Source organism: Anser brachyrhynchus (genome assembly GCF_964034855.1).
Source record: "Anser brachyrhynchus genome assembly, chromosome: W".
Lineage (NCBI taxonomy): Eukaryota > Metazoa > Chordata > Aves > Anseriformes > Anatidae > Anser > Anser brachyrhynchus.
The window spans coordinates 13,622,517-13,766,695 of record NC_137704.1 but is presented as its reverse complement, the minus strand read 5'-3'; the positions used below and the strand labels follow the sequence as shown (position 1 = coordinate 13,766,695).

Sequence of the window (144,179 nt, the reverse complement as noted above, 5' to 3'; positions counted from 1 at the left end):
GAAGGTCTCCTCACAGACAAGGACATAGGCAAAGCAGAGACGTTTAATGCCTTCTTTGCCTCCGTCTTCAACATTGATGATGGGCTTCAGGACCCAAGGGTGCCCTGAGCTGGAGGACTATGATGGTGGGAATGACAAACTCCCAACCGACCCTGAACGTGTGCGGGATTTGCTGCTCCACCTGGATCCGTACAAGTCCATGGGTCCGGATGGGATTCATCCCAGGGTGCTTAGAGAGCTGGCTGACGTCATCGTGGGACCTCTCTCAATTATTTTTCAATGGCTTTAGCCTCCCTCGTCGTGTCCTTGCAGGCCCTGACAACACTTCTATACTCCTCCCAAGAGGACAGGCCCTTTTTCCACATTTCATAGACCTTCCTCTTCTTTTTGATCTTATAGATGAGCTCCTTGCTCATCCACGCAGGTTTCCTGCCCCCCTTCCCCGATTTCCTACTCTTAGGGATGCACCGATCCTGAGCTTGGAAGAAGTGCTGTTTAAATGTAGACCAGCTCTCACAAGCACCCTCGCCTTCTAGCAACCTAGCCCAGGAGATACCCCCAAGCAGGTCCCGGAAGAGGTCAAAGTTGGCTCTCCGAAAGTCCAGGGTAGCAATCCTGCTTTTTGCCTTACTTCTTCCACCAAGTTCCATCTTGAACTCCACCATCTCACGGTCGCTGCATCCCAAGCTGCCCCCAACCTTCACATCCCTAACAAGCCCATCCCTGTTGGTAAGGACAAGGTCCAGAAGCACCCCCCGCCTCGTCGGCTCCTCCACCACCTGTGTCAGAAAATTGTCTTCAACGCATTGTAGGAACCGTTTGGACTGCTCGTGCCTGGCCGAGTTGCTTACCCAACAGATGTCTGGATAATTGAAGTCCCCCATGAGAACCAGCGCCCGTGATCGTGAGGCTACTACCAGATGCTTGTAGAAGGCCTCATCGACCATGTCCTCCTGATCTGGTGACCTGTAGTACATCCCCACAACAGTGTCTCCCATACCAGCCCACCCCTTAATTCTCACCCACAAGCTCTCCACTTGTCCTTCACCCTCCCCCAGGCAACCCCACCCCCTCACTTCCCCAGCCTGTCTTTCCTAAAAAGGACATAGCCCTCCATGACAGCATTCCAGTCATGCGAGCTGTCCCACCACATCTCTGTGATCACGATGAGATCGTGGCCCTGTGACCGAACACAGATCTTGAGCTCATCCTGTTTATTTCCCATGCTCCGCGCATTGGTGTACAGGCACTTGAGGGAAGCAGCGGGCGCAGTTACCTCTGGAGGGATGCAAGAAGATTCCGGACGGGGTATCGGGATCATTACCATCTCTGAGGAGCCCTCAGACAATCCTATGGGACAACTCCATCCTTTACTGGATGCGAGGGGAAACCTAGTTACTAAGGATGAGGAAAAGGCTGAGGTGCTTAATGCCGCCTTTGCCTCAGTCTTTAGCGGCAATACCGGTTGTTCTCTGGATACCCAGTGCCTTGAGCTGGTGGAAGGGGATGGGGAGCAGGATGTGGCCTTCGCTATCCATGAGGAAATGGTTGGCGACCTGCTACGGAGCTTGGATGTGCGCAAGTCGATGGGGCCGGATGGGATGCACCCGAGGGTACTGAAAGAACTGGCGGAGGAGCTGGCCGAGCCGCTTACCATCATTTATCGGCAGTCCTGGCTATCGGGGGAGGTCCCAGTTGACTGGCGGCTAGCCAATGTGACGCCCATCTACAAGAAGGGCCGCAGGGCAGACCCGGGGAACTATAGGCCTGTCAGTTTGACCTCAGTGCCAGGAAAGCTCATGGAGCAGATTATCTTGAGGGTCATCACGCGGCGCTTGCAGGGCAAGCAGGCGATCAGGCCCAGTCAGCATGGGTTTATGAAAGGCAGGTCCTGCCTGACGAACCTGATCTTCTTCTATGACCAAGTGGCGCGCTTGGTGGATGAGGGAAAGGCTGTGGATGTGGTTTACCTTGACCTCAGTAAGGCTTTTGACACCGTTCCCCACAACATTCTCCTCAAGAAACTGGCTGCTCGGGGCTTGGACTGGCGTACGCTTCGCTGGGTTAGAAACTGGCTGGATAGCCGGGCCCAGAGAGTTGTGGTGAATGGAGTCAAATCCAGTTGGAGGCCGGTCACTAGTGGTGTCCCCCAGGGCTCGGTACTGGGGCCGGTCCTCTTTAATATCTTTATCGATGATCTGGATGAGGGCGTCCAGTGCACCCTCAGTAAGTTTGCAGATGACACCAAGCTAAGTGCGTGTGTCGATCTGCTCGAGGGCAGGAAGGCTCTGCAGGAGGATCTGGATAGGCTGGACCGATGGGCTGAGGTCAACTGCATGAAGTTCAACAAGGCCAAGTGCCGGGTCCTGCACCTGGGGCGCAACAACCCCAAGCAGAGCTACAGGCTGGGAGATGAGTGGCTGGAAAGCTGCCTGGCCGAGAGGGACCTGGGAGTATTGGTTGATAGTCGGCTGAATATGAGCCAGCAGTGTGCTCAGGTGGCCAAGAAGGCCAACAGCATCCTGGCTTGTATAAGAAGCAGTGTGGCCAGCAGGTCTAGGGAAGTGATTGTGCCCCTGTACTCGGCTCTGGTGAGGCCGCACCTCGAATACTGTGTTCAGTTTTGGGCCCCTCGCTACAGGAAGGACTTGGACGTGCTCGAGCGAGTCCAGAGAAGGGCGACCAAGCTGGTGAGGGGTCTGGAGAACAAGTCTTACGAGGAGCGGCTGAGGGAGCTGGGCTTGTTCAGCCTGGAGAAGAGGAGGCTCAGGGGCGACCTTATCGCTCTCTACAGTTACCTTAAAGGAGGCTGTAGAGAGGTGGGGGTTGGTCTGTTCTCCCACGTGCCTGGTGACAGGACGAGGGGGAATGGGCGAAAGTTGCGACAGGGGAGTTTTATGTTGGATGTTAGGAAGTACTTCTTTACAGAAAGGGTTATTAAGCATTGGCTGCCCAGGGAGGTGGTGGAGTCACCATCCCTGGAGGTCTTTAAAAGACGTTTAGATGTAGAGCTTAGCGATATGGTTTAGTGGAGTACTTAGTGTTAGGTCGGAGGTTGGACTCGATGATCTTGAGGTCTCTTCCAACCTAGAAATCTGTGATACTGTAACTCAGCGGTGCTTCCCTTCTGCCTTCAACAGTGACAGCAGTGACAACTTCCCCCAGCCCTTCTCTGTCACTTGTAGCTCCCCTCCCTTCCCCCATCAAACCTAGTTTAAAGCCCTGGTAACCAGTCCAGAGAGCTTGCTCCCCAACACACTTGTGCCCCACTTGCTGAGTTGGAGGCGGTCATCAGCCCACACACCCGGCTTTTCAAAGGACTGACCAAGATCGAAATACCTAAATCCCTGGTCCGGACACCACCCCCTCAACCAGTCATTTACCTGTCCCGTTTTCCTCCTTCTTTCTGGGTCCCGGCCACCCAGCGGGAGGACAGAGGAGAACACTATCTGCACCCCCGATCCCTTCAACATCCTTCCCAGGGATGCAAAGTCCTTTTTAATATACCTCATTTTTCTAGTTGCAGCTTCCCTGGATCCAATCTGAATGACAAGAGGATAGTAGTCCTCCGGTTTAATGAGCTGTGGCAGAGCCTTCCTCACGTCTCTGACACGTGCCCCAGGAAGACAGCACACCTCTCTGGATAGATTGTCTGGTCGACAAATGGGAGCCTCAGTGCCCCTGAGCAAGGAGTCTCCTATCACTAAGACTCTCCGTTCTTTTTTTTGTGGCACTGGTTGTGATGTAGCACCCCACGCTCCCTACCCACGTAGATCCCTACGCTGAGTACTTCCCCCAGTGTTGACACGCTTCTCCGGGTTGCTTCCCAGGTTCGGACTACTGTCCAGACCCTCAACCTCTTCCTTTTCCTGCCTAAGAGCCTCAAATCTATTTCCCAAGGACACCATGGGGGTTGGTGGCATCGTGGGTGTCGGGGGCAAACGTCTCCTTCTGCTGCGAGCTGTGACGAGGGTCCAGCCCCTTTTCTCTTGTGGGCGGTCAAGCCCTCTGTCCTGCATGTGATCTGCTGGGTCAGCTTCTACTGCTGGCAGGGACATAGGAGGGGGCTGCAGGGTATCAGCAGGGGCAGGTTGACACCTCCTATCTGTTACCCTCAGAGACTCCCAGGAGCCCCTCAGGCTGCCGATTTCTCGCTGCAGCCCAGCCACCTGCTCAAGGGGTTCCTTAAGCAGGGCACACCTGCACCCACGACATTGAATTGAATGAGCTGTGACAAAGTACATGTCCTACATGGGTCAGCAGTACAACAGAGCGATCCCCAGATCAGGCTGAGCTGCAGGAGCCCCACACAACTGCAAGCGCGTGCAGGTGTTATTACAGAGCATCCCCAAAAATCAGGCTCAGAGCAGATGATGTAATCTGCAATTGGGCTGAAGTAGCAAAAGCCTCCCCAAGCACTTGTGTTATTCCCAGTTGGGTGATTATTTCCTAATATGCAGCAGCAGAGAGGTCCAGCTGGCAGTCTCCCTCCAGGCTGCGGCACAGCTCGCCCACCACCTGCCCTGACCTCCATGGAAACACTCAACAGCTGCCAGGGCAGAGGGCAAAGCCCAAAATCGAACATTTTCTCAGCCAAGCGCGCTCCTGTCTCGGCAGCACCCCTGCAAGTTGTTCCTGTACTGGCATCCAATCCTCAGTTTGGAGAAGCCAGGCTGCCGTAAAATACCAGCAGCTAGGAGGGATATCTCTGCCCTGCAAGGCACCCTGCCCATGCAAATGTGTAACTGAAGAGCTGAGACATCTTACTGACAGTCCATTTGCTGCATAAATCTCATTTATTTGACTTTCCCTGTTCTCATCAAAAGCTGAACTGTAGGACCTGACAACTGGCCCCTGATTTATGTTGCATGTGCTGCAGATGGCTCAGCTGTGGCACACAGCTCGCATGCAGCTGCTGGCTATTTTTTCTCCTTATGTTTCCAATGCTGGGAAGCAACACACGGCTATCTTTGGACAGCTCTTGAGTCAGAGTCTGGCCCTGCTGCCCTCTGTAGTCGGGCTTTTTGCCAATGAGTGGGCCGCAACACGTGCTGCCATGCTGTGAAACAGCACAGCCAGGAACCACGCAGCTGCCCTCAGGGTGCAGGAGTAGAGACCCCTCTTCCCCCACCAAATTTCCCAACCGGTGCGGTATTGTGTGATAAAGTGGTGCTCAGGGAGTGCCACTGCCCCCAGGAAGCCTACTCAAGCCTTGAGTTATGGTAACACACGTGCAATAAAAAGCCTTTGTGTGTTAGCTGAGTAAGTCCTGAGGCTTTCATTGACAAGCAGGGCTGGTAGCATCCTCAAGGTGTCATCTAATCCATTTTACTATCTCAAAGCATGATCAATTCTCCTTAGCATAATAAATGCTTAAGCAAAGCATTTCTGATCTGCTCTTAAAAGCCTCAAGTGATTAAGATTCCATAATTGTCAGGTCACGACCTCCAGTGCCTTACAACGGCTTCCTTGTTAAACTGCTCTCTAATGTCTGCCCAGATGTGTTCTGTTTCTGACTATGACTTCTTTTCCCTTCCACGATGGGAAAAATTACCTCTTTGAGGCAATTTCCCTTTAGCCCGTTTAACCCATGTGTATATACAGAATAAACAGTTCATCCACCTGTTCTTGCCATCTTGATTTTTAGCCCAGAAAGAACTGAACAGTCATGAAACTGAGGCAACTAATCCTTTCCTAACTTTCTAATTAAAAATCCTGAAGATAAACACCAACTCTCTCTGGCATCTGGAAGAAGAGAGAGATCCCATGGGCATCAGCTCTCTGAACATCCTTTAATTCTTCCCCATCAAGGTGAAAGAAATGAGGTGAGAAAGATCACAAGATGATGAGGCTGTGGCACTTTACTTACACTTCTGTCTTCCTGAGCTTGCAGATTCTTAGAAATCAGAGATACATGTAATCATCATAATCATCAGATGCCAATCTCATGATCCTATTGCTTCAAGAGAGGACATGAAGCAATAGACTGTCTCTTCCTGCAGATCAGTGAAATCAATTTCTGAATTGAAATAAGCAGCAGCTCCTGGTGACAGGCACACCATCACAGACAAGGACATAGGCAAAGCAGAGACGTTTAATGCCTTCTTTGCCTCCGTCTTCAACATTGATGATGGGCTTCGGGACCCAAGGGTGCCCTGAGCTGGAGGACTATGATGGTGGGAATGACAAACTCCCAACCGACCCTGAACGTGTGCGGGATTTGCTGCTCCACCTGGATCCGTACAAGTCCATGGGTCCGGATGGGATTCATCCCAGGGTGCTTAGAGAGCTGGCTGACGTCATCGTGGGACCTCTCTCAATTATTTTTCAATGGTCTTGGGAATCTGGAGAGGCCCCAGTAAACTGGAAGCTGGCAAATGTTGTGCCGATTTTCAAGAAGGGCAAGAAAGAAGATCCTAGCAATTACAGGCCTGTCAGTCTCACGTCAGTGTCTGGTAAAATCATGGAGAACATAATCCTTGAAGTTATTGAAGCGCACCTGGGGACAATGCAGTCATTGGTCCCAGCCAACATGTGTTCACGAGGGGTAGGTCCTGCCTAACAAATTTGATTTCCTTTTATGATAAGATCATCCATCTGGTCGATCAAGGGAAACCAGCTGATGTGATCTTTTTGGACTTCAGCAAAGCTTTTGACACAGTTTCCCATAGGATCCTACTGGACAAAATGTCCAGCATACAGCTAAACAAAAACGTCATATGATGGGTGAGCAATTGGCTGACGGGCAGGGCTCAAAGGGTTGTGGTAAATGGGGCCACATCTGGCTGGCGGATGGTCACTAGTGGGGTCCCTCAAGGCTCCATTTTAGGGCCAGTCCTCTTCAATGTCTTTATAAATGATTTGGATGTAGGACTAGAAGGTGTTTTGAGCAAATTTGCCGATGACACCAAACTTGGAGGAGTTGTGGACTCGGATGAGGGTGGAAAGGCCTTGCAGAGAGATCTGGACAGATTGGAGAGCTGGGCGATCACCAACCACATGAAGTTTAACAAGAGCAAGTGCCAGGTCCTGCACCTGGGACGGGGCAACCCTGGCTATATGTACAGACTGGGCGACGAGACGCTGGAGAGCAGCCCCGCAGAGAGGGATCTGGGGGTTGTGGTTGACAGCAAGTTGAATATGAGCCAGCAGTGTGTCCTGGCAGCCAGGAGGGCCAACCGTATCCTGGGGTGCATCAAGCACGGCATCGCTAGTCGGTCGAGGGAAGTGATTGTCCCGCTCTACTCTGCACTGGTGCGGCCTCACCTTGAGTACTGTGTGCAGTTCTGGGCACCACAGTACAAAAAGGACGTAAAACTGCTGGAGAGTGTCCAGAGGAGGGTGACGAAGATGGTGAAGGGCCTAGAGGGGAAGACATATGAGGAGCGGCCGAGGTCACTTGGCCTGTTCAGCCTGGAAAAGAGGAGGCTGAGGGGAGACCTCATCGCAGTCTACAGCTTTCTTGCGAGGTGGAGTGGAGGGGCAGGTGCTGATCTATTCTCCTTAATCACCAGTGATAGGACCCGCGGGAACGGTGTCAAGCTGAGGCAGGAGAGGTTCAGGCTAGACATCAGGAAGAGGTTCTTCACTGAGAGGGTGGTCGCACACTGGAACAGGCTCCCCAGGAAAGTAGTCACTGCACCAAGTCTGTCGGAATTTAAGAAGCATTTGGACTGTGCACTTAGTTACATGGTCTAAAATTTTGGGTAGACCTGTGCGGTGCCAGGAGTTGGACTCGATGATCCTTATGGGTCCCTTCCAACTCGGGATATTCTATGATTCTACTTGATGGTTGATTTGTTTACACTTATAGGTTTCATAATCATCTAGTCCTTTCCTACAGCACCAAAATGCACACTGTACCAATACACAGGTTAAGAATACAAATAAAAGCAAGATCAGTATTCCTTTAAACAAGTGCTTAAGCCAAGAAAAGTTGGGTAGCCAAGAGGTCATTTTGTTCCATAATTCTCGAAAACCCCACGAGGGGTCACCTTGAACTACCTTATGTAAGATCTTGGTCTTTTCCCAATTATTTTTGAGATCCGTCTCAATTCGTCCTGCCTTATTTACATACATACAGCAACTACTATTTATTAATGTGCATACTCCCCCTTGGGAGGCTAATTAAAGGTTTAGTGCCTAAAACGTTCTTATTGATTTGTTCTACTTGCTTGCCCAAAACTATAATATGTTGTTGAAAATATTGAGACAGGGAACAAGATAAAGGATGTCGATTCCTAGGTCTTAGCTAGCACAATTGTATGTTAACGACCCAAAGATAAGGGAGTAAAAGACCATATGCATAGATAATGGAACCAGCAAGAACTGGCTTGACTGCTGAAGTCTGTCAAAGACAGGAAAGGCCAGAAGATAAGCAGCAAGGAAGGCTTCTGGCCTTCAAGAAAAGACCACCAGAGTATGCCAGATGACTGACCACCCAAGGTCGTATTTGTATGCGTATTTGTATGCATACAAATAGAGAGAGAACCTGTGTTAATGATTCTTCGGAAACCTGATGAATATACAAGAGACTTACGGGAAATGAATATGTGTTTGTCCCACTAACATAAGCACGCTGCCAGTAACTGTTGATGCGCAAGTTAGGTGGAGCTATCCCCCTTGTGTCCGGTGTGTGTGCACAGCGCTGAATAAACATACCTGCTTTATAACTATTCCCAGATTATAGTGTCTGATTTCTGCAAGTCAATACTGGTTTCCTGCTTCTGTCAGAACTTATCTTTGTATGGCATTTGGTAAGGCCTGCCGTACAATATCTCAAAGGGGCTTAGTTTTACCAATACATATTGGTTTCTTGACAGATTTTAGTAATCTGTTCTTTTATCAAATGATTCATTTTTTCCACTTGGCCATTTGCCTGTGGCCTATACGGAGTGTGTTGTTGCCAATCAATCCCCAGCACTTTGCTGACTTCTTGGGTCAGTTCTGCAGTGAAGTGTGGTCCTCTGTCAGATGACATTACTGAGGGTACACCAAATCTCGGTGTAATTTCATTCAACAATACTTTGGACACTTCTCTGGCTTTGTTAGTTCTACATGGGAATGCTCCTGGCTATCTGGAAAAGGTGTCTGTTAGTACCAATAGGCATCTAAACCCCCCCCCTTTTCTTGGGAGTTTGAAAAAATCAATTTGCCACTGTTTCCCAGGAACATTTCCCTTCACTATTGTTCACATTTGGGGTTTGACTCCTGTCTGTGGGTTATTTTTAAGACATATGACGCGCTGTTTCAATACCTATCTGACAATGGTGTACAAATTAGGTCCTATCACTTTTCTACTTAAAAACTGATATAATATTTCAGCTCCCCAGCGTGCTTTATTATGTTCTCCAATTACCATCCAACATAATATGGTATCACAATTCTTCCATCATTTATTTGTGCTAAACCTGTAGGTAACACTTTCCGTTTACATCTTCAATTAATTGAATATCGATTTTAGAATATTCTACTTCATTTTCTAAGGCTTTTGTTAATGCCTGGTTTTTCTGTTCCTGGTACTAGTGACTCTCAGATGCCCATTCTGCCACCCCTTTGGCTTCTGCGTCAGCCAATCTATTTCCTCTTTCAATATCAGTATCCCCTGTTTGATGTCCTTTACAGTGCATAATGGCAACTTTAGTAGGCAGGTATACTGCTTGGAGTAACTTCACTATCTCTTCTGCATGTTTAATTGAGGCTGATAAGAGGCCTCTCTCCTTCCAAATTGCCCCATGTGCACGCACCACACCAAAGGCATATTTCGAATCTGTCCAAATGTTAATTCTTTTCCCTTTTGCCAGCTGAAAAGCTCTTACCAAGGCGATGATTTCAGCCTTCTGGGCTGATGTTTGTTACCGCATATCCTGTGAGGAGACATTCCTGACTTAGGAAGCTGCTGCCATCTATGTACCAGTCCTCCGCATCTTCTAGGTAAGTGTGGTAAGCTGGAGTATACCTTGTCCATGGTCTTGATGCAGTCATGAATGGGTGATCTGGAAACTCTGTTATTAAGGAAAGAGGCTGGGTTCACAGTATTAGTGCCAAAAATATTTGGTAAACTAATAGCCCATTATACACATTCCTTTTCTTCTTTGGTAGCTATTAACAGGTCATCTACGTATTGCAGCAGCGTCCCCTTTTCCTGAAGGGGTTTTCCAAGCTTCAAGATCACAGGCTAGTTGTTTCCCGAATATGGTGGGGCTGTCCTTGAACCCCTGTGGTAACATAGTCCAAGTAAGCTGAGGTTTTTGTCCTCTATTAGGATTTTCCCATTCAAAGACAAAGAGTTTCTGGCTTTCAGTTGCCATGGGCAGGCAGAAAAAGGCATCTTTTAAATCTAGTACCGTGAACCAATCCTGACTGTTTTCTAATTTTGTCAAAAGGTTATAGGGGTTGGCCACTACAGGGTATAAATCTTTTGTGATCCTATTGATGGCCCTTAAATCCTGAACTATGTGATAGGTTCCATCTGCCTTTCTAACTGGGCCTATATTCTGACTCACATTCTACTAAGAGTCCATATTTAAGAAAGTTATTGATTATTCCTTCCATTCCCCTTCTGTCTTCCACCTTTAGTGGGTATTGCTTTTGGCATACCTTGGGAGCATTTTCCTTTAAATCATTTTTTTTTCCAGGTACTACATTCTTTGCTCTCCCAGGTATTCCTGTAGCCCAAACTCCCAGACACTTGGTTCATAATTACATCCATTCAGGGAGTTCTGCTTGGAGCTTTCTCGCCAGGAATAGATTTCAGAGTTTAATATGTTACTTCTATTTCCATTTTCTCTTGTTCAAAAGAAATTTTTGCATCCATTTTTTCCAGCAAGTCCCTTCCTAATAAGGGCCTTGGCAAATTGGGCAAGTATAAAAATTGATGTATTCCAATCATTTTTCCCAATTTAATTTTCAAGCATTGCAAAAAAAATCAAAAACAAACAAAAAACCCCACACTTCTCCTGTTGGCCAGTTGCTCCTATTACATTTACAGACTCAGCACTTTCCCAGAATCAATTTTTGGATTAACACAGAGAGGGAAGCTCCCATATCCAACCTAAAATCCATGACAACTATCTGCATGGTAAGGGCCTACCAGATCCTGGTAGGGACAGTTCCTGGTGAAGGTGTCATCTGAAGGTTGGTTTCAGATTTGTATCATATATGGAAAAAATAATCGATGGAGAAAACAAGAGCCTTGCAAGTTATTTTATGAAAAAAGTGATATTTACAAACACATGGCTACCTGAACCCTTACAAAAGGAGTACACTTACTGAAAGGTCACAAGTGTGCCATCGAACAGCAAGAAGATTAAGGCATAAAGCTGCAGAAATACAGTAAGTCCATGTGGGAGAAGAATTCGCAGGGAGCTTTGTGCTGTTTTGTGGGAAAGGAATTCGCAGCTGTTTCACACATCCCTGAGTTAGAGATAATGAGGAAAACAGAGGTAGAACCAAAAACTTGAGCAAGGGAGAGATAAAGTAAATTGGCTACAGTGTTAAAGATGAGTTTTGGGCAGTAGCCAATTGCTGGCTGGCTCAAGGCGCGTGTCTGAGGGTCTCTAACCAATTGTATGACAGATTTGGGCATGTGGACAGCGTGTGGGGTGTTATAAGCGAGTAGGTAATGAGGAAGGGAGGTTGGGAAAACATCCTTGTTAAAACAAAGGATTCTGTGAAGCAACCCACCGCAAGACATCCTGTTTGCCGCTTCCCGACCCCCCCCCCTCCCTTGAACACGAGTACAACGCGTGAAAAGCAACGACCCCCAACAACAGACCACGCAGCTTCAGAAGGCTCAACAAGTCCTGACAAGCCAGAACTTGGATGCTATAAAACAGTGACGCTGGAAAGGGAAGTTGCGTGCCGTGGTGGAGCGGAGACTCCCCAGCCGCCCAGCGCTGTTTTGCTTGTGCCTGCTTACTTAATTAATAAATTATCTTAGATGGACCAGAAAATTGCGTGGTCTCGCTTATAACAAATTTGGTGCCATGACTCGGATGAAGGCGGATTGACTGGGAATCCCTCTAGGGGAGGCGCCTCGCCGATTTCGGCGGCCCCGGGAACGGGAAATCCCGCTCGAGCCCTTCACTGACGAACCCAAAATTAGGCACAAGCAAATAAAACCGGTAACCCCAAGCAATCTTTGTGCACGAAGACCGAACGAAGACCCACGGGGTGGGTAAGTATAGGCCGGTGATCCGTTCGGTTGGGGTTGGTGATCCCGGAGTGCGTCTGTGTGAGACGTCCAATTGCGGACGAAGTGAGTGTGGACCCCTCAGTAGTGCGGTTCCCACATCCTGCGAAGGACTGGGCCACGACCAGGGGGAAGCGGCTGTGTGTGTGTGTGAAGGCACTCCGGAAGATGGGACAGAAGAAGAGTAAGCCTTCTGGTCCCATGGGTGGGGTAATGCCTAGTGCTAGGTTGCCCCCTATTCCCCCAGATAGTCCACTGGGGTTAATGATTAAGAATTGGAGTGATTCCCCTTTTAGGCGGGGAAAGGATAAAGTAAAAATGATTCATTATTGTGTTGAAGTTTGGGGAGGTAGGCAAATTATTGGCCCATATTTGGGTCGTTTGAAGACTGGGTTTGCCAAACCTTAAACATTTATGTAAATGCAAAGGAACCTTTTTGTTTAGAGGAGAGCGAATATGCGAGCCTTTGGATTGGCTCAGAGAATCGAGTTAACCTGTACCCTCTGTACCCTTTAAAAGAAAAAGGAGGAGCAAAATTACAAATTGTGGAGCAAGAGATAAAGTACCTGGGTCACCAGTTAAGTAAGGGGACTAAGAAGTTAGACCCAGACAGAATCAGTGGAATATTGGCTTTAGCGTCCCTGCGAACTAAAAGGCAGGTACGGCAACTGTTAGGGTTGACCGGATACTGTAGACAATGGATAGAAGATTACAGTGGAAAGGTTAAATTTTTATATAACAAGCTGAATAAGGATGGATTACTCAAATGGACAAAAGAAGATGAGGAACGACTGAACAAGTTAAAGGAGGAACTAGTACGCCCCCCAGTGTTAAGCTTACCAGATTTAAGGAGGCTGTTTTGTGTTTTTTTTTTGTGAACAGCGCAGAAGGCACAGCATATGGAGTGCTGGCCCAAGAATGGGCAGGGAGTAAAAAACCTGTGGCCTATCTGTCTAAATTATTGGATCCGGTTAGCCGGGGGTTGGCCAAACTGTTTGCAGGTAGTGGTAGTTGCTGCCTTGTTAGTGGAAGAAGCACAGAAGATCACTTTTGGGGGGGAAATCAAAGTAATATCTCTACACAATATATGCGGGGTACTGCAACAGAAGGCAGAGAAATGGATCACTGATGCCAGATTATTAAAATATGAAGGAATTTTGATTTCCTCTCCAAAATTAACATTAGAAACAACCTCCCTACAGAACCCTGCTCAATTTCTTTATGGGGAACCAAATGAGTCCTTAGGACATGATTGCCTCCGAAATATAGAAGAGCAAACGAAATTGAGACCTGATCTAGAGGAGGTGGAATTACCCATCGGTGAACAGATATATGTGGATGGTTCCTCGAGAGTAGTCGAGGGAAAGCAAAAATCAGGATACGCGTTAGTAAACGGGAAAACATTTGAGATAGTGGAATCTGGACCTTTGAGCCCTAGCTGGTCCGCCCAAGCTTGCGAGCTATATGCCATATTGCTAGCCCTAAAATTGTTGAAAAATAAAAGCGGTACAATATATACAGATTCAAAATATGCTTATGGGGTAGTACATACATTTGGTAAAATATGGGAAGAAAAGGGGCTCATCAGTTCACAAGGAAAGGGTTTAATACATCAGGAATTGATTACCCAGGTTTTACAAGCTATCAGAGAGCCCAAAGAAATTGCCGTAGTACATATAAAAGGGCATCAAAAAGGCCTCACCCCTCAGGTTAGGGGTAATAATCTAGCAGATCAGGAGGCAAAAAGGGCAGCATTAATGAGTATAAGAATTATAAGAACGAGGGAAGATTGCCCAGACTGTGGGAAATACTTAATACTTATACTTAATACTTAATATATAATAATTAATATAATAATTAATAATATAATAATATATAAATAATATATAATAATGCTTAATATAATACTTAATACTTAATACTGTGGGAAAGACTTAAAGGAATTTCCATGTTATGATTGCTGGAGTGAATGGGGAGTTGATGGGATTGAATGCAATTGTTCTGAGGAAGAAAGCCCGCCTTATAAAAACTGCTACAAGTGCGGGCCGGCTAACTCCCTGTGGTCGAATGGACCCATTCCCCTCCCCTTACTCTGTTTCACTATTACAGAAGAAGACAAGATGACACAAATGGGGGTTCGAAAAAACGATAAAGGGAAATGGGTACTGCCTGATGGATGGGAAGTGTTACCAAAATCAGTAGCTATGAGGGTACTACGGAGATTTCATGAACAGATGCACTGGGGTACTCAGGCATTGGTGGATCAATTTGCCACAAATTATATGTGTATAGGGATTTATAATATAGCAAAGAGGATCGTAAATGATTGTATAACTTGTCGGAGGGTAAATGCTCAACATAATGAGAAAAAGGGTCCCGGGAGGACGAGAATTGGCACATCGACCTTTTGCAAAGATTCAATTAGATTTTACTGAACTTCCAAAAACGGGGCGATATAGATACTTGTTAGTTATTGTAGACCACCTCACAAACTTTGTTGAAGCATTCCCTACAGCAAGGGCCACAGCTCAAACCGTGGTAAAGATATTATTAGAAAGCATCATACCCAGATACGGGGTAATAGAAGCAATTGACTCTGATCGAGGCCCACACTTTGTGTCAAAGGTATCCCGAGACACGATGAAGGCTCTGGGAATTAAATGGGAATATCACACTCCCTGGCATCCTCAGAGTTCGGGAAAGGTAGAACGAATGAATGGTGAAATTAAAAAGCAACTAACAAAGCTTATGATAGAGACAAAAACCTCCTGGGTGAAATGTTTACCGCTTGCACTATTGAATATCCGAGCACAGCCCCGAGCCGATGTCGGAATCTCACCTTTTGAAAGGCTGTATGGTATGCCTTATGATTTAGAGATGCCATCTGATCACCCCCAGGTACAGGATATCCAATTAAAACCTTATTTAATACAGCTTATGAACCAACGGAGGGAGTTGCAAGCGAAAGGCTTGGTGGCTAGATATAGCAATCCATAGGATACAACCTGGAGATAGGGTTCTAATTAAGACATGGAAAGAAACGTCTTTAACACCACGGTGGGGAGGCCCCTATGTTGTTTTACTTATCACAGAGACGGCTATCCGGACGGCTGAGAAGGGGTGAACGCATGCCAGTCGTGTGAAAGGACCGATCCAGAAAAGCGAATGGGAAGCGGTCGCAGGCCCTGATGACTTAAAGCTCATGTTGAAACGAACTCGATAAGTATGGTCTAACTGTCTATGTATCGTAAAAAAAGGGGGAGAGGGGACCCTGTTTGATCAGAAAAAGGTCACGGTTACCCGAGAAACTCCCCTGAAGAACACTGCTGCTGCCGAGAAGAACCTGCACCTTGTAGTTCGCTGCAACCGAACTGACAAGCGAGGCAGAGAGTGAAACGGTGGGGAATTACGTGGCCAGGTAAAGAACTCTGGAAAATGGGCCCTAGCCATTTTTTTTTTTGCGATACATAGTAATGGGTACGATTGTTTACACTGTTCCTGGGTCTGCGCACCCTCACAAACCTTTTAAATGGAGCCTGATTAGATGGGAAGATCACCATGTTGTTCAGCAGATAACTACTGCTGGGGGACTGATAGGGGAGGCATCATCTATATAAAGAAGGAAGAGACTAAGAGTCCCCAACGGGTGGGACCAAATCAGGAACTGTCGGGGAGTGTTTTGAGGATTCAGCCTACACAAGCTTTTAGAATGCTAACTCCTTGTTGTGGTTTAACCCGGCTGGCAGCTAAACACCACACAGCCGTTCGCTCACCCTCCCCCCTCCCTCTCTGGGATGGGGGAGAGAAACGGGAAAGTGAAGCCGGTGAGTTGAGATAAAGACAGTTTATTAAGACAGGAATATAATAATAACAATAATAATAATAATAGTGATAATGATAATGATAATAGTATTAATAATAATAATGTGTAAGAAACAAGTGATGCACAATGCAATTGCTCACCACCCGCTGACCGATGCCCAGCCTATCCCCGAGCAGCCGGCCCCCCACCCCGGCCAGCCACCCCTATATATTGTTTAGCATGACGCCAGATGGTATGGAATACCCCTTTGGCCAGTTTGGGTCAGCTGTCCTGGGTCTGTCCCCTCCCAGCTCCTGCTGCACCCCCAGCCTGCTCGCTGGCAGGACAGAGCGAGAAGCCGAAAAGTCCTTGGCCTGGTGTAAACACTGCTCTGCAACAATTAAAACATCAGCATGTTATCAGCGCTCTTCTCATCCTAATCCAAAACATAGCACCCTACCAGCTACTAGGAGGAAAATTAACTCTGTCCTAAGTGGAACCAGGACACTCCTAATAGCCCTAAATCACTGGAGGTTGCTAATAAATCAGTAAACCCGGAGTACGGGATTAGAAATGAAGGGGTGACCGGGAATAACACATGGAGAATCATGAATGCTAGTTATCAGTTGTTGAATCAAACAAATCCAGACGTGCCTAGACCTTGCTGGTTATGTCTTGATATAAGGCCCCCATATTACGACGCCATTGGGGATCTGGGAGAGACCACCCGTTCAAACGAAACCGATCCCCCACAATGCAATTGGGGAAGGGATGTAGGAATAACGTTAACGGAAGTAACTGGGAATGGCAGATGCGTAGGCACGGTCCCTGGTGAGAAGTTCCATCTATGCAATATTACAGAAAATGTTACACAATTAGACAAAGAAAAATGGTTAATACCAGCAGATAACACCAGATGGGTATGTTCGTCTCTGGGGGTAACTCCATGCTTATCTTTGAAATTGTTCAACTGGTCTCATGATTTTTGTGTACAGGTAGCAATTATCCCAAGGATTCTTTACCATTCTGAGGAGTATATGTACATCCAACAAGCTATGGCAAAAAACCACTTAAGGAAGAGAGAGCCTATTATGGCTGTTACTTTAGCCACTCTGATGATTCTGGGGGCTGCAGGAGCCGGAACTGGAATTACCTCTCTGGTAAAACAAAGCCAAGAATTTACCTCTCTACGCATTGCTGTAGATGAGGATTTGGCCCGTATTGAGCAATCTATATCAGCTTTCGAGAAATCTGTGCGATCCTTATCTGAAGTAGTACTATAAAATCGTAGGGGATTAGATCTGATTTTTCTACAACAAGGAGGATTGTGTGCAGCCCTACGAGAGGAGTGTTGTGTATATGCTGATCATACTGGAGTGGTAAGGGATACAATGACTAAATTGAGAGAAGGGCTAGAAAAACGAAAAAGGGAGAATGAAGCCCACCAAAACTGGTACGAATCCTGGTTTAATTACTCGCCTTGGCTCACTACCTTGCTATCAACCATAGCAGGACCTTTACTGTTATTTATATTAGCATTGACTTTTGGACCATGTATATTCAATCGAGTAATCGCGATTGTAAAAAACCGATTAGAGGCAGCTCACCTTATGCTTGTGCGTGCGAAATATGAATCTCTTGAACAGGAGGAGGATGACGCAGAAACTTTAATATTGAGCAAACAAGTGCTTCAAAAATTCATCAATGAACAAAATATGTTAGAAAAAGAAAAAGGAGGGATTGTGATAAATTAGCGGGTGTTTGTTCATTGTCTTTAAAAGGAATTCAGAGAATCTGCTGAGAAGATAAGGTTTTGCAATTTACGACCTTGTTAAGGGGGAAGACTAAGCAAGTAGATAGTGGGGAGGGGGTGTTGGATAAACATCCTTGGTAAAACAAAGACTCTGTGAAATAGTGTTTGCCGCTTCACTACCCTCCCCCTTGAACACCGAGCACAATGCATGATCATTGAAAGAAAAACGACGACCCCCAACAAGGAACTGCGCAGCTTCAGAAGGTCCAACAAGTCCTGACAAGCCGAAACTTGGAGACACTGAAAAGGGAAAGTTGCATGCTGTGGTGGAGCAGAGACTCCCCAGCCGCCCAGCGCTGTTTTGCTTGTACCCGCTTACTTAATTAATAAATTATCTCTGATCAGAAAATTGCGTGGTCTCGCTTATAACATCACCCACCCATGAATTCTATAGCAATCGCTTCGGTCCTTCACCGGCCAAGTCCCTCGCGGGAGATTGGAACCGCGGTTAGAAGACCTCCACAATCGCTTCAGAACTACGTTCCGTCTCAGTCACACTCTCACACACACACAGGCAACGGAATCCCACCCAACCGAACGGTATACGCCTTAAATACTTACGACTCCGTCGTCTTCGTTCGGATCTTCTCGCGCAGAATTACAGGCAAAATATAGTGCTGCAGCCGGCAAAGGGAGCTCATAAAAAATCTAAATCTTTGCTTACCCTTATTCAGGTTCAAGATGGCATTAGCCCCGACCTGACTCGAACAGGAGCCCCCAGTGGTGGGGGCGCCCCTCCTAGACCAAGTCAGAATTCAGGAACCAAGACCATCCCGTACGAGCCCCCAATTGTTATAAATGACTGAGTCCCAGATAGGATTACAATCAAAGTTTACAATTTATTAAACGAATAGAGGCAAGCAAACAGTGCTGGGTGTGCCAGGAGTCTCTGCTCCACTAGGACGCACACCCATTACGTAAGGCGGCTGGTTTTTATACTCCTAGGCTAATACATATTCATTACTACTTCTAGAAGAGGCAGGGTTATTATAATTGGTTTCCCGAATCCAAAGTCCTCCCAGGTGCGCCTGCTTATCAGTCTCTGTTAGTCTCTCAGGGGCCGCTCGGACGGGGAGGCTCATATTCTTCCTCCTTATCTAGTGGTCTCTTGGCCGGATGTCAGAAGTTACTGCACGTCCGTGCAGAGTCAGCAGTTTTTCTCTGAAGAAATCCCTTTGTTCTCTTCTCACCTAAACCCAGGCCTCAATGTTAACCCTTCAAATCCCTTAGTGGCACGAATTGCTGGACCATTCCTTACATTAACGATCAGACACTTTATGATCCTGAAACATGCTACCAAATTGAGGTCAAGGTGTGGGACTCTGCTATTAAAAATGACAAGGTTGCGGTGGGATCACTCGGCACCTGGCGAGCAATCTCTGAGGCCTTAAAGAGCCGTGTGCGACCACAATCAGAAACGTTTGCCAGATAGTGAGGGAGCTGCGGGCTCGTCCACCGATCCTTCTGCTACACCATCAGCCCCCCTGCCGCTACTGCCATCGCAGGCCTTTGCTGTTCCTCCCCCTGGTGACCTGGACGTTCTTTTTCATCCACGCCCTATAGGCCCTGAAAAGGAGCCGGATCTGTTTCCCTTCGATCCGGGAGGAATAGGATACATAAGGCCCGAAGGCCGAGTTGCTTAACAACTTAAAGCGAGACATATTGTTCCCACTGTAAGGGAAGCCTCCTTGGGTGCATATTGGCACATTGGAAGGATATTGTTAGAAATGGGGGCACAGAAAGCAAGAGGACTTTCACTAAGTGTTGCAATCAATGGTGGCCACTATATAAACTAAATGGCCACTTTAGCTGTTTGAAGTTGAATGAGCAGGGAAAGAGGATGTAGGAATGCTAATAGTTCTGCCTCAACCCGAGGCTGAGATCTCTAAATCGCGGGTGTGAGCCCTCTGGGGCAGAGGGACCGTGATGGGTCCGAGAGAGTTGTCATGGAAACAGAAAAGCAGCTATCTCTTAAAACAACCTGAGTTCATGTGTGAGCTCAGATTGCCAGTGGGACAGCTCAGGGAACTGTCACCGATTGCATTCCCCTGACCGACCCCCTCACTGAGACCCTAATCACCCCGGAAATTATGTAAATACCAAAATCTGGTTAAATTGGCTATTGGGAATTGAGAATCTGTTCCAACAAGGTCCAAAAGAAACCCCTATGGAATTTATGGAATTTTTGAATTTTTGGACCAACTTTGAAATGCAATGAGAAAAAAAAAATGGACCTGGCTTTAAAAAAAAAAAAAAAAAAAAAAAAACAGAGGCAATTGGCTAGCCTCTTTCCAGGGCAATCGGCCCCTGATATCAGAAAGAAATTGTCTGAGGCTGCAGGACAAACTTACAACAGTCAGGAATGACGGGGACCTGGGGCATCTACCCTAGCAGGTCCACTAGTTGAAATAAAGCTAGGAAACGAAGACAGAGGCTTGAATTTTTTGTTGGTTATGGGAGCTTCTTTCTCTGTGTTAATTAGTCAGTAAATGTAATAGGAGCAACATATTCAGTGTTAAATAGTTTAAAAGGACGATTAGGAACTAAGACAACTACAATAATTGGAGCCACAGGGAAGGAGGAGGAACGGCCATTCTTACAACCCCTTGATTTGCGTTTTGGGGGTAAGGAACTAACCCATGAATTTTTGTATGTACCAGAATGCCCGATTCCACTCTTGGGACGGGATCTATTAGCCAACTTAGATGCAACAATAACCTTTGAGGATGGAGAATTAATAATGAAGGTACCTGAGTCCAAAGTAGGACAAATCCTAATGATCAAAGATAAACCCTTTGTTAATATTCCAAGAGAAGTAGAAAATGCAGTTATACCAGCAGTATGGGAAACAGATGTACCAGGGAAGTCGAAACTGGCACAACCGGTAAAGGTGGAATTAAAGGAAGAAGCCAAACCTGTTTGCATCAAACAATATCCACTTAAGATAGAAGCTAGGCAGGGGATAGTGAAAATTATTGACAAATTTCTCAAATATCAGATTCTGGAAGAATGTAAATCAGAATACAGTACTCCAATTTTTCCAGTAAAGAAGCCGAATGGCGAGTATAGATTGGTACAAGATCTTAGAGCAATAAATGAAATAACAAAGGATATTCACCCGGTAGTAGCTAATCCTTACACATTGTTAACATCTGTGAAAGGGAAATATAAATGGTTTACCATGATAGATTTAAAGGATGCCTTCTTTTGCATACCTCTTGATAAAGATAGTAGAAAATTATTTGCCTTCGAATGGGAAAACATATTGAAGTTTTTGGACCACATATGGTAACAACCGTTTTAGAACAAAAGGGGGGGCCACTGGTTATCACCCAGCCGGTTGATGAAATATCAGGCAATACTAACTGAACAAGATGACATAACCTTGAAAACCACTAACCTGTTATATCCAGCAGTATTTCTAGGAACTGTTCCAGAAGAAGGACTGTTGGAACACAGTTGTGTGGAAATAATCAAACATACGCCAGCCACAAAGATTTGAAGGATGTACCCCTTGAGAGGTATTCAGTGGGAATACCACGCTCCGTGGCACCCACAAAGCTCAGGGAAAGTAGAAAGGATGAATCGAACAATAAAACAACAATTGGCTAAGTTAATGATCGAGACACAGCTGCCCTGGACGAAATGCTTACCATTGGCACTTTTAAACATAAGAACTAAACCACACAGTGAGACTGGATTATCATCATATGAAATGTTATATGGTATGCCTTATTCTCAAGGGATGCCCCTAGGGAACAATGTAGTTGAGGATCGTAGTATCCAGAAATACATAATTGCCATTGGAAGGAGATTACAGGAGCTAAGAGAAATTGGGATGATGACTCAAACACCACCTTTAGGATTTGCTATTCATAAAATACAACCAGGAGACAAGGTCTTAATAAAAACCTGGAGAGAAGAATCATTGAACCCCCGATGGGAGGGACCGTACCTTGTTTTATTTACTACTTAAACAGCTGTGAGAACAGCAGAAAGGGGTTGGACCCACGCATCCAGAATAAAAGGACCAATAACTACCGAAGCCTGGAGGGTTGAGTCCACTCCTGGGGAACTGAAACTGAGACTAAAGAGGAACTGATATCCCAGCAATGAGGTTCTGCATGAATGAAGGGCACTGGATAAAGGGGACAAGGCTGAAGGGAGGAAAGGGAGAAGGCAAGACCGGGGTAGGACCCTCCACTGCGGTGTGTATGGTCTACCGAGGGAGGCAACCCCTATGGGTATTGACCGCCGAGTGAGAGGGCCTCGACCGGACTTCTCCCGCGCTAAGATCAGGTTGTCCTGAGAAAAATAACATGAGGACCTTTTAAACCCATAATAAAATTGTGATTAGTTTTTCCAGGAGCTGGATCACCCCGAAGGGCTGAATGGTAACACAAGCTCTGAAAGCGGGCCCAACCCCATGACTGAAGGCGCTTACCACACTCTCAAGATTGGACGGCGAAAAAGGATAAGAAATGGTATACTTCCTGGTATTGTTTTTACAGGGGCAATTGGGCCATGGGCAGGAATGGAGGGATAACTTTTTCACTTTGGGGGAGGAAGTGGCCAAGGCCTTTAACCTTAGTAACTGCTGGATTTGTGGAGGACCGGGGGGGAACTGAAATTGGCCCTGGGTAGCAGGCCCAGTCGAACCCAAGTGGTGGGTCAGTAACTTGAGCGAAGTTCATAATGGGACGCAATTTTGGAAAGAGGAAGGAGGCCCATGGCAGTTGCACTCGTCAGCTCGGGGTGTATACTGCTTGAACAGAACAGGAACAGTGGCGGTGGGAAAAAGCATTTGCAATTGGACTCTGTCCCCCGGATATGATTGTACCGATCCTGGATGTAGTCCTATAAGCTGTACAGCACGTAGTGGGAAATGGAATGCCACACATGTTCAGCTGAGAAACGGGACTTGGCTGAAATGCTCATATAGAGAATTTTTTGGATCCGGATGTGAAACTGTGGCAAGAGCACAAGCGGGGGGACAATTCGATGGTCAAATCTTGAGCTGTCAGCGTGATAACACCTCTAAGGAATAGCATGTGGTGCGGGTCTATCATTGGAAATGGCAGGATGAGAATGGGAGGCGAGTGTTCTTTAAACATTTCTGGTCAGCTTATAATATGACAGGCCACCAAGGAGAACTGAATTGTGACTGTAAGTGGAAACCCGATGCGGGAGCTTGGAAGTGCACATATACGAGTACAAACGGGGCAGACATTGTAACAGGACCACTCGGTAACAAGGACACTCTGTATTATCACGCCCCAAAGGGTAAAGAGGGATGGGATGGTCCTTTTCCAAAAGGGACGTGGGCCCTAAAGGGACATTATTGGGTGTGTGGCAAACATGCTTACAAGAGGCTACCCGGAAACTGGTCGGGAATATGCTGTGGGGTACATAAGACCCTTGTTCTTTTTATTGTCACAAACACAAGGAAATCATTTAGGAATAAGATTATATGATGACCTGAACAGAGTGAAACGATCTATTGATACTTCCTTAGCTGGGGGTAGTGCCCAAAAGAGGGGAAAGGATGAATGGCCTCCTGAAAGAATCATACAGCATTATGGGCCAGCTACCTGGAACCCGAATGAGTTGGTATCAGGAGCCCGAGAACCTATTTATAATTTGAACCCAATAATTAGGTTGCAAGCTATCCTCGAAGTTGTAACCAATCAAACACCGACGGCCTTGGATCTTCTGGCTGATCAATCCACTCAGATGAGGAATGCTATCTTTCAACATAGAATGGTCTTAGACTATTTACTAGCAGAAGAAGGGGGAGTGTGTGGAAAACCGAACGATTCTAATTGTTGTTTACAAATTGATGATAATGGAAAAGTGGTTAAACAGATAACAAAGGAAATTGGGAAGTTAGCCCCGGTCCCAGTACAAACCTGGAAGGGTATGGATTGGGATTTCTTTTCGTGGTTGCCTGGTGGACTATGGGTTAAAAGGATGTTATTTTTATTTTTATGTGGTGTAATGACATTATTGTTTATACCTTGTATGATACCTTGCTTTACGTTGTTGGTACTGCGAATAATAAATAGCACCCAATTTGTGATGACTTCGTGAGAGAAAAGGTGATGTGTCGATAATGATGCTTAAGAAATGGGCACCCCGAGAACTGACTGATGAAATCCAATTGTTACTAACAAAGGTTGAAGAAGAGACACGAATTGATGATATTAAAAAGAAGGGGAGGGATTGTAAGGAATGGTCCAGCAATTCGTGCCACTAAGGGATTTGAAGGGTTAACATTGAGGCCTGGGTTTAGGTGAGAAGAGAACAAAGGGATTTCTTCAGAGAAAAACTGCTGACTCTGCATGGACGTGCAGTAACTTCTGACATCGGGCCAAGAGACCACCAGATAAGGAGGAAGAATATGAGCCTCCCCGTCCGAGAGGCCCCTGAGAGACTAACAGAGACTGATAAGCAGGTGCACCTGGGAGGACTTTGGATTCGGGAAACCAATTATAATAACCCTGCCTCTTCTAGAAGTAGTAATGAATATGTATTAGCCTAGGAGCATAAAAACCAGCCTCCTTACGTAACAGGTGTGCGTCCTGGTGGGGCAGAGACTCCCGGCGCACCCAGCGCTGTTTGCTTGCCTCTATTCATTTAATAAATTGTAAACTTTGATTGTAATCCTATTTGGGACTCAGTCATTTATAACACCACGACTAGCCCTAGAATTCTCTGGTGTTTGTACTCAAGAAAAGGAATGGAAAATGGAGGCTGTTATATGATCTGAGAAAAATTAATGAAGTCATGGAAGATATGGGATCACTTCAACCAGGATTACCAACTCCAACTATGCTCCCCCAGTCATGGACATTAATAGTAATAGACTTAACGGATTGTTTGTTAAACACTTGCCAGAATTCGGAAAACTTTGCCATGTTTATGTTTCAATTGATACCTTTTCTGATTGTACATATGTATAGGCGTACTCGGGTTTCTTATGAATATGTAAAAGCAATGTTCTATATATTTAGTAAGTTTGACAGTTGTGTGTGTGTGTTGGTAGAGCATAGACTCCCCGCGCACCCAGCGCTGTTTACTTGCCTTTTATAAATATTACTAAATTCAGATTGAGTTGTATCTTCATTTATAACATTAAGGAAATATCAGCAAAATAAGTGTAAATCTAGCTTGAGTGTAAGTCTCAAACAAAGCTGGGAGCCAAAGCCCGGCTGGGGCTCCCATCATGTGGGCACCACCACCTCTCCCTGTACGATTTCCTCTTGATCACCACCCTCCAAGCCCAGCGGGGCATTTCTCCCCCCAGCAAGGACTCGAGAGCACCGAAACGCCAGCAGTATGCCATCAGGTGTGCTGGTAGCGTGGACACCACATCTTCTGTCTCCAATCCGATGGCATCACTGCTGCGGGTACGAGACGTCCTCCTGGAGCACGCTGTGGCTTCAAAATTTCTGGGAGAAAAAATAAAATTAAAAAAAAAAAAAACAACATTAAAAAATATATATGTGTGTGTTCACCAGGGCTTTTCTGCTGTTGTGGTGGAGGTCTGCAAGGAAAAGCCAGGTTCAAATGATGTTGGTACATTGGGCTTTGAGCTGGCTGATCCCACTCCCGTGTCCTAGAGGGTTTCACCCTGTTTTTCAGAGAAGGCAAAAGCTCGGTGCCATGCCATCCCTGCTGGAGGATGACTTAGGGCCAACATGTGGGCACACCCCAAGACGGGGCTGCCAGGACCCCAGCGAGTGCCTGTGGGTGCTGAGCTTCGGCTGTGCAGACAGGTGGGAACCAAGGCCTAACTTTAATTTTAATAATTTTAATTTCAATTTTAATGCTGACCCGTGGTGTTGGGGATTGGGTTCCTGTGTGTGTGTGTGTGTGCGCACGCCATGGCCCTGACTACCTCCACCAGCTGCCACCCCAGGCAGTTGGCTATGGGTCAAGTGGTAGAAACGTGTGGAAAGTGTCGATTTTTGTGTTTTTTTTTTTTTTTTTTGTCCATTCTCCAGATACAGTGTGCGGATACACGGGATAGGTCTGGGACCAGCGGGGTCCGGGTGTCACAGGGATGGGGATTAGGATTGGGATGAGGCCATGCTGTCACCCCCCACATCCCTCAGTGTGTGCGCTCACAGCGCGCTGCGCGTGCCCGCGCCCCCTCAGCCTCCAGGAGGCCGCGCCCCCCCCATCAGTGGGCGTGTGTCGCGCCGGCTCGCGGCGTGTTGCCGTTGGCGGCGGCCGCCTTTGCGTGTATGTGCGCGCGCGCGTAGGGAGCGTGGCCTGGCTGCCGCCGCTGCCGTCGGAGAGGGGCCAGCGGGGAGCTGGAGGCCTTGGGGCCGGGGCCGGGGCCGCGCGCAGCATGGTCCTGGTGCACGTCGGCTACCTGGTGCTGCCCGTCTTCGGCTCCGTGCGCAACAGAGGTACCGCCACGCCGCGATGGACCGCGGGTTCGCGTCCCGGGGCTGCCCGAACCGAGGGGGGGGGGGCGCACGGCAGCGCTGCTCCGTACCCCTTCCGCACCCCCCCGGCCCTTCCCCACCTCCCCGAGCCTAAGTCGACCCCCCCCTTAACGTTTTTGTTTTTTTTCCTCCGCCCCCCCCCAACATCCCGCTTGTCCCCCCCCGCCTGCGCTTCCATAGATCCATCCTTCTTATTTTTATTTTTTAAATACTGATTTCCGTTTGTTTTCGTTGTTCTGTTATTTAATTCACCCCCCGCGTAGCCTAGTGGCCACCCCAGCCATCTGTGCCCCCCATCCTGTGCGGCTGAGGACATGGCACTGTAAATCCTTGCCGGGGGATTCCTTTTGCTGGGTTTTGGGAGGGGCTGGAGGGGGGGTCCCGGTGCCAAAACCCCGAAAAAATTACCCCCCCCCCAATAAATAGTAATAATAAATTAAAAAAAAAAACAATGGAGAGAGGGCATCTGCAATTCGGTGCGATTTGTAACAACCCAAATAAAAGGGGGGTGGGATTGCAATCGCGCCCCCCCCCCAAAATAAAGCCCGATTTCCGGCCCTCCCCCCCGACCAGCAAAATGGATTTCCATTAACCAGGGATAACATTATTTTCTGCTGTGCTGAATTACTTCCTGTTCTTATTTTGTGGGTAATTTTCTGTACCGAATACCCTTTGGTTGTGTATCTCCACCTTTTTTCTTGTACTAAAACTAAAGCATGGTCTGTATTTTTTTACATTACCTAGTTTCTGATGTAAATCTCTCTGTAGAGACATACCCTGCTGAAATGTAATGTGCTGTAGCCTCTGCATCTGCTCAGTGTACGCTGCTTTTGTTCTGTTGCCCTTCCATAGCATGGTGGGCCTTGCCTTTTTGTATTGTGTGCATGATGACATTGTTACACATGATTCCACTAATACTAATATACCTCTCAATATATATCTCTCAATAAAGAAACTAGTTTTCTGATATTAACCTAGTGTGCTTTTTCTATTGCTGTTTTCCCATTTATTGTCGTATCCTGCTGTTTAGATTTTTTCCTTGCTTTCCCCCCCATTGTGAGGTCTGAGTGAGTGGATTTCTCCCTAGCGCACATGGGGGCTTTTTAACGTAGATACTTTTTTTTTCCCCATCCCATATCAACCCTCAGCATTATTCTGTGTATACATTGCTCCCGCAATGCACGCTCTGTGCTGCCAGTGTGCCAATGCAGAATTCTGCTTGACGACAGAATAGCTGGAAAAAAAAGAATAAATCCAAGCCCTCGCTATTAATCAGAAAAGATAGATAATTAATGAAGGGTTCGCCACTGATTTTATCCTAGTTATGTTGTACCTTCCTTACCAGACCGGTACCAAACTGAGGGATGGCCTCTGGATGGATGGGGGGGGGGGGGTTCTCTCTCCTTTAACTCTGATTAACAAGAGGTGTAAATGGCCCTGGGAAATAAAAATCCACTCTGCCCATAGCCCTATATCTGAGCATGGATGCACGCTTGCCATCTACTAGGTGAGAAGTTGCCGTGCCTCGGTCCCAGGGCTGTAAATATCCCCACCAGAGCCCTATGAGGCTGGGGCCCTAGAACTGTCCCGGCTGCTAATGCCCTAGCTGCTTCTTTCTGCTCCGGGCCCACCATCTTCTGAGTGCCCACTTTGGTCATGGAGTTGGCCCACGGGCTTGTGAGGAGTCACTGGGAGCCTTAAAATCTGGAAACACAGAGGGCTGAGCAAAACCCGCTTGGGGTTAGCGAGCGGTTCTGCTTCTCACCTCTCCCCCTCGCTGCCCCAGGCCCCCAGAAGAGTCCTGTAAAACCTTCAAATTTTGATTATAGGGTGGTGCACGGGTGCCAGGGCCAGCAGGAGAGGGGCTGGGGCACAGGGGGACCGAGCGGTGTCCCAAGGAGGCGGGGAGCCGCAGGACTGGGCGCTTGTCCTTAACCAAGGGAAGGTGGATTTTGGCAGTTTGGTGGCTCCCACTGCTAAAATTACCAGATGAGCCCCTTGCCACCGTCCCTGCAGAGCTGCACTAGCAAGCCAAACAAGAGCAAGCGGTCCGAGGCACCCGCCTGGCCTCCCCCAGCACCCCTCCAGGAGATGCATCATTCTGCAAGGCCATGCCTTTCCATCTTCCTCCTAGTTTTACCCTCAGTTTTTGTTTTCTGTTCTATTTTGAGTTACAATCTCCTCCTCCATATTTCCTTTTCTGTGTATCTCAATGCCTGTTGGGCCATCCTGTCCCTACATATGAGCAGCAGCGGGCTCCCTGCTCCCCTGGATGCAGTGTATGCTGTGCCCCTTTGTTCTTGCTCCATCCTCGCCCCGGGCCAGTGCAGAGCTCCATGTGCGACACGTCCCCGCGCACACCCTGAGGAGGGAGGCTGTGCTTCTCGCTTGCATGAAGGGAGACATGCATGTGTGTTGGGGCTGATCATTTTCTGATGTGACCTTTTTTTTTTTCTTTATTTTTTATTTTTTGTTTGTTTGTTCTGATTGCTCAACCCCCACCCCACATGAAACGATGAGAATTTTGGTTATGGTGTGAACAACAACAACAACAAAAAGATTCCCCCACCCCACCCTGAAACCCTGACATGGATAAACCCAGTCCCTCACCAAACCCATGGGCAGCTGCGGCCGCCGAGGTCTTACCCTGCAAAGTGGTGCTGGTACAGAGCAAAACAGGGTGGTCAGTATGTTCTGAGGGTACCTCAGTAATCTGATAATAAAAAGCTGCTGGGTTAATGGCAACCTGTACTAAGCAATTTATCATCCGCATCATATTTTGACCTGTCTTGTTAGAAGCACATTCTTAGGAGAAGAAACATTCTCCACCTCCCGGCATTATTAGTCAGTAACCAGTGGGCTTTCGTGGCTTATAATCCATCAAACACATCCGCACTTTAATGACTTAATTCCTTTGACACCCTGAGTCTTGAAAAGCCATCTGTATGGACAAAATAATCTTTTTTTGTTAATTTTAGCATCTGCGGGCTGAGGAAACCCCAGACAAATCCCGTGCTGGTGCTGCTGTGGGTGTGGAGGCACATGCAGTGCTTCTGTAATGTGTGCCCGTCCCTCCAACACCAACCCGAATCTGTGGGCTGCTCTAAATAACCTCTTTCTGTAACAGGGAGAAGGATAATCCCGAACATGGACAAAACTGGCTCTGAGACTGGTTTATATAAGGATTGTGTAAAGGTCTTAAACACATCTGCGGGAATTTAATAACCACGCTGCCAAATGGAAGCCGGACCCATCCGGGTCTTACACAGGGCTCAGGCTGTGGTCACCATTTCCATCATTTTTTAAGGAAAAGGTAAAGGGATGGTGGTCACGTTTTGCTGTTCCTCATTTGGGGAATAATCAGCAAAGTCTGATGACCGTTGATATGGACTTACCTTGCTGCGTGTGGATCTGGCCCCGTGCAGGTGTGTTATTTCAGAAGCGGTGAGTTCGTGCCCAAGTGCCAAAGCAAATGCGGCTGGCAAGAGCTGCTGGGATGGGAAGAGGGGTCCCAAAATCCCTCCCGGGGGCCCCTCAGCCCCAGTGCTTGGCCACCAAAACCCGGCCCCAGGGTGTGTGTTTTGGGGGAGAGCGGGACCCCAAAACAGCCACCCGTGGGCTCGGTCGCTGCCGAGCCGTGGGTCTGGCGCTGAGCCCTCCTCTGCGAGCCGCCTGGAAGGAGCTCCATGGAGTAAGTGTGAGCTTGATTATTTTTGGAGGGGAGGGAGATTTTGGGGGGGGGGGAATGGCTGGAAGTGCAGAGGTGGGGGAATGTTGCAGGTGTCCTATGCCTAGATCAGCCACAGCATCTTTAATCCCCAAGAGCAGAGCTGGCTTTGCAACCGGGGGAATCATGACGGCACTGCCAAGCATCTGGACTCTCTTGGGAATATCATGGGATTTGGGTGGTTTTACAAAACCTGTAGCTCCCAGAGTCAAGAGATTACACCAGGCTTTGCTTTCCTGTTAAACAGGAGTCTCTGAAGTAAAGCTTCCAAGTGCTGCTTCCTGCAAGCTCCCTGCTCAAAGCCCAGGAGTTTGGGCCACGCGGAGGTTTGTGATGGAGAAGGGCAAAGTGTGGTTTTTTAAGCACGACAGCTGCGGTGTGCTCAGGACAGGGACAAACACCCGGTGGGGAAAATGTTCATTTTCTCCTGTTCTTGGTTCAGTTTGGGTCAGTCTGCGTTGGGGCTGGGCACGGGGGGGTCACGGTTCCCCTGGCTGCCCACACAGGACTCCATGGGAGGCCCTAATTTAGTCCTTCCTTGGTCTTATCTTACTCCTAAACCTTCTTAGGGTGAAACTCAGGTCTTTTGGGAATTGCTCAGCTCTCCCTCTGAAACAGCAGAGCCCCACATCGTGTTTGGGGAGCGGGCGCTGGTGCTGGAGTGCTCATGCTGAGCTCACTGCAGCCAGCACTCAGTGAAATCAAACTCATTTCTGCTCTGAGTCCCATCTGCTTAACCCTTTCTGCTCCTCCTGTCCTTAGTTTTGCAGTCTCCAGGACCTTTTCTCACCCATTTTCCTGCCTGCTGGTCCTTTGCATTTCACAGCCCCAGCAGTGGCTGGGTTGTGCTGGTGGGCACGTGCTGTGGATCTCTCCTGGTAAACGTTCTTAATCGCCGTTGTTTTCTCTTCCTTCCTTTAAACGTTCCTGCAGGAAAGTCGCATGCTCGTGGCCTGTAGCTCCTTAATGCAAATTATCACTTTGTTTTGGGTAGATAAGCTGAGCAGGGTCCACAGCAAAGCTGGAAGCAGTGAAGATGCGGTTATGGGGAGAGGCAATTAGGGGCACGTTGGTACCCTTCAATGTGAGGATGTGCCTGTGGGGAGGTGTTCGTAAGAAGATTTAAGTAGCTTGGAGAAGAACCTGGATGTCTCCATGAATAACTGAGGGAACACAACTTTGCACGTGTCAGCATCACGTCACGGCTGCAGGAGCAAAGGGGTGCCCCCAAAATGAGGGCTACCACAGTGGGTTGGAGCTGCAGCATGCACAAAATCCTGGTGCTTTCTGGAGGAGGTCTTCCCCTGAAGGAGAAGCTGGAGGTGAGGTGTAGTTCGACCCCAGGCTCTGCCACCATGTCCCTGTCTTCCTCCCTGCCTGGAGGTGACACCTGAGGTGTGGGTGCAGGGGGAGGTCTGGGTACCCCTGTGCAGAAGACCTCTCAAAAGAGATGAAATCCTTCATTTTAGTGAGACGAGAGCATCTTCCCTGACAAAGGACCATCAGCCCTGCAATGGTTGGCATCAGTAGACCTCTGTCTGGAAAGGGCTGCTTGCATCTTTACGCAGATGTGCCGCTGAGATGATGAGCCTGGCCAGCTGCTTTGGTTTCAGATGGATTTTGGCAAACATCTCCCTCTGTGACCTAACTGAAACCAGGGTTTTTCTTCTCTGCTTTGAAGAAACTGCTCTGAACAGTTTAGAAGTGCAAAAGGCACCAAGCAGGGACCCTGTGGTCTAGCAAAAGCCTCCTTTGAATTTTATTGCTTCTGGGGATGCCTCACCTTGGGTTCATGTTTTTGGGGACTATTTGCTTTGACGGTGCTGCTGCCCATTGCTCATTTTCCTTGGAGGGCTCCAGTGATGCTGTGGAGCTGTTATCGTGCATCTCTCTTCCATGAATGGTGCAAGGAGCAGGTATTTCCCTAAAAGTGGAGAAAACCAGGCAATGGGTGACTTCATGGACATGGCATTTCTTTGAAGGGCCCTCGAGGAGGACTCTTGGAGCTGAACAAGGCTGATGGTGACTCTGGTGTCCAGGCACCCAAGGCTGGCTTTGAGTTAGGAGCTGCTCCAAAAAACTGCTCCCATCTTCTCCAGGCTTGGGGAATCTCCAAAAGACAGAGTGCCCTGTGCATCTGCCGTGCTGTGGCTGCTCCCAGTGCTGGGCTCCTCCAGTGGGGTCTCTGGGCTTCCTCATCTGCCTTCTGGGGGCATCTAGCTCTTCCTTCTGTTGCACTGCGAGCTCAAACACAGATATATCCAAAGGGATCTTGGTGGTTTTGGAAGCTATGGATGTGTTAGGAGGCACCGCTCATGAGCACTTGCCCTCCAACCTGTTTCCATGATATTCCTGCTTATAAGCTGGGCATCTACAGAAAAAAAGGAAGCTTTCTCCTGGTTTTGTTTATTTGTTTGTTTGTTTGTTTTGCTAGTGAGGCAGTACCCATTCTTGTGCAACCCTTACAGTGTTGGATAGGATCTCATTTGTGCCCTTGGGGCATTGGGGGACATTTGTCTGCTCCGTTCAGACTATTTGTTGGCAGCTGGTGGGAGCTGAGACTTAAACAGGCTCAGCTGTGAGCCCCAAACCTCAGTGAGGAGAAGCTGGAGCTGGAAATGAGTTTTGGGTTCCTGGTGAAGCTGCTAGGACATGGGATCTAGCTTTAAAGGTCTGAACTTGCTTATACGTGCATAAATCCAAAATGACTCCTCAACCTTTAAAATAGTTGCTTGGGATTTATAGTGGGATGAGTAAGATGAGAATCTAGTTTTAGGTGTTAAAAAAAATTAATTGTCAGCAAACTGTCCCCAGTCTAATTATTTTGTTTTCATGTGAGTTTGGCAATCTTTACGAGACTATTGGCACATTTTCAACCATCATCTGAGATTTGCTGGCAAATTTGAGCAAAGGAGCCCAGGGAGGAGCTTTTTAAACCTCAGGCAGCATCTGAAGGTACTGGAGATGCCAGTGCTCCAGGAGAGGTGTTCATCAAGCCTGGCACCTTCCATGTCCCCTGGGTGGCAGATGCCATGTCTGCAATGTGCCTGGTGGGAAGGGAGCTGTAAATCCCGTGCCCATCACCACGCTTCTTGTTGTTGCTAAGTCCACATTTCTCTTTCTTCTAGCCTGGCCTTTAATATTAATATCTTAATTTCATTTATAAATTCACTTATCAGCTTTCATTAGTCGTCCCATTAATGATTCCTGGCAAGAAATTTGTCATTTGACATCAAAAGGCAGATTAAGGGACTTCTGGAGCCTTGAGAAACGGCTTCATTCTGCACCAGAACGACAGCGGCTGGCATCTGAGGCTAATACTATGTATAATTTGCATCTGCTGCTCAGGGGATGAGTGATTATTTTATATATTTAGCCAAAAACAAGAGCACTTCTTGATCATGAATGGTGCTACATTTCCCCCAAACTCTGCAGCATTGTGAATCACCGGTCTATTAGCATCATGCTGCCGGCGAGCCCAGCTTCGCATTGCTGCCGTGGTCAGCCCCAGAGGGACGTATCCTGACAGCTCACTGCCTTGGAGGGGTGCTTTACTGCAGGAGCAGCTAATTGAAATTAAGAAGCTCCCTCAATCTCAGAGCTGGAAGGGACAGGGAGGGGATTAAGATTTGCGTGGCCAAAATCAGGCGTCTTTGGTCTCTGCTCTTACCGGTGGGACGCGAGGGTGTTGGTAGGGTTTAGAGATGGGCGTCTAAGGCATGAGAATGGGGGGAAAAATGCAAATTTTGCTCAAAGCATCTGGAAAAGAGCAGGGGTTTGGACTGGAAATCAATGAGATATAGCATCCCCAGGTACTGGTCTGTTTGGGGCCATTGTGATGAGGCATTTTAGATGTTAGGAGCTGGCACGTTGGAAAACCCTTATCTTGTCCAATCATTATTTGTGATATCCCACAGATCTCCAGAGGCCGAGATAAGGAATGAAGCAGCTTTCTGCACAGAAACAGCATGACATGAATGGGCTTGGACGAACAAGCCTGGAGAACACATTTTTTAATAGTTAATATCTCAGTTGCATGCGATCCTATGAGAAAAGGACCAGATAGAGGAGGTGCTGAGTTTGCACGCGGGTGACCCGAGCTCAGCACCCCATTTCAAGCCGTGCAGGCTGGTTTTGCTCAGCCCTCATTGACCTGAAAGGGAACTTCTGTGTTAATGGGAGATAATGGTGTATTGTGTTCTCTGGGAAGAGCCCAGCGGTCACAACGAACCTGGTTTGGGGCTGCAGGTTGGCGTTTTGATTACTGGCTCGGGTGGGAAATGACAGTGTGGGTCAGCCTGGGTGGGCAGGAGGCAGGTGGAGGTTGGGGGACGAGGGGACACAGACCCCCTCAACCCCCAATCTGCAAGGGGTGAAGGGCGACCAACAGAAGAGCTTTCTGCTCTTACTAAAGCAGCAGCACGCCCATCACCCGTCCTTCCTCAATCTCAGCTCTTTGGCTCCTTCCTGCGTTAAATTCACTGCTGGGGGCTGGACTTCTGGCTACGAGGTTGCTCCATGAAGCTGTGAGCTGAACACCAGCAGCTCACCGGCAGTGTAGGGACAGGCGTGTTGCATGGGGACTACCTCCGGGTGAGGGGTGTCGAGTCCTAGTGGGCAAGCGGGACAGGGGCTATGTGAAAACAGATCTGGTTTTGATGATGATTTTCTGGTCCACTGGCTGAAAACTTATTTTCCTGGCTTTATACTGTGTTTGAGTTTTTCAGCAAAATGACAGGAAAAGGGCTTTTAAATGTTTCATTTGAGCTGAGATGAGATAGGCCACAGCCCCAGAAGTGAAGTGCTATCTTACAGCAAGGAATAAAACAGCATCACCTGGAAGCAGAGAATAAAACCATTGCATCGCAGTCGTTCAGGAGGGGTTTTCATACAGGAACATTTCACTTCACTGTAATTTCTCGCATGTCAGAGAGATGGGTTCAGTATTCAATACTCACTTGGAAAGCATGAGATGGTCAGGGATGGACTGCCTCAGTCCCCTGCATCCCTGTGCTGTGAAACTGTTTGGTGACATCAGCTTGTGTGGGAATCAGATGTATTTAATCAACAGAAAGTGCTTTAACATCCTGTGATGCCATCCAGGTGCTTCTCCTGTAGGGTGCAGGGGTGTTCTGGGGAGGACAACATTGCCAGGAGGCAGTTACAAGCTTAGAAAAATGGGACGTGGGCCAAGGGGAAGGAGGCAAAGTGAATCCCTCGTTCTCTGGCCAGAAAGAGGTTCCTCCTGAACAGAGCTGGGGGGCTGTTAGGGAAGCCAAAGTATGTTTGCTAGGTGCCCAGTGTGACCTGTTGTAAAGAACATCCTCTGGCTGTCTGCAGAGACGCATCTGCTGCTCTTAGCAAGTGCTTTTATGAGGCTGGTCCCAGATCTCAAGGCCAGAAGTGGTCATTACCATTGATTAGTGCAAGGATTTGGACTGGGCAGGCTGGGAGCCAAACCTGCACCATCAGAGCTCCTCTCCTCTGCATCCCAGCTGTCCCATGCCAGCGCAGTAGTCCTGGCCAGCACTGCTGGTGGTATTACCCTTACACTGCTCCCTCACCTTCACCTCTTTCCTTTCCCAGCATGTTTTTAAACATCTGCCACATTTTTCCCTCTGGATGTGGTGGGTTTTTCTGAATTGCTCCTTCCTCATATTCATTCCCTGCCTCAGGGACCGAAGGTGCTCAAACACTCAAGATGCTGAAGCGTGCGTGTGGGTGGAGGGGAGGGCAAGGAACTGCTGTCCCTGGCACAGCGTGTCCAGAAGACGGAGAACCTCCTGGGGAGCTCTGTATGGGCTGAAGGGATGGGGAGGTTGTGCTTGCAGAGGCTGCAGAAGGAGCACTGTCCCCTGTCCCCTGCCTCAGGAGGTGGTTGTGATGGATGCTGCAATAACTGATGCTGGGAGCGCAGTGATGTTGAGGGCTCGCTTGTAACCACAGTGCCAGCTTTAAAGTGTGGGCATGTTAGGCACTTCTAGAAAACACTGCTTTTAGAGGGGGGAGGTTTTGACAGGTGCTTTCTATAAAATACCTGTGCAAAAGCGCTGCTGCTCTTTCACCATGTCAAACAGGGGGTGCTGGTGCCTTGCCTCTCCCCCACCTCCTGGCTTTGGCACGCTGGCATTGTTGGTCACAGATTTTTGGTCTCCACGATGGGAGCAGGGAGGCAGTGAGGGCCCCTTCCCAAATCCCTGCAACTCAAATGGGAAATGTAGGGATGGAAATGCTTTGCAGAAACCTAAATCACCAGCAACGTCCCTTGGTGGGAGGTGGCATCCAGGCCAGCACAAGAGCCAAAGAGCCTCAAATTGGTGGTGAGTCCCTCTTGCAAGCAATGGCCAGGCAGGGGGATGGCAATGGGGAGGAGGGAAGTGCCAGGGCACCCAACAACTAAGCCCACATGGAGCTGCCACCACTGCAGAGGACCTTGGGGAGTCCTCTCTGAAGGCAGCCCACTGGAGGTAAGTTAAATGAGCAGGTGGGTGTGCAGAGGTGGCACCCTGCCCCCAGAGCCAAAATGTTCCTCTCTGGCTGGTGAATAGACCCAGCTCCTGGTTGCTTTTCTTTTTTTTTTTCAGTGTAAAGCCCAAGTCTGTTTCTAGTGATGCCGTGATGCACGCACTCCCGCATCACGCCAGGGAGCTGGAGCTTTGAGAAAGCCAACAAATATAATGAGACTTTGTGATTAAAAAAAAAAAAAAGGAGGGGGGGGAAAAAGCCCAGAACACAACAGCAACATGAAAATGCATTTTTTTTGCCAAGGTTCAGGCACCAAAAGGCTAATGAAAAGGTGCTTTGTTCATATTCACGCCTGCCGCTGGGGTCTGCTCCCCACGTCTCCTTGGGGTTTGGGTTGGCCGTGGCACAGCCCTTAAGGCGCAGGAGTTGCTTTCCCTGTGTATCCACATGCAGGAGGCCTTCCCAGCATAGAAGGGGACTTTCACCTCTGGTGTCCTGCTCTCGCCAGGGCTCAGAGATCCTGGAAATCTTGTGGCTGTGGGATAGGAATTGTCTGAGCCCTGGTGTGGCTTGAAGAACCGTTGGTCTCCGCCACATCCAAGCTGGGCAGGGGATGGGGTGGTCACTTCTGTGTTTCCATAAAATGAAGTGAAATGTATACTTGTCCAACAAGCTGCTCTGAAGGACTGGGCAGCTTGGTTGACTTGGACACAGCTCTTCACTGAGAAAATGAAACTCTGCCCGAGCTGCATCCATAGTACAAGGGCATCTGTGCCTTTACAACTGTGTGCAGGTTAATGCTAGTGGGGGCTACACTGCTGTGCAGCTCTCCAAATCACAGAGCAGAAACCCATATACACTGTCAAAGCAGGAGAGTAAATGACCCGAACCCAGGGGCCCTGGGAGGAAGTTTTCCATCTGTACAGCTTGTGTTGTTACTGTAAAAACTAGAACGATCCCACTGTAAAATGTCAGAAGTTGAGCTTTCTGCATGAGGGTACTCAGGGCTTGGGGACAGCCTGTGGTCTCCTCTCTGGGCTGGAGGTTTGCAGATCTGCCAAATCATGAGTAACTTCTGAGCCTGCAGGCACCTCCTCGTGGGGTTCAGTTTGATTTGCTTGGTCAAAATGCTTCTTCCAAATGGAGGAATGGGTTTATATACTTTGCAGTTTATCTTTCTCAAAGAACACGAGAGAAATTTTAGAAATGCAGCTCAACAATGTCCTAGAGACAGCAGGCTTTAATTAACGTAAACTTAAAAGTTCAGGTCCCAACTTTAATTCCTTTTTGTTTGTTACTGGGAGCTCTGCGAAGTCAACAGGGCTTGTGGCTTGAACAGCTGGTATTTTTCTCCAGAGCTGGGCTAGATATGAAATATACCTTTATAATTGCTGCTTCTCTCTCTTCTACTTGATATCTGCCAAAACCACCAACCACCAGACATTACATGGGTTAGTATCACTCATGCCCTATTATTTCAGTTAAGGCAGAAGTCTTCTCTGGGATTCAGCAGTTAGCACCGCAAAACAAAACAAAACAAAAAAAAACCAAGACACGTGTAATCTATTCCTGCCTTCCCTAAAGGTTCGGGTACGCTGCAAACTGATGGTATAAATGGAAAATGCACACCTAGTACTATTTTTATTCCAGGCTTTAAGTGAAATCTGCACTCCTCGTGATGCAGAAGTGCTGTGCACCGCATTCCTCTGTGCATGGGTGTGCATTCACAAGCACACCCCTTGCAGCTGAGGAAGAGGAGACTCTTCCATGCTGTTAATGCTTTTGGGGCTGTAATGAGGAGGCACATACCCAGCTGCCCCATCGTGCTGCTGTGGGCACATTATGCTTTTGCTAGAGCATCTTCCAGCAGCTGACAAGAGTTGCTGAGTACTTCAGTTGGGAAGGGACTTCTGGAGGTCTCCAGCCTCCTGCTTGGGGAAGGGTGTCTCGGGGTCTTGCCCAGCCAAGGCTGGAATATGTGCAAGGATGGAGCTGACAGCACCTCAGTGTTGTTGGCTCCTGGGCCAGCACTCCCTGGGAGGACACCTTCTCCCACGGCCATCTAGGCAGGGGTGCAGTTTGCACCTGGGGCATCTTCCCAAAACTGAATGATTAAAAGCACAATGGAAAAGTGACTGTTTCCCCCAATTCCCACCTCCCAGAGGGCAAAACTGAGCCCTCCTTTCCATAAAACGTTCCCCACCATAAAACTCAATGTAGGACACATTCTTTCTGCTTGGCACCAGAGTCCAAACAAGGGGACTTTCCATGTGGATCCACTTCCACAGCCACATCTGCATGGGGCTGGTCCCCAACCACCACAGGGCTGATATAATGCCTGGAGCAGGAACCTGCTCTCCCCAAAGCGCTGGACATACTCCCATGTGCCCAAACATCACATGTAGGTTGGGTGGGCAAGAGGTATGTGGGCACATCATGCTGATCCCAGCTCTGCGGGACCCTCTGGTCTTCCCTAAGGTTGCGTGAGTGCTTTTGGTCTCCTACCTTCCTGCCTCCCCCTGTACAACATGCTGGTATCCATCTTGCAGGCCACCGGGTGTAAAACTCAGGGAACAGGAAAAGTGTGGATGAGTCTGCTGCTTGGTAGGTAAAGTTCCTGGGGAAATGTAAATGGGGATGGGGAAAAGTGGATGTCAGGTTTTCATCCTCCTTTCCATGCTCCTTACTGAGCAAAGATAAAGGAGATAGACTTTTCTTTAAAGAATGATTTTAACCTTATTTTGTTTTAATCCAAGGTCACGCATTTTCTTGTTATCACCTATTACAGCAGTTGGAAGAGTGACTCAGGCCACATCTTTTCTATGAAATCTGCTTAAAAATAATGATCTGGGGAAAACCTAACTGCCGACAGTAACCGTATGACTTCCTTATCTAGCCACTCTGATCAATAGGTTTGCTTTCCTCGTGTGGCTGGTAGAGCTTGGTTTTTTGAATCCACCACCTCCGTCTGGCAGCTGATGTGGAGCCTTGTGGCCACTTCTCAATAGCAGGGGATTTGTCGAAGTAAATCAGATTTGGAGCCGCTGAGAGGGAATTTATGTGAAATGCCTTGATGTCAGTTTTACAGTCACTTTAATAGGCATAACTACACTATTAAGCTGATCTGCCTATATTTAACTCTTATTTGTACTCAGGTGGAATACATGTTTTGCTTTAGGAAGGATGATTTTTACAGAGTAAAAGAGCTATTGTAAACCTCCCAAATGCCTCAGCAATGACAATGTGACAGCTTCTAGCCTGCAACCCAGACTTTCCATGCTGTGGTAGTGCCCTAAGGTCCTATCTCCTCCTCTTCCCCACCTTCTCTTCTCCTCTACCCCAATTACACACAATATGTCTCTAAAATGATGGTGTTGGGCACACAGCTGGTTAGACACTGGGTATCACAAATGACTAACATTTTCATCCTGCTTCAATGGAGCAGCTTCTGATTTCAGCCCAGTGCAAGTCAACTTCTTCTCTGTCGTTCTCATGTTACACAGTGGAGAACATCCTCACCTTGTGTCCCAAATGGGGCTTTGCTAATACCGGCTCTACAAGGAGTCGCAGCTCGTACTGGTCCAACATAGACATGACCTGGATGCACCCTCAGGTTTGGGTTAATTGTGCTAAAGAGTAGGAAAAGTGTTTTCTGACATTTTTAGCAGTAAATCTTCCTTTGCCCATGGGTGACAGTAGCTATGTCACTTCGCAGGGAGAGGCAGGGAGAGAAACTGCTGGTGCAGTGGGCCAGCGGCCATGGGGCCATGCCAGGAGGGGATGTGGAGGTGACATTTCCCTGCCATGCAAACGCTGGCTCCCCAAAGCCACTTCTTGGCAGCTTGCAGAGCCCAAGGGGGCCCCAGTTTTGGTGGCTGCTGGTCTGTGAAAACCAGGTGGAGAATAGCACCCTACAGGTCTGACTGCGGTGGGCATATCCAGACCCAAAGCCCATGAGTCCAGCAACAGGGAGGAACCTGAAGCATCTTTAAATCCCCTGTGCCCTCTTTGTGGCTAGCAGGAATCTAACAGCAGGGTAAAAAAACCTTTAACTTTGCTCATAAAGTGAGGGGCAGAAATTGAAACAGAACAACCTTGCTGAAATCTGTTTCTTGCTTTTTCTTTTCTTTTTTTTTTTTTGGTGTTTTTATTTTTCTTTCTTTCTTGGCTCTATCTTTCAGTTGAGGCTTGTGTTGATTTGTCACAGGTCAGGAAAACTGAAGCCATGATTTGTAGAAGATGAATGGACTTTTAAAATCAATTGTGTGGTCCCGGTGTCAGTGGGGTGCCAATTGCTGTGCGTTGGTGCTGCCCAGTCCCTCTTCTGGTATCATTAAGAGGCACGGGCAGCATTCATTACATGGAGGCTGAGCCTTGCCACCCATTAATGGAACTGAGCTGCCTGACCTTAATGTGTGACTGATATTTAATTTGAAGCTTCTCTGAACACCATCAGGCTGTAATGGAAACAACACTGGCCCAGCACTGCAAAGCCATAGCCCTGAGAAGACAGCAAAATAAATTAAATTTAGCAATCAGTAAAAATCCTTGGGGCTTGGAGGTCACATGTGGGGCTAGAAAAGGTGTATTTTTTTCTACTTCAGAACTGCACATTCTTGGTAGGCTTCTGTGTGCTGCTGGGAAGAGCATGGCATGGTCTGTTTGCCCTGAACTGGTGAGAAATTTTGTGATGCCCTCTGCCACACTCACATGGGTTCATCCCATCACCATCACCATCACCATCACTCACCATCACCCTCCTGGTCTCGTTTGCTTCACTAGGATGCACAGGCCCTATACCCTTGAGGGGTCTCCTCCAATGCACCCATCGCCCACGGGGTGCCGCCTTGCTTGACCCAGCAGCATGCTACCTGCAGTGACTGTGCTCCCCATCTGGCCTTGGGAATGGCTAAAATCCAGGTGGGTGCCCAGTATGGATGGGGTCTCTCCCCATCCATGGTGCTCAGCTGCAAGCCTCGCTCCAGTGGGAAGTGCAGGCTGATGTGATATATCCAGGGGACAGGGAGCCTGTGTTGATTTGGGATGTTCCCTCTGTGAGGATGCTCGCTGCGAAGAGCATCTGTGCAACTGGGTCATGGGCTGAGCTGGGTGGGGGCTATGCCAAAGGTAAAAGGTACGGGTAGGTGTCCAAGCTGGGAGTAGCACCTGGGTTTATCGCCTGTTTGTTAAGGATGGGCCGCACTCGTCCTGTGGCACATTTGCTATGGTGGTGCAGGCGAGAGATGGGGGCTCTTGTGGGAGAGAGCAAAGCTGGAGAAGGAGTTCAGCATCCCAGCTGCTTTGCAGGAAAGGCATAGTCTCCCCTTCGCTCTGGAGCAGAGGGAGATGTCTCACTGGAGCCAGGGGGAAGCTCTGGGGTGGCATGGTGCCAGCTAAAAAGGTCAAGTTACAAATTCCTGAAGGCTTCCTAAACATCTGGGGTAGGTGCTCTGTAGAAGGTGCTCTGAGATGCTTTGGGAAGGACGGGCCTTCACCCCCTAAGATGCAGGAGTGATACATGTAGATGGAATTGAGCTCTCTTATGGTCTGTAAATCCACTGCCCCCTCCCCAGGGCTGACCCAGCTGCTCCTGGGATAACTCTTCCTGTTCCTGGTCACACGTGTATGGCTTGCAGGGCAGAAAACCGCCTGAGGCTGAGACAAATAGGGTGTGTAAAGCAAAAAGGGGTATCCAGGCTGCTAATGGTAGAAACTCAGCCCTGCTGTTCTTCTTTGGTTCCTCTTCCTAGCTATGGTAACACCCAAATTGGTGTGGTAGCACGGCCGGGATGATATCCCTAAATGCAAACGGGTGGTGTAGGAGACCTTGGCTGGCCATAGAGGAAAAGGTGGCTTTGGTTCCCGCTGCATCACCAAGGTGAAGTGGGGAAGAGGATGGCATGGCAGCAACCTGTGGTTGTATGAGCACTTTTTTGTCAGAGACACTCGATCTGGCCCCATGTCCACCACCACCACCTCTGCTGCCCAGGCCAGGTTGTCCTCTACCCTTCTCCTGTCCCCTCTGTAAAACAGGGTCCATAAACCAGCTTGGATCACACCACACCAGGCAAGTGCTTTGCCATCTCTGTGTGTTAGTTAAGCCCAGAATCAGCTAATTTGGGTGTTGTGTGATTTGCCACAGCATGAAAAATATGCTTGAAGGTCCTGCAGAGGAACTGAAATCAAGCAAATTTCAGATGGCCTCACAAATGAAGCTGAAAGGTCATCGCAATATCAAGCAGGAGGTGGTGCGCTGCTCTGCAAGCCTCTGCTAAATAACAGCCAAAGATTAGTCCATCCCCTCTGAAAGGCTCTGAATTCTTCCTGTCATACGTTCAAGATCACGGTGTCTAAAAATGGCACAAGCCTCCTTATCAAAGAGAGACACAGCTTCAGGAACAGCAAATTCAAGGGAAAATGTCAGGCTGGGGAGGTATGTGAAAATGAATTTGGGAGATTCTAAAATTTTGCAGCCAAAAGGGACCTGTAGATCGTGTGGCTAGCACTAATTAATTTGGCATTTTGCTGAGCATCGTCATCCCAGTTTAATCAGCAGCTGAGAAGCAGAGCATTGTCTCTGCCAGCCTCCCGTCCCAGCTCCTGCTCCATCTCCCATAGCTTCAATGGATGGACAGCCATGCTCAGAGAGGAATTTCTGGGGGTAGAGGAAAGCTTGAGCCAGTCTGAGATTTATTAACTGCTTGGCTGGGTCTGCGATGAGGTGGGAGCACTCTACGGGTTATGATCTGCTGTAGGGTTGGAGCTGCATGGCCATTTTGGGATATCCACTAGATGCATCACCAGATCTTGTATTAGTTTGGAAATCTGGTCTTTTAAATGCTTCACCTAACCTACATGTTGCCAGTTCAGGAACAGTACTGAACACCAATTTTATCTGGGAAAAGCAGAATCAAAGCATCAGTTTTACCAGGGGTTAGACTCTCATGGAAAGAGTTCATTAAGGCTGCAGGTGTCTCACCCAGGCTACCAACCTTCCCTAACAGCATTGTGTTAATTTACCTGGCAAATTCCTCGCCTCTTGTGCTGGCATTGATGGCTGGTCGAACTGGGCTCAGCAGTTCTCCCAACATCCAGTTCATGGTGTCCAACACTGGGGTCTCCTACCACCGCCAGAGGTCCAAGACCAGGAGTTTGGAGAGCTGCTGAATCTCACACCAACTGAAGTCACTGGATGAGATAGTCTTCAAACATGAAATAACCCATCTGCATGACAGAAATCTCACCTCATATGTGGCAGGTAGTGGCTGTCCCCCAAAATACATGGGTTGATGCATCAGTTAGGTTTAAAGGTGCCCGTTGTGCCGGTGGGAGCAGCATCAGCAGGGCAGGAAGCCTGGGGAACGCTTGCTCTGCCACAGCAGCATCCTCCCTTCCTCCCCACTGACAGCTCACTCACTTCAGTCATTGCCACTATTGGTGTTTATTGGGCACTTAACTATCCCTATAAACAACAATTTACAGGTTATTCTATAACCTGAGCAAGCTGCTCAAATGGGATGAGACTGGAAACCTCTGCCTTTTTTTTCTTTGCATCTCTAAAAGCAGCACCCATGGCCCCAGTAGTTGAATTACCTCTCAATTCCTGTTTTGTTTCTCAAAAGCTTTGGAAAACAAGGTAACAGTGGCAACCTGGTGCTGCTGACAGGCTTCTTCAGGGGGGATAGCTGGTCCAGCAGGTCTGAGGGCTGCACAGCCTTCCCCTACCCGCTGTGCCTGCTGGTTATGCTGAATGGCAGCACATAGGCTTCTGAGGTGGATGTAATAAAACAACATCCACGTGAGAGAGGAAAAATGTTTCTGTCTGAGCAGGCTTGGCAAAACCATTGTCAGGAACAGTAAAACTCATAACGGGAGGTCAGCTCGGGTGCCAGGCAGGCAGTTTGTTCCCGCACTGCACAGCGGGAGGAGGCAGTTCTTTAAAAGAAACTGGTAAGGGGAGATAAACTGGCCTGCCAGTGCCATGGAAACCCTCCCTTCAGGTGACTTGAGGCCACCTGGTTTGGCTTGTCTCCCCCGGGAAGTGCCTTCTTCTCCTAGCAGCTCCCCCTGGCCCCCAGCGCTCTCCATCCAGAGGGGTGCCCATCGTGCCACCGAGACTGGTGCAGTGCGAGGACTCTGGATCCATTTCCCACCCTGTGATGCCCAGGTTAGCTCTGCGTCACCTGGCTGAAGTAGTCTGATGGGGAGCTGCTGCTGGAGGTTGCGTTTTGCTCGAAGGAGAGCACAGACCTTGCTGCTGGGGTCCTCCTGCTCCTCCCCACGCATCCTCCCCACCTGCTCGAGCCCCTCACTCCTCCCATGACAGCAAGGCTTTTTCCCAGCCTTGGACCATGGCTGGTGCTTTCTCCAGAGACCCTTATGAGATGTCTTATGTGAACGAGAGGTGGGAAGAACCTGTTGTGGCTAGAGGTACCCCCAGGAGGTTCCCATCCCTCCTAGTGACCTTCTGAGACAAGGACGAGCTACCAGTCTTGCTGCCAGCCAGCAATTTCCTGGCACCTCTCTCTTGCAAGTAATTCTTCCCTGGGTCTGCCGGGATTTGGGGGGGTCAATCTGTGGGGTAACTGCATGGGGAGGCTCCCTGCATGCTGCTGGGTTGCACACCTGGCTTTGAAGAGGGAAAGCTGGTGGGAGGCTGTTTGGGGGGAAATTTCCCCTTTGTAGGGTCACCTTCAATCCTCGCCCCAGCAAACGGGTGGCTCGGAGGGGATGATGGGTGGATCCCCACCCTGAGGAGAGGACTTTTTCCTAAGGTAACACCTGCAGAGTCCTCCTTGGGCTGTGCTGCATGACCTTGAGCCAGCACCAGCCCAGCACAATGTTCCCATACTCCTGAAAAAAATCCCAGCCCCACAGAAAACAAAGCATTCAGATAACAGCAGCAGCTGGGCAGCAGCCCAGCATCCCAGTGGAGACCCTCCAACATCCAGAGCTGACCTTCTGAGCAAAATGATTGCTATTTCCCTCTTCTCCAGCTGAGGTGGACTTTCAAAGCCTGGCCAAGCCCTTGGGCTGAGGGGCTTGGAGCATCCGTTTGGCTTTTTGGCCATTGGAAAGTAGTTGGCCACTGTAGGGCAACCTCTGAGTTTGGAGTAAATCTGAAAGTGCAAAAAACCCAGCAGATGCATGATGGAAACCATGGGGCTGGGGAGATGGTGCTGGGCTGCAATAACCAGAAAAGTGGGGTGTCATAGGGGCACAATTAAAACAGCAATCCATCTTCAAAATGTTACTGACATCGATTAAAGGGCTTGGGGAATTTCACTGTGTTTTAGCTCTTCCTGAACATCAGGCTTAATGTGCCAGAGATTGAATCATCCAGTGCTGCAAGCCGCCCCTGGGAATCTCGGCCGAGTGAAGAGCTCCGGCTGCAAAGCTGGCGCTGAACTGTGCAAAGGACATTGATCCAGCTGCAGAGTTGGGATTAAAAAGGCCAGACCTTTGAGAAATAACACTGTGGGCTGTGCGCATCTGAAAAAACAAAAACAAAAGCAAAACCAAAAAACAATGCCCTGCCATTCTTCAATATAAGCTGCTTTTTTTGAAATGATCTGAACACAGGGAAAAAAATCCCAAACATTTTTGATTTCCCATTTTATAATTTTAAGCTGGAAAAAAAGTGGCTAATAGGTTTAAGCTATTTATTACCAAATAAAACTGCATTTGGGCTGTCTGCTTCTGTGCCAAGGTTTGGCCTCCCAAGAGCACGAGTATTGAGAGTTACGAGCCCCTATAAAGCGAGGTTGATGACAGAAACATTGACTTGGTCTTATCTCCGTGGAGGCTGTCAGATGCTGTTGGGCTATTTCGGAAGCCAGTTGTGAGGACACCAGAGGCTGCCTGTGCTGTGGAGCCATCCCTGCAGCATCCCACCGGGCCGCCTGCAGCCCTGCTGCCTTAACATTATCCCTTGTCCCCACCCATCTCCTCTTGGTATTGCATTTACTGGTAAAATCGTATATTTCTTTCTAAAGCTGTGCATGTGCTAGAGAGAAAGGATATTCTTGGTGGAATAAGCAGGAATATGATTTCTGTTCCCTTCCTGGCTGGAAAGCAAGTCCGTTGAAATCAGCCTCCTTTGACTTTAGTGGGAGGGGAAAATATCCACAAGTGGGTGAATGTTCAAGGTGTAAGTGACAGCTGTTGTCACCTACCCTGTCCCGCCACCCCAAAATTAATCCCTGCCTGAGCCAGGGGATGCCCTTTAGGAAACCATTCAGGCTCAGTTTCGGCAGCCCTGATGACGAGGAGGGGATTTTGGCTGTGGGTACTGGGCCAGTCCTGGTTTTGTTGGGCTCTTTTGCCAGGCCCAACCCATGCAAGGCACCATTTTAGGCTGTGCTAAGCCACGGTTTCCTCTTTTCTCAGTGAGGAGACGTGGGGCTGCTGTAGTGCTGCCTGTGGGGTGCCAGGTGCGAGCCCCTCTCCAAGCCCCCTCCCTTCCTCTGGCACCCATGGAAGGGGCTTGTTGCTCCCATACAGCCTCCCCCTGCACACAGCACCAGCATGACTTTTCCTAGATGGATGACTTTACATTTCTCTCCATGAAATACATATTTCTTGCTCTCTGGGTAGAGTTTTCCATTCTGTGTTATTACAGCAGGCCTTAGAGGCATTAGCTCCTCATGCAGAAATGTAAAGTAAGAGCAATTTCCACCCTGAGAAACTGATGTTTTATTTGTGCTTTAAACACAGCTCTTTCCTAGAGTGACACATACCTCTAAAAATCAGGATATTAAGTTTAATAGGGAGCAGGCTTCCAGGATCTTTGATTTTAGCTGCAGATTTCTTATTCACAGAGCATAAAAAATGGATTGCCAGGGCATGGTGGAGCAGGACCGGGAGTTTCCCAGCCCTGAGTTCAACCAGCTCAGTGCAGGGAGCCACTGAGCTGCCCCGACCCGTGCCAGCTCTGGCTCCTGCTGCAGTGCTTGGGGTGCAAAGGGGCCCTGACACGACCCCTCCAAATGATGCACGGTGATGGTCTGACCTGTGAAGTCCTTTCAGTTAATTGAATGAGCAGGTCAGGGGGGTGGGATGCTGTGAGACATGGCTCATGGGCTCAGGGTTGGACCGTGTAGTTCTGTACAGGGGGCTTGTTCACCTTGTTGCACTCACTGCAGCCCCTGGACCCAGCTACTGGGAGTGTTTCTGCTCTCTCATCAGGATAATCTTCATTTGGTGTACACTGGTGCTTGTAAGAAGCTCCTGACTTCTGCACTTTCCTTGGGAAGAAGCGCCAGCTGCTAAAGGGCTCCTACCTGCTGCCTTGCGGGGTGCAGAGGGGGATTTGGGGGGGCTTTTAGTGTCTCTAAAAAAACAGGGAGACTGGGCGGTAGTTTAGCTTCCTTGGGTGATGGGTACTGCACACACTTTCCTGGCCCTGGGAGGGGAAAATTCCCTGTACCAGCCCTTGCAGTGCCTAGCTGGTGTTTTTTTCATGGTTTTGGCTTTTTGCCTGTTTTGGACTTGCAGGGATGCTCAGGTGCTGGAAGGGGCATGGATATCCTGTGTTGGTGGCAGGAGGGAGCTGCCACAAGCCCCAGCAGGTTGCAGTGGGCAGCAAAGCGTATTAAAGTCAGGTGTTGGGCACTTCCCTGTGGCTGGGGAGCCCTTTGACCACATGGAAAGCAAGGAAACATCAGAAACCCGAGTATTGGATTTCCTTTTCTAAGCAGCTGGCAGCAGCACATCGCTGCCCATCAAAGTGGGGGCTCCTGTGTGCACAAATCGCACACTTGCACATTCCCCAGCCCCAGCAGGGACAGGGCTCGCTTCAAGAGCTCCCCACTGCATGCAGGCAGCATCATCTTGCCTGCTGCTCTCTGCAGGCAGAGCCAAGTAGAAGACCTCTGGCATGCCAGGATTTTATTTATTTTTTTTTTAAGTTAGGGATGAACGAACTCCCTAGTACCCCAAAAAGATGGAATTAGCCTGACTGGTGAGCACCGAGGAGCAGGCAAGTTTCTTGCCTCAGTTGACCAAAGTGCTTCCTGTCCCACTCCAATTTCTTTTATTTATTTTTTTGAATTGGACTAATAGCCCAAAACCTGGAGAAGAGATGTCAGGCCCAGGTGCCTGCCAATAATCTGGGAAAAACTCTGATGCCGTTTGCCTTTCCTGCTGTATGGAGCGTAGAATAGGCTGGGAGATGTTGCAGTGCCTCTGCCCCTTAACTCACCATCCTTCATCGCACCCAGAAGGAGTGAAACCTGGACCATTATATCTTGGGAAACATTTTCTTTTAGCGGATTTTGGCTTTTTATTGGTGTGATGATCCACGCATACACCCTTGAATGCAAGGCATTAGAATAAAGCTATAATTAAAGCATAGTGTGAAGAACAAAAGCAAAAAGACGACTTAAAGTGTAGCAACACCACCAAAGTGTTTCTCCTTCCTCCTCTGAAAACATTGCTGCATTCAACATGTTCCCGTGAAACAGCATCTTCAATGGAAGTTTTTTTTCCCCCTGAAGATAGGGGAAAAGTGTTGTAGGAAGAAAAATCATAGGAAGAGATATGGGTCTGAGCTGCCTGGCCGTATCTCATCACTGCTCTCACTGCATCTGGCTGCTCAATACCAGTTCAGCCTTTCCTTTTATCCCTGATGGAAAAGTGCTGAGAAATGCTGGTTGTCACCAGCTGTAAGCATTGTTTGCTGAAAGCTGAACCCATCCTGGCCTTTTTTGGGTCCAGCAGGGCTGCACGTGGTCCCTTCAGGAGAGGAGATGCTCTGTAGGTAACATGGAGGCTCAAGAGAGCCACAGGGCTGGGGGAGCTGTGGGTGCATGCACGAGTCTCTGCTCTGATCCGTTGTTTTGGGGATGAAGTGAGCTGTGGCAGCACGGAGGTCTGTGGAGGTGGGATGCAACGAGGGCTGTAGGATGGCAGCAGCCACTAAACCATTAAAAGGCAATGAGGAGCCCTTTTCAACCCATCTCAGCCCCTTTCCCCTTCACCCCTTTGATGCCCTTTTCAACCAAATACGCAAGACTATGAGAGGGACAACGATAAAGCAGAACTCCCCCAAATCTTGGTGCTCCCACCCAGAACCCAACCACGCTCCATTGACCACTGTGGAGCCCACCACGAGGGCTCAACCCTGACTCAGTCCCTGGTGCTGCACAGCCTGGCCAAGCAAATAAAGCAAACAAAAACCACTCCTTATCTATCACTAATGCTCACCAGGGCTGGTGCTGTGGTCTGCTATACTCTGCATGGCACTAGGCACGTGGGACGTCAGCCTGCGCCCCGGGCTGGGTTTGAGCTGGCTGCCTATTATTTTTGGCACAGCTCTTTCCATTTGCTAAACAAAATGACAAAACTGTTGGCGAAGGTGCTGAAATCGGGACAGATTCCTTCCTATCTGATTAATTCTTCTCCAATTCTTTCCTCCTCCTTGTCTGTCTTCCCCTCCCTGATCTCTTCTCCTTGAAGTTTGATGTCCTACAGCAGGAGGGAAAGGGCATGATATCCCCTTCTGTGCAGGATCGCTACATTTTTATGCAGCTGAATATGCTGTAGATTTGGTCTAGAGGTTTTAAAATTATTTTATCTTATTTTATTTTATCTTATCTTTTTATTTTATTTTATTTTATTTTATTTTATTTTATTTTATTTTATTTTATTTTATTTTATTTTATTTTATTTTATTTATTTTATTTTATTTTATTTTTATTATATATATTTTTTCAGGTGCATTGTCAATTTGGACATTTTAATAAAGATTATACTCACAAAAAATTTGCAAAGGGTTAAGACATGACTGACGGCACCCACTCATGGTGCCAGGCAGTTTGTAGCTTGTTTGTAAACACGGTGTGAGCCCCCATGGCCATGTGAACCCGAAGCTGCTCCCACAATTTCAGCCTTTACTGGCCATGAACCATTGGGATGGATGATAACATCCGACCATGTTGCTCTCCATAGGGGATTTGAATGCACAGCCTAAGGAACATCCAGGGAAACAAAGTGCAGGCGCCTGAGCCATGGCGATGCCATTAAAAGCCTGGCTCTGGTTTTGGGGGGGTTATCTGCCTTCCCAGGATGGCTCTAAGCAGCTTCAAATGGCCGAGATGGTGTGGCTCCAGCCTCCGTCTCGGCAGATTGCAAAGGGCAGATCTTTGGCTGCAAAATTTTCAGTGAGTGAAGCCAGAAGCTGCCATCTCCCTCTGCGCCATGCCAGGCCAGGGATGTATAAATAGCCCCAGCATCCCTGCTGCCCCTGCCCACCCACTGCCCCTGGCCCCACGTGTGCTCGCTGTTAATGGCTCAGTGAGCAGGGCCAGGTTGCCTTTCCCAGGGGAACAACTAGCATGTATCATGGGCAGCTTAACCTCATTGGACAGATTTTGTTTTCCTTGCAAATGCAGCTGCAGCTGTCTGCTCGAGATGCCCATCTCCAGTGTGAGTTGCGGGCCTGATCCTGCCTGGTCCTGATTGCTCCAAAAAAATTTCTGCCGTGAGGAAAGGGAGTGGATTTTTTTTTATTTTTATTTTTAGAAAGCCTGTAGTATCCTCTGTCTCCCTGCAAGCATTACCCAGGGGCTTTACATCTCCAGGGTGGGCCATCATTTAATGAGCACATGGATCCCTGCATTCTTACAGGGTGAAATATTGGCTAAATCCTCATGTGCATATGCATAGTCAAATCCTGTCTGATGCCAAAGGAGAATCCCCAGAGACAGAAACAGCCAGTAGCAGACCAGTACATTTCTGAGATTCAGTGTCACCTACCAAGCTGTAAAAATATATATGAGCTTGTCATTTGCAGGGGTTCACCTAGGAGTGCTAAGGAATTCACAGCATGTCTTTTAATGAAAAAAGGTTCAGGCTGCTTCAAATAATGTATAGAAACAATAAATATAACTGTAGAACTGAGAAAAAAAATAGCTGTGGAAGAGAGAAAGAAGCTGTGAGGACGTGATGAGTTTCCAAAACCAGATTTATAACTCCTAAATTTAAGTCTGCAGCCTGTAATGCCATCTTCCCATGAAACATTGTGAGCACTTCCTAAATAGCTGCTAAGCAATCTTCCTGGCACGGTTTTTAGTTTAAGATCATTTTCAGGACACAAGTAGGGAAAGGGGCCATGGAGTCGCTGAGCTGTGCAACAATGGGACATACGGATCAATCTCAGGGTCAGAGCAGGCCCAGGAATAAAAGTCCAGATTGCTTACGTCTTTAACTGTCAGAAACCACCTTCTTGTGCTGCTGTTTTGCATTAACTCGTGCCTGAGAAAGCAGCCGTGTAAAATCAGATGCATCCTGGTGATGCTCTCCTGTTCCTGCCTGGCCAAGCTAAGCCACAGCGCTGCTCCAAGGCTTGCTCCCGTGGTCGCAGACCCAGCTCTATGCCGGGTCCTCAGCACCACCACTGGAAGCCACAGCATCCACCAAAGAGGTGAGCCAGGCCAGGTGGGGTGGCTGCTTGTCTGCACACCTGTTTTAGCAGCAAGAGTTAGTGAAGTGCTGATTCCCCACCCTGTGGGCCCTCTCTGCTGACCTTGGCTTTGGGGGTGATGGAAGAGGCCAAAGAACATGTTTGTTTTTTTTTTTTTCCCCTCCATAAGTGCAGCAAAGACAACTGAAGCTGATGAACCTGCTAGGTGGCTTTGGGGTAGGTCATCAAAAACCTTCCAAGAGCTGGCCAACTCCTCTTCCTGCAAGGTCAAAGCATCCCAATGGAGAAGGTTAATCCTGCAGTAGGATGAGGACCAAAACTCGAGCCCATGGTGGTGGGGAGATGGTCTCTGCCTTGCAGAGTGACGTTGCCCTCTTGCAGCTACCACTGGGGCAGGCAGTGGGGAACAGCTCGTGAAGGATGCAGGTGGTGGCTCCAGAGCTTGATAGACAGAGCTTCCAACTCATCGCCTTTGCTGTAGAAAAGTCCTTGAGGCTTAGCTGAGAAATGAAAATATCAGTCCTGCCTTTGTCACGGGGAATAGAAACAGAAGGTGAAGCGAGGTATCTGGACTGATTTTCAGTCAATGATTGCTCTCTGCTGTGGCAGACATTACTGTCCAGATAAAAAGCAGATTAAAGACATGAATCAAATTTTCTTGAGGCATTTTATGGGCAATGATTTTAAGTTAGAATGCAAATATGGTCCGGGACCAAACTGAGGATCAGGAAAGAGAAGATGTGCTAGTGAGTAATCATTAATAGGCACTGACTAGGAGTGAATGCCAGTGAGTCAGGTTCTGGTCTTGGTCATGGCGGGTTATCTGGAGTAGTGCTGCTCAGCTGGTGTCAGCAGGGTGACACTGGATTGCCCTCGTGTATGCAAGATCAACTTGTGGAATTAGAAAGAAGTCTCCAAGATGACCCCTCGCAGCTAGATATGATGAACAGAATAGGGTAAACTTGACAACAGATAGCACAGAGATGAAATGTTCTGTTTTGCATGCTTATTGGCTTCCCAAAGCTTTCTGGGGTCCACCAGTGCCATGTTTGGCAGCGACTGGCTCTTTGATGTGCAAACTGTTTCGGTTATGCCAGCTGCATGATTTGATGACAGCTAATAAGCAAAGCTTTGCTGAAATATTCTCTGAAGACTTTGCTTTGCCATCAAAATCCTCATCAGCAACTGGATTAACTGTAGGAAATGAACAGCTACAACACAAGATAGTGAATTATGTTAAGACAAATTGGTGGGTTTTATTTAATCATATGGTCTGGGTTTTGATAGTATTTTTCCTACAGAGTTAAATACATCATTGAACCTGTGGGTACAAGAAAAAATACTAAAAAATAGTTAATTTCATTGACTAGTGCCTAAAATAAGAAAGATTAACTTTCTATACCAAAAAGACCTACAGGGTTGGGCTTTTACCTTAGGTTATGTTGGCTCTGCATGGCCCATGCATGCCCTCCCGCCCAAACATCAAAGTTTGTACTTTCTGGACCACAGGGAAAGGTATGACCAAGTCCTTTGCCAAGATTGTTGGCATGGGAGTAAAAAAATCAGGTCAAAAGCCCTGACAACATGATCTGCCCACCCTGTGCCCTCTGGTCATGATGGCTCTGGCATCAAAGATCCTGTAGACATTTTGCTAAATCAGACTGAGGTTTCCCCAGACACAACAAAAGGCTGAAAATCCTTGGGTAATGTGGCACCAGGCATCAAGAGAAGCCAGAGACGCAAAGGATGAGAGACTGGCTTTTCCTAGTTTTATTATGTGCTGCAAAATTTGGCTCAGTAAATGTGTGGTGAAATATCTCTCAGCTTCATTGCCTTGTGTTTTGTCTGACGTACAACTAAACTGCTGCCCCACAGCACAGGCTGGTCTCTTTGGGTGAGCAGTGGGATTAGCACTTTAACTTCCTCTTGCACCTTTTCTGCAGGCCCCATGAAGTCCTGAAGGTGTTAAATCTGTCACCCATCACTTGTAGCTGTTTTCCATGGGGAGGAGCAGGGGCCTCCCAGGTTGAGCTATTCATCGTGAGTGGCTCTGCAAGTGCCCAGCAAGCATGAGTTAGGAGGCATCTCCCTGTGGTTGTGTTATTGCCCAGATGGAGCAATGGTCCAGGGCAGCACAGGTCCCCATTTCATTATTCATCCTTTACCTGGGAACTGGGGCCAGGCCTAGGGCAGCCAAAATAACCTGCAGTAGGGGGGGACAGGGTGTGCAAACATCTCTTGGATCAGGGTTAGTAGCTCTGTCATTCAGGAATGGTGGGTTTGATCCCACCTCCTCTGGTTTTAATTAATAGGGTAGTCGAATCATGCCGTTATCTGACAGCATGAGAAATTATCATCTTCAGAAGCTCTGCTGCTGGTGGCACATGCATTTGTTCCCCGTTGCCTCTCTCAGAGGGGCACTACAGAGGATTAGTTTGCATTTAAGAGACGTTGTGTATGCACTGTTTTTCAAACCTTTCATTTCTTCTAGATCCTCTCCTGTTCTTTCTTCTGCTGGCATCTGGCTGTCTTTGTGCACCTTCTGTTACCATAAGGATGTGAACAGAAAGTGCTTGGGGCTCCCTGAGCTCCTGTGCTGGACTGGCCCAGCCCACGGATGGAAGGGAGATGGAAGCAGAAGGGATCTGGGACAAGCAGGCATCATCTGCACGCCTGGCCTGTGTCTTGGGATGACACTCAGTGTCTTATGGTGCTGTTACACCTCGATATTTTGTGCCAGTCCCAAAGATTAAGAAAATTATAGGAGTTTCCTTCCTAAAAGGAAGATGAGGGGTTCAAACAAGTGCATAAAAAGGCAGGTGTCCTATCCTGGGGCTGCTACTCAGCAAAGAGCCATCTCTAATGAGGAGTCTCATCCTTCAGTGCTAAGCTGCCTCTCTCCTTAGTTTAAGAGCCAAAAGTTTTGCTGTGGTGCCTGGAACTGCTCTGGGAATGTAGGAATTAATGTGCCAGGTTGGGTCACGGGTCCATCCAAGCAAGGATCTTGAGGGAGATGAAAGCCAGTGTCAGATGTTTGCAAAAAGCCTCCAGCACGGATATCTTTCACACCTCATTTCTTCCTCATCCCCGCCAGCCTCATGGCTGATCTCACAGCAGCTTGCGTTGCATTTTCCACAGCCGCTCTCTCCATTACCTGATGAGGCCAGGCTGCTGGAAAGGGTCTGAGCAAAGAAAAAACTATTAGTCAAAATCATAGCCCCTGCTCTCAGGGGAGGAAGGTGTCCTGTCCATGTCCTGCAGTCACCGAGAGACACTTTCTCAGGACAGAGATTATTTCCATGCCTTTTTAGGGTTTAGACAGGCAAAGAAATGCCTTTTTAGATAGGCAAAGAAATACTTTGAATTGCATGAAAAGTCAGCAACTTTTGAAAACTTCTGTGGGCTGTTAACCTGCAGAAACACATTTTAGACAACATATTTTTTCCTTCTCTAAAATGTTGAGCCTTTTGTTCCTTTTCTCTTTAAGACAGGCAAACCAAAACAAGCTGAAGTTTTCCATCAGCATACACTTTAGTTCGGAGCCAAAAAGCTACTTTGAACCCAAACCCATGTTTTGGTTCCAATGTTTTTTGGAGGAAAAAACTATTAGTCAAAATCAATTTTTTTTCCCCGAGTAATCGACATTAGCTGACCTGCTCTTTTTCCCTGCCTTTTGGCAGAGGAGACAAACAAACAGCTGTTTGCATAAAAATTGCTCTGGATCTGCAACAGGGTGCCTCGGCCACCGCCGGCCCTGGTGACAGCCGTGCTCTTCTCTTCCAGGTGCTCCTTTTCAAAGGTCTCAGCATCCCCATGCTACCTCCTGCCGGCACTTCCACCTGGGTCCCCAGCCTCAGCTCTCGGCCGACTTCGCCCTGCCTCACGCGGTGCAGCCCCAGCCGGGGCTGACCCCCCACATGGCCCCCACGCACCAGCACAGCAGCCCCCTGCACCAGTCCCTGGCGCCAGTGCCAGCCCTGCCCTTCCAAGATGTGGCTGGACCCTCCTTCCTACCTCAGGCGCTACACCAGCAATACTTCCTCCAGCAGCAGCTCCTCGAGGCCCAGCACCGCCGGCTCATGCCCCATCCCAGGTAAGGGGGCTTATGTTTCACAGGTATGGTCTGAAGGAGTCACAGAACCAGAGAATGGGTTGGGTTGGAAGGAACCTCTAAAGATTGTCCAGTCTGACCCCTTGCCACAAGCAAGGACACCTCCCACCAGATCAGGATGTCCAAAGCCCTGTCCAGCCTGGCCTTGAGCACCTCAAGATAACATGTTCAGATAACATGTAGGAGCAGAGTGCTTTTTTTGGAAACATATGGAAGCTGTTTGTGGGTTATACCCGTGCACCAGGAACCAGAGGATGAGTCTTTGTGATAATGCTTTGTTTGGAAAGAATGCTACAGATGGAAAATGCTTTCTTTCCGTATCCTTTCTGTCTGCAAATTGCGGATTCTTCTCATCCAGCTTTTATTTTGCATAAGCTGGATTTTAGGTAGATTTAATGATTAGTTAATAATTGGGTAGCAAATATGTGCGAGGCTGAGGCACTGATGATACAAGTGTTTAACGCTTAGTCATAAGTCAAATTCAAACAAAACTACAGAGCACAATTTCACATAGAAACTACTTTAGTACCTGCTGGCGGTGTTACATATGCAAGTAGGCTGTTGGAGAAGAGGGACCATGGTGTGGGAGAGGGCAGGAGCCTCTTGCTCAGCACCACAGCCTGGTTCTGAAAGCATTCAGTACAGCTGCATCACAGGAGACTGTCAGAAACCTTCGGGCATGGGGCATGAGGTCCTGGTAATGGGAATCTGGGGGCGCCTTAAAGGTGAAGCCTCTTTATCTAGCAGCTTCCTGACATGTTTGTCCAGTGTTTTCCAATGGATTTACCTTGTGATAGCTCCGTCGGTGAGCGGGGGACTCAGCAGGGAGCATGGGTTCTGCGTCTGTAATGCAAAGCCTGCTTGGGCATCCACCTTGCATCTCTCCAAGCACAGATGGTGATCAAGCAGCACATGCTCCTCCCCTGAGTGGAGGGTGGTTCAAATGGACAAAAAAATGCAGGAAGAAACTTTAGTCCCTAGAAAAATCTCACTCTTTTTTTCTACTACTTACCTCTCCCTGCTCACAAGGGCAGCTGGAGCAGAAGAAGCTGGGTCCCAGGCTGGCATGTCCATCACCCACAGAAATGTTGTCAAAGACCAGCGAGAGTAAATTCCGCCATCAGTTACTCCTGAGTAATACTGTTATGAATGAGGTTCCCCAGGAGTTTATGGACTGCACGGGGAGACGAGACAACCTGCTGCTTCTTCATGATGATGGATAACACCCGCACCAGGAAGATGCTACATCTTGTCTGTTGTTTATGGGGCTGACTGTGGAAAAAAAGAAAATAGTGAGAGAGGCACAAAGATGCTAAGGAAGAAGTTTAGCTGTCCATGGTGACCAAGAGTAAATGCCATAGCTCTGTGTTCCTCTTCCCATCATCCTTGACACCTGTCTGGGCTCTTCTGTCTTGGATGCATGCTCGTGAGCCCAAATGTTTGGGTTTTACCGTTGTTTACTGATGTGGGCACATGCTCAGTGCCTACCCATCGCTAACTCGCTTCTGGTCTCCTCCTCCCTGCAGGCGGGCTCAGGAGCGCTTGTCTGTTCAGCCCCACCGCCTGCACCCCAGCTTTGACTTCAGCCACCAACAAACTCCACAGCCCATGGGGTCCCAGCCCAGGTATTTAGCTGAAGGCACGGACTGGTAAGTCTTCCTCATTTCCTCAATGTGTTGAATGAAGCACTTAAAAAGTCCTGTGGAGGCTGCAGTGGTTTGCGAATGCCTTCATGGCTCAATGCTTCCATGAAAGCTGGTGGTTCAGTATAACGGATATAAAGTGGGAAGCGTACAATGGGGAAACTCATCCCTGAGAGCCACAAGTCCATGTTAAAGCATTTATGCATGTGTACAATAACATCAAGGCCCAATATAACAATATTGCCCAAACCTCTCCATCCATGGATGCAGAGTGCACCTAAACCTTAATCTTCCCCAGGGGCTTGCCATGCTGCAGCCTCCAGGGAAGTACCTTCCAGAGTCTGTTTCCTATGGACCAACATCTCTGTCTGAATGAGACCTGCTGTCCACCAGGCACTCAAAAACAGCGTCCACAACTCTTCCATGGCCTAAATTAGGGGGCACAGAGCTGCCCTGCCCCACAGGGTGAGGTGAATGAATTAGTAGCATGTTAATCGTTCTCCCATCACAGTGTCTGGTGCCCTGGAAAAGCTGAGCAAAGCATTGATTGCTCTGTTTTCAGAGCAAGTTTTGAGCTCCTGCACATTTAATAAGGCACGGGGCCCTACTTGGAAGAATAGAAGAATAAAAACATACTTCTGAGTAGCTCCTTGTTAGCAGAGCAAAGTCCATTCTGTGAGTTGAATGGAAAAAATAGCATGTGAACATGTAATTAGAGATAATCGTAATGTGTATGCACAAGGGGACCAAAATAAAATGGCACAGACAATCTTAATTATGGCATTTTCTTACATCTGAGCTGTTTGCAAATGGAGAGTTCTTTTAACACAGTTTTTTTTCCTCCTCTGTGGTAATAATATACAACTTAAAATATGGCCAGATCCTTCTGTCATTTTCTTCTCAGGTGCTCCCATTGCTGGTACTACCGTGAGGTGAATTTGGCCGGTGTGACATTGTTCAGATCAGGTTGCACAGCGGTTCATGTTCCATCTGGATAGAGCCGTTCTTTCTGCCTCTCTTTCTGTGCATACAGTTTAATTATAATCATTAGAAGGATCCGATAAAGCATCATTTAATCTTCCTCTCCTCCTCCCTCCTTTTCACCCTGTGTTGTTGCATTGCCTTACAAAACCTAAGGAGTGGGTACACCAGAAATCACATACCGTGTATACATATTTGGGTGACTCACTTCCCCTCGGGGCACATGTACAGTTTTGCCCAGTGACAGATATAAAAACTTTCCTCTAATGTGTTATCACCACATGACCAGTGACAGTCCTTGCTCAGAGGCAGGGGGTAGCAGGCAGCGTTGTGGGAAGCAGGGATGGAAGCTGGGGATGAAGGTGATTGGTTATCTTGGACAGCCAAGCCTTGGTTAAAATCTTCTGGTGAAGGAGACAAAACTCCCCTTAGCTCCATCGGTTGTTTTCTGCATAGGCATTTGTTGATGACCATTCAGCCTGTTTTCTTGCCCTTATCCCTCAGTTTTTGGTTGTTGGCAGCCCATGTACTGTAGGCATCTGTGGTGGTTTTACTTGGGTGGGTGGCCGAGCTCCACCACAACCGCTCTCTCACTCCCCCTCCTCAAAGAGGAACGGGGAGAAAATACGATGAAAAGGGCTCAAGGGGTGAGATAAGGACAGGGAGATCGCGCAGTCATTATCGTGACGGGCAAAACAAACTCAGCATAGGGAGATAGTAAGATTTATTGCCTATTACTAACAAGCTAGAGAAGTGAGAAACAAAGGAAAGAAACCAAAAGCACCTTCCCCCCCATCCACCCTCTTCCACCTCCTCCCCCCCCGAGCGGCGCAGGGGAACGGGGGAACGGGGGTTATGGTCAGTCTATAGCGCTTCTTCACCGCCGCTCCTTCTCGGTCACTCTTGTCCCCTGTGCTGTGGGGTCCCTCCCACGGGATGCAGTCCTTGCTGAACTGATCCGACGTGGGCTGCCCACAGGCAGCAGCTCTTCAAGAACTGCTCCAGATATGGGTCCGTACCATGGGGTCCATCCCTCAGGAGCAAACTGCTCCAACCTGGATCCCCCACGGGCAGCAGCTCCTGCCAGGTCACCTGCTCCTGCGTGGGCTCCTCTCCACGGGCTACAGGTCTGGCCCGGAATCTGCTCCGGCAGGGGTCTTCCACAGGCCCCAGTCTCCGTCGGTGCAGGTCCACCTGCTCCACCATGGTCTCCTCCATGGGCTGCAGCGTGGAACCCTGCTCCACTGTGGTACTCCATGGGCTGCAGGGGGACAACCTACTTCACCATGGTCCTCACCACAGGCCGCAGGGGACTTCTGCCTGGAGCACCTCTCCCCCTCCTTCTTCACTGGCCTTGGCGCCTGCAAGGCTGTTTCTCACTCCTCTCACTCTCCCAGCTGCTTTGTGGCGCCATGTTTTTTTCCCTGTCTTAAATATGCTCTCACAGAGGCGCAAAACAACATTGCTTATTGGCTCGGCTCTGGTCAGCAGTGGGGCCCTTACCAAACATGGGGCAGCTTCTAGATCCTTCTCATAGAAGCCACCCCTATGGCCCCCTGCTACCAAAACCTTGCCACGTAAACCCACTACAGCATCGCAGCTCTTGAACCTCACATCTGAGCATCAAGATGCTGTACAGGCATACCTGTAGCACAAGGTAGAAGGCGATGGTTAGTTTGGGTTTTCTTCAGCTAATGTGCTCTGGTTGTTCATCCCCAAACCCTGGGAAAACACCATTCCATGCAGTATTCTGCTTTCGGCAGGCATCACTGTAGGAGCCTCTGTATTGGGTTTTAAGGATCCAGATGCACCACTGCACAAACAGTTCAGCAGTGCTGTTGTTGCAATTACTTGTGCAAGTTAATAATGCCCATTCGTCTTTGTGAAATCCCTCCAGCCCCTGGTCTCAAAGCGCTCTGTGGATTATAACATCTGTTTTGCAAGCAGGGAATATGAGCAGGCAGAGAGGAGATGGCTGGGGTTGTACATCAGGCCAGTGGCAGGGCTGGGATGAACCCAACATCTCCTGATTTCCAATCGAGCCTTCCATCCCCCTGGGAACCATCTCAAGCAACTGGTTAAATGTCCGAAAATGTGACACGGGAGCTGGAAAATGCCCAGCCCTGTGGATTCCCACCCTGGCTGTGTTCCTGCCTGTCTCCTGCTGTGTTTTATCCTCTGCCAGGTTTGGTCTGTCCAGGATATGGCTAGCACACAGCCAGCCAGCACACAGCCAGCACAGACCCTCTCTTTGCTCCAATTTGATGTGTGGGGACTTATTAGAGGGCATGAAAGCATTGGAGTTATTACCTAGTACACAGGCCATACTGAGTAAGGGATTTTTGCATTTAGAATCATAGAATAAAATTTACTGTCCTCTCATGTCCATTAACTGCTGTTGGGCAAACTGCTGTTGTTTCACAGCTGCTCCAGGACACACCTGGGTTGCTCCTAATAAGCCGTGGCATTCGCTGCTGCTGTCCTCCGTGGAGAGAAAGAGAACTTCAGGCTGAAATGAGGAGCAACCCCTGTGCTCTAATTAGTTTTGCTTTGACAAATGCGAAGACAATAGTTATCAGAGCGCTGGCTTTTGTAATTACAGTAAAGTGAATGACATTCAAAGCACTTGTTTGCTGAATAACTCAGTGGCTGGAGAGACAAGGGAGCAGCTAATTGGATTACAGATAGATAGATTATGGATAGATGCTGTGCTAGGTCTCCTCCCATCCCATCCATGCAGGGCTGGAATGGGGTTTGCAGTTCAGCTCTGTTTGCTGGATTCGGCAGAGCTGCAGTGTTTGCTGGGATCTCGGTCATTGGAAGTCACAGGGTTGAGTTGGGTTGATTTCTGGAGGGACAAAGCACCCAAACCCACAAAAATGAGCCCCAGGACAGGCTGCGCACAGGAGACTGGGACTGTCAGGGATGTCCTGCTTCACCAGTGGTGGCCTGCTGGTTGTGTGACGTTGTTTCTTACAGCTGTCTCATCCAGAAATTTCTTAAAACCTTTTTTTTTCTTATTTTTTTTTGCACAATCAGCAGTTCTGGGGTTCCCCGAGGCCAGGTTTGATGCATTCTCTCTTGCAGGCAGGGAATAGCTCCCTTGTTCCCCCAAGCCCTCTCATGACCTGGGCTAGGAGACCTCCAGAGAGGTCACAGGCACGGATGATGGGCTTAACAACCTCCCAGAATGGCTCCTTGGTTCTCTGCCCTCAGGCATTTATCTGCATTCCTGCAAAATACTGAAGGCAAAATGTGATCATCTGCAGCGATGTTGGCACAAGGAGGACCTGGACAGGTTGAGTTACTGAGCCTGGGGATCGATCAGAACCCCCAAGACACTGCTCTGCAATTGGCAGTCTATATCCTACAGCTCTCGACCCCAGCTAGCACAAATGCTAAGTGGCATAAAATCAACCCCTTGCTCCTTCATTCTGCCTTGGTGGAGGGAAAGGTGATTGCTCAAATCCAAGGATTTCAAAGCAGAAGCATCACCTCAGGTTGAGGCACCCATGGCAGCTCAGAGCACTCCCCTGCCATGAGCATGATTTATCGCAGCCCGTACCATGCCACCAGGCAGCCACAGCTCCATCTTCCTCCTCGTGCCCGCAGGGATCTCAGTGTCGATGCAGGACTGACTCACGCCCAGTTCCAGGTTCGGCCAGTCCCTCAGCCCTATCAGCATTACTTGGCTACACCTCGGATGCAACATTTCCCCAGAAGCACATCCTCGACACAGATGGTAAGTGAAACGCTTTTACTGAGAAATGTTTTATGCATTGTCTGCCAGAAGGCAGTCAAAATAAAGGCTGCTATCTTTCTATCACCTGTCTTCTGCAAATCCCACTTATCTCTGGCCGTGGGAGGGAGTGCCTGAAAGGATAATGTTCCATCTTTGCACTCTGGATTAGAGAAAGGAAAGAAAAGCTTAGTTGCTCTGGAAAGATTCGGTCCATCACCTGCAGCACACTCACAAACTGGTCTGCAAAAACCTGGGAGACTCAACAGTTATTAATAATAATGTTATTAATGCAGCAGTGAAGTGTAGGTTCCCAGGGCTCCCTGCATGCAGAAGGACTGGTGCTGGGTGGCACTTCCCCAAGATCACACCCAATGACCATCCCTCATCACATATTTTCCATCTTTGTTGGCCTTGATGCCACCTATTAAAGTTGTGTGTGACCTGTGGCACGGGTGGAGCTGGGGTTTGATGTGAATATGGGCTGACCAGGGTCATTTGTTGGTCCTTCTCCTAGCAGGGAGCTGCATTTGGAGCTGAGCCACCCAGAGCCCCGCTCATCCTTAAAGCATCCTCAGAAATCCCATGAGGGTGCTCTTCCCTTGTGCCCATAGTCCGACCCTGACACCTGCACACTACAGCAAAGCTTTAAATACCAGAACTTGGATGAAAAGAAATCAACGCATTTAAAAATGAAAATTAAATCTCTTTTTAAGCTAATCCATGTTGAGAGTTTGGAACTGCAGTGTTATGGATGCTATAGGAATAATTATAACAGAGTTTATTTGACATTTTTCTAAGACATGCAAGTTTGTAGTTATTATTTATAGGAGATCTACTTAATTTTTTTTTAAGTTATTAACCTACTTATTTTTTGGTTATTAAAAGACTTCCATTGGGGAAGGTGTCAGTCCGCTCTTTCATTTTCAATTTTTTAAGTGCTAAATTCAAATCAAGGTACACGAGGGATTTCTTTGTGCTAGCACAGGTGGCTTTATTTTTCTCCCTCACTTCTTGCAGGTTGTTCATGAAATCAGAAATTACCCTTATCCTCAGCTCCAGTTACTTGCTCTTCAGGGACTGAACCCAAGCAGGCACACGTCGGCTGTGCAGGAGAGCTATGAAGTATGTATCTTGGGAACTGCAATTATTAAATTTTTAAGCCCTGGGAATCCATGAAAGCTCTGTCATAAACTCATAAGACTGCCTTAAGGTTTGGCAGTCGCAGATGGGAATGAGATTGAGACCTGCAGCCATTTTAGTAATAACCAGGAAGCAAAAGGGGTTGGGTGGTTTAGTGAAAGATGTTTTATTCCAGAGTGCCCGGGTCTGGCTCTGGCTGACTCTGTCTCCCTTCATGGCTGTATACAAAGTCCTCCAGTTCTATGGGGTTTTGTTTTCTGACAAACAGAGCTCAGACTCCACCCCAATTTCTGAAATATTGGGTATCCAGCTCTCAGCTCTGCCTTAAGTCCACAGCTATTGGCCCAAGAACCGGGGCTCAGATCCACCACTGAACCATGCCTGATTTGGGTTCAATGAGCATTTCCACCGAGGAAAGGGCAGGATGGAGCCTTGCTCCTTGGCAGGCAGACACTGGGATGGCGGGACCACGTGCTCCTCCACCAATGCCTCCCGTGAGCAATGCTGATTCCCTTTTGCTGCTGTTCCCGTGCTGCAGGAGCTGCTGCAGCTGGAGGACAGGCTGGGCAGCATGAGTCGGGGTGCCGTGCAGAACACCATTGAGAGGTTCACCTTCCCCCACAAGTACAAGAAGGTGAGCTCCCCAAAACCACAGCATGGCTGCCAGCCCCCCGCAGCTGGCCAAGGGTCGCGTGCATGGAGCGGACAGAAGGAAGGGCTTTGGTGGGTTGCAATCCTCAGGGTTGGCAAACTGGCAGTGCCAACTGAAATATTCCTCGAAATGGACCATGAAATCCAGAACTGCTGCTTTAACATCTTGTAGGACTCCTGGGCTGACGCGGTAGTGTAGCTCAGCTCCCTATTTCATGCTTCTAGGCTAGGAAGCTGCAGGCCAAATTTTCAAAAGGGTCTCAACCTGCTCCCACCCAGCGGGTGCAATTTCCCCCATCTGCACCTGGTAAGAAAGTGCCCACACCAAGGGGGTTAGTGCATGCAAACCCACCCCTTTCTGCACGCAGGTGGCACCACAAGGGCACTCGCTCCGTGGCGTGGGGGGAGCTCGCCCTCCTTTCACTTTGCAAGGGGCATCTCCTCTGTTGGAGCTGAACTCTTGCCCTTAAGGAACTGGATGCCAACTTTTGGGGTTGTGCTAATAGAAAATGGAAAAATTGCTCATTTGGGTAGAAATGTCATGTTTGTCATCCCCAGTAACAATAAGTATGTTGCATTGCCCACGTTGGAAGGGACTCAACTCCTGCTGCACTTATCTCTGACCACATCTCCAGTGGATGCAGAAAAAAATATATTATTTGGAATGGGTGCGTGGGGGGGGGAAAGGACAGGAAGGAGCTGGCAGGCCAAGTGCTGCCCCATGGTGCAGCATGGGGCTAAGCCAGTGGCCAAGCTGGCATGGGGCACAGTGGTTGTTGCCCTTGCTGGCAGTGGTGACCCTACACATTTCGGGGTCTGCAGGAGAAGCACCCACCAAAGGAGACTGTGGGACCATCCCTGCCGCATGGAGGACTGAGAAGGTGGTGGGGCTGTGCTGGGGCAGCAGCGGACAGGCTGCTCCTTGGGGCACTGCCATCAGCCCCACTGCCCCCAGTTCTGGGAGGAGGTGTGTGGACCGGCAGCGTGCTGGTGGCATCCTCCCCCCACTGGCTGTTTTGGCTGGGCTGGCTTCTCCAAGCTGGAAGATCTGGCTGATAGATGAAGCTCTTATTATTTGCCTTCCTACAACTACCAAGACTTGGCAGAGCATTAGAAAATCAAGTCCCAATGAAATTATGTCTTTAACCTTGCTGCAGAGAAGACCACAGGAGGGCAAAGCTGAACAAGAGGATGGAGAGGAGTTGGACACTGATGAGAAATGCACAATCTGTCTGTCCATGCTTGAAGATGGAGAAGACGTCAGGTATGATCCTTCCCTCTGCTCCACTGCCTCTCGGTGACATCTGAGTTGTGCTTATGCCAATAACACTGCTGTGCCTTGGCGGGGCTGTTATTGCAGGGTTTAGGAAAGCACATGCCTTTTAGTTGGACATTGGTATGGGCCATAGGCAGGAAGTGCAGGTGGGCAATTTTCACAGGATCTCCTGGGTTTGGATCACCTGCTTCAAAACCATGCTGTTGGTTGTCCATATGTCCTAGGATAATGGGTGCCAGGCCTCAGACAGCCATCTGGAGCTCATGGACATCAATGTCTTGCCTTTACAGATGACCAAAGTATGATAAAATGGAGCCTGTGTGTCAAGTACAGAGGAATGTGGCTTGTGGCTGGGATGGAGCTGCTTTCTTATAGAATAAGTGAGATCTCTCAGCCTGAATGGTCACAGCGAGCCATCCTGGGTCACAGCACAACCCCTGCTATCAAGGTCCCCAGGCTCTTGGCTGGGTCAAAACTCTGCTTGTGACAGAGGATGGGGACAAGGAATTGGAAGAGGATGAGCTGTGGGTGGGCAGTGCATCTGCACTACTTGGTCCTGCTCCTTGCCCTTTAGCTGCCTTAAGCCATCACAAAAAGCTCTGATTCTTTTGCCATGGGCCCTTGTGGTTTGGGATCCCTTCTGGTTCATGAGAGTCACCAAAGAGATGACAAATGTGACATAGCTGAAAAGCAACCACATTCCCTGGGGCGCACCAGACACCCAAGTAGGAGCAGCGGAGACCCACCTGACTGGTGAGCTACAAGGATCAAGAACCCAAGTGTATAACTTGACACTCCTGAAAGGTCAGAAGCAGCAGCCAGGGTAGATGGTCACTGCAACAACTCAGCTCAGGGGGATGTGGGATTTTCTAAGAGGTTTTAACCAAGAAGGACGCCATCTCTGCCCTACTGCCCCAGGGTAAGCTGGTGTTGCTGGGGGCTTAGGCAGCACCAGTGCCACTACACTGATGCTTCCCCATGTTGAAGGCAGCCCCGTCTGCAGCTTTCTGGATGTCCTCAGTCCCCTGGACCTCCTCCACCCACACAGTCCCTAATGGGTGGTGCTTCTGTCTCCACAGGAGGCTACCCTGCATGCATCTCTTCCACCAAGTGTGCGTGGACCAGTGGCTGGCCACAAGCAAGAAGTGCCCCATCTGCAGGGTGGACATTGAAACACAACTCGGCTCGGACAGCTGAAAGGACTGGCTGGACACACCATTTTCCTTATCAGGTTGTATGGCCATAAACCCTTGCAGCGAGGAGGAGGAGGTGGCGGTACAATATCTAGTGGTAGGAGATATTGCACATACGCAGGATATGGGCCTGGTGAAAGGGAGCTGGCATTCCCGGAGCTCAGAGACCCCATGCTGCAGAAGATTTAGTGTTGAACATGAAGGAACTAGTTGTGGTAGTCTGGCCTGTCAATCCTGCATTTCATGAGGATTGTATATATACCTCTCGAATACGTAGAAATATGTTATAGGGGTCCTTTAGCTATTTCTATGGATGGCAGCTGGAGCATGTTAGCTTAAGAAATGTTGTGTTTGATGCCCTACTCATCTTGTGGTGGACATGTTGCTGTTACCTAATTTACACCAAATATTTTTTCACAGATTCCTTATTTTGGTGCCTGATTAATACATTGCAGAGGGGGAATGAGGAGGTCAAGTTTTCCCACCCTTGGGGGGAAGAGGTGAAAAAGCAAAATCCTGTTTACAGTCAGAAGGGTTGCGCTCTTTGCCTCAGCCGCGTGTGCTTCCTTTCCTTGCGTTTACAGTGTTGCAAATTTAGAGACGCTTGCAAAATAAAAGAAAATTGGGAATGAAATAAATGAAGCAACAGGGAGAGGCTTCCCTATAAGCTTCCTGCTTATCTGCTGGTGCTGGATGCTTTCTGGAGGGGCACGATATTGAGGTGGATGCTGTTTCTTTGCTTTCCGTATCTTAACAAAGTAGCTTGGCGTGCCGAAATCCAAGGCAGGCCATGGGCTGTCTCTGTGCTTGCCGTCTTCCATACTGCTTTCTCCTGTGAGCCAGAGGCTGGTTGGCTTCAGCATGCCGTGGCATGTCCCCCCTGGGGTTAGACACCTCCAAGGCTCTTTGCTGGTCCAAAATGCTGGTTATGGAGTCGGCTTCTGTAACTGTGCTTTGGGGTGTAATTGCTCAGAAATAACAAGAGGAAGCTCCAACGGGACAAAACCCAATACCGGATGATTTGGGGAGATTGCTAATGCTGTGGCTGGGCTGGGGTAGAGCAGCAACCAAGCTGCCCTGCTCCTGTTCCCCATCCCAACCCAGCTCAAGGTGGAAGAAGGGGAGCAGGGCCTTTTTATCACACACAGTCACCCTGCTTCACCACCTCCCTGGTGAGAAATCACAGCACGGGAAGATTAAGCAGACATACAACACAGGTGGAAGCCTTTCTTTCTTTTTCATTTTTTTTTTCCTTAATCCACTTGGGCTTACAGGCTGCGGGGTCAAATATCTCGGAGCAGAGATTGCAGAGATCCCTCTCTGATAATGGGATGAGAGGAATCGTTGCTCATGAGGAATCACCAATGCCGTGGGTGTTTTAGTGCAGGAGGGGAATGCCAGTTCTTGAGAGTTTGCTGCCTTCTGGAAGGGCTGGGTTTAGCCCTGTGCCAGAGCATTGTTATACACATATGTATTTCACTCCATATCCATATGGAAAAATAGGTGATTATTAAAATGAAATCTAATTTACCACTCTCCATTACAAAAATGCACAAAACTACATCAGGAGGCAGTCCTTGAAGGAGTGGAGGAGTGGGCCATTTTGATCCAAGCTTCCCCTGAAATAAAGACATCAAATGCAGGGACCCAGATTAAAACCCTTTGGTGAACAGGCATTCACAACCAAAAAGTTTTTTTTTTTTAAGATTTTTTTTTTTTTTGTAACTAGGGAAGCAAAAGAGAGATGTGGAGGAGCCAGGGGAATTAATTCTGAACTTTATATATTTATAATGCAAATGTGGTGGAGCTGAATTGTGGCTCCCCCAAGCACCCGTTCTGCTGGAGCCAAGCGATGCTCTCCATGTACAAATGATCATAAATTACCATCTGGGAGATTTCAGGATTCCCATGAGCTGTAACAGGAAAACACCGACCTCGAAGGACCCACAGAGATTATTAGTATTTTTATTTTTGCCAACTTGGAGAAGAGAGTGAAGGAGGGGGCGTGGGGCTTCAGGAGACTTTCTCCCCTCTCACTGTGCCTGAGCGGAGGGGGGGCATGGTGACATATTTGCCATGGTGATGTTTATTTGCCATCTGTGAGTGATGGCTTCACAGGGGATACAGCAGTCCCAGCCCCGATGTCCAAAGTGATGTGGGCTCCTTGCAGCAAGGAGTGACCCATCGAGATGTATGGGACTTGCTCCAGCAGCAGCAGATTCAAGCAGCATTAAAAATAATACTAATACTACTAATGATATGTACAAGAAAAGTGAGATGTTGTTCATAAAACACACTGTAAGCCAGTCTGGTGCACCCAGGCGTGAGCTGGGGGCGAAGCAGGGGAGGAGCGGGGGCAATGGGGACCCTAGCTGGGTGGGGAGGGAAGGAGGAGTGCTTCCGAACCGCACGTTTTCTTAAAGCCTATGCGAAAGTACTACTATTTGCCTAATGAACAAGCACAGTTTTTAGATTAAAAAAGTAACAAAAAGACAAAAAAATCTGGTGAAGAAAAGCACCAAACTCCCTTGGTCTTGTGTGAGTGACTGATCCCGAGGTGTGTGAGAACCTACAGCGTCTGGAGCTGCAGTGGTGTGTCAGGTTCCTTTTTGCGTTGAAATCATTTCTATGAGTAGGTTGTGATGACAGGAGGAGTTTAAAAACAAACAAACAAATGAAACAAACAAAAATGTCTAGGAACAAAACATTGATAGTTTACAGGGTTTTGTGAGTTTAAATGCCTTATATTTAACAATCATAATTTATGACTAACTTGTAGTTATTGTGGGTTCTTATTTAATTATTTTTATAGTTGTTTTTTGCATTTTTAATTATAATTTATTTATTTAGAAATTAATACTAATTTTTTTATTACTCCTATTACCTCATTTTTGCATTGTTTCTGGGAATTGAATGCTTTGCATGTGTTGGTACTTGAAAAGAAATTAAACATGGGATGTAGGGGTAATGCTTATCTTGACAAAAAAAAATTTTAAAAAATCAGGGTGTGTAATTACAAACTGTATTACTGTGGTGCTGTTACCTTGGATACATTCCATAAAAATGCAAACCTTTGATTCTGTATGCTGTGACATAGTGGAAAACTGCAATGTAGTGACTGTGTTTAGTACATATATATGAATATTATTTGCACTCATAATCAAACTCTGGTGATCCTTTCACTCACGTCCTTGTGCATTGAAGGCGGTTAGTAGTGCCCTGCAAAACCAAAATGTTTTGGTCGATTCCTGCCACCGCCCTGTCCCGGTGCCGCTGGTGATGCTCCTGCCCTTGCTGCATGTGTTACCTGCAATAACGCCTGGTGAACCCCGCTGCAAGGCTGTGCTTGGGGCAATGCATGCATTTAGTGCATGACTCTGCAAATTGATTCAAAAAATGTGGAAGGGAGCCCAGGTGCTGTGGCTCTGTTGGATTTTTGGTGCCTGTCGGGTGCTTGGTCTGGCTGCATGCCCCCTGCTGAACCACCCCCTGCGTGTATCCGTCTGGGAGCTCCCGGGGCGGGGGGGGGGATGCAGGAGGGAATCGATAGAGCCTGAGCTTGGACACTACAAAACCAAGGGTCTGACAGCAGCTTTTAAGCGATGACTCCCTCTGTCTGGTTTTTGCATGGAGGACATGCTCCCCATGGCGTGGTACTGTCAGGGCAGGATGGTGGGACCTCAGCTCCTTCACTGCTCTCAGACAGGGCTGGGAAACGGAGGGCTGGGATGGGTGATTTGGGATCTATTTGTCACACCAGGCCATGAGGCTATAATCCATCTGTAAAACATGCCTGGAGCAGCAGCCCTCAAAACTAACCTTCTTGAAAACCTTCCACTTGCTTTTGGCCCCTCTGTTGGGGCAGAATCCTTGATTTGAAGCTTGTTAATCTGCTGTAGATCTGCGAGAGGTACTAGAACCCTCCTGCCCTGTCCCTTGGTGGGTCACCCCCAGGGGGACCAGCCCTGGGCTGATGTCCCACTCCTGCAGCGGTGGCCAAGCATCCACGTTCCCATCCCCAGCCACGACTGCACTGCTGCTAACACATTGCCCCTTCCCAGAAGGTTCCTGAATATTCAGTGCTTGAACCATGCAGGAGGGTTAAAGCACCCTGGAAAATATTTTAAGCTTTAAGCCATAACTGCTCTAGGTCAGCGCAGATGCTCGGCCGTGTACAAACGCAGAAACAGGGTTCAATGCATCCCCACCCCAAAAGGCTTTGGATGCAATTCTTTTTTGGGGCAGGAAGGCACGACATGACTGTACCTTCATTCTTCCTCTTTGTCCCTTCAGGGTGCTGCTCTGCTTTGTTGACTTTGCCTTACCCTAGGTTTCCCCATTTCCACTTGCTGCTCTGTAACTTTTCTCCCCTGGAACCGCAGTTTTGGGCTGTGTGGGGATAGGGGCCAGGTGTCACCCCACAAAGACACTGGCAGAGGGACACATAAAACATGGGGCAAGCAGACAGAAATCCTCCCCTTTAATGGCCTGGGCTGGTGAAAGGATCACCCACATTTTTGTACTCCTACTGCTGTTCTGTTGTGTTGTGCAACATTTTGCTACATAGACTATTTTACAGAAGAAAGCTAGAAAAATATTTATTATTAATATTAAAGCAATAATGCGTTGAAGAAATGAAAAGACATTAGAAATTGTGTAAATGATTAGATTCACTTTTGGTGGATTTTTTGTACTTTATTTATAACTAATAAAATGAACTGCATTGCTAACTATAAACCTGTGGGAGCTGGCAGGACACTTGCATGGTCTTTATTTACCACTGGCTCCCAATTCCCACCTGTGGCTGCCGTGTGAAACACACCCACGTGGGTGCCCAAAGCCCTCCTGGCGAACCCCCCCCCCTTGAAGGTGAAGCCTTCAGCATGCAGACAAGTGAATGCTGGTAGAGCTTTTTCAGCTTGCTTCCTTCAGCCCTGAAGCAGTAAGAAAAGAAAAAACTACTGAAAAATGAAGCAAACAAACAAACAAACTTTAAAGTAAGGTAGACACAGTTGAGGGCATTTTCCATCCTTTTGTCACCCTTGGAGAACCCAAGGGGTCAAACACCCAACTTTGCAACCCCTTTCATGAGTCCTCTTGCTTTTTTTTTCTTTTTTTGAACATTCGTGCAATGAATGGTGTCAGTTTCCCTCCTGCCTATTCTCCAGATGACTTTTCCTCCTCATGTGCTTGTGTCAAAAGACTGTGACCAGTCTCCGGCTATGTCATTAGACTGAACATGCCCTGGGGACAGACGTTGCTGATCGTGGAGATTTGGTTCCTGCAGCTGAGCAGAGTTGCTGGCTCCTCTAGGAGGCTGTGCTAGGGATGCATCATATTCAGGCAAGCTGAAACTCCCGTTATAGCAAGCTTTAACAAATTCTATCAGAAAGCAGGAAAAGCACACTTGCTTGCCGAGATCTTGTTGATGTCTTTCAGAAGGGTTGCAGCACTAAGAGTTGCTTGAGATCACAATCGGTTTTGCTTCAAAGCTGCCACAGAAGAACACAAATGTGCTGCTGAGATCTGATCACAGCCCTGCAGAGCACAGCGAGCTGCAACTGGCTTTGCACCCATTAAGGTACAACAGCACGGCCACACTGCAATGCTCACTGCAGGCATCCACTCTCTCCAGTTACCCTTATTTATTTTTCGTAGTAGCTAAATCATTGGCTGGCTTAGGGGTTGCAGCTCTGATCTGTACAAGCCCACAAGTAAATATCAATTATTATTATTATTATTTTTCAACAGGGCATCTTTTCCATGTCAAATCAGCCTGTGCACATAATGATGGGGTAGGGGAGGTTGTAGGGTGGATACTTCTTAGCTGTGAGTTACCCTGCCTTCGTGCACATAGGGTTGGTGTGGGTGTATCAAATACCATCAGATGTTTCACTGCAACTTCCTAGAGATGCTTGGTTTAATTATCAATGTCCTGCAGCAAGAAACGGCCAGTCCCTACCAGTTAATCTGATACTGCAAAGGTCTCCTCGGTTATATTTGTTGTCACTGGCAGCACCAAAGTGCTCATAAACACAGGATGTCATCGAGCTACCAAAACAATGGGGACTGCAGAGACAACAGGACAACTTGGTTTTGCAGGCTCCTTCTGGGTGCCACCATCCTTGTCCTTTGCCCTCACTTCTCACCCACATTCATAGTTTTTGGTTGAAGGCCATGTGCACTAAACCCACACCAATTAAGAAATAAAGAGCAAAAAATAAGGTGGAAGGTAGGGGAGCAGGAGCTGTGCATCTGCCCACCACATGGCTTTGGGGAGCTCTACCCCAGGAGGCAGATGTGCCCTGAGCCCTGCAGAAAGCACAGAACTAGAACAGTTCTGGCTTTTTTCCTCCCCAGTCCTCTGCTTGGCCAGGAATGTGTTGGGTTTAGCAGCTTAATGCAAATCCAGCCCCTGGAAAAACTCCACTCTGCTGATTACTTTTGTGGTGTTAGTTGTTGTAGCAACAGGATGACTCCCCAGAGCTGGGGTGGAGCTGGGTTTTGCACAAACAAAGGGCTTTTTTAAAGTCCTTAGAGGAAAAAAAAAAAAGCTTTTTTTTTGCCTTTTTTTTTTAATGCTTTGCCAATGTTGCCTTCTGGGGAGACAGTGAAGTTGCTGACTCCATATCAGCAAACTCCCCCTTGACCCTGTTTTAGGGCAGCATAGCCTGGAGTTCAGCACAGATCTTGGGTTGAACATGCCCATCCAGGGGTGGCAGGTGGTTTTGATGTCAGCCTAGGTATTTGCAATCCCTACACAGCAATTTGGTGACCACAAAGTTGCTCATTCCTGCTTCCACAGGACCTGTGATCTGTGAGCTATGGCTGTAGCTACTTGTTACATGATTGCTTCCAGATGGGAGCCTGTCCTGATGCCGTGCCATCTCACAAGCACGTCCTATGCATACCAAGGATTTCTCTGTTCTGCTTGCCCCATGCAGAAGGGTGTGGATCAGGAGGTGCTCCCAGGGGCTGGGAGCATGGAGCAGTGCAGGTCCTACTCACATGGTAGTGAAATCCCTCCTATTGCTGGTAGTGGTCCAAGTGAGATGCAGCCATGCTGTGGACCCAGTGTGAGCCCCCTCCCTGGGGGTCCGGGCGATGCAAACACGCCTGATGGCCCCAGCACACACCTCCAAGCCTCCCAAGGGCCCTTCTGCTCCTCCTGTGAGCTCCCAGCCCCTGCTCGATCCTTGCTCAGAGCTTGGCAGCATCAGTGCACGGGGAGGAGAGAGCCATTGAAGGCTGCTGTTGTCATTCCCATCAGTGAGTAGGAGACCTGCAATGAAGTTTACTGGGAGCATGTACACAACTCACTCTACTCCAAAACCATCAGTTTAACCCACTCTCAGCCCGTTTGATCCCTATTTGTACAAAGGGATCCCCCTGGGAGAGGGAAGGAGCTCTCCTAGGACACAGCCAGGCCAGGAGGAAAGTCTTCTGAAGGCAGCTCAAACACCACAATCCCCCCCTCCAAAGGACATGTCCTACCACCCAGTAGGTGGGCATCAGGCAGCTGAGTGTAGGAAGGAGAGGAGTCTTCACCCCACCTGCTGAAGCTGTAATACTTGGCTGGGGGGAGCAGACCCCTTCTGAGCCCTGGATGCCAGGACTCAGGTCTGCGGCTGCCTTGTTAACCAACCCGAGCTTGTTAGAGCACCCTGGGGGCTGAAGGTCTGCCTCCTCCTCCTCCTCAGCAAGCCTGGCTGCTGGGCAAGCCCCATCCAACTAAAGGATGTGAGAGTTTAAAAGTTAAAATTAAAAATTAAAACGGCAACTGCTCAGAAAAGAGGTTGGTGTTCAGGCTGTGTAGGGTAAGATCGTCCTGAGCCAGCTTTGAATACAGTTAGCACATCTTCCTTGAAGTGGAATGGGTTGTCTGCTAAGTCTTCTGTTAATGTGCTCCCAGGAACTGCTCTGGCTGCCGGAGCCCTTGGACCTTGCTGAATCCAGCCTGGGGGCTGGGTCTGGCGTGGGAGGAAAGCCCACGGGTGGAAAACAGCCCCCAGATCCCACCACCCGAGTCCAGGGCAGTGTTTATACATACGAACATGCACTGCAGTGATGTAAGACAAAACTGGGATGCCCCAGTTCAATTTTCTTAAATATTTTGTCTTAATTTCATACTTCTTTTTATTCACCCAAAAAGGGAAGCAGACAGTGTGGAGGCCAGTGGGCTTTTCCAGCCCCAGCAGGGCAAGGTGCTGAAAGCAGAAGATGGCATCTGAGCTGCTGCTGGGGGAGTTTAGGGGCTAATTGTGACCTCCAATCATTGATAAGAAAGAAATGCATTTATTTTATTCACAGTTTTATATCTGTTTAAAAAAACAACAGCAGTATTACTTTTACAAAATGTTAACACAGGAAGCACATCTTGCTACTAAAAATCTCTCCATACAAAAGGCAGCATTCTGAAAAGGAAAATGAAATATAAAACCGCATAGTGAGAAAAAAAGCATGTGCCAAAGGGAGCAAAACACTCTTCGGTATCTAGGAAAAAGCTCCCTCCAGATTAACCCATTGCTCCGGTTTTCATCCAGCCACTTCCTGCAGGGAAATACGGTGGTGATGCTGGTGGCCGAGTCGGTGATCTCCACCCCTAGCCGGGTGCTAGGCCTCTGTTGTCATGCTCAATCCAGACTTTCTTGAGCTCCCCCATGTCCAACACTTCCAGGTAGAACATGTTGGTTTTGCCCTGCTCAAAGAGGTTCCTGAACTTCTGCTTCAGGGAGTGCTTCCCTGAGTCCCCGTTCAGCCCAAAGATGGTGATGAACATGTTGGCATCTGTCCCTGCTCCCTTTTCAAAGCCTGTGACCACAACGGTCTTGTATTTGACTGGTACCAAGCTGCAGGCTTTGCTGGCAAAACTCTCAGTGACCTTGGCACACTTGAAGACTTTGTAGTCCCGTCTCTTGTGCCGCAGCGGGATTTTCACGTTGCACCTGAAAAAGTACTTGCCAGAGGAAAGGCAATGGCATGTCAGTGGTGTGGTGACCTCTTGTGCAGGTGCTATGGACCTGTTGCAGTACTTTTCCATCTATGTTCTAACTGGAGTTTCTCTCCAGAAAGACATCCAGACTGAACATTGCAACTGCTGGAAAATCCCGTATTTCCCTGGACAGACACAGACAGGTTGCATTACAAGGGCTGGCATGGGGCAGCTCCCACCTCTTTTGCCTGTGTGATGGCACGTCTCTTTGCAGAGCCACCGAGGAAAGGCAGCGATCAGCCCTGCACCTAATGGAGCCTGCTGCTGTGAAGTTCAGCCAGTCTCAGAGTGGGTTTCATCCCTGCAGCAGCAGCACGTGGAGGGAGCTCAGCAACAACCCTCACCCACACTGCACTGAATATCGGGCTAGGAATCAGGAAAAAATGGACTGGGAAAGATGGGAGGAGGAGGTTTATATAGCCCCCCTTTCCTCCTCTACATCACCCAGCCCATTCTGAGCATGCAGAAGAGCATCGAGCACAGAAGTGATAGGTACCAGATGCTGAAAGCCCTCGGCTTTGCGGTGCTGCCTCCGGTGATGTGCAGGGAACACACAGAACCATAGAATCATAGAATATCCCAAGTTGGAAGGGACCCATAAGGATCATCAAGTCCAACTCCAGGCACCACACAGGTCCACGGAAAATTTTAGACCATGTGACTAAGTGCACAGTCCAAATGCTTCTTAAACTCCGACAGGCTTGGTGCAGTGACTACTTCACTGGGGAGCCTGTTCCAGTGTGTGACCACCCTCTCAGTGAAGAACCTCTTCCTGATGTCCAGCCTAAACTTCCCCTGCCTCAGCTTAACACCGTTCCCGCGGGTCCTGTCACTGGTGTTTACGGAGAATAGGTCACCTGCCTCTCCACTCCCCCTCGCGAGGAAGTTGTAGACTGCGATGAGGTCCCCCCTCAGCCTCTTCTCCAGGCTGAACAGGCCAAGTGACCTCAGCCGCTCCTCATATGTCTTCCCCTCTAGGCCCTTCACCATCTTCGTCGCCCTCCTCTGGACACTCTCCAACAGTTTCATGTCCTTTTTGTACTGTGGTGCCCAGAACTGCACACAGTACTCAAGGTGAGGCCGCACCAGTGCAGAGTAGAGCGGGACAATCACTTCCCTCGACCGACTAGCGATGCCGTGCTTGATGCACCCCAGGATACGGTTGGCCCTCCTGGCTGCCAGGGCACGCTGCTGGCTCATATTCAGCTTGCTGTCAACCACAACCCCCAGATCCCTCTCTGCGGAGCTGCTCTCCAGCGTCCCGTCGCCCAGTCTGTACGTATAGCCAGGGTTGCCCCGTCCCAGGTGCGGTTGCCCTGTCCCAGGTGCAGATCTGTTCCAGTTGATCATTTGCAGAGCAAGCACCGCTGAGATGAAGCTGGAGACCTGCTTCCAATGGCAGTGCAGGCTGCAGGCACTACTGGCATCTCCTGGCTGCTCTCTTTTATATACAACAACTTTAAAAGACGTGGGTCTTTGTGAGAAAGTATTTGTCTTCTTCAAAACATACTCAGAAATGTTCATTCTTCCGGCATGGAAATTTCAGTCAGAGTAGCTGAGTATTTCTGGTTTGGAAGCTGACTGCTACCTTCCCAATGTGCTTTTGGACTATCCCAGAAGGATCATCCAAACTGATCTGAGTCAGAGGTTGAGGTTTTGTCTTACTCTCAACTTTCTTCTAGAAGCTGCTTTTACAAGACTTACCTGAAGGCCAGTCTGTGCAGAGCATCCTTCACACCCCTTAAATTTCAGTCAGTATTTCCTACAAGCTGAGATGTTTGTCATAACTGTAAGATTCACCCCGACTACCTTGTTCGTGAACTTATCTACATGTGCAAATGGATGTGGTGACAACAAAATCATACAGCAAGCGAGGAGGGGATGTTGTGTGCCTGACGCCCCAAACAGCTTGCCCTTAGCTTTCAGAAAGGGATTAAGATTTTGTAAAAATTTCCATGATTGTTTAGGTTTGAAACACTTCGGGAGGATGCATGCAGAGCTGCTCAGCATCCCCCTGCCCTCCGGGAGTGGCTCCCTGCAGACAAGAGACACCTGTTGCAAAGCTCCATCTCTGTTATGATAATCTCCTGGACATGCCAGTAGACATCAGCTTTAGCAGATGACTTCTTTCCATCTTTTGGACAGCGACCAATGCAGATGGCTGCAATATCACCAAGGTTCTTTGAAGAAAACTGAAATGTGTCTGTTGCTCCCCTATAGGAAACAGGGAGCACTGTCAGTTAATATCTTGAATGCTGGCAGTGACTTGTCTCATATGGACATTAATTTGCATATGGCTATGGAAGACAGAAGATAAGCCTTCATTTAAAGTCATTTGATTAAACCTACAATCATTCAACACAAAGTATAATTTCCATATTTAAATTCAGTATTTTGCCTGATTAGGGGTGACACACTAAATTACTGCCACTAGGACTTTCCAGGATAAACTTGAGCATTTCCACATACAAAATCAATTTGCCTCATTATAGATGCAGTGGGTTTACGTGGCAAGGTTTTGGTAGCAGGGGGCCATAGGGGTGGCTTCTGTGAGAAGAAGCTAGAAGCTGCCCCATGTTTGGTAAGGGCCCCACTGCTGACCAGAGCCGAGCCAATAAGCAATGTTGTTTTGCGCCTCTGTGAGAGCATATTTAAGACAGGGAAAAAAAATGCAGCGCCACAAAGCAGCTGGGAGAGTGAGAGGAGTGAGAAACAGCCTTGCAGGCGCCAAGGCCAGTGAAGAAGGAGGGGGAGAGGTGCTCCAGGCGCCGGAGCAGAAGTCCCCTGCGGCCTGTGGTGAGGACCATGGTGAAGTAGGTTGTCCCCCTGCAGCCCATGGAGTACCACGGTGGAGCAGGGTTCCACCCTGCAGCCCATGGAGGAGACCACGGTGGAGCAGGTGGACCTGCACCGACGGAGACTGGGGCCTGTGGAAGACCCCTGCCGGAGCAGATTCCGGGCCAGACCTGTAGCCCGTGGAGAGGAGACCACGCAGGAGCAGGTGACCTGGCAGGAGCTGCTGCCCGTGGGGGATCCAGGTTGGAGCAGTTTGCTCCTGAGGGATGGACCCCGTGGTACGGACCCATATCTGGAGCAGTTCTTGAAGAGCTGCTGCCTGTGGGCAGCCCACGTCGGATCAGTTCAGCAAGGACTGCATCCCGTGGGAGGGACCCCACAGCACAGGGGACAAGAGTGACCGAGAAGGAGCGGCGGCGAAGAAGCGCTATAGACTGACCATAACCCCCGTTCCCCCGTTCCCCTGCGCCGCTCGGGGGGGGAGGAGGTGGAAGAGGGTGGATGGGGGGGAAGGTGCTTTTGGTTTCTTTCCTTTGTTTCTCACTTCTCTAGCTTGTTAATAACAGGCAATAAATCTTACTATCTCCCTACGCTGTTTGTTTTGCCCGTCACGATAATGACTGCGCGATCTCCCTGTCCTTATCTCAACCCTTGAGCTCTTTTCATCATATTTTCTCCCCGTTCCTCTTTGAGGAGGGGGAGTGAGAGAGCGGTTGTGGTGGAGCTCGGCCGCCCACCCAAGTAAAACCACCACAAAAGCTAAAGAAAGCTAAAGCTAAAGAATGACTAATTTCCCCTCCAGCACTTATTCATTCATTCTTGACAGATATGGTATCTGTTACACATCTACCCACCATAGCTGTTTTAAATCTGCTAGTTCAGCCACCCTTCCTGCTTTAGAAACCCAGACTGAAAATAGTTTAGAGAAACAATAGGTCTATGTCAAACACTTGTCTGGCTCCCCATCATGCCCCCTACATATCTGTTAGGTTTGTTTTGTTTTTTTGGAATAAGGCTTTGGTCCTTATTCCAACCTGCCTCCAAGGCTGGACTGTCACTAACGCTTTGAAGGATGGTGTCTCTAACTCCACTGTAGTCCCCACCAGCTGAGTATCAGCAGGAAGCTCGCCACAATCATTCATGTTTCCCATGAAACCTCAGCCATTCCTACCAAAGTCCAGATCAGCTGTAATTTCACCTTCTACAGAGCTATAAAAAACAAACAAACAAACAAACAAACATAACCAAACAAACAAAAAACTGAACATCAGCAGTGGCTGTGGCTTTGAATATGTTCTCGTCTCCTAAGGGTGTGCTGTGTCCTTAAACAAAAGAGAAAACCACCTCACATCTGGAGCACCTTGGCCCCACATGGGAAAAGGAACCTGCCCCACATTACATAGATGTGCCTCCAGCTTGTCTGCACACAAGGCTGATATTCAGCTTTCCTCACACAACAGTGATCTTTCAGCTTTACCCCCAGATTTGGCTGGAAAGTCAAATTTGAGTGGCTCTGACAACATTTAGCCTCCATCTATTTTTACTTTCTCTCTGATTCCCACTGCCAGTGAGATGCTGTAAAAGGAACTAAAACCACCTCCAGCTTCCTTCTGCTACTCCCAGCTCAAAAATACACAGACTCTCCAGAGGCTCACCCGAAGCCTGTTTGTATGTACTGATAAAAAAAAAGGACACACACATCCACACAGAGGTATGCATCATCTACATTGCCTTTTACCAAATGCTTTTTTTCTCATCATTTTAAAAACCTGTTCTCTGTCTGCCCATCAGAAACTGATTTTACATCTTCCTTTTACTCCAGGTGAGAAGTCTCTAGGCTTTTTGGAAGGGGGTTAAGAAAGAGCATGGCACAAGTGCAACTCTGTGGACCATCCTGGAGAAGACATGGCATTTGCGGCAGACACACTGCTGGTGAGGAATTCCTTTAGCCCATCATCCAGTCCCACTACCTCTCAAATCTCCTTTTCTTGAAGGAGTTTTCCATAAGGAATTCTTCTGAGCGGCCCAGCTTTCCTTCTAAGATGATCCAGATGTTTTCCTCCATTTCCGCATCCTCTCTGTCGCTTGTTACTGTGACAATTTCATAGGCTTTAAAGCATAATTAACACACGTTAAATGGCAAAGGAAGAGCAGATGGCCAAAGAGATCTCTTCAGTTGGCTGTCATTTTGGCTGAAAACCCTCTTCCTAATATTTATCACAGCATACGAGAAAGCATTTGCAAAACAATGATGGAAACACACTGAAATCTGTGGGACTTGTGACGTCTTTGTGCTTAGGATTTCATGCAGGGGTAGAGCACATGGAAAACCTGAGTACTGCTTGATCAGCTAGCAAGAGTAGATGGAGCTGCTCTTGAACAAGCCGTGTCCAGCTCCCTGCTGTGTGAAGAACTACTTTTTTAACACAGCCCAAATCCTTTAGCTTCTGTGCCACAGTTCCTAACAGCATAGAACAGCCTCAGAGGGATAGTGAAGGTGAACAGACGCCCACAGGATGTGCTCAGATGCTCTGGTGGCATGTCATTACTCACGAAGGCAATCACGGGGTTGTCATTTTGCAGGGGCCAAGTGAAATCACATTGAAGTAATGTGATTCTTGACTCTCCGGGACTTTCCTGAAGAAGAGCACTATGTTGCAGGAGTTTCTGAGGTGTGCTTAGCATATTATCGGTGTGGTTAAATAACATTGCTCTTTTTCTCTCACTTGTTCACCACATTAGATATGAATGTGATTACCTTGGACTTGGTGGAATTACCCAGAGCAGAGAATTACCCAGGTCTATGGGGTATTAAGCTCAGCTGTCATCTTCAGCTGAGATATGTGAGCCTGTAGCCCAGAACATGATCAAGAGAAAGCTGGAAAAATGTAACTTATAGTGCTTTAAGGACTGAACTTATTTTCCACCTCAAAGATTCAAGCCCATTGTTTCAAATTGGTTGCAACCACTGAAACGTGGTGGGACCACTCTCATGACTGGAGTGCTGCAATGACTGGCTATAGGCTCTTCAGAAAGGACAGGCAGCACAGAAGGGGTGGTGGTGTTTGCTCTCTATATTATGTTTTGATATTGTGGAACTCGAGACAGGGAATGATAAGGTTGAGTCCCTATGGGTTAGGATTGGTGGGAAGGCCAACAAGGCAAGCATCCTGGTGGGGGTCTGTTATAGACCACCGAACCAGGATGAGGAGGTGGATGAGGCGTTCTACAAGCAGCTGGCAGAAGTTGCGCAATTGCCAGCACTTGTTCTCGTGGGAGACTTCAACTTCCCAGACATGTCCTGAAAACAGCTGATGAAGCAGTCTAGGAGGTTCCTGGAGAGCGTGGAAGATAGCTTCCTGACACAGCTGGTTGGTGAGCCTACCAGGGGAGGTGCCCCACTGGACCTTCCGTTCACAAACAGAAGGACTAGTGGGAGATGTGGTGGTCGGGAGCTGTCTTGGGCAGAGTGACCACGAAATGGTAGAGTTCTCTATTCTTGGCGAAGTCAGGAAGGGGACCAGTAAAACCGCTGTCTTGGACTTCCGGAGGGCTGACTTTGAGCTGTTCAGGACACTGGTTGGCAGAATGCCTTGGGAGGCAGTCCTGAAGGGCAGAGGAGTCCAGGAAAGCTGGGCACTCTTCAAGAAGTAAAAAGAAAAAGAGGGTTTATGGCCTTTGGAAAAGAGGGCGGGCCACTCAGGACTATAAGGATGTTGTAAGGCTGTTCATGGACAAAATGAGAAAGGCCAAAGCTCATCTGGAGCTCAATCTGGCTACTGCTGTTAAAGATAACAGGAAATGTTTTTATAAATACATCAACACAAAAAGGAGGACTAAGGAGAATCTCCATCCTTTACTGGATGTGGGGGGAAACTTAGTTACAAAAGATGAGGAAAAGGCTGAGGTGCTTAATGCCTTCTTTGCCTCAGCCTTTAGCGGCAAGACCAGTTGTTCTCTGGATACCCAATACCCTGAACTGGTGGAAGGGGATGGGGAGCAGGATGTGGCCCTCACAATCCATGAGGAAATGGTTGGCGACCTGCTACAGCACTTGGATGTACGCAAGTTGATGGGGCCGGATGGGATCCACCCAAGGGTACTGAGAGAACTGGCGGAAGAGCTGGCCAAGCCACTTTCCATCATTTATTGGCAGTCCTGGCTATCAGGGGAGGTCCCAGTCGACTGGCGGCTAGCAAACGTGACGCCCATCTACAAGAAGGGCCGGAGGGTGGACCCAGGAAACTATAGGCCTGTCAGTCTGACTTCGGTGCCAGGGAAGCTCATGGAGCAGATTATCTTGAGTGTCATCACGCGGCACTTGCAGGGCAACCAGGCGATCAGGCCCAGTCAGCATGGTTTTATGAAAGGCAGGTCCTGCCTGATGAACCTGATCTCCTTCTATGACAAAGTGACAAACTTAGTGGATGAGGGAAAGGCTGTGGATGTGGTCTACCTTGACTTCAGTAAGGCTTTTGACACTGTTTCCCACAGCATTCTCCTCAAGAAACTGGCTGCTCGTGGCTTGGACTGGCGCACGCTTTGTTGGGTTAAAAACTGGCTGGGTGGCTGGGCCCAAAGAGTCGTGGTGAATGGAGTTAAATCCAGTTGGAGGCCGGTCACTAGTGGAGTCCCCCAGGGCTCAGTACTGGGGCCGGTTCTCTTCAATATCTTTATCGATGATCTGGATGAGGGCGTCCAGTGCACCCTCAGTAAGTTTGCAGATGACACCAAGTTAGGTGCATGTGTTGACCTGCTCGAGGGCAGGAAGGCTCTGCAGGAGGATCTGGATAGGCTGGACCGATGGGCTGAGGCCAGCTGTATGAAGTTCAACAAGGCCAAGTGCCGGGTCCTGCACCTGGGGCACAACAACCCCAAGCAGTGCTACAGTCTGGGAGATGACTGGTTGGAAAGCTGCCTGGCTGAGAAGGACCTGGGAGTACTGGTTGATAGTTGGCTGAATATGAGCCAGCAGTGTGCTCAGGTGGCCAAGAAGGCCAACAGCATCCTGGCTTGTATCAGAAACAGTGTGGCCAGCAGGACTAGGGAAGTGATTGACCCCCTGTACTCGTCTCTGGTGAGGCTGCACCTCGAGTACTGTGTTCAGTTTTGGGCCCCTCGCTACAAGAAGGACATGGAGGTGCTCGAGAGAGTCCAGAGCAGGGCAACGAAGCTGGTGAGGGGTCTGGAGAACAAGTCTTACGAGGAGCGGCTGAGGGAGCTGGGGTTGTTCAGCCTGGAGAAGAGGAGGCTCAGGGGCGACCTTATTGCTCTCTATAGGTACCTTAAAGGAGGCTGTAGAGAGGTGGGGGTTGGTCTATTCTCCCACGTGCCCGGTGACAGGACGAGGGGGAATGGGCTAAAGTTGTGCCAGGGGAGGTTTAGGTTGGATGTTAGGAAGAACTTCTTTACTGAAAGGGTTGTTAGGCATTGGAATGGACTGCCCAGGGAGGTGGTTGAGTCGCTATCCCTGGAGGTCTTTAAAAGACGTTTAGATGTAGCCCTTAGTGATATGGTTTAGTGGAGGTCTTGTTAGTGTTAGGACAGAGGTTGGACTAGATGATCTTGGAGGTCTCTTCCAACCTAGACGATTCTGTGATTCTGTAACTCATGCAAGGAAATTACCCATGATATCCTGCTCTTGCCAAGCAACCAGAGTGAATTTACTAATGTTGTGGCTGGACATGAATGTAACACAAAGTGATGGATGCTCCTGCAGGGACCACCAAATCACCTAACTTTTGCCTTGGGTCCTTTGGAGGAGTCATAGCTCCCTCTTAGTTTTCTATTTCCTTTTTTTTTTTTTCTTTTTTTTTTTTTTTTCCCAGTGGGAAGCAACTCGAAAATCAAGAACAGGGCATTTGGGAACATTTTCCTGATTTCTTTGTTGAAATAGAAGCAACTCTTGTTGATTTTGGGGGCATGGGAGGTTCTGACAGTTCTACTTACAAGTCCTGTTATTAGTCAGACAAAGGAAGGTTATGTTCATGATTAGACATCTCTGCTGAGTTATTAAATACATCCCGTAGACATAAAATAGCTCTTGCTCTTACAAGTGCTTAATGCCATGTGCCTGTTTCCTTAGTTTGCAAATATTAATCTCAATAAGCCCTTTAGCCCTGAAAGATAATGATGGTACCTTTTTGAGCTATGTCAACAAGTCAACCTGCCCTGTGAACTGCCATGCAGTCATAATGTGTGTTGGCTGTTTCCTACCAGCCTCAGAGGCATTCCTGTTGTGTACTTTGGCTTTCTGAACCTTCTCCAAGCTAAGAAATCACCCTATAAAAAGCGCAAACCTCTACTGAAGACTGTATTTGTTCTTTAAATTCCAATTTAGGGAGCAAAGAATGACAGACTCATTGAGGTTGGAAGGCACCTCTGGAAACCATGTAGTCCGAACCCCTTCTCAGAGCAAGGCCAGCTAGAGCGGGTTGCTCAGGGTACCCAGGCACAGGAGCTGGATGCACCTTGCAAACACGCCTGGCCCCATCCAGGCTTCAGCGGCAGAGCAAAGATATTGAGGATTTTTGGGGGAGGGCTGGCACATTGTACCCTTGCAGATCCTCATCAGTTTAGTGCCTGCTGGGCAGAGCTTATCAAGTTCCCCAGGGCTCCCACCATGCGCCAATGTGCTCTTTGGGGCTGGTTGGAAATTTATTCTAAGCACATTGGCAGTGTCAGCCATTAATCTTTTTGGCAGGCTCATTTCCATTTAAGTTAAATGAACATCTCTGCAGCATATTTGGGAGGCTTCTCTGCTTCCATCAAAACTTTAGTTAAAACAGTACAGGATGAAAGAAATAAAACATCCCATGGTTCTCCAGCGAGAGACATCAATGACTGCAGACTAGGATGGAATAAATTGGTGATCTTAGTCCTGTTGCCAGCAGTGAACAGCTTGACAGCAACAGGATCTGTGCTAAGTAGTGGTATCAGGAGATGGCTGAACGAGACCTGCATACCTTCCTCCCTCGTCTCCAGCCCAGTCCCAGCAGCTGCTCACCAGGAGAGCTGCAACAAAAACCTGCACTTTTATCATGGGACGAGGTGGGCCAGGGCTGACTTTCCAGCATGTGTTGGAGTTAAAGAAAGCACAAAGTTCAGCTTTTCCTGGTGTTCCCTGAAAAAAAAAAAAAGTATTTAAAAAAAGTATTTATCAGCTCTGGGCTATTAAAAAGCAAGCTCTGGGCTCTGTCAGGGGATTGATGCTGAAAAGCAAAAACCGACAGGATGTCCCTTGCAGCACATGGGTACCTTGAGTCAAAGAGCTGGCTGGTCACCCTTAGAAAAGTGATGCTCCTGCTTCAAAGCATCCCCTGCCTGCTTTAAACAAAGAATGTTTCTCTTCCCTCTCATTAGAATTGGTCTTCAGTCTTTTCCTGTCTTCTTTCCTGATGATTAGCAGTTTAAATTAAATTGGGAGACCTGGAAGCTGTAGAAGTATCCTATGTTGCTTTCCATTTCTTGAGAGAAACAATTCACCCTGGGTGACTGCTGTACTGCCAACACCCAGTGCAGCATGTCCCCATGCCCTGCCCTGTCCATCTGTCCCGGTGCCAGGAGTGGCTGCCACATGAAGACCTTCAGTGCCACAGCACTAAGCTTTGTTTAAAAGCTGATGTGAAAATGGAAGGATTTATTTGGGGCTGAAGAGATTATTCTGCTTTACCAGACAAAGTATTATTTTTCTCTTTTTTCACACTGGGAAAAGGAAAAAATACATTTAATTTATTTTTGTATTGATCTAGAAAAGAAATGCAAAGTCCCATTATGCACAGAGTCTAAATGTGAGACTTGGCTGACCTGGCTCTGCATGCCACAACAGTGGAAAGAGAACACAGTTTCCTTGTCTGCAGAACCACTTCTCAGGTTGTGAAATCCTGGTTTCAGGATATTACTTTATTCCTACTTTCTGTTCCTGGGTGGCATTTGCAGAGCAATGGGCTCAGAGAAAGGGAAGTATGCCCCATATGGATCTAACCCCAGAGGCAGCAGATCCTTAGCACAAGCTGGTTTATAGAGTAGGCATCAGTCAGGGGGTGAGGAAGAGGAGCCAGCAAAGTGGTGTGGGCATAGCCAAGGACTTCCCTTGGCCACTGCTTGCAAAGCTTGGTCACACAGAAGAAGCTGGAGGATCTCTGCAGCAATGGTTTATCGGCCTTTTCCTGGGTGCCAGGATGCGGTTGGATGGTGATCCACTGTAAAAGGTCACAGTCTCTCCATCGCTCAACTTTCAGTGCTTGCAGAAGAGCAGGTCTGTTTGTATCCCTTTGGCACCTCAACCAACAGTACCAGGAATACAAAAGCTCAGGCAAAAAATAGTGGCAAAAATGCCTCAGAGAATATCATGGGGTTTTCTGCAGGGACTCCAGGACAAACCAGGCCCACTACATTTGTCTCTGTTAGCCTGTTATTAGGCAGAGGGAAAGAAATAGCAAATGTCTGAGCAGATCCTGCTTGATTATGCAGGTCTTGGTCTTTAAAATAGTTTAGCCACCACTGTGCCTTTGTGGATGATTCCCTATCAGCATAACAAGTGTTCAATGTTTGTAACAAAAGGAACTTCCCTCCAGGCCTCTTTCGCTGCCATCCCCAGCAGCAAACCTGCCCTAATAAAACGTATGGCAGTGCCACGTAGACTCCTTAATAGTCCACAGTTGGAAGCAACATTTCCAATAGCATGCAAAACATTTCAAATGTAATTAGAGGAGGAGAAGAGCTTTGGGGAAAACAGAATCACTTTGCTTGCTTGATTCTGGCAGTTGTATAATTTAGTGTCATGTAGGGAAATATATTCTCTTCCCCAAGAGCCCCTATCCAAAAGAGCAGCTAGTTATCCCATTCCTTTTCAAAAGAACCCAAGCTGGCAACTGAGTGATGCTGGGCAGGGGTCCTCTGTGTACATCTGCAAGGTCTTCATAGGACCATCTTGCCTCTTTCCCAGGAGATGCTGAAAGCCCATGCCTTACTGATGTTAGACAGACAGCTTGGACCGTAAGCTCCTTGTCACGCATTTCTACAGTGATGAGCACAAGGGGGTTTGGCTTTAGAGGTAGTAGACATACAAACAATGAAGGTACCACTTCAGTTAAAGAAAACTCCAACTTGCAGCACCAGAAGTCTCCTTTGCCTCTCTCGGGAGCAGCCTCCACTTGCCCCAGCTTGTATTCATCCCTAAGATATTAAGCTATTCTGACACATGCAGAACCATTTATTGAGGGTGAGAGAAAAAGAATGCGAATGACCTGAGCCTAGTGAGTTCCCCACCCACTAGGCTCCTGATCTCTGTCCTTGGTATAGTGAATTCCTTGCAAAGGCAGATCTGGTGGAATCCAATCTCTGCTGTCAGACCAGGGAGATGAACTACATCCAGGCTGGGGTACACATGTGCCCATAGAAATGAAAATCTCTCCCTTCTCCATGGCCATATTCAATGATTTTCCTCTCTATCCCCTCCCTATTTGCAACATGTCGTCTTTGGATTGGTTGTGAAAGTGCCTGATTAAGGAAAACTGTTGTCATTACTGGGGTTTATGTTCTCATATGAGTAAAAGAAAAATCCTGCTTGGGACACTGACTGTTCAGGGGCCAGTGCAGAACTGCTGCTGCCTGGCTACTCACTGCCAGCAAGCAGCACTGCTCAGCCCCTTAATTCCATTTTCTTTTACTTTTCAGATGTTCTGAAACCCAAAGTAATGACCATTACAAATGCAGTTCATTGGCCTTGTGTCCTCTGATGTCATTTACCCCCTGTCTGGTTAGGTGACTGTCCAGCCTTAAATCCCACCACGTGAGACATCACCTGGAAAGTGGTGAGAGCTTTGATAGATGTGTCAGATCGCTAGAAAAGGAGCATTAATTGTGAGGTGCTAAAATCATAGCATCTAGCTTTGCATCGGTACATCTCAAAACACTTTAAGAAGGTGAATAATTTTTATCCCTAATTCACATAATTGAAAATTAGGTACGGGGATGTGATTTATGCAAGGTCATTCTGCAATCCAGTGGCAGAATAAAAATAGATAATAAATGCATTTTTGTATTTCTCCTTGAGGATCATGTTAGTTCACACCACAAAATTTCTCATCAGAGCAGACAGGCAATGCAAAACCTCACACAACCTTTGACAAAGCAAAAGCTTAACACTTCAGACAATTTTAGAAAATAGCTTCCCTGCCCCCCACCTCTGTTTTCTGTGCAACTTGTTCAGTCTGGGATTTGACTCAGGGCAAAAGCATGAATAAATTACTTGCAGAAAAAAACAACACCAACAAAAAAAAAAACACATCTTACTGACAAACTACGCCTGTGCAAAAACACTTAACAGCTCAGAGTGAAGATATAACAGTTTATCAGAGAATATTCTTGTGATTGAAGCATATTTCACATTTTATTGAAGCATACTTGATGCAAAAGCATTTAACGAGGGTGCAGGATAATTTGTTACTGAGAGGAGCAAAGGAGACTTGTAGCACAGAGAAGCTTTTATAGAATTGATAATTTTATAGCTACTGGTTGGCCCTGTGGGCTCTTTTCATTCTATAGTGAAGGGTTACAGGAAATTGGGATGAAATGAATGACTGTGCAAGGTCAACACTGAAGTCTTTGCTTTCTCTCCAAGTCTGATGTTTTATTTGCTTATGTCTTTTATTTTCTTTTTATTATTATTTTTTTCTATTTTACGTAGGCTCTGGACTATGAGATTTCTGTCATATCTTATGTTTCTGTTGTAATGACTGTAGCACATCTCTGTGATAAAACAGTTGAGTGTAAGGAAGAAACCTGCCATTGAAGAGACAGGAAGGTACATAACATCTACAGGAAGGCTCTGAAGGGTATGTGCTGGGGTCTCCTGAGGATGGATTTAGGCAATTTGAAGGAGTGAGCAGCCACAGCATGGCTGCTGGCATGCTACATGGGTCTGCAGTTTGTGGAACCCATTATGTCTGGTCTAAGGAGTTGACTTCAATCCACACAGAAAGATATAGAGTTTGAAGTTGTCTTCCTCTCTACTGAGCCATCAGTAAAACAGGTGGTATGGAGCAGCCTCCTCTCCTCAAGTAGCTTTATGCATCTGTCTCTCTTCCTCTTACTTTTTACTTAAAGCAGAAACTGTTAAACAAATCTGCCCCATGGATCGGAAGAGTTTATGAAAGAACAGGCAAGCTCTGAGAAGAGGGCTTAAAAAGACCTTTTCAAGTCTGATAGCTGAGCCAATTTTTATAGAGGGCAGAAAAGCAGATCTTTAAGTTTCTTTTAATAATTTATGCTCTACTAGTGCCCAAAGGGCTTGGAATCATGTCTGTGAATTGCAGAAACATATCTCTGGATATGCACTGTGCTAGGAGTTCAAGGCCTGGGCAATTTAAGACCTGGTCCTATATATTGCTCCTGAAAAAGGCAGTTCCTTCAGAGAAAGAAAAGGAAAAACAAGGGCATACTAACATTCCTCTATTGCATCCAGCTCAAGAAAGGGGAATAAGATACTTCCTTCTTTGGAAGATCCACCCAAAATGAGTCATTGGGGCAGTTAGGCTATTTAAAACTCAATTAGACAATGTCTCTGCAGTTGGTGAAATTGAAAGAAGGGCCCCGTTGAGGCAAAGGAGGAGTTGGGCTGCATAACCTGGTTATTTGCTTCTATCTTTGCTTTTATAATAACACAGAGAAGCCTGGTTTATCCATAATTAGACTGTTCCTGGCTCCCCTTGGCTGATGGCAACTGAGATAAACAGTCTTTCTAAAGTCATTAATTTCAGATTCTTGATTATCGTCTGGGTTCAGATCTACTCAGGCGGATGAGGGAGCTAAATCCACATTTCCCACATCTCCTTGTTGCAAAGAGAAAATGGCAAAACAACATCAAAAAGTTTTTATAGCTAAATAATTTCATTACTGAGCTACTGTGAAACTTTAAGCCATCCTTCCAGAATGGCGATTTAGTCCTTAAACCAGAGGGGGAAAAAATGAGATCTACATTTAGAAAGCCAGCATTTCTACAGACCTACAGATACTGATCTTGCATAAATGTAGAAGTAAATGAACTGAGATATGAGAAAATACATAGCGCCTATCTGAGATCAGGAGATGGGGAGTCTGGAAATGATTAAACTTGCTCAGGAAGTCTAAATATATTAGATTGAACAGCAGTATCTCAAAGTGAACAAAGGCAGGATAAAAAGACATGGAGCAAAACAAAGCTAAATTTCATTCACATCAGTTCATATTTACCAGACTGTTGCTGGTGAGCTCTAAACATCTGAAAAATCAGGAACAAGTTCCTTGAAACTGCAGTTGCCAAGTCTCTAAACAGCCTGTTTTCAAATGAGCACCGACTTCCTCCCTATTCAGTCTTACTGGAGTCAGAGAAATTAGATGGGGGCTTCTTTCCTGCTTTATGTCTCACACAGAGGTGCCACTCTGTGGTTTTGGTGGGGAAAGTGACATTTAAAAACAATGAAGTGAGACTGTAAAAACTGGCACTCTGACATGCTTTTCCTGAGGAGACAAACACAGCGTTTATGTTTTAAAGACCTCCTGACAGCCTTTGCCATTGCAATTACTGTCTCTTCAACACTGAACACTCCAGTACAGTCAAATTTCAGTGAAACAATAAAGGGGGATGTAAACTGCTGGCATATCCACTGCATCAAAAATTCCATGATGAGGGCAGATGCTGGACTGGATTTCATGACAAAGCAGCTGTCCTGGTTTTGACTAGGACAGAATTAATTTTCCTCCTAGTAGCTGGTAGGGTGCTATGTTTTGGATTAGGATGAGAAGAGCGCTGATAACATGCTGATGTTTTAATTGTTGCAGAGCAGTGCTTACGCTAAGCCAAGGACTTTTCGGCTTCTCACTCTGTCCTGCCAGCGAGCAGGCTAGGGGTGCAGCAGGAGCTGGGAGGGGACAGACCGACAGACCCAGGACAGCTGACCCAAAGTGGCCAAAGGGGTATTCCATACCATCTGACGTCATGCTGAACAATTAATATGGGGGGGCTGGCCGGGGTGGGGGGGGGGCAGCTGCTCAGGGATAGGCTGGGCGTCGGTCAATGGGTGGTGAGCAATTGCATTGTGCATCACTTGTTTCATACACATTAGTATTAGTAGTACTATTATTATATTCCTGTCTTAATAAACTGTCTTTACCTCAACTCACCGGCTTCACTTTCCTATTTCTCTCCCCCATCCCAGAGAGGGAGGGGGAGGGTGAGCAAACGGCTGTGTGGTGCTTAGCTGTCGGCTGGGTTAAACTGAGCAGCCACCTTATGCAAGTCATTTAGGTGCATTTTACCCCTAAATGGGGTCACCTGTTTGACTTATTGCTGGGACCAGGTTATTTTTAAAGGAAAAAGAAGACCTATTGCTTAGCTGTTCCCTTAACTAGCCTATGGGCTACACTAGTAGCACCTAATGTGAGTCAAAACAAGTTGATGCTGCCATTAAGGCTGATTATAAAGAAATTTAGGGGAAGAACATCATCCACATTCCAAGTATGCAGCCTGTGAGGAGCAATGGGATAGTCCAGTGTGAGGCTGTTTTCCACAGAATATTGGCAGAGAACCATTTAGGCCAAAAGAGAAAAAAAAATAAGGAAAGAATGAGCAAAATCTGATGCTTGAAAGTAATGGTAAATATAAGCATATTTCTGTTTAATACCCAAAGTCCCCCAAGCATCTGATGAAAACCATACATGACCTTTGACCCCTGACCTCGCTACTCCTTTCCAAAAAATGGAGCCAGGAATTTCTAACCAGTGGAAAAGTCAATCTATATAAATTATATAGAGAGAGCAGGCATGTATGCAAAGGACAGCTATAGCCTGGGATCCCAGCAGTAATAAATACTCTACACACACAACAAACTGTCATGCTTCATTGTGTGAAGTTGTAGATAGGATATGCCTTCCACATGACTAATGCAAAAACAATGAAGACAACATGTTATGATTTAAACTACATTTGTCCTCCTTACCGAGGGAAAAAACAACTACATTTATGCTGAACAAAACCTGAGCACATTATTTGTCCAAGGCTTAACCCCACAGTGAGCTAGGTCTGGTAAAAGCCCTATTAAATATTATTTATAAATGGAAACCAGAGACATGAGGGAAATAAGGAAAGAGAATATGAGGTTGCAAAGTGTACTTATATTCATAAATATGCACTATTTTTCCAGGTTCTGGACACATGGTTTACTATTTTAGCTGGTTTGTTGTGACTATCTGGCTACATACTCTTAACCAACAGCAAAATTAAACTAATTGAGACTATTTACTGCTTAGCCCAGGGCTCTGTTACCTCCCTTTGCCACCAACCAAGAGCATGTAAAAAGCAATTACCATAGCTCAGCTGCAAAGTGGTAGCTTCCCAGCCTGCAACAATAAAATCAGCATTAGCAAGGAGAAGTTGAATCATGATCACTCATGCAAGAAGGAAAAGGCAGCAGGTGCCCCATGCAAGATAAAGAGGAGCTGCTTATCACACAGCAGAGAGCAGACCTGTGGGATGCCGTGGGTGCTAAATATCTCCTGCAGAGTCTGGACAACATTGTGAATGAGAAAATTCACTGCATGTTACTTAACAGACAAAAATGAAAACCAGTGCAGGAGACTCCCTGAGGGATGCAGAGTGAGATGCGGAGGATGAGGCAGGATTACACATGCTCGCCCAGTTCCTTCTCTTCCTCAGGCACCCCGTGATAGCTGCTGTTGGAAACAGCTGATGGGCTCAACAGCCCCTTGGTCTGACCCAGTCCTTGCCTTCTTATGTCCCAGCCCATTCATGTGCCCGAGCCCCGAGGTTCAGCTCTGATCTAGTGGGTATATTTCATTCTGTTAGCATGACTGACCACTGGGAGCCAGGAGGAGGAAAACGCTCTCATTGCAGAAATTTTAGCTGGTAATATATTTAAAGAGGAATCTGCAAGTCCATGTTGATTTCTTGCTGCTCTCAGAATGACATCGAAACCACCCTTGCAACTGCAGAGATGCCTGTTTGCTGAGCTAAAACTCCAGTGGGGATTTCGATAGCCATTTCCATTTCAGCATCTAAACAGCAGATTTAAAGAATAAGTGTTTCGGCAACTAAAATCAAGTAAAACCAGCTCTCAAACCACCTAGTTAACACTGACTTGGTGGGTCTGTGGGAGCCATCAATCTTCACCTTTGGGCTGCAGCAAGGGCCTGCCATTAGCAACCCATTCATTGTTAATTCAAAATCGCCTCCTTTAGACAAAGAAGCCAGCTGGGTAGGGATGAGATGAGATGTCTTCACAGCAGTGTGGCTGATGCATTTGTTACAAGATGCTGCCTGGTACCTGAACAACAACACAAATGACTATGACTGCAGTACAAAGCACTGCTGCTGTTTGTGAAACCAGTTAGCGTGTCCAGCAGCAGGGAAACGTCAGCATCTCTCTCAGCAAGGCACTGCACACCCACTGTATGATGTACTGATTTTAATAAAGACAGACAGAGATCTTTATTTCTATCTTCTAAAGCTCACCATGCTATGTCAGGCTGCATTACCCCCTGTGTCAGTGTCAGGCAGATAGCATTAAATTGCTAGAAAAGTGCCATGCTGGCCTGTGACAAAAGTATTTCATTAATGGAGTTGCTGTTGGGATAGCAGGCTGGATGCCTGTGCTTTGGAGGAGATATTATCTGTGCTGCAGCATTGGCTGTATGCTCTGAGGGAAGCTGGCGATCTGTTCAAGCAGCTCCTACACCAGCGCACAGGAGACAGACTGGCATGAAGAGCACATGTCTAGACAAACTGGGACAAAGGGTCCAAGGAAAATCCTTGAGGTTACCCAGTCTGCAGCAGAGCAGGGAACGGTGCCCTCAGCCTGTCCCATGGCCATGGAGATGGCTGCCCCTCCTGGCAGGTTGTCCCAGCAGCTGTCCCAGCCTCTCCACCCCGTGTCACTGCCCCGACCTTTGTTGTCGTGTCAGATCCGCACTTTGCAGAGATCTCCCAGGCTCAGTATGTTGGAGAAGTTGAATTCGTCCATCTGGTTCCTCTTGAACTTGTTGGACTCCTTCAGGGCAAGGATCCCACTGTCCCCGTTCTCCCCAAACAGAATCAAGGACACAGTGGCGTCCGTGCCTGCTCCTGGAAGACAGAGCAAGGCACACTGTCACAAGCTGCCCTGCCATGCAGGGCTGACACCCAGCCTCCAAATGTGTGGAAAAGGAGGCATCAAAGGCAGGCTGGAGGTAGCTGCAGTGATGCTCAGGTTTCTCCAGGCACAGCCAGCAAATTTCAGTGAATCTGTGCAGGATCCTAAGAGGATACCTCATGGTAGCTAACAAGCAAGCCCTTGGAGCCCATCCCCCAAATACAGCTGGAACACTTTGCCTTGGGGGTCAAGGTATGGTGAGTGTGATGGTAACAGCATTAATAGGAAGCACAAATATTTACTCCCGATGGATTTGAAAGCAAAATGCAGATTATCAGTCAAAACACTGTGGCATTTTGAGGCCCACTCCCCATTTCCCTTTCCCATTAGCCGTCTCCTATACTCCTGTTTCTCAAAATATTGTCCAAGTTGAACGAATGGAAAAAGTCCCAGTTTATCATACAACTCCCAGCCCTTCTCATGTACATGTATGGAAAGTATTTTAAGATTATCTTTATTACCTGATATTGAATTTCATATGTCTATTACTGACCATATTTTGCAGAAGAAAACAGAAATGCTGTTGATTTTCATGATTTCTGGAGAATTCAAGTCTATACCATCACCTGAAATGACCTTATGAACATTTTAGCTGAAGGCGTTACCACAGTTTTACAGGGTACTATTTATAACTTGACCAAAATTATGAACTATCGTCTTATTCCTTTTTATTTTTGATGCCACAATAAGAAAGCAGATTCATAGAAAGAAACTTGACTCCCTGTTGGCAGATGTTCATTACTATGTCAGAACTGAGGCCCTTAAATTTTAGCAAATAAAAATAAGATAATCAAACCCAAATCTGGCTTACAAAGAAACTCAGTGTCTGCTGCCCTTGGTTGGATATCCTAGCTTTGAAAACTCTAAGTGCCTGCCAAACCTTTCTTATACAACTGTATCGTAAATCCACTTTGGGCCACACAGACTGTATTTCCCACAGCTCCATTCAAAACACAATGCAGAGACAAAGTCAGGGGGGCTGAAAACTTTTAGACAAAGCTATCACTTCTTCAGGATAATCATTGGAATACTTAAATTAAGAAGAAATCACCACTTTTCTTATAGGACTGAAAAAATGCTAAAATAAAAAAGGGGGGGGGGAGTCATACAGGCAAAAGGTAAAGCATCATTTGATGTTCACATGAAAAATTGTGTATGTTAAATTGGGGCTAATTTTCAGTAGTTCCCTGGAAAAGACTTAAGAAGGAAGAGAAAACATCAGGGATTCAGGCAGTTCATCTGGCAGTACCTTTTATGACCCTAAAGCTTGCTGAGGTGAGGGACAAAGCAAACTAAAGTCCATTTCCTTACAAGGAGCAGGCTCCCAATTAATGCAAGGTCTCAAAAAGCACAGAACCAACTCTTTCTTAGCAAAACCTTTCCAGCAGGAAGAAGTTTATGGAGGCCTCATGCCGTGACATTTCTCTCACAAGCAATTAGCAGGAGATGGGAAAGAAAAGAAGAGAAATTGCTGAATCAATGTACATTTCACCTATTTTGGTCTCTCTCTCCCCACCCTCCTTTTTATTTTTTAATTTTAATTCCAGGAAACTGTCAGGCACACTTAGGAGCTGTAACAAATTTGACAAATGAAGGGATGAAGGCCCTGTTGTTGCAAAAGCCTTAGCTGGCAATAAGTGCAATAGATTAGGGGGTCAATACTGGGGTCTGTAGATTAGGGGGTCAATACTGGGGTCTGCACCACTGAACTTCATCAACACCCTAAACGATGACAGAGTGTATCCTCAGATTTGCAGATGACATTAAATCTGGGGCAGTGAGTGACACGCTGAATGGCAGAACTCCAACCCAAATGAATCCTGAGAAACTTGAGGGCCAGGCAAGCAGAAATCTCATGAAGTTCATCAAGGAGAAATGCAAAGTTCTGCATCTGGGGTGGAATAACCTCTGCACACGGATGTGCTGAGGAGTTGAAGAGGACCCAGAGGTTATTGCACCAACATTCATGTTCAGGCTGAACCTGATCTAACAGCAAGTTCTCAGTGTTCAATACAAACCACAAATTGGGCTACATCAGGAGGAGTGACCAGGAAAGATCTTATCCCTTTTGCTCAGTGCAGAGGAGCCCCCACTTATACCATTGTGTCGATTTGGGTCCCCAGGTCAAGGGGGATGTGGGAACAGTAGGGAAGGCCCAGTAGATGGTTGCCAAAATGGACAGGTGCTGGGGCATACGGCTGTGAGGAGAGGCCAAGGGACATGAGCTGGTGCAGGTGAACTAGGACCCTGTGACCATGTAGAGGGAGCAATAAAGTGATGACAGGGCCAGGTGCTGTGGAGATGTCAGACATACCCCAAGGAGCAACAGCCACAAATTGCAGCTGGGGAGGTCCAGACTGGGCATTAGGAGAAAAATCTTTCTTAGAAAAATTGTGCAGGTCTGGAACTGGTGCCTGGGGAGGTGGTAGCACCACCATCCCCGGAGCTGTTCAAGATCAGATGGGCAGAACCTTGGCTGATCCAGCCTAGTGATGGCAATAGTGCTTTGAGGTGGAAACTGGATAAAATAACCTCCAGAGGCCCCTTCCAACAAAAGGGCCTATGATTTTATGATTCTTACTGAGCAGCTACATAGCTTTTAACAAAACCGGATTTGAGTCATAGTCTTCTGAGGCCAAAGAATGTCCTTCTTTTGACTTAACAGAGCCTTGGATACAGCACTAGGAACTGACACCAACTGTCTTAAATTATGTATTTTGTAGGCTATAGCTGAGCTGACAACATACTAATTAATCTTATAACAGCAGAGATAAAAAGCTCCCACTTCGTTAATGCTTGGAAAATGAGAGAGCAGGATTTATTCTTCCTCAGTCTTTATTGCATTACCATGTGTATAATGCCTGCATATAGAACACAGAAAGACTGCGTAAGTTAACATTAAAAGGCGAGGACATTTCTGTGCCATTTCACATGCTCCATCTGTATCTGTAGGTCATACCTTGAAGAAAATGAGATTGTGTTTTACTTCTCTTACAAGATCAAAAATAAATCCAGATCTTGATTTAAACCAAGGATTCCCCATCTGGCTTAGGATGGGTCTGCTGTAACAAGCTCTTCTCCCCTTATCTGTATGTGTTCTGAGAGCTGCCATCTGAGGTACAGCTGGTGGCCTTTGAACTTTGAGACAGGATTTGGTCTGTTTGCAGGAGAAGCTTTTCACTGATACAGCCTCTGTATGTTATGTGATCATCCAAGGTAAATGACTTCTGGAAAGCCAAACTGTAACTCTGAATCTGATGAAGGAGTGAGAAGGATACTCCAGAGGATGCTCCAGCCCACTGGTTAAGAATACTCTCCTGCATGAATTGACCAGAAAGAATTTAGCCTAGGAGTTAAGATCAGAAGTACAATTTTTGGAGTGACAAATCCTACTCTGCGTTTTCTCTTTTTTTTTTCATTGTCTCTGATGGACTGGACAATTGAAAACAATTGCAGAGAAAAACTTTATACCTAGAAATAAATACTGTTGATTCTATTCACAGTGGAGTATTGCTGTCCCTAGACAATATCAGCATGTCAGGAAATGATATAACATGTTTAAACTGACTGCCAAGGATAAAAGGTCTTTTCTTCTCAATTGGTCAAACCAGGAGTAATCGTGGAATACATAACGATCAAAGAGGGGAGATGGTTTATGACTTGTACCCTCTTTAGATAAGCTGGATAAAGTTCAGCACTATGTCAGTGAGCTGTTTGATCTAATCATAAACAGACTCTCTGAAATCTCTCTATGATCTGCTCCTTCCTACTGGTTGTTGCTGCTCATAATGAAATAAAATGCTTCATGATTAATACCCATCATCCCTCATTCAACGGGAAGGGCAGATCTGTCTCCCGTTGCTATCATCTTCCATTCTCCTCTCATTTCCATTTCTATCGCCTTTGTGTGCTAGGGCTGAATTTCACAAAAAGGTTACAGAAAGATCTACCGTTATACTAGATGGACTGCCAGATACATAAGCAAGTCTTACTCTCTTTTGTTTTTAGTATTTCACTACATGTTTTTCAGATGAGCAGCAGGCAGAGCAGATAGACAGATAGATAAAAAGTGGTGAGGTAGCACTAAGACACTTTGCCAGGGGAATTTTGATATTCTCAGCTAAAACCTCACAAGCCGCATAAATGACCACTGGTAAATTTAAAAGAGAGAGAGAAGATAGAGGGGTGGATATCAGGAGGTGATATGTGAACTGGTGTGGCAGAATACCCTTAGAGGGTCAACATTTCAGACAAGCTCTCAGCAAGATAATGTGCAACATGCCCCAGGCTAGCATGAGACAACTGTGTACATGGTTGTAGCTTTCACTCAGCAACCTGACAGAAGTTCTCATGAAGAGAGGCAGTGATCCCAGGAAATGACAAATCCCACTTCTTGTCTCTTGAAGCTCTGCAGCTTTTACCTCTTCTATATGCATTTAGGGATTCTTTTTCATGGCTAGAGATAAATGGTTTCAAAACACTTCAAGAGAGAGAGTGAATTACTTCCATCCTCTTTGGACAAAGCTGAGGGTGCCAACCAAAAATCCAGAGCCCAGAAACTTTGACATTAACCTGTTTGTCCACCCTATGTGGTCGTTGGACCTGACCAAAAAGGAAAAGGGGGCTCCTGACCATCACAGCATGGTCTGGCAATACCTTATGATTAAGGTTTCTTCAGAGGAAGCAGTGAGCAGTCAAACCTAGACTTTGCGTCTAAACGTTTCATGCCCACTACTCAGATGAGAACAAATCCCATAGAATAACACTGCTAAGATGGACAGCCGAAATGACTGTTCCAGCACAGTAGGGTTAGATTATGCTTTTCTTAACATAGCTTCTAATTAATCAGGAGATGTTTTCCCACGCTAAAAACTGAGCTTCATACTAGAAAAGTGTTGTGGTTTAACCCGGCTGGCAGCTAAACACCACACAGCCGTTCGCTCACCCTCCCCCCTCCCTCTCTGGGATGAGGGAGAGAAACGGGAAAGTGAAGCCGGTGAGTTGAGATAAAGACAGTTTATTAAGACAGGAATATAATAATAACAATAATAATAATAGTGATAATGATAATAGTATTAATAATAATAATAATGTGTAAGAAACAAGTGATGAACAATGCAATTGCTCACCACCCGCTGACCGATGCCCAGCCTATCCCCGAGCAGCCGGGGCCCCACCCCGGCCAGCCACCCCTATATATTGTTTAGCATGACGTCAGATGGTATGGAATACCCCTTTGGCCACTTTGGGTCAGCTGTCCTGGGTCTGTCCCCTCCCAGCTCCTGCTGCACCCCTAGCCTGCTCGCTGGCAGGACAGAGCGAGAAGCTGAAAAGTCCTTGGCTTGGTGTAAACACTGCTCTGCAACAATTAAAACATCAGCATGTTATCAGCGCTCTTCTCATCCTAATCCAAAACATAGCACCCTACCAGCTACTAGGAGGAAAATTAACTCTGTCCTAACTGGAACCAGGACAAAAAGTCATAAAATATCCACCATAGACATACCTCCAATATCACTGGTTTTAACCTGAATAGCGTACGTTGTGTCCTCCATCATCTGCTCGTCATTTATCATGGCTGGCATCTCGCACGCAAGACTTCCTGTGGCATTTTTCACCTTTGACAGCCATTCACCATAAGTAAACGTGGCCACTTCTTGATTAGTCAGGTTCTTCATGACTATCTGTGAAGAGCTAAAATAAAGGAAAAAAAACTACAGCTACAATTTGAAGGAGAGCAAAGATTAAATTTATAAAGTGCACAGTGTGGTATAACACGGATAGAGCTTGGTCACAGTTTGAAAACCTGTACTGATTTCTTCCAGGATAAACTGAGCTCTCTCTAATGGACAACATTTGCTGTGGTGACTTGTCCTGAGAAACAGTCTTCATAATATCGGACCTTTCCATGCATGGGCTAAAGCACAGGAAGAAATTTGATCTTCTGACCTAAGTTATGGGCAGAGCTCATCTCTATGAGAGTCAGACCTGTCCTGGATGTCTGTATGCTCTTAACTCCAAAGAAGGAGGAACAGAGAGTTTTTAGAAACCTCATTAAGCTCTCCCTGAAGTACACAGTACCTTTCTTTCACCTGCCTCTTCTGTGCAAACACACAGCAGTCATTGTAGACATATGCAAACCAACCCCAAACAAGTTAAGGACATGCACAAGGAAAAATTAGGCCAGGAGAACTTAATGCTTTCACATGCTTTTCCCTCTGGAAAAAGGTGACAGAACAAACAACATGCAACAGATATTAGTCATACTGTCTCACGTGTCCCTGGCAGGAGCTCAGATGCTGTGGTGATAAGAACAGAATAAGGACCTGTTTAGAACAAGAAAGAGAGCTACTCCAGCAAATAGCAAATAAAATACCCGCCTTTCCATGTCTTGGTCAAACTGGGCTTCTGCAGAGCATCAGTCTAATGGGAAAAAGACATTGCACTTGCCTACGGCAAAACTATGGCAGTAACTTGTCCCTAAACTGGGGGAGTTGGAGTGAAGGGAGGAGACAGGGATGGAAAGTACCATTTGTGTTACCATCTAACAGAAACAGAGACCATACCTAAGTGAAACAGTGTAATAAAGAAACAATATCTTGCAATGCACATCTCTGCAAAGGCCATGGAAAGACGTGTCAGTGAAGTGTGACATATTAGGAAGAGAAAAATCATGGAACTGTGGAGAGTTAAGTTAAAAGGGACATGTGGGGGTGTCTAGTCCCACCTCCTGCTCCAAGCAGGGCTAACTGAAAGGCCACATCCAGCTGAGTTTTGAAAATTTTCAAGAACAGAGATTCCCCAGTACTCTAGACCCCATCCTAAGGCTGCACAAGTCTCATTGTGAAGACCTTCCTCCTCACATCTGACCAGGATTTTCCTTGCTGCAACTTGTGTCTCTTGTCTCATGCCCTTTCACTGCTCACCTCTGAGAAGAGACTGGATTCTCTTTGTGCCCTCCTTTCAAGTAGCAGAAGTCTGCAATTGGATTCTCCCTTAGCCTTTTCTTCTTAAGGCTTAGAAGCCTGATCTACCTTAGCCTCTCCTAGCATGTCATAGGCTTCAGCCCTTGACTATCTTCATGATCTGCTACGTTCTCATATATCAGCCTAAGAAATTTATAAAACTTAAGAGAAAATATACTTAAATTCTGTCCTCAAACTGCATGTGTCCCAGTCTATGGCCTTCTGCTGACCCCAACTAAGCTTTGCTAGAGCCTTCAGCAGTTCCAAAGAAGAATATAGTTCCAGGTTATAAAAAACATTTTTTTAAGAGGGCAGAAGCTGCTCTGAAGCTGAAGCAGTGCTATGTGTGTATTGTATGGTTCTGTGGGTAGGACACTCATCTGGGGTTTTCTCTCTTCCTGATGCTATGCAGGGTCCTGTCACACAGCACCTTCATCCCAGAGCTACAGGATATTTCGCATTGCTGAAGCTTCCCCACTTTTCTAAAAGGATGCTTGTTCACAACCAGTGACACTACTTCTGGTCAGAGAACTGCTCCGTGAGCCAAGAGATGTTGACTCAAATCCCTGCTTTGACCCAGGTGTCCACCTGGTCTCACCACCTCAGGTCTCCACCAGCCTGGCCAGTGCCCCTCTGCTGGGGTACAGAGCAGAAGGAGGTCTCTTCTCTCAAGGGTGCATGAACAATGACTTCATCATCTTGGGAGTCCAACCTGGAAACTTCTTTGGCTAAAATTTGAAAATTTAAATCATTAATAATCTCACATTGACTGAAAATGCTTTTTTGTTGTTGTTGTTTCATCTAGGTGCATAAACTCTGCAGGAAAAAATTCAACCAGCTCTACCTTTGCCCTGCTCAAGAACGACAGGGATGCTGTCAGTAGAAAAACGTCCTGAGCAAAGCTTGCAGGGAAAAGCCAGGGAAGCAGCAGGGGGTAGGAGCAGATTAGAGCTGCCAGCTGGAGCACCCTTGCAGCCCAAGAGATCAGACCTCTCACAAACAACCCGCCCAATGCTCCAGATGCTGTCTAGGAAAAACTGCCTGGCTACTAAAACTGCCAGAGCAAAATGCCCTCTTTTCCCATCCTCAGCTGGGATGTGTGGCTTCCTGCAGTTAGCACAGACAGAGAGCAGCCTCTGTTATCTTGTGTGTGTGGGGGGGGGGGGGGGGGGGGGGGGGGTCCACAGTGGAGCAGGCTGGAGCAAGAGATTTGTTTTGTGAGCTTTGCTGGCTCTGGGGAGATCACAGCAAGGGAGGCGGAGGGAACAGGAGGCCTGTGGGGCAGGCTAGCTGCTAAATCCCGGAGTGGCTACGTTGCTACCTGACCTAGCACGGGTGTCCAGCCCCAGCACATTGCTCCTGATGGCTGGCGGTCAGGGAAGCCAGGAATCCCACCAAGGTGCCGTTGTCCAAGCTGGGGCAGGTAAACAGATGTTCAAGGCACCCCTCCCTCTCTCAGATGTCTCCCTGCTGACTAGAAGAGGCCTAAATAGTTTGGTAGAAAAGGCAAAAGCTGAATGTAGCTTTTCAGTGACTAAAAGGACACAAAAATGAATCCCATCCTAGAAGGAGATGTTTGTGGGTGCTGCACACACATGCAGGCTGATGCAGGATTGTGATTTGGATCACAAGGGTCAAAAAACTCACCTCAGGGAGTTGAGCTGGGACTACGTTTGCTTTCTGTCTGTTCTTCAGAAGACTGAGCTGCTACTTGGCAATGAAACTTCTGCTTTACATTTCATATATACTATTTTTTAGGATACCTAAAACTCACTGTGGACATCCTGCACGCTTTTAAGCCTAAGTATTATCACTAATTATGCATGGATTTTAACCGGGCTGTAGAACACCTATAAAACATGAAAAGCGGGAGCAGCGTGCATGAATAAAATGCTGATAATTTGCTTTGTAGCTGAGCAAATATTGCAGCTGCCAGGAACTTTAAGCCAGCAACTTGAAATTAATAGCATGCTGTATGCTGTAACAGGAAGGTTTGACATGTCTATTCATTTGATTTACGTCTAGACAGGCTTCTCCAAGCTGCAATAAAAAATATGCTCCCCAGGGGTTCACACCCTGCTAACACCAAAATAAGTAGGTCCTGGATTTCATCTTTAAAGACTCAACCACACTTTTTTATGGTTCTGCCGCGTGTCATTAGTCTTCACTTGAAGACAGGGTCCTCTGATCGTAAAACAGAAAAACTTTGTGACAAAGAACAACAATCAGCTTCAGCTATAATGAATTGTCTCAAATTCTCTTAAACTCTTTCATATAAAGGAAAAAGAACGGAATAAAGACAAAGTCCCACATTCAGGATTACTGGTGATGTTTGAATGCAATACAATTAGTGCTTCATTAAGACAGCTTCTTATCTGCCTGGCTTTGACAGCACGAAGTAACATTAAAATTCCAAGGGAACCAGCTCTGCAGAATACAACAGTCTAACAGTTCCTGTTGTTTCACTCAGAAAGCTCTCATCCCTTTTTATTCCTAGCTTTTCAATTCCCTGTCTAAAGCACTGGGCAGCAGGTGAAATCATCACATGGCCTGAGGAACTGGCTAGCCCAGGAGGAGCTTTCCAAGCATGGATTTCAATGTCCCCTAATTAGAAGTCACCTATTCTCTGATTTTTCAGAAACACTGAGCAGCATTGTCATAGCTTGATGCGGCAGAATATGAGATTCAGCAATAGGTCAGAGGAAAACATCCAAACTCCATGTCTCTCCCAGCAGTGGTGAGATCAGAAACTTGCTCAGCTTTGGAGAGCTTTCAGCACATCTTTCTGTGCGTGCTCCAGCTCTTCAAAGTGCCGTGTTTGGGTGGAAGGGTTTTCTGTTTGCAAAGCGTAGCACCATATCTATAAAATGTCATACAAGGGTACATAAATATAAGTAGCAGTAGCAATAATAGCATTAATCAACAGTATTCACTCTACCCAGACTCATCGCTCTCATAGATTAAGTATCAGCATTTAAATCTTATTGCCACTTTTTGGTGCAGTTGAAGTCTTGATATAAATGATAAATGGAGCAACAAATGGTTAATTACAGGGTTGATAGCTTAATCTAGCTTCTCATTTCACTGTGCTAGTTAGCACTAACTGTGAACCATCTGTCTGAGAGTTTAGCGCTACCTCCACAAGTATTTAATTATGCAGTTTTAATATGCACTTTTGACAGAAACAGACTTAAATCAGTTTTCATGTCACACCAAGCTACGTAAGTTTTCAAGGCTGGAATACAAATCAGAGAACACAAATCCTTCCTCCTCTCCTCCACAGCACTCCTGTCCCAACTCGCTGCCTGCGAATGCCAATGCTGTGTTTATCTTTGCAGGGAAGGTGGGAATGAAAGCTAATAAATAAAGTTCTCTACATATCACTGGAGCGAGGAGATCCTCAATTTCTCTAAGAAAAACAAACTACAGGTAGAGTTTTCAAAAGTTTCTCAAATATTTTTCTCAAAGAGTTGCATGAGTGGTCCACCAGTTGCTTCTGTACAACTATCAGAGGGCTATAAACCCATCAGCTGTGTCCAAATGTGTCCTGGTTCCAGTTAGGACAGAGTTAATTTTTCCTCATAGTAGCTGGTAGGGTGCTATGTTTTGGATTAGGATGAGAAGAGCGCTGATAACATGCTGATGTTTTAATTGTTGCAGAGCAGTGTTTATACCAGGCCAAGGACTTTTCAGCTTCTCGCTCTGTCCTGCCAGCGAGCAGGCTGGGGGTGCAGCAGGAGCTGGGAGGGGACAGACCCAGGACAGCTGACCCAAACTGGCCAAAGGGGTATTCCATACCATCTGACATCATGCTAAACAATATATAGGGGTGGCTGGCCGGGGTGGGGGGCGGGCTGCTCGGGGATAGGCTGGGCATCGGTCAGCGGGTGGTGAGCAATTGCATTGTGCATCACTTGTTTTCTTACACTATTATTATTAATACTATTATCATTATCACTATTATTATTATTATTGTTATTATTATTTTCCTGTCTTAATAAACTGTCTTTATCTCAACTCACCGGCTTCACTTTCCCGTTTCTCTCCCCCATCCCAGAGAGGGAGGGGGGAGGGTGAGCGAACGGCTGTGTGGTGTTTAGCTGCCAGCCAGGTTAAACCACAACAAAATGAGAGTACGTTTTGCCCACATCTCTGGGAAAGCCTCGCTTTGGGTGGGACAGTCCAGCAGGTTGAGGTGTTGGAACAGTTGAACAGAGATGGCAAGAGGAACATGGGATATGCTACCTGCCGCTAGAGGTGCTATCCCTTGCCTTTGAACTATTGCTAATACATGACTGCAAGATCTGGAATATCCCTGGGTGAATTAGCTTTATATGATTTCATTTTATATTAATACAATTTATAAAACTCAGGGGAAGGTAAAAGGGAGCAGGCAAAGGGAGCTTGACTACGATGATGGAATCAAATAAGAGAACAGATTGAGTTATTCCACAGCCACAGGGAGGAAAAAAAATGTGTGTCTGTGGCATCTATTTGGAAGACATATGCTGAAGGCCTACTGCTTTGGAAAGCTGCACAAGAGTCGCTATGACAAAAGTTAGAAGTGATAATGCTCATGTACAAGAAAGTGCTGCACCACAGCAAAACTTTGTAGACTGCGGTAGGTGAACAGCAGTTCATCACTGCACTGGAAAACCGGTGGCCACCTAGGACCAGTGTTTAGGAACTTATTATTTATGGGAAAATGAAAAACAGCTTCAGAGAAGCCAAAAGGATAAAAGAGCCAATTAAAAAAAAAAGTACTATTGTTTCTGGCCATGGGTTAAGTCATTGGGTTTTTACCTATTCTTATCAAAAAGTTAAGCTACAGCAATCCAGGAGGATTTTTACTTCAGAAACAGTATGTAAATAAATGTGGTAGAGATGCTTTCCTCCCTTAACGACTTCTGACTGTGTAGAATTGGCATGTTACTCTATCTCTATCTTAGAAATACAGTTATAGGGCCCATAACAAGGAAACTACATTTTACTACCCAAACATAAGTGCTGTTTACATGGAGCTGGTGGTTGGGTAGAGAAGATAAAGGCAAGCACAAGCACAGAGCTTTTTTTGCAAGATAGGACGCTAGGGAAAAATACAATCAACAGAAGCAGTTGGAGCCATTTTGCATGCTGTATTCAAAACTCAGGAAGAAAATGACACTTTGCTTTTATGAACAGGAAAAGAAAGAAATTGGCCTACATGTTAGAAGAAGAGAAAGATACTTCGCCTGAAATGATGGATTATCTGGACATTTCCCACCCAGCCCAGGCCTGCCTGGCAGAGGGGTAACCACTCTCCCATGGGGTCAGAGCAGGGCAGGGGACTGCAGAGCTGGGGATAAAACACCAGGACCAGAAAACAGTGCAGGTGCCTGGTGGCAAGCCAAGGCTCTTTTGCAGGGAAGGAGTGCCTATCAACAAAGCCTGCAATGCAGCCGTACAGCGCTGCTTTTGCCCTTGCTCCCCCTTTTTTGGGCTGAAGTCCTGCAGGAAAAAACATGAGACAATGAATGGAAAAAGGCAGGAAATGAATAAAAGCAAGTTGCTTGCTGTTTTTCTCCTGTTTCTCAAGCGCGGAGAGGCTTCACAAGGTGTGGGAACTGCTTATCCATAGCAATCAGCAGAAAGAAGGAAAAGGGAAAAGCAGCTAACATATGCTTCTTGAAGAAGATATTACACTGGCCAGGACGGAAGCTACCCTACCTCTCTCAATGTTAATGATGCCAAGAAGAAACCCTTGAAACCCTTGCTCCACTGCCCGTTTTGCCTGAGGCTCAATATTACTCTGTTCAGAGCAAGTGTGCCTACCGGTTTGCTCCCAGGTACTCTGGCAGACCTGCTGCAGCCTCAGAGATGGGAATACAGCCCTTGCAGGGTAGAAGGGTAGCCAAGTTTGTGGGTCTGCCAAGCACTAACATGTCACTCTGCTGCTGAGGTTCTTCCTTTGCACAAACTTCTCCGAATCAGTGAGTTACAAGGTGGGACCTGAGTCTTCTGAAAGATTTGGAGAGAGCTCTGCAAACTGTGGGCACTGCCATAATACAGATAATCCATAATGATGCTGTCTCATTCTTGGCAATGTACGCAGCTTCCTACAGCTGTGCAGTGCCAAGGATATGAAGAAAAAAATGTTTCTTCACCAACCTCTGCTCAGATTACACCCTGCAGCATGAATGTGATTACCCTCACACCATTATCTGAGCCTGCATAGCTGCAGATGTTAGCAACAAGGATTGGCTTGAGCTTCTCAGTTTTCATCCAGGCATTGCTTTCCCTCCTCTTCTGGAGGCTTTTGGATAAGGTCTTTTGGTCCCAGTCCATTTCTAGTTATCAGGGGTTATTGTTTGTTCTTTGAAAAACTCCCCTCTCCATTTTTTGTCTCTCTGTGGTACTGGATACCAAGACAGCCTTTCACCAAGAGAAAGAGAATGTGCTTTTGTGCCTGGATTGGATTGATTCCCATTTTTGTCAGAAAAAGGTGTGACCCTTCCAACTTGAATTATCCCATGATCCTGTGATCAGTTTTCATTACCATCACTGTTTCCTACAAAGCTTCATTGAAACCTCTCACTCCACTCCTTTCCACACTGAGCAACTCCAAGATAAACAACTCCAAGATAAGCAGTCTGTTGGCAAAATAAGCCATCATTTATCTTCAGTGAATGTCCTGTTCACAGTTCATAAGACATACTCATCTGTTACTTCCAAGAAGTCATTATATGAGATGGAAACAATTGCTAAAGTAACAAACTGTGTGACCCAGGAACGCATTTCTATCCCAAATTTATATGAACATGACCAGAAGCCTGAAAAAAAAAAAAATTGAGAAGGGAAGAAGTACTGAGATGAGCTGTCTGGCACCTTACCTTTTCCAGGACACCGAAGCATTTATCTGAGGGATTTCATTTAGCTTTCCTGCCATGTCTACATTTATAAATATTTCTATTGCCCAGAGGTCTTGGCAATAATAGTAATGTAGCTAAAATTGCCTTAAATCTGTGACAGGTTAGACAGACAGTTCTTTGTAATGCACTAAACTGCTGTGAGTGAGTTGGCGCTGGATGGCCCCAGTGAAGAGGCAGAGCCTTCGCAGCAGCTCTTGCCCAGCCCTTGCATAAAGGCTGGTGAGATTTCCATGCAGAACAAGAGCCAGGGAAGCCTCTGTTGTTAACAGCTAGATGAAGACACGTGGAAGTGGTGTACAAATCAGTAATATGGGCACACGCATGTCCTCTGCACTGATACTAAAGAGATGGTGAGAGCTCTGTATTCTTGGTGTCTGAGGTGTGATAAAGAGCCCCTTTAGCTAGTGGAGATGTGCCAGTACATCCCCAAAAGATATTAACATATCAACAGCTGTTTTTTACATGTCCTCCTTCTTTATATGACCCCAATGAATTTCCATCATCTTTTGCAGATCTTCTGGCAGAAGACAGCCCAGGCAACTAACACCCCACAAACTGCGTGGCTATCCTTTACTGTGTCTTCATATCCTTATAGTAGAGTTTATCCATCCCACACAGATAAACAAATGGGAAGCTTCTGATAGGCCACAGTTATGCATATTGCTCGCCTGGCCACAGAGCACAAAACTGAGATCCCTCTTTTGAGGGCATGAAACTGCCTCAGTTCCTTTTGAGATTTTTGGTCACATATCCTGATGTGAACTCTCTTTGCTTTTAAATGTGAATATTCACAGTCAATTTTCCCACTGACCAGAACTGAATGTTGGCCTTAAAACACTGGCAGACAGACCACTGTAGGACTGCCTGGGGTCTTGGAAGGGGGATGCCTCTGATACTGGGACATGCTGGTAGCCCAGGTGCATTGTCCACACGTGGGATGTCTGCGGTGGGGAGCAGAGCCCAGAGCTCCGGCTGCCTGTGTGACTCAGCCACACTTCTCACTGAGATTTTCCATCAGCAGCACCTCTGCTATATTTCCTCTCAGAGCAAACAAGGCTGGTGCTTGTTACCAACTAAACAAATGAAGGATTCAAGCCTAGCTGAATATGCTTGCCCAGACACCCACTCTGCTGTGACAGCAGCAAGTAAAACATCCCGAGCAAACACCTCTATGCAGGGAGCCTTGTCTTCAGTTACCCAGCCCACACGTAGCACCCAAATCTGCAGCGGAGGAACTGCATCACCTGGAGCTAAGAAAAGAGTCCAGCATCGCCTCCAGAAGCTGAGCTGGAATCGTGTGGCCAAATGCTCCAGCCCTCCTGACACTCTGTAGGTGCTTTGCTGAGAACACCAAAATCAGAGGTCATCAGCTAATTAAATTAAAGCATGATGAAGTCTGTCTCTAAAAGATGGTTAGTGCCATGCTGCAGCGGGTTTGTGTGGCAAGGTTTTGGTAGCAGGGGGCCATAGGGGTGGCTTCTGTGAGAAGAAGCTAGAAGCTGCCCCATGTTTGGTAAGGGCCCCACTGCTGACCAGAGCTGAGCCAATAAGCGATGTTGTTTTGCGCCTCTCTGAGAGCATATTTAAGATGGGAAAAAAACATGGCGCCACAAAGCAGCTGGGAGAGTGAGAGGAGTGAGAAACAGCCTTGCAGGCGCCAAGGCCAGTGAAGAAGGAGGGGGAGAGGTGCTCCAGGCGCCGGAGCAGAAGTCCCCTGAGGCCTGTGGTGAGGACCCTGGTGAAGCAGGCTGTCGCCCATGGAGTACCACAGTGGAGCAGGGTTCCACGCTGCAGCCCGTGGAGGAGACCACGGTGGAGCAGGTGGACCTGCACCGACGGAGACTGGGGCCTGTGGAAGACCCCTGCCGGAGCAGATTCCGGGCCGGACCTATAGCCCGTGGAGAGGAGCCCACGCAGGAGCAGGTGACCTGGCAGGAGCTGCTGCCCGTGGGGGATCCAGGTTGGAGCAGTTTGCTCCTGAGGGATGGACCCCGTGGTATGGACCCATATCTGGAGCAGTTCTTGAAGAGCTGCTGCCTGTGGGAAGCCCACGCCGGATCAGTTCAGCAAGGACTGCATCCCGTGGGAGGGACCCCACAGCACAGGGGACAAGAGTGACTGAGAAGGAGTGGCAGAAAAGAAGCACTATAGACTGACCATAACCCCCATTCCCCTGCGCCGCTCGGGGGGGGAGGAGGTGGAAGAGGGTGGATGGGGGGGAGGTGCTCTTGGTTTCTTTCCTTTGTTTCTCACTTCTCTAGCTTGTTAGTAATAAGCAATAAATCTTACTATCTCCCTATGCTGAGTCTGTTTCGCCCGTCACGATAATTACTGTGCGATCTCCCTGTCCTTATCTCACCCCTTGAGCCCTTTTCATTGTATTTTCTCCCCGTTCCTCTTTGAGGAGGGGGAGTGAGAGAGCGGTTGTGGTGGAGCTCAGCCGCCCACCCGAGTAAAACCACCACACATGCTCATTCTTCAGCATGCCAAAGCTTTGTGTACTGAGGAAGGTGTTCGGAATGGGAAAGCTTCAGGAAATGAATTAGTAGCATGCAGGTTTTTTTGGCTTGCGGAACCACTGGCATCAAACTAGGGTTACAGCATTTGTTAGCTCTTTCTGCTGCAGAAAACATGAGATTTCACCTTTTTAGTAAAATCAGAGCATGCAGTGCAGCACTCCATGCAGCTCACACCCTGTTTCCATCTCTCTGCACAGTAAGGCCACATCTGCCCAGACAGATATCGTCACGTTCCCCTTTCATGACAGCTACACACAAGCCAGTCCCAGTTCCCAAACTAGGCAGCTGATGTAGCATGGCACAGAGCCCAAACTAAGAAGCCCCACTTCTCAGCAGGGCCTGGAGCTTACTAGGTCAGCTCTGGCACCCCTCACACAGCTTCAGGTCCCAAGCTGGCTCACATCTGGCCAGCTCAGCAGACGGGAGGAGCAGACAGAGCAGAGCCAGCACCTTCCCAAGGCAGGTATGTGCATGTTGGTTTGTCTTTCTTTTGTTATGCAGTTACATTCCCGTCACAGCCATTAAATAATGTTTAAATTAAATCACTTGTTTTCCACAAGAGACACACTCTGCAGAAATTGTACCTGTGGTTTTTATGCAATGTCCAGAGTTCCTCTTGGAGTTGAAGGGGGACTTCACCATTCATATTTTTGTTAGCAATTCTTATCTCTTAAAGCTACTGAGGAACAGGTTAAACGAAATTCTTACAAATGACACCAGATTATTTCCCTAGCTATACAGTGCATGCCTTTCCTCCACTCTGCTAAATACATTACAATAGCACTTTAAAAGAGCCCAGTTCAAGATCAATAAAATCAATGAATTTCAGTGGGAGCATGATCAAGCCCCAGAAGTTTCTCACCTTGACACAAGAATCTGTTATCACTCCACTTCTAAGCAACAAAAATGACAGTTACTGTACCTGTCTCCATTTTTTTTCCAGCTGTATCTCCTCAGCATTCCCATTGGATCCAAATACAGCGATGAAAATACTGGCATCTGTACCACCGCTTTCGATGTCTCCAGTCACAGCTGTAAATAACTTCATAGAGGATCTGGGGAGGATTTGAAATGATCTGATCTCTTTCAAACAGCTGTCCTTAACCCACACAAAAGCCTGGGCAAAAGGCTACACAGGCTCTGTGGGAGATCTGCTTCTTTGTAAGAAACAGTCACAACATGGATTCTCGGGTTTTCTCCATACTAATGCTTTCTGAGGCAAACTGAGGGAATGAAACTTTCTACAGGACCATCACCTTTGCATAATCTAGGACTTTGGGGGCAGATTTTCTCAGCTTACGCACACTCCAAGAGCAAGGGATATTCATTAAGATGAGAAAATGCTTGTGGCATGATGAGGACCTCCACAGGGGTCACAACCTTTGTGTGAGCATGTGGGTCTCCAGCACTCTGCTACTGGCTTCTCCTCCCACCCCTCCAGACCTCTGCCCAGCACCAAACTCTCACCATTTAAAAAAAAATAAAAAAGCTCCTAAAACCACATTTGTTTCTTTCCCTTGGCTGCAAAAGCGTTTCCCCCAAGTTCTTGGTGTCCATCCAGGTAACACTGAATTCAACACTGTTAACAGGTTAAACACTTTGTACAGCAGAAAAATGCAGCTACCCTATTTCCCAATGGGATGCACAGCACCACATCTGGGAACACATCAGTGTTCCCAGATGTCACACTTGAAAAGGTACGCCAATTTGTGAAAAGCTGCTTGGCATCATTTTCACCTTATTAGCCTAACTTTGTTCTTTTCTCCTGGCATGTGAATAATAAGATTCAGAATAAAATATTTCAAAAGCGTGCAAATCCTAGTGACTGTCAGTGGCATTAAGACTTCTGGGCCACTTAGATGCTTTCGAGCCTGTGCCTATGGTAACAAGGCCTCCAGATTTAAGAGGTGGAAGAACATAAAAAAAATAGCCCCCCAAAAAATTATCAAACAGTGAGCTGTTATGCAGATTTTATTGACCTGAATTGTAGCTGCCAGATAAATCAACAGTGCAAAGGAATAATGCCATGGAAAAATTATTTTTCATGTTTGTTCAAACCCTGAGCAACTTGTCCATCAAATATTCATCCACACTTTAAAAATCATAGCAGAGCATTATATTTGCTATAGGTAGGAGAAGAAAAACTCTTTAAACTATTTTAAAAGTACATTAAAGATTTTTAAGGACTGTGATGGATACTATTTTCTCCACGTTTGGGAAGCCAAATAACTCAATTTAAAACAACAAGAGTGAATATCAAGCCAAGAAGAAAATTAAATTGAAATGGGTACATATGGCTGTGCAAGGGTCAAGCAACAGCAAAACAAACAAACAAGCATGAACTTTCCTGAAGCCATTAAAGGTATGTCTTCTTTGAACTCTATTAAAAAAAGGGGGGGGGGGGGGGGGGGGGGGAACTAACTCAGTTTCTAACTATAATTTTTTATGAGGGAACAGTCCCAAATTCCCTCAGCTAGGAGACTGATCAGAAAGTCAAATGTGCACTTCTGATTTCATGACTCAAACATCTCCCCTGATTTCCTTCAAACCTTTCAATGAGTTTTTGGCCCAATATCACAGAAAAAAATGTTAAATGTGTCTATTTGTGGCATGCTTATGAAAATAAATATTCAGGAGTAGGCTTTTAAAGGAAGACTGAATGTAAGTCCTCATTAACATCTATCTCAATCTAGAGGCAAGCCATCAAATCATTGATTGGGTTTTCAAATGTTATCCAGGAGGTTAAACAACCAATGGGAAGTTTTTAGGCCATTAGGTTTTAACCTTGGTATTCAGTCTGAAGGAGTTTATTTCCCCCCTTAAGGAAATTTTACCACTGAAGCCTGCGCTGAGTTGTTGAATCTTCCACAGATACTAAGAACGTTAGCAAGCTTTTGTGTGTGTATGGAACAAAATATTTCATGAGAATATATTTAGCTTGGGGATCAAGAGCAGCGTAAAGGAAAATTAATGTCCTTTGAAAGTATAACCTCACTGCAAACAGAAACACAACTACAGAGATTTAAAATTGCCATACAGGTATTAAACAGAGTATTATTGTCCCATTCATCTAGACTGGTATTTCTATTATAAATCTCACCTCCAAATTCAGCATAGCTCAGCTTTCCAATTTGTACTTTGTTGAAATATAGCATAGCACACAATATATCAGATTTCTTATATCTAGATTGAAAGACTATGTATTTTTTCCACTGTTTGTTCAACTTTAATCTGCTATTCATTTTAAAGATCAAACTTACAAATGTCTCCATGTTTCAACAGCTTCCTATCATTATTATTTTCTAACTGAATTAAGGTTTCCCAATCCCAGATTAGAAGACCTGATGTGTAGCCACACTATGCAAAAATTAAAATATCTTCCTCTGTAAATAAAAGACTCAAACCACAAGCAGAAACCAAAGTATGAGAACTGCTTGCACATGACCTATATCAGCACAGGGCCATGCAATTGCTGCAGACACAAGATGAGCCTAGAGCTTACCTTAAGACCAATGTTAACACAGTCCACATCCAGGATGTCGAGGATTCAGGAGGTAAGACCATCACCTTTGTCTTGGGCTAGCCAGCACTTACAAACAAAGTTGTACATGACACCTGTGGTGGGCATGACAATAGTGAGCTCTTCCACCAGCTAGCAGCTCTCAGGGGTAGCACCATCATGCCCCACCTGTGAGAGTCCCAGTGAAAACACCTGCTAGTTAAAGGGAATTTCTTCAGAGGAGAGGCCCTGATTGGTAGCTTTAACCAGTGATGAGGGATTAATGGCATTGACTACATACACTTTCATGTAAACCACTTCCACAGTGGAACAGAGCAAGCTGTGAAATAGTTTGTGCCATTCCTGCTCAGCAGGCAAGACATCAGTGTACAAGGTAGCTGATATGGGCAAGGAGGTTCAGGTCACCTGCTGCCACTCATGAGGCAAGGCAGGACACTGCTATCCCCAAATGTAAGCAGAGGGATCATGAAATAGGCAGACTGCACTGACCTACATGAAAATGTGTCCATCCTCTTACTACTTTACTTCAGCCCCTCTGACCACTAACCACTGTTGGCTGGTCTCTGGAGACACCTATTTCCATCTTTCCAACCCCTTCTGCTGCTGTAGCAACACTTAAAAGTGACTATCCAAAGCTTCATAGACAAGATGAAAGATGCAGCTAGGCAAACACCCACATGTATTATTCAAGCACTTCTTCCCTCACAAATCCATGTTGGCATAAGTTGACTGCCTGTATTGGGCTGTTTCTCTGTTTTCTCCTATTTCCTCAAACTGTAAAAGCTCTGGGTTTGTGCAGGAGCCAACAGATGGAGCTTATATCTGGAGCTGATTTTAAGGATTGCCTCCTCTATGCTCGAGAGCAGTCCATCCTGAAGAGCAGAAGTCACACGAGACTGACAAAACTGAAATGGAAAAAGGAAGCATCCTGGAGGTGCCATCAGGGACAGGTGACCTGGAGAAATGTCAATACACTGCCTAAGTGTGTGGGGGTGAGGTTAGGAAAGCCAAAGTCCACCTGGAGTTGACCATGCCTGGCAAGACCATGAAGAGCAACAAGAAATGTTCCTACAGGTGTATCAGCAGCAAAAGGAAAACTAGGGAAAGCATGGAAAGGAGGGTTCAGGCATATCAGGTACAGATGGCATCTGAAGTAAGGACACATCTCAGGGCTCTGCACTGGACTTTGCTCCAGTGCTGCTCAAAGTGAAGCACAGCCCAAGCACTGTTGCTGGCCTTTCTTTTCTGTGGCATTTTGAGTTTCCTTCAGAGGTTTTCCGCTCAGTTGGACCTCACTTATTCTGCAAGACCTAGTAAGGGCTCAGTGTGAGATGGAGAACTCCATGTAACTGCTGATGGGGCAGACTTCTCCAAGGACCCATGTGTCCCTCTAAAGGATGCATGAAATCCATCCTTCTATTCAGACTTACAAGGAAGATTATGTATCTTAGCTGCTGTAAGAGACTCTTTCAGTCATGCAGTCATTCCAATGAACTCTCTGCACGTGAAAGGTTAGATAAAAGACCTCCCTACAGATCATTATTTTCAGAGCAAGTGTTGTTCATGCCGTTACTCGGAAAATGAAGTCCTTAGCTTTCATTTTTAAAAAATTAGGATATTTAGGGTTGCTCAGGAAATAATTTTAAATAACAAGTTCATCTAGGGTAATATATCTGCTATATCTAGGGTAATATATCTGCCATATCCTTTTTTGCCCCAAAACAAGTGATCTTTTTTATCTGTCTCAGCCATCACTGCTATTAGGAATATTATTACTATACTAATGTCTCTGCAGCTGCAGAAAATTAGAGTTAATTACTAGGGAAATTTCAAGTCTACAATGGATGCATTAATTCTCCGATTCCAGAGGTGTGAGGTGAATGGGAATATCAACACTTGCTTTTCCATTCCTTCTCTGCCAGCGTGGCTGCCCTTCTCTGCACTCAAAACCCCTCTGAGAGTCTGCACATGGCCTCTCTAGGCCTGTTGCAGGATGGTGTGGACGAGGTGGTGGGCAAGGTTCACGGCAATGGCTCTGCAGTGAAGCAAGGACAGAGCAGCTGGAAGGAAAATCCCAGTGATTCCATTAAAATCTGCTGTTCTTCTGGGTTTATTACAGCCACCTCTTAAAGCATTGTTCCAAGACATGTCTAGGCACCAGATTTTCACAGCAACCTCTAACTCCTTTGGTATCAGTGGTGGGCCAGAAGAAAGCATCCTGCATTCTGGGTGCCTTGGATAACCTGCACACAAACAGATTTTCCACAGTCCCCAAGAACAATGTTGTAAAGTCTGGGATAAATGCATTCAGTGCTGAGTCATCCTTATGGCTGGACTTTTTGAACAGATCACTGGGATTCATGAGCTCATTTCTGAATTTATTTTTAAGCCTTAAGAACAAATATCTGAGACCACCAATGTAGGTTGGACCTGCATGCCAATATCAAGAAAAGCTGTTTGGGCTGAGATGTTTGAAGAAGTTTGAATGATAGCATTTCAGTGGCAGGTAGGTCCTTGTTCTGTTTTGAAAATCTTTGTAACTCACATCCAGTGTGCTCTGGAGACTGCTGGGTACTTCATCAAAAGTAAGGCATATTTTTTGCGCAGAGCAGCTGAAAAACACATTGACCACAATAGGGGAAAAAGGGGGATAATCTGAGGGTAGATAGAAGGAAAAAATGTCCAAAAAAGGGGGGAGGAGGTGCCTGCTAATTCTGAAAGGTGCTGAGAATATTAGAGAGAGCTGATGGTCTTCCAGGATCAGGTCTCCCTATTCAGTGGATGAGTGGACTTGCAACACTTCTATCTCCTTGGCTTTACTCTGTGCCTGTGATTGAGAGAGGCACTGAACCAGAACTGGTTTAGAAACACACAGACCAGTGCAGGACTCTTTGAACACACCTGTGTCTCTCTGCAGCAGCTGCAGTCTAGGGACAAAGACACCCGTGAGAAACAAAGTTGTGTTTTTGCAATAGAAGGTGTTTTTGCAGGGGAAAATTCCACTAACCTTGCATATTCAAAAGTGATTGTGCAGCATAGCAGTGGGGAGTATGTTAAGCAGATAAGGGGAAGGTCCCACTGTCCCAAAATAAGGAGGATAGCTAAGGAAAACAGGATGAGCAGTATGAAATCAGTAAAAACAAAAATCATGGGCCCTCTAGTCACAAGAGAAGAAGGAAAAAAAAAGGGAAAAAGAGAAATTAACGGTTGGTCAAATCAAATTGTACATATATGGTATAGAAGTGCGTCGAGTAGGTTGTGAACCTGTAGTACTCAGCCAATGAGGAAACAGGGGAGAAATCAGGTGTCGGGTAATAGGGAATATAAGGTTATGATAAACTTTTACTGTGCGCTCCTGCTTGCATGACGCCCGCCATTGCAATCGCAAATAAAATAGCTTCATAGAAGGTCCTGTCTGAAGAAAATTATTGAGAGTTTTCTCACGCACCTTTGTTCGATAAGAGAAAAAATACTAAAATTGGTTTTAAGAACACAGTGTAAAGTGCCTGTAACCAATAACTTATATTACTTATTTTCATGTCAGCACGTCTATTAAAGTACACCAGTAGCAAATATTATATCTGTAGGTTTACAAGACAGGTACAATGGGCTCCTTTCAACTTACTTCATGCTCTACTGTTTCTGCTTTCACTGTAGGATATTTGCCACAGGAGGATAATGCCAAACTAAAAGTGGCATCATGCTGCAAATCTTACAATCCTACTAAATCCCACAGTCTACTGCCTGGATTATACAGAGGGCTTCTGAAACCTTAATCCCCGTGCTATGCTGTTTTCACATGGTAATTCATATTCACAACCTCCTGCCTTCTTCCAGAAGCAGCCAAATGCCAAATCTGAGAACTAACTGTTCCTCACTTTTCCCAAGTAGATAACTAGCAATTTTCTTCAATGGCCCTGAACACTGCAATTTTCTACAAGGAAAATATGGTCTGGTTCCATGGCAACCAAGGCAGACTGGCACGTGGATATCATCACTGGGATGTGGATGAACAAGAAGAGACCTTCCAAACACAGGGCACTGCAGGAAGGAAGGCACAAAACCAGGTGCAGATGGCTTCTCCAGACACGAGCCTGGGGGTTACAAACTAAAAGGGAAAAATGAGCAAGAGATGAGGCAACAGACTGGTGGGATCACTGAGCTTAGCAGTGAAAGAGTGCAGAAGATCATCATCCATCTTGAAAACTATATGTTAATTCTTTTTCTAACTCTCTGCATTTCATTTGCAACATTTTCTCTTCTTTCCCATTTGTAATCTTTGCCAAATAATTTCTTTTTCATTCCTTCCCTCTATTTCCAAGTGTCTGGTCCTATTTTCTCCTACTCTCCATCCTTTCCTCACCCTACTCGCTGTCCCTTTTGTAGCATCCCTGCCTATTTCCTTCCCCAGCCATCTCTCCCTCCCTCTCTGACACTGAGGGGTTATATGGGCTTTTTTCTCCTGCTTTCTGCCAGGCTGTTTCCACATGCGCTCAGTCTGGAAGAGAAGGATTTATGCACTGGCTTCACTTTCCGAGTTTGACCTAGAGATGGCTAGATAGAAAGTGCCTCTAATACTCATAATAACCACTTGGAGTGCATTAAGAAAATATCAATGGCTTGATAATAAACTCAAATTTAGTATGGAGATTTCTCAAGTGTCAGAATCCATTACTTGAATGAAAATGAATGGGAGTGCTTCAGTCTATCATCTGTTACAACAGGGCATACAACTGCAAAGATTTTTAAATTAGGATTTCTCTATATATTTCTTTCACTTGTCACTGTCTGAATACACAAGTATGCACACCAATATACAGGTTTATTGCAATCCATGGCATGGTGTAAAAATAAAATAAAATAAAATAAAATAAAATAAAATAAAAATGAGAAAATAAAATAGAATCACGAAGTCTTCAGATGCTCTTATTTTCAGCACTTGGGGGCTGAAGCAGGCGTTCAAGAGATGGAACTGCCATATGAAACAAGAATGATATGCACAAACTGTCTGGAAGATTCATGTGAAGTTTAGGCTTGGTGATGGAGAGTCTATGCAAATTCTGTCTCCCTAAGCCATAGCAGAAAAAAATGGCTCCTGTACTGAAATCCATCTGTGTACGTTAACTGCAACAATTAAAACATCAGTGTGTTATCAACATTCTTCTCATCCTAAATCCAAAACATAGCACCCTACCAGCTACTAGGAGGAAAATTAACTCTATCCTAGCTGAAACCAGGACAGTTACTTATGAACAATGATTAATTTTCTTCTCTAAGCCTGGATCCTCCAAGCTGTGAAAACAATGTTCATGTTTAGCTAGAAAATTATACAAGATGTGTTCTTCACTGCAGGCAATTTATGAAACCTAACTGAAAGTACTATAAGAATCAACTAGGAAAAAGACTGACAGAAGACTGCATCTGTCAATAACAGGGCTTGGCTAAGAAAAAACAGTGCCAGAGATGGGACAAAACTGCAACTTGTTACAACTTCCTTATATTTCAGAATTATCTTCTGCCTCCCAAGGATTTCAGTTTTGCCAGATATAAAGAGTATTTATATCAGGTTTGTGAAATCTCATTAGCACATCCCCATTTACATTCATTTCAGACCCAAATGCCTTTCCGTCACCAAGTATAACAGGAACATGTAGTTTCCTTGGCCATGCGTTTCATATGCCCCCCATGCTCACACTGCATTCACAAAGTACCTCCACTTTTTTGATCTCCCCAACATCTAGGCCCCAAACAGAGAATTTCTCTACGGAGCCATCTGCAAACTCATCTTTTCCTTCTGGGAGATCCAGCCACAGCCTCTCCGTCTGCACTTTCTGGCCCATGAAGATGATGTATACACTCGGCTGTCAGTGCTGGAGTCGTACTCTGTGCCTGTCGTGACAGTGATGTGATATGGATCACTGCAACAGACAGGTTTAATCATCAAAAAAGCACCACATATACACATGTATGCAAGACTTCAGAAAACCAGGGACTAATCCTATCAGAGAAAGCAGTTTTGCATGGTAAATAGCTTCACATCCCATTGAATTCATTAGGAGAAGGGATAACAGCATGCTGCACTGAGCTACAAATGAGTATGAAAAACTACTTTCACATACACATTTCAGACTGAGTTCTGCAGGGGTTAAATTACCCTGACAACCCTGCTGGCTGCAAGGAGTTTATATAGGTATAATGCTGTCCAATTTTCTCCCTAATAGGTGACAGAACAGCAGAGGGCTTGAATCCTTATTTACACCATGAGAACCTCCTGAAGATAAGGGACTAAGGACCTAAATCTTAAGTAGGCTGTTAGACAAAAATGATCTCACACTCACCGGTCAATAAAGGCAACTAAGTCTACGCTGACTCCAAGGTAAACCATCACTACCTGAATGTCCCAGTACAGCTGCAACTGTTCTCTTTTGTGCTTTGCCCAAGGATTGCTGTGATCTATGGGGCAGCTCAGGGTTTCAGCATCCCTTTGCAAATCCACACACACTCTTTGTATTAAAGGCAGGCCAGTCAATAATTTTATAGATTACATAATAATATTGATTAGAGGAAAAACCTTCAGGCCAAGGTTTGGGACTTCGCTTAGGGTTTGTTTGTGTGTGTGTGTATGTGGTTTTCAGAAATTTCAGTTCAGCTGTTAAAAGGGAGGAAGTGCCAGACTACTTTTCAAGTGCTTTCCAAAAGCTCATTTGGGTAGGCCGAGTGGGTGGTGCAGAATTAGATGCTGAATACTTGTTTGATTTCTCAGAACATTTCTGCAAGGCTGTCCAAGCTATTCTGAAAAGACTCCGAGCTCTGAAACTTGCATTGCCACAGACTCAAAACTCAGCTTGGCTTCATCATCTCTTTTTCATTTTTCATGAGGGTTCATAAACCTTGACTAAAGCTTGGCTGGCTTTCAAATTATCCTTGATTTACATCTAATTTTCCTTTATGATAACTAACAATATTTTCACAGAATCACAGAATCGTCTAGGTTGGAAGAGACCTCCAAGATCACCTAGTCCAACCTCTGACCTAACACTAACAAGTCCTCCACTAAACCATAGCACTAGGCTCAACATCTAAATGTCTTTTAAAGACCTCCAGGGATGGTGACTCAACCACTTCCCTGGGCAGCCCATTCCAGTGCCTAACAACCCTTTCAGTAAAGAAGTTCTTCCTAACATCCAACCTAAACCTCCCCTGGCGCAACTTTAGCCCATTCCCCCTCGTCCTGTCACCAGGCACGTAGGAGAATAGACCAACCCCCACCTCTCTACAGCCTCCTTTAAGGTAACTGTAGAGAGCGATAAGGTCGCCCCTGAGCCTCCTCTTCTCCAGGCTGAACAACCCCAGCTCCCTCAGCCGCTCCTCGTAAGACTTGTTCTCCAGACCCCTCACCAGCTTCGTTGCCCTTCTCTGGACTCTCTCGAGCACCTCCATGTCCTTCTTGTAGCGAGGGGCCCAAAATTTTGGAGTGGATATGTGAGAAACACTCTGTAGCCAATAACATAGGCTCAGGCAAGGATCTCAGTGAAGTAGCATTTTTATTCGTGATTGCAATGGCGGGTATCCCGCAAGCAGGAACGCACCCTACTAGTTACATAGCACAGTTTATATACTTTATCTCTCGAAGACCAGGACCCTCCCCTGTTTCCCCATTGACTGGGGAGTCCAAGTTCACAACCTGTCCGATGCTTCACAGATAATGCGTGACTTTCAGCTGCCAGACTGTTATTTTTCAAGTTTCTTTTGACTTTTTTTTTTACTCTGTGAGGTGGTAATGTTTCTTCCCTTATCCGACTTGACTTGACACCCTGATATTCGCCTAATTGTACTAAGGAGTCTGGCTGTCTGCATTTTACAAGGTTGTCTGGTAAGCTTATCACTGCAAGCATATCTCAATACCACATTCCTTCCTCCTAAACAATGTAACATCTCTTTGCAAAAACACAAAAACACTCTTTCTTACAGAAGTTGTACTAGAAACTTACTTCAAGCTCAGAATATCAGGGAAGTCATGAACTCATGCACACCAGATCACTTACTTCTGGACTGAACAGAACCCAAAAAGGTTCATTCAGCCGCAGTTTGAGGCATCTGTGTACAAGCACAAAATGAACTGATGATTAGGCAAGACATATTCTCTCCTTTATGGTATCATTTACATTTCAGTGTGCACATCAGCATAATAATATGTGACGCATTCTTCACAAAGTAACCATTGGAGCATCTGGTGTTAACAAGAGGAAAGGTTTAGCTGTAGGCAAGAGATTTATTAAGAACATGTGAAGGGGTCCTGTTTAGAACAGCTCTAAAATGATATTTCTTTTATACAGTTTTTATCCTATTCTGTGACATACAAAGTTCACAGAACTATCAACTTTTTTTGACATTTTGACATTTTGACCCTCAGCTGAAGAGTTTCACTTGCAGTCCTTGATTTTTCTATTGATATTGCAAACTACAGTACTAGTGATACTGAGCTGAGAGTGGCCACACTTTCACTTCTTTTCTGAAAGTCACAAATTCAGTTTGGATAAGCTAAAAGCCCTAACAAGTCCCTAACAAGCCATCATGGACTTTAACCAAATATTCAACCATTTTATTTTTATTAGTAGCAATTAGGTTGGAATCGCAGCTTTGAGCTGTAACTGTAATTGTTCACAAAGTGTACGCTCTATCTTTTTGTCCTCTTTCTTTTTGGAGAGCCAGTGTTCACACAGGAACACAAATGATTCCTCTGTGGTCTCGTCCAGGATCTCTACTTTTTTCAGGAACCAATCAGGACTGAACATGCTATTGTCGTGACAAATCTTGATCTTTTACAAAATGCTGAGGTCCACAGCCTGTATTGTAAATGTGTCCTCCTACAGGGTGTTCAACAGAAGTTGCTTCTGTTAATGAGCTCTCAACAGATCATCTACTGGGCAAAAGCAAATGGAGACTACACTGCACAACGTGTTCAAATTCTGTCTCACCTGATGGTGTTTGATTAAAAGCTTTACAATGATCTGTAGAGGCATTTCTGTGCATTAAAACTGTTCTGCAGGGGAGCATTTTGAAGCACTCTTCTGCTATGAGGGCAACTACACAAAATGTTACTTTTACAATGAATTAGAATATTGAATTCCTGGAATTTCACCTCTTGATTTTTAAGTCTACTTACACTTCCCTTTCTAATCCAGTTAGATTTATACAAACTGTCCAGATAAGACAATCTTTGCCATCATTTTAACTGAGTATTGCGACATGAGGCTGCGAATATGATTCATGGACTGACTGCAGAAAGGAACTTTTGGAGTTATTTTGTCAAGGACAGGCACAGTTTACGATCCATTAATTTATCATGTTCTAAGGTAAATTATAATATACAGTATGTGAGAAAAATCTCAAATAATTTTCTTCAGACAGGGTCTTCTGTGAAGCTATTTTATTCGCGATTGCAATGGCAGGCGTCCTACCAATTAGGAGCACATTATAGTAAACAAATCATAACCTTTTATTCCCTATTACCTGACACCTGATCACCTCCCCTGCTTCCTCATTGGCTGAGTACTACAGGTTCACAAGCTACTCGACACTCCTCTATACCATATATGTACAATTTTTTTTTCAACCCTTTAATTTCTCCTTTTTCCCTTTTTTTTCCCTTTCTTATGTTTTGAGAACTTGTGATCTTTGTTTTACTGTTCTCACACTGCTCATCCTGTTTTTCTCAAGCTTCCACCTTATTTTGCAACAGTGAGGCCTTCTACTGTCTGCTTATCTACTTAGCGTTTCTCCTTATTATGACTACACAGCTACCTTGGAATACAGAAAAGTAATTCTCTACTGCAAAAACACAACTTAGTTTCTCACAATTCCCCCCTCTTCTTTTCTTACTTCTATTGCTGTTTTTGCACCTCTTCACATACCGCACTCTTGAGTTTTTCCAACATTAAGGTGCAATATTCTTCTTTGGATGTCACGGGGGATGATAGATATACAATGCCATTATTATTACAATACCAACAAATAGTTGTTTGAGCCAATTCTATTCAGGTAACCACGAAGTTAGTTTCTCCCAAATTCTTCTAAGTCCCCAGGAATTGTCATCTTGAGCCACTCTATGTAGGATCTTGTTTGTTGTTGTTTTTTCCCAAATATTTTTGAGATCAGTCAAATTCGTCCCATTTGATCTACATATATACAGCAACTAGTATTAATTACAGTGCACGCTCCTCCTTATGAGGTTATTAATAAATCTAATACCATTCAATTCTAGAGTACTATTTTTGCAAACTTATCTAACTTATTTTCTAGTTCTTCAATTATAGCTGAGATATTTACAATAGCTTTTTCTAATTCACTCAGCCCTAACCAAGGTAAAAACCACCTTGCAAAACTGTGAAATGCTAGAGAATTTTACTAGAGGATTATCTGTTTAATTCTGCGTGTGGTCTCAAGGGGGCTTTGGCTTTGTGGGTCTTCAATAATAGTTACATTTGGAATTATTGCCCCCAGGGTGCAAGCTCCCTTCCATCCTAGGGGCAACACCTTCCTGGCTTTATTGCCACATAGCCAGTACCACCCCTTGCCATTCGGGACAGGCCATCCGGTTACAGGATTCTCATGTTGTATCTGGTGTGCATTATGCATATTAGCATTCCCGTGGCTACCATATTCAGTACAGTATGGATTATTCCCTACTTCATGGATATTTCCACACCCAGGGTCAGTACTATTGCCCCCTGAGTTTTCTATCAATGTTGTTTAAAAGGCACCTTTGATAACACAGTATATTGTAGCCAGGACTATGTGTAGGGAGCTCAACTTCAAAATCTATTCCTTCCCAGGACTATGTATGATCTGTCATTTTTAGAAATCTAGAGAATCCAGACACAGTTGCTGCTGGAAATAGCAGTCAGGGACAAGGCCTTTTCAGTCTTTCTAGGCATCTGGGTGCAAATCCAACAATTATTTCGAGACAGAACTCCAGAGATGTTCTGGATTAATTGGAAATGTTGGTTTTTCCCTCCATCCTATCGCTAATCCATTGAGAATAGGTATTACTAAGATAAACTTAAAATACATCATTTCTATGTATATATACACCCCTATAATAATTCAGAAAAACAATAAAAATCACAAACTAATAAGGATTCTTCTGGTGGGGATTAAATACCCCCCTTTCTCCCGCTTCCAGGGAGTGTTCCCTGGAAACACTCCAATTCTGTGTAATTCAATCCCTTTTACTCATTAATTCGTTAAGAATTCTTCTAAGGAGAAGTTAAAGGTTTACAATAGATAGTTTTAACAGTTTTAACCTTAAAAGTCTTTGTTAATGCAGTCTCTCAGGTATCAGGGTTAACTGATGCTTTTACCCAGGAATGAGTTCGCCCTTTCTCAGCCGTTCTTCCCGTCGTCTCAGTAGTCAGGAGCACTTGGAACAGTCCGTCCCACTCAGGTTGCAGTTTCAATTCTCTCCATGTTCGCATCAGAACCCAATCTCCTGCTCGGAATGGATGGATCAGGACTTCCAAGGGTGGGGTTTGAGCTAACAGTCCACGGGTCCTGAGAGATGACAAAGAGGACGACAGCCCGAGTATATAGTTCTTAAGAAAAGCATCTTTTGTCTTATTTTGAGGTAATTCATTCCCTTTGTCCATGTACAGCAATCCAAATAATATTTCATATGGTGAAACTCCCACATCTTTTCTTGGTGCGGTTTGAATTTGGAGAAGTGCCAAAGGTAAGCATTTTGTTTAGGGAAGCCGAGTTTCCAGAACTTAGTCAATTGCTTCTTTACTGTCTGATCCTCTCCACCCTTCCAGAAGAGGAAGGATGCCAAGGAGTGTGAAATTTCCACTGAATTCCTAGAGTCCACATTAGCCCTTGCAATATTTCTGACATAAAGCGATTTCCTTGATCGGAGTCACTATTTTCAACAATTCCATACCTGGGAGTTACTTGTTCTAGAATTACTTTTGCTACTATGTTCGCAGTAGCAGATACTGAAGGGAAAGCTTCCACCCACCCTGACAAATGATCTACCGAGACTAATAAGTATTTAAATCTACCTACTCTAAGGAGTTCTGTAAAATCTACCTGTACATTTTGGAAGCGTTGAATTCCTGGTTCTCGCCCCCCTTTGGGCTGACTGCGGATAATTTTCCTATTTACCTTCTGACATACTACACAACTCCTGAGTACTTGTTCAGCCAGAGTATATATATATTCCTACACATACATATTTCCATAGCACAGTGTCACACGTTGCTTGAATTCCCCAATGACCCTCTTGATGTAAAACAGTTAATATTTGCCTCATTAGCACTTTATTCAGAATTTCTCTCCCATCAGGGAGCATCTGTTTTCCTTTGGACTTTGTGACTCCTATTTCCTTAAGAACCTCTTTCTCTGAAAACTCTTTAGTTCTTTTTAGTTTTGGGTAGGGGTAGCTCAACAATTCCCTGAATCCTCTCTGGATTTATTCTTTGTTCTCCCTCAGACACTAGATGCCCTAAATATTTGACTTCTCTTTCTATGAATTTTAATTTATTTTCCAATACTTTCACGCCCTGTTTTCCCAGAAATTCGAATAGCTTGTTAGTGGCTTCTTTCACAACTGTTTTCTCCTGTCCTGACAATAAAAGATCATCCACATATTGTAACAGTAACACCTCCTTTGGAGGTTGGAATTGTTCCAAAATCTGTTCTAGAACTTGCCCAAATAAACCGGTGGCCCTGTAAACCCCTGAGGTAAAATTGTCCATCTATATTGCTGCTTCCGCCCCATTTCAGAGTCTTTCCCCTCAAAGGCAAATATATCTTTGCTCTTAGGGTCTGAGAGCACCCAATTAATAACAGTCTATTATTCCAGTCTAACAATTTACTATTTGAATGCCCAATTTAATTATCAAATCCTTTCCCAACAAGTTAGTCCCTGCCTCGGGTGCATACAATAATTGCCCAGTGATCATTCTATCCCTAGTCTCAACTTGGTGTCCCCAAAAAGTGGCACTGTTATCCCAGTCCCTTCTACCCCCATCACATTTAGGGTTTCATTAGTTAATGTAAGCCCTGATACTTTACAGGCCAGCAATGACCTAGCTGCCTCAGTGTATTGGGTTCACATGGCAAGGTTCTGGTAGTGGGGGGGGCTGCAATGGTAACACCTGTGAGAAGAATCCAGTAGCTGCCCTGTGTTAGATAAGGGCCAGTTTCAGCTGGCTCCAAAGGGGTCCACCACTGCCCAGAGCCAAGCCATGAGCAATGCAATTTAAATGTCTATGAGAGCACATCCAAGAAAAGGAAAAATAAATGCTGCACAACAGCAGCTGGGAGAGTGAGGAGTGAGAAACCTCCCTGCAGACACCAAGGTCAGTGCAGAGGAGGGGGAGTGCAGTGCAGAGGTGCTCCAGGTGCTGGAGCCGAAGCCCCCCCACGGCCCACAGAGAGGCCCCTGGTGGGGAAGGCAGTCCCCCCTGCAGCCCATGGTGTACCGCAGCGGAGCAGATCTCCACGCTGCAGCCCATTCAGGAGCAGCCCAGGAAGGTCGGCACCCCACGAGAGGGACCCCACACCAGAGCAGGGGGAAGAGCAACCGTGAAGGAGCAGTGGAAATGAAGCACCACGGACCGACAGCAGCCCCCACTCCCAGCCCCCCTGTGCCACTCAGGGCAGGGAAGAGGTGGAAGAGAGTGAATGGGGGAAGGTGCCCCTAGCTTGTTTCTGTTTCTCACGGCTCCAGCCTGTCAGCAATGTCGGAATAAAAATGTTGTTTTTGCAGTTACATTGTTTAAAGGTAAGGAATGTGGTGCTGAGATATGCTTGCAATGAAAAGAAAACTTAGCAGGCGACCTTGTAAAATGCAGACAACCAGACTCCTTAGAACAATTAGGTGAAAATCATGGTGTCAAGTCAGATAAGTGAAGAAACATTACCACTTCAAACAGTAAAAAAGTCAAAAGAAATTTGAAATTTAACAGGCCGGCACCTGAAAGCCACATATTGTCTGTGAAGCATTAGAATAGTGAGGATTAGATAGTTGTGAACCTGGATTACCCACTCAGTGGAGAAACAGGGGAGGGGCCCGGTCATTGAGAAATAAAGTATATAAACGGTACTGTGTGACTACTAGGCGCACTCCTGCTTGTGGGACGCCCGCCATTGCAAAGGCAAATAAAATTGCTACTTCACTGAGATCCTCGCCTGAGCCTAAGTTATTGGCTACAGAGTATTTCTCACAAGCAATAGGTAATAAATTATACTAATCTTCCTATGCGAAGTCTGTTTTGCCTGCAATGATAATTGTAGTGATCCCCACTGAGGTACGCTTGAGGAGCCCTTGAGGTACGCTTCTTCATTTATCAGGGTGAAGCCAGGGATAAAAGACTGGGGGCTTGCTTAATCGTATTAATGATTTCTAAATAAAACAATCGTAATTATTAAAGCCAGTAATGAAAGAATGGGGGCTTGCTTAATCGCATTAAAAGTAGATGTTCCTGAGTGTCTTTGCTTACTACTGTGCAAATTAACCGAAACAAGGAGTCTCGGGGCCCCTCACAGGAGATGTTTCCTGACAAAAATGGGGAACCTGTCTCAAAAACCAGCTGAGACCGACCCTGTGGTTTGGACAAGAGCCAAGGAGCAGCTGAGTCTGTACAAAAGCAGGGGGTCAGCTAGTGGTGATGAAGAAGAGTTATCAACCTTCATCCCCACGACCCCCCCGACGACCACCACCAGAAGGCACTGCACAGGCGCAGATGGGAGGAGTTTATGGAAATGACTTCTTGGAGTTAATTTTAATACAAAGTGGGGATAGGTTATGCATACATATAGGCGTATTGGGAAACTTCATGCATATGTAACTCTTTACTGCATAGAACCAAGGCAAGTTGCCGCGTTGGGGCGCGCATGCCTTTGGGAACTATCCCGCATGTGCCTGGCGCCGAAATAAACCACATACCTACTTTATAACTTATTTGCTTTGAGTTATAGAGTTCTTCCACGAATCATTTTGGCGAGCCAGCCAGGAGGCTCTCTGCCTGCCCACAGGAGTGGCTGCGCCGCAGATGTCCTAGCGCGCACCAGGCACAATTCCCGTGAGGAACTCCGCTACTTGGCCGCTCACTGCGGGGGTAGACAACAACCTGCTGGACCGTGGACAAACGGTATGTGTAACAGTACAGGAAGGGCCTATAAGTCGTACGCGTGGCTGGTGATTCACGGAAACAGACTCCACAATCAGTAAGATTGTAAAGTAGGTATGTTTATTCAGCGCTGGGCGGCACGGGGGGTAGTCCCACCAAAGTCGTGCACGCCCCAACGCGGCAACTTGCTTTGGTTATATGCAGTGAAGAGTTACATATGCATGAAGTTTCCCAGTACACCTATACGTATGCATGACCTGTCCCCACTTAGTATTAAAATTAGCTCCAAGAAGTCATTTCTATAAACTCCTCCCGTCTGCGCTTGCGCGGTGCCTTCTGGTGGTGGGCGCTGAGGGCCGTGATGATGAAGTAAGATGTCTTCATCAGGGTTGAACTTTTCACCTCATCTCCTTGCGCATGCTCTCTGAGCCCTTGGTCACAATCTGGGCCATAAGGTTGGTTTGGTCCGGTTCTCGGGGTCCGAGGGGCTCCTGTTATCTCGAGGCCTTGCATGTTTGACATTCTTTATCTTGTCCTTTTGTGAACAGTCCTCCTTATCTCTGAGCCCTTGGTCACAGTCCGAACCATAAGGTTGGTTTGATCTGGTTCTTGGGGTCCTAGGGGCTCCTGTTATCTGGAGGCCTAAGCGCAGCACAGGCACAGTACATTGCAAATGTAGCACATATTAAGCAATGAGTGTTGCCTACATATTCATTCTTAAACAATCACTCTCTAATTTCTAATCCCATGTTTCACTGGGGCAGCTGGTAAATCGCGCAGAGACGTCTGGTGTGCAGCGTAGACCCCGTAAGGGAGGAGGGTACCCTACAGGCTGACCAATAGAGTGGTTAAGGGGGATTTGCTGACCAATGGAGCAGCCGCTAGCGATCTTGGGAGCAGATCGAGCAAATCCGAGGTTACTGCTGCATCCCAGTTTTTGGAGCCAGGACGGACCTGCTAATGACTGTATAAGAAGCAGGAGAAGGGTAAGCGGGCCTCTCACAATTGTGACAAGGTTACCTGGGTAATATTTGCAGCTGCTGGAGGTATATTTACTGGAGTGTTAATAATTGTATGTCTTATTTGTGGATGTCTGGGTGTCTCATGTTGAGAGCATTTGTGTAAGTGTATGTGTTTGAGACAAAGTATTGTTGTGAAGTGAGTTACTCCACGAGGAACACGGCCAGAGATGATACAAACAAGTTTGCTTATTGTTTTAAGTGATATATTCTTGTGGTGTGAACGAGAAGTGCAAGGGGCCTCTTTGTGTGATTGCATGATTGTGCTGTGTGAGTGAGACGCAGCATCGCTGCGAAGTGAGTGCGGAGTTTCAATCCGCGGTTCCGTATTCTCTGCGAGGGGAACGGCTGGAGACGAACGAAGTGCATGACAGACTGAAAAGAAGTGCTGTTTTCTCCAAGTTTTGATTGGTTGTGCCCAATATATGTGCCTGGTGGTGTATCTTGTGATCCTATTTTTGCTCTTAAATGTTTTTGAGTGTGACAAGAAGAAAGGCAGGAGCATTATCTAAGTAACTAACAGTTTAGAAGTTTTGGTGTATTCGCGGTGGTGTTTGGTCAGCTTCCCAAGTATCGGGGGGGGAGGGGGCTGACTGATTATCAAAGTGGCAGAAAGGAGATAGTCACTTCTTTGGTGGTTCGGGCCTCAGTCCTGGGAGTTTGGTAAGAAGGGGGAGAGTGAATTTATTTAGGCCTCAATACCTTTTAAACCCCCATATTGATGGATACGCAGGAGTGATTCCTTGTTTTGTATGGGCTTACTAAAAAAGTGCATAAGAAAAATTGGCATTCGGCTTGAAATTTGGTCCTGTTGAAATGTAAATTTTGTGGAAAAGGTAGTATCGTTTGTCTAGAAGATGGAAGGCGGAGTGCTTCAGGTGCTTTCCCGAAGTCCTGTGAATTTGTGATTAGAACGGGGCTCATTAAGAATCTGAAATAGTAAAGTTTGTAGGTGGGAAGAAGAGTTTAATCCCAGAGAACTGGGACATTTGGGAAGAAGATTAGGAAAAGATAGTAAAAACCTGCAATAAAAAGGTTTGTGTGGAAATTGAAACAAGGGACAGTAACTTATAAGGAATAGTAATGAATAAATAAATAAATAAATAAATAAAAGGGAATGGGAAATCAAGGAAATGGGTAATATCCAAAACAGAGACGTTTTAAAAAAAGCCTCCTTGGGTGCATATTGGCACATTGGAAGGATACTGTTAGAAATGGGGGCACAGAAAGCAAGAGGACTTTCACTAAGTGTTGCAATCAATGGTGGCCACTATATAAACTAAATGGCCACTTTATGGATCAATCTACTATAACAGTGTCTTGCAATTAATGTTGTTTTTGAGGAGAGAAGGAAAATAGGATGAAATGTTGTATACTGATATGTTGTTTCAGCATCTTGGAGGGAAATGGTATGGAATTAAGTCGGCCCCTGACTGAGCCTTTGGTGTTGGCATTAGAAAAGTACAGGCTGGAGAAAGATAAAGGAAGTGTTAAAAGGGTTGTTGAAGGTGTTAAAGGTGTGGCATGTAGTATTTAACAGAGCTGTTTGAAGTTCAGTGAGCAGGGAAAGAGGATGTAGGAATGCTAATAGTTCTGCCTCAACCCGAGGCTGAGATCTCTAAATCGCGGGTGTGAGCCCTCTGGGGCAGAGGGACCTTGATGGGTCCGAGAGAGTTGTCATGGAAACAGAAAAGCAGCTATCTCTTAAAACAACCTGAGTTCATGTGTGAGCTCAGATTGCCAATGCGATTGCATTCCCCTGACCGACCCCCACCCAGTGAGACCGTAATCACACCGGAAATTACGAACGGTTATACCAAAATCTGGTTAAATTGGGAATTGAGAATTTGTTCCAACAAGGTCCAAAAGAAACCCCTATGGAATTTTTGAACCAACTTTGAAATGCAATGAAGAGAAAACAAAACAAAACAAAACAAAGGAACAAAATTTGGACCTGGCTTCAGAAAACAAACAGAGGCAATTGGCTAGCCTCTTTCTAGGGCAATCGGCCCCTGATATCAGAAAGAAATTGTCTTAGGTTGCAGGATAAACTTACAACAGTCAGGAATGATGGGGACCTGGGGCATCTAGCCTAGCAGGTCCACTGGTTGAAATACAGCTAGGGAATGAAGAAGAGAGGCTGGATTTTTTTTGTCGGTTACTGGAGCTTCTTTCTCTGTGTTAATTAGTCTGTAAATGTAATAGGAGCAACTGGCCAACAGGAAAAGGCGTTTTTTTTTTTTTTTTGCAATGCTTGAAATTTAAATTGGGAAAAATGATTGGAATTACAAAAAGAGAAAAACAGTCTGCTTAAACTCTGCAAAAACTCAGCTTACTTGGACTGTGTTACCACAGGGGTTCAAGAATAGCCCCACCATATTCGGGAACTGTGATCTTGAATTTTGAAAGACCCCTTCGGGAAAAGGGGACACTGTGGCAATACGCAAATGATAGCCACTGAAGAAGAAAAGGAATGTGCACAATGGATTATTAGTTTACTAAATTTTTTTTTTGGCACTAATACTGTGAACCCAGCCTCTTTCCTCAGTAACAGAGCTTCCAGATCACCCATTCATGATTGCATCAAGACCATGGACACGGTATACTCAAGCTGACCAGAGTTAAAGGATACACCCCTAGAAGATGCAGAGGATTGGTATATAGATGGCAGCAGCTTTGTCCGCCAGGGATTTTGCCTCACAGGATATGCGGTAACAAACATCAGCCCCAGAGGTGGAAATCATTGCCTTGATAAGAGCTTTTGAGCTGGCAAACATTTGGACAGATTTGAAATATGCCTTTGGTGTATTTACACCACGTGGATGTTGTGCACTGGACTTCATCGGGATCTTGAGGTGTCTGGGCATTGTCCAAATCACTATAAATCATCTCCAGCACAGCTAATTCCCTCAGTTGCTGGAGACCTTTCTCCATGGTGGTCCACTTGCCTACTTGATATACAATATCTTCCTTATGGGGATACCTTTCTTTCACAGCTGCCAGGAGTCGCCTCCAGAGGCTGAGAACCTGTGGCCCTCTCCCAATTACTTTGTCAATGACCCTTTCTCTAGAGAGGGATCCCAGCTGTTTGGCTTCATTGCCTTCTAGTTGTTGGCTATTGGCCCCAGTGTCCCAGCATCAAAGCAGCCAGGTGAGGATGTGTTCACCTGGGTGTTGACCATAATCCTTTCGTATTTCTCGCAACTCACTCAGGGATAGGGATCAAGTGGTTTCTGATTCCTTTATGATTTCCATCTCTTCTTCCTGCTGTTTTTGTGATGGCTCTGCTTTAGAGGTGCCTGCCTTCTCCCCTTCTCCCTCCTTCTTAGGAGAGGCTTCTTCCCTTACTAAACGAGCTGACTTCCGTTTCCATTGTTTTGACTTGACTGTGGGGGCGACTGATACCATAGTTGGTTGATCCTCCGGGTCAGTCACAGCGTGTGTTATCTGGTCATCAGATTCAGAGACTTCCTCCCTCTCTTCAAGGTGCTGGATGATGTTAAACAGTGTTTGATAGGAGTAAGCCAGGACCCAGCACAATGCTGCAAGCTGTCGTTCTCCGGCATTATCAGGGTCAGGGCATATGACTCTCAAACATTCTATCAGGTTTTTAGGATTTTGCGCTTGTTCAGGGGTGAAGTTCAAAACTATTGGAGGAGACACCCGTGACAGGTACCTGCCGATATCCTCCCACACACCTTGCCACCTGCCACAAGACTGTTTCGGGACAGATTCCCGGGTAAGCTTTCTAAACAATCGACTAATCTTAGAGAGAAGAGGAAACCCGTTATTCAGAATTAGAAATAGCAATATATGGGTTACACATGGATATTCAAAATACTCAAAAACTGTTGTAATTAGCCCACTGTGAAAGAAGGAGGAGGTACCATTCCTGATATTATTCATAAATTGACTTCCAGATGAGGAAAGAAAGGCAGTGTAATTCTGAACATTCTCTAAAAGATAGTTTCCATGAGACCCAAATGATAACAGTGCAGAGCCTGAATGCAAGATTAAACTCAAGGCCAGTGCTTGGCAGCACAGCGAATTAAAGAAAACGAACAGAGATTGTAGCACACCCTTGGATCGGATATAGAGGAGAAAGGAGAACATGACACGGATTGCATGACACATGATCAAACAAGCCAATATTAACAGGACACTGAACATGGTGACTAGCAAGTAAGTGTATTAGTTGTGAGCGTTTTAATCAATTCTACTGTTATCTCAACCCTTCGAGCCCCACGTTGGGCGCCAAAAAGGACTGTGGTGGTTTTACCGTGCTAGGCAGCTGAACACCACAACCGCTCTCTCACTCCCCCTCCTTAGATGAGGAGGGGAAGAAGTAAAGGAAAGAACAACTCACGGGTTCAGATAAGGATGATTTAATTAAAGGGAAGAAAAAAATTATTAAGGAAAGATTATTATTAATTAAACAATTTAACTAAACAATTTAACTAAACAATTAACGATTTAACTAAAGGGGAAAAAAGGAAAGGGGAAAAGGGAAAACTAAACAAAACAAGTAAAGGCTATGTGGAAGTGCAGAGGAAAGAAATTACTCTCTACTTCCCGCAAATGAGCGATGCTTGACCACGTCCTTGAAGCAGGGCCTCAACGCACGTAGCCAGTGTTCGGGAGGAGGACAGACATTTTCACAACGAGAGCCCACCCCTCCCCTCTTCCTCCTTTTCCCGCCTTTTATTGCTGAGTGTGACATCATATGGTATGGAATATCCCTTTGGTTGGTTTAGGTCAGCTGCCCTGGTGATGTTTCTTTTCTCACATCTTTGCCCACCCCTAGGGGGGTTAGAGAGAGTCCTAATGCTGTGCCAGCACTGCTCAGCAGCAGACACAACACTGGTGTAATACCATTGCTGTTTTAGCTACGAGTGCAGAGCACAGCACTGTATGGGCTGCTGCAGGGAAAGTTAACATCCCAGCCTGACCCAGTACACCCATTCATGATTGCATCAAGACCTTGGACACGGTATACTCAAGCTGACCAGACTTAAAGGAAACACCCCTAGAAGACGCGGAGGATTGGTATATAGATGGCAGCAGCTTTGTCCGCCAGGGATTTTGCCTCACAGGATATGCGGTAACAAACATCAGCCCCAAAGGTGGAAATCATTGCCTTGATAAGAGCTTTTGAGCTGGCAAACATTTGGACAGATTTGAAATATGCCTTTGGTGTGGTGTATGCACACGGGGCAATTTGGAAGGAGAGAGGACTTTTATCTTCCTCAATTAAACATGCAGAAGAGGCTGATAGCAGTTATTAGGGAAGAAGGAAAAAGGAGGTCTAGACAGGAACAGCCCCGGCTAGGCAAGGATCAATGTGCCCTATGTAAGAAATTTGGGCATTGGAAAAATGAATGCCCAGAATGGAAAAGGGAACCGGGGAAGGGAGGTGGTGTTTGCGCGTGCAAAAGACGACTGGGGAAGACCGGGGAAATCTACCCCAGCAGGTCCACTGGTTATAAAAATGAAGGAGGGAAAGGAGCTGGAACTTATGGTAGATGCAGGGGCAACTTATTCGGTTTTAAATAAAACACTAGTACCTGTAGGAAATGATTATGTCATAGTAAAAGGAGCAACTGGCCAATCAGAAATGGCATACTTCGGTAAACCTTTAAAGTACAAACTTGGGAAACAGTGGGGCATTCATAAATTTTTATATATGCCCAAATCTCCGGAATCACTCCTGGGAAGGGGAAGGGACCTATTGGAAAAATTACAAGCGACCATATCATTTTAAAACGGGGAGATTGTTCTGGAGGTAGATGACCAGAGGTATGTGGAGGTACTAAGCCTAATGATATCAACAAACCCTAAAACGAAGGAAGAGGTTAATGAAGATATCTTGAGTCAGGTATTCCTGGGAATATGGGCCACTGAAGTACCAGGGAAGGCAAAAATGCTTCTCCAATACAAATCAAACTTAAGGAGGGGAGACAGCCACTTAGAATCAAACAATACCCCCTGAGAAGAGAGGATAGGAAGGGAATTACCTCTATAATTGAAAATTCTCTGCAATTAGGTTTATTAAAAGAGTGTCAATCTGACTTTAACACTCCTATTTTGCCCGTTCAAAAACCTGATGGATCATACTGGGTCGTACAGGATTTACCAGCTGTTAACAAGATAACTGAGGACCTTTACCCTGTGGTGGCGAACCCATATACTTTACTAACATGCTTAACACCAGAGCTAACCTGGCTTATCGTTTTAGATCTGAAGGATGCCTTCTTTTGCCTCCCTCTCCATGAAGCCAGCCAGAAAATCTTTGCATTTGAGAGGGAAAGCCCGAAGAGTGGGCGCAAAACACAGCTCAGATGGACAAGGTTGCCTCAGGGCTTTAAGAACTCGCCCACTTTGTTTGGAGAACAACTTGCAAAGGACTTGGAGACCTGGGAAGCCCCACCAGGAGAAGGAAGGCTGTTGCAGTACGTAGATGGCCTCCTAATAGCCACCCAGACAGAAGAAGCATGTGTGGCCTGGACAATAAGCCTCCTAAGCGTTCTGGGACTCCAGGGGTACAGGGTATCGAAGAAGAAGGCTCAGGTGGTAAAGCAAAAGGTGACCTACCTGGGTTATGAGGTTAGTGCTGGACAACTGACCTTGGGGCAAGATCGTAAAGAAGTGATATGTCAAACCCTGAAACCCGAGACAATAAAAGAACTGTGAACCTTTTGGGGAATGATGGGGTGGTGCAGACTGTGGATCTATAATTACGGATTGCTTGTAAAACTGCTGTATGCGCTCATTGCAAATGGGAACAGGGACCTCCAATGGACAAAGGAAGCCACGCGAGCCTTTGACCAACTAAAGAAGGCTCTCATGTCAGCTCCAGCTCTGGGACTTCCAGATGTAAATAAGCCATTCTTCCTCTTCTCCCATGAGAAACAGGGGATTGCCCTGGGAATACTAGCACAGGACCTGGGCCCATATCGAAGGGCAGTTGCTTCTTTTTCTAAGCAGCTGGATGCCGCCAAGGGATGGCCGGGATGCCTCAGAGCCGTTGCAGCAGTGGTGCTAAATATCCAGGAAGCACGCAAGTTCACCTTGGGCCAGAAAATAACTGTGCTAGTGTCTCACATAGTGTCCGCAGTGCTGGAAGTGAAAGGTGGTCACTGGCTTTCCCTACAAAGGTTCCTGAAATCAGCAGAAACCAAGGGAAGCCTACTCCAGCCGTCCAGATCTGAAGGACACTCCTTTGATGATGTGGAAATATGGGAGCAGCTATGTCATCAGCGGAAAATGACATGCTGGGTATGCAGTTACCACTTGCAAAGACGTAATAGAATCTGGAAAATAAACATCTGTACGGACTAAATAATGAGATTATTGGAAGCAGTTCAGCTGCCTGAAAAGGTAGAAATCATGCACATTAAGGCACACCAGAAGGTGAGCTCAGAATTGGAGGAAGGAAACGATCTGGCGGACAGAGACAAAAGAAGCAGCAAAAGGTGAGGTAGCAACTGAGGGAGCCCTGATTCCAGACAGGCAGATTTGCCTTGAAGGTAAGTTTGTATATGACAAAAAGGATAGAAAATTAATCGAAAGACAAGAGGGAAAATATAACCAAGAGGGATGGGCTATTACCAAAGAAGGGAAGGGGAAGCTAGTCATCCCCTCCAATTTATTGTGGTCACTGGTAAAGAAAGAACACCGGAAAACACATTGGGGAATAGACGCTTTGTATAACTATCTAATTGGAAAATTATTGCCAGGAGCTTATATGCTACCATCACTCAGATAACTTAACAATGTGATCTTTGTCTCCAGACTAACCCCAAAAATGCCCCCAAACCAAAACTGGGTCAAATTGGAAAAGGCCATGGGCCCGGGCAAGAGTGGCAAATTGACTTTTCTGAACTTCCAAGAAAAGGGGGGTGTCGCTATTTACTGGTGTTAACATATACCTTTTCAGGATGGCCAGAGGCTTTCCCCACTAGGACTGCCAAAGCCCGAGAGGTAACTAAGTCTCTTGTAGAAAAAACTTTGAAACCACAGTGGGAAGGACTATACCAGGTGCTTCTTACTACCTTCACCGCAATTAAGATCAAGGAACAGAGTGCCTGGATTCACCATTCTCAAGTGAAGAAAGCTCCAGAAGCCCCCTGGAAAGTAACGCTGGGTAACGGTAAATTGAAACTAAAGCTCAGTCGAGCAAAATGAGGACATTACGGTCAGGTGTATTTAGTAATATAATTTGCAGAAAATTTAGTTGGCAGAATTGTTTTATTTTTGTGGCTTATAGTCGTAATTGTGATTCAAGAATTGGAAGTTGCCTCTGTAATGGGTAAAGCCTTGTTTGTTCATTAAATGTTGCTGATGGGAGGTTTCAACGGTTGATTGCTTATACCCCCCAATATCCTGTTGAAGGAAAAAAACAAGTATGGGAACTTCCTGTTAAGTTAACAATTGCAGTAGAAACCAGCTCCAAATAAGGGCAAAATGGCATTCCCCCTCGCATGAGAACACACACACTGCAGCAAAGTCATGACCCCAACGCAGAGGAAGACGACGATCTTCATCCCCATGACCACCAGAGGACTGATGAAGACCCCCTAGCAACAGGCCGCGCAGTCGTAGAAGACACCAGGATGTGCCACTAAACCTGGAACTACTAGGCTATAAATCGAGACTCTGGCGGGATTAGGTGCGCGCCATTGGCGGAGCAGGAGACTCCCCAGCTGCCCAGCGCTGTTTTACTTATCGCTGCTTGCTGAAATGCTCAAATAAATTGAAATTCGATCTACCTTACCCACGATGTGTCGGGAATGATTTCTACCAAAACTAATTTATAACAAATTGGTGCCGTGACTCGGAGAGTGGTAGCTTGGCTGGATCCCTCCCAGGGGAGGCGCGCCCCGCTGATTCTGCGGTCCCTGTCTGGAGGTCCCCAAGCCAACGCACCCCTACCGACGAACCTAAAGTTCCAGCGATAAGTAAATTAATAACCGGTAACCCCTTAATCTTTGTGCACGAAGCTCCGAACGAAGACTCAGGAGTGAGTAAGTATAGTCCGGTTATCCATTCAGTTGGGGTTGGGAAGCCCAGAGTGTGCCTGTGTGAGACGTCCAATCGAGGACGAAGTGAGTGCGGACTCCCTGGTAGTGCGGTTCCCACCTCCCGCGAGGGACTGGGCCACGAACGGGAGGCAAAGACTCTGTGTGTGTGAAGGCACTCTGGAAGATGGGACAGAAGAGGAGCAAGTCTTCTGGTCCCATGGGTGGGTCGGAACCCAAGGCTAGGTTGCCCCCAATACCACCAGGGAGCCCGTTAGGGTTAATGATTAAACATTGGAACGATTACCCCTCTAGGTGGGGTAAGGATAAAGTTAAGATGATACATTATTGTATGGAAGTCTGGAGTGGGAAGCAAATTAGGGGCTCACCCATTATATTGGCCCGTGTTTGGGTCCTTTGAGGAATGGATCTGTCAGGCTCTAAACCTTTATGTGAATTCGAAGGAGCCTTTCAGCCTAGAGGAGAGTGAGTATGCACACTTAAGGATAGGATCTGAGACCCGAGCCAACTTATACCCATTAAGAGAAAAAGGGGGGGAGGAAAAAGAATGAATGGAATGAGGAAGAAGTCCCACTTTCACACACCCCCCCTTATATACCCCCTCCTCCGCAACCTCCAGCCCCCCCCACGGCTCCGGGTTACCATAGTGACTCTGATTCGGTCACGGACACCCCTCGGGGAACTAGATGGGTAACTCGGAGCCAAACTAGAAATCGAGAGGGTGAGGGTAGACTATATCCCCTAAGAGAGGTTGCAATGGGAGGGCCCCAACCTGGTATGGGATACGTCTCCATCCCCCTAAATATGGGAGACATCAGAGAATTCAAGAAGGAAATGGGAAATCTCTTAGAAGATCCTCTTGGAGTCTCTGAGCGAGTAGACCAATTTTTGGGGCCTAATGTTTACACCTGGGAAGAACTCCAGGCCATTTTAGGTATATTATTCACTGCAGAAGAAAGGAATATGATCCGGAGGGCTGGAATGCGAATTTGGGACCAGCAACACCAGCAGGGTCCTGCAGGAGATCTTAAATGGCCCCTACAGAGGCCTAACTGGAATAACCAAAATGAGCAAGATAGGGGTCATATGCAGGATTTAAGGACTATTATTGTACAAGGTATAAGGGAGTCAGTCCCTAGAGGACAAAATATAAATAAGGCCTTTAGTGAACATAAGAAGAAGGATGAAACTCCCACAGAATGGCTGGAGAGATTAAGGAAGAACCTCCAGCTTTATTCGGGACTGGACCCCAGTACACCGGTGGGACAGGCCTTGTTAAAAACGCAATTTGTGGCAAAATCATGGGGGGATATCAGGTGGAAATTAGAAAAATTAGAGGATTGGCAGGATAGAGGGATGGATGAACTCCTGAGAGAAGCTCAGAAGGTATATGTGCGAAGAGAAGAAGAGATTCATAAAAGGCAGGCCAGGATTCTAGTGGCAGCGGTCCGGGAAGGACAAAAAGGCCCCCCCCCTCGCCCGAAGGGTGTTCCGCTACCACGAAAAAGACCTCCGAGGAGCCAGAGTGATCAGAGGGATCTAAGACAGATAGAATGTTTTTATTGCCAAAAGAAGGGACACATGAAAAAGGACTGCAGAAAACGCTTACAAGATGAGCGAATGTTTAAAGAAGATTAGGGGAGTCAGGGGCTCCATCTGCTGGGGACTTCTGGTATAACGGAGTCCTTGATAAAATTGAAGTTAGGTCCCCAGCATCAAGAAGTGGAGTTCCTTGTGGACTCTGGGGCAGAAAGATCGACTGTCCAAATGGTACCCCGGGGATGTCAACCTTCCTCGGAGAAATTACAGGTGATAGGAGCAAAAAGAGAGCCCTTTAGGGTCTCAGTAATAAAAGGGGTGGAAATAGAGACCCCAGCCCAAAGTTGCACAGGATCCTTTTTATTAGTACCAGAAGCTGAATTTAAAAATAAAAGAAAGCTTTTTTATTAGTACCAGAAGCTGAATATAACCTGCTGGGAAGAGGTTATTAATGATTAATCTAAAAATTAATTTGGAGGTGAAAAATAAAGGGATTGAGGTTAAATTATACGCTCTCACTGTAGAGGATGAGGCAAAAATAAATCCCGAGGTGTGGTATTCTCCCGAATCAGTAGGCCGCTTAAATATTAGTCCCTTTGAAGTCACTATCAGGAATCCTGAGATTTCCATCAGGGTAAAACAATACCCAGTGTCTCAAGAAGGCAGGGAGGGGCTGCACCCAGTAATCAAGAGGTTACTACAACAGGGATTACTGGAGCCTTGCATGTCACCTCATAACACTCCTATATTACCTATCAAGAAACCTGATGGCTCTTATCGGCTAGTCCAAGACTTGAGGGAGGTCAACAAAAGAACAATAACCAGATTTCCTGTAGTAGCTAACCCACATACTTTGCTAAGCCAGCTGTCCCCAGCGCAGAAATGGTATAGTATCATAGACCTAAAAGATGTGTTTTGGGCATGTCCTTTAAAAAGGGAATGCAGGGATTATTTCACCTTTGAGTGGGAAGACCCTGCAACCCATCAGAAACAACAATTAAATGGACCGTGCTTCCCCAAGGATTCACGGAATCACCAAATCTATTCGGTCAGGCATTAGAACAAGTATTAGAGAACTATGAACCGAATCCTGAAGTAACCTTAGTCCAATATGTGGATGATTTGCTGTTAGCAGGAGAGAGTCAGGAGGCAGTCAGGACAGAAAGTATCAAGCTACTAAACTTCTTGAGCTTAAAGGGGCTAAAAGTATCAAAGTCAAAATTACAGTTCACGGAGGAAGAGGTGAAATATTTAGGACATTGGCTAAGTAAAGGTACTAAGAAACTAGACCCCGAACGAGTAAATGGGATTTTGTCACTACAAGCGCCAAAAAGCAAAAGACAAGTTAGGCAGCTGCTGGGATTGTTAGGATATTGTCGGCAATGGATTGAAAATTATAGTAGCAAAGTGAAGTTTTTATATCAGAAACTGGTTGGGGAAGGATTAATGAAATGAAGCCAAAGCGATGAGCAAAGCCTGATAGACTTAAAAATGGATTTAGTGAACGCTCCTGTGTTAAATTTACCCGATGTGAAGAGACCCTTTTATCTATTTATCAACATAGAGGAGGGGACAGCGTTCGGGGTCTTAACTCAAGACTGGGCAGGGAAAAAGAAACCCGTGGGATATCTTTCTAAACTTTTGGACCCCATGAGTAGGGGATGGCCCACCTATCTCCAGGCAGTGGTCGCGGTTGCGCTCTTGGTGGAAGAAACACATAAAATCACCTTTGGGGGCGAACTGAGGGTACTGTCACCTCACAATATAAGGGGGATCCTGCAGCAAAAGGAGTAGTACAATGGCCCCCCCCCCCCCCCCCCCCCCCCCCGAGATGGCCATACACAGGATCAAACTGGTCTCCACCAGGTTCTGATAAAATCCTGGAAAGAGACCTCTTTAACTCCTCGTTGGGAAGGACCCTACCTTGTTCTACTTACCACAGACACAGCTGTCTGGACAGCCGAGAAAGGATGGACTCACGCTAGCCGAGTTAAAGGACCAATACCGGAGGAACGGTGGAGAGTGGTCAGCTGACCCGGAGACTTGAGGCTGACCATGCGAAAAGGGACTGAAGAGTGAATTCGTAATCATATGATCGGTAACCCTCTCTAAGGAATAATAGGTTCACTGTAAATGAAACTGGGAAGTAGAGGAAGGGAAATTCCTTAATGTACCAAGACCCATACATCAGAAGGGTAATGCGCCTAAGGAGGAGTGAGTAACTGGGACTGGGAGTGGCTGGAAAAGGGAAATCGGTACTTAGGCCCCTGAAGATTACCCTTGCTGCCGTGAAGAAAGTGAACCCCGCTGCTTGAGGCAACCAAGTAGGCGGGCGAGGCAGAGGGGTACAACAGTGGGGAGAGTTATTTGGTACCCACCCCTATTTGAGATGATGGAGTCCGGCCGAATAAACCGCCCTAGTACCCACCATAACTCGAAGCCGCCTCCCCAGAATTATAAAAGGACGTTGCCCTTCTGGTGTATGTTGGCGCTATCTCTCCTATTGACTATCCCCTGTCCGGCTGGGGCCGACCAGGGATATTCGCACCAGCCCTTTAAGTGGAGTTTAATTAGGTGGGAGGACCAAGTTATCATTAACCAAGTAACTATGGTGGGTGCACCAAGTTTTCTCACATCCCTTTGTCAACTGGCACCCATAAGCCCATGTCTGAACCAAATAGGTTTCTACCTCTGCCCCAGCTCGAACCCAGGAAGGGGCCCTGTGGAAATTGATGCAAGTAAGCTACCAGCTGTTAAATGCTACCAACCCTCACCTGACTGAGCAGTGCTGGCTCTGTTATGGGGTAAGGCCGCCCTTTTACGAAGCTGTGGGGGTCAATGAGAAGGCCCGATGGGTAAATGGATCCAATCCCTCACAATGTACGTGGGGGAAAGAGGGTCAGGGCATAACGCTGACCCAAGTGACTGGGAAGGGGAGATGCGTG

General features: G+C 46.6%; 2 protein-coding genes across 4 annotated transcripts; one reads left to right on the top strand and one right to left on the bottom strand.

Moving 5' to 3' along the window:
* Nucleotides 1-26,015: 26,015 nt before the first annotated feature.
* On the top strand, nt 26,016-71,371 carry ARK2C (arkadia (RNF111) C-terminal like ring finger ubiquitin ligase 2C). 3 transcript variants are annotated; one of them, XM_080572334.1, is made up of 9 exons: nt 26,016-26,225; nt 55,664-55,973; nt 57,518-57,640; nt 62,228-62,357; nt 63,375-63,479; nt 64,036-64,131; nt 65,306-65,412; nt 66,504-66,655; nt 68,352-71,371. In XM_080572334.1, exons 1-8 carry the CDS (start codon nt 26,165-26,167, stop codon nt 66,619-66,621), a joined length of 1,050 nt encoding a protein of 349 aa, XP_080428460.1. In that variant the 5' UTR covers nt 26,016-26,164; the 3' UTR covers nt 66,622-66,655; nt 68,352-71,371. The 3 variants fall into 3 exon arrangements, with proteins under 3 accessions (XP_080428460.1, XP_080428461.1, XP_080428459.1); XM_080572333.1 differs by having other exon boundaries at nt 26,019-26,225; nt 66,504-71,371; XM_080572335.1 differs by lacking the exon at nt 64,036-64,131 and having other exon boundaries at nt 66,504-71,371.
* Nucleotides 67,366-131,579, bottom strand: LOXHD1 (lipoxygenase homology PLAT domains 1). The gene is given in 19 exon segments (XM_080572532.1): nt 67,366-75,222; nt 75,225-75,573; nt 77,662-77,669; nt 77,672-77,823; nt 80,376-80,523; nt 94,349-94,361; nt 94,365-94,525; nt 100,099-100,286; nt 100,860-100,918; nt 102,402-102,408; nt 111,907-111,920; nt 111,922-112,023; nt 112,025-112,039; nt 114,487-114,531; nt 114,535-114,636; nt 114,640-114,672; nt 120,216-120,355; nt 120,358-120,422; nt 123,133-131,579. Coding segments are annotated over 19 exon segments (2,025 nt in total). The 5' UTR covers nt 123,300-131,579; the 3' UTR covers nt 67,366-74,965.
* Between the last annotated feature and the right edge of the window lie 12,600 nt (nt 131,580-144,179).

Bases quoted from the DNA above. Each gene is read 5' to 3' on its own strand.
- ARK2C (XM_080572334.1), top strand. From the start codon at position 26,165: ATGGTCCTGGTGCACGTCGGCTACCTGGTGCTGCCCGTCTTCGGCTCC. The intron at 26,226-55,663 runs GTACCGCCACGC...CTTCTCTTCCAG, and splicing joins CGGCTCCGTGCGCAACAGAG to GTGCTCCTTTTCAAAGGTCT. The intron at 62,358-63,374 runs GTAAGTGAAACG...CACTTCTTGCAG, and splicing joins GCACATCCTCGACACAGATG to GTTGTTCATGAAATCAGAAA.